Genomic DNA, 144,179 nt, shown 5'->3' on the forward strand with positions numbered 1-144,179 from the left:
TACTGACAAGGTGAGAGTGAAATAAAATGCAGTGCTTACAGGAGAGTGAATGCTTTGTATGTTTGGAGGAAGTGAGCTGAAGGAGATGCAAGAACTTGCACTCAGGAGAGAATACAAAGAGGGTGCTGAAGATGAAAGAGATGAGGTGTAAGATATGCAGAGCAACAAGATGTGGAGAGAAAGAGGGCAGACACTCAAAAGACCACTGCCCCTTCCCCCGGCCTAAGCAATGTTTAATTCAGTCTCTCAAATTCAGAACTGAAACATTTTCAGTAATAATTATTTACAACAAAACGTTTATTTCAACACTTAGCAACCTCTGACAAAGCCAATTGTCCTGATTGGTTTTAGGTGTATGTCAGTTGTGTTATATATCTGGATGCTGACAGAGGACTAAACGTTAGCTTAAAATAAATGTTTTAAATTGTGAAAGAAAATGCTTAAAGAATGAAATAAAAGAAAACGTGCCTTTTCTGAAACATGAAGATTAACTTGTAGCATGATGATTTTCTTTTGTTGAAGTAAGCTCTCATTTCTATCGTAATTACATTGGCAAGTCAGACTAGGCCTCATTTATTTCTCTAACTTTTTCTTTTCTTTCCTCTCCTTTGACTTTATTCTTAAATAAGTGCTTTAGCAGATGCTGAACTGTGCTGCATTAAATAAATAATTCATGTTTGACTTCATCAGACGTTTCATCTTTGTAGAATTTGCTGACATTAAAGAATGCATTCTTTTCCTTCCTAAGCTACATCTTCTCATTGTATTTAGTTTGATTTTAGCTGTCACATATATACAATAATGAATGTTAAACAGTAAATTAAAACATGGTGCATACACAAAATATGGATCTCATGCCCTAATTCAGTAAAGTTACAACTAAAAGGTTTCTGCTTTAGAATAGTTCATTGTGGAGTTCTGAATATCTAATAGTTTAGACTGCACAGGTCTCAGGGGATCTCAGAGTGAATCTAACGCACATGAATTTTAGCAACTAAGTAGATGCTCTGCAGATAATACCTTGCCAAATTCGTATGTTTACCATGGGAATTGAGAAAAAAGCAGCAGGCCATCAGATAATCCTTTTCCACTGGTTCGAGATGACCTAACACCGGCATGGATAAATACATGTTCAGTTCAGTTCAATGATCTTTATTTCGGCAATTTTTTGCCATTAAAGAATGCAAATAAAACATATATTTACACAGGACATGCAATGCAGTACAATTCATAATTTTTTTTTTAAGTAGTAAGTCAAACCTAGCATTCATTTGCAATTAAGAATCGTCGCTTAGACCACATAGCTGATAAATACTTCGAAAGTGCAAATACAATATGTCCAGACGTGTCTGTCTTTAGGATTCTGAAAGCACGTAAACATCCTACAAAACCCATATTTTTACATAGCGGAACTAGCCAATACTTCCTGGGTCTGCTGTAGGCCGGGCAAAAGAAAAGTATGTGAAGTTCATCCTCTGAGCTATAACAACAGCCAGGACAGCTTTTCTTTGTAGAGGCAGACCATTTGCATGTAAAAGCCCTTAAGGGTAGTGTACCGTATCTCCATTGTATATAGAGTTTCCTTGATCCAATGGGATAGATAACATCCATAAAATCCTCAAAACAGTAAGATAAATGTAAGAAACATATTAGTCAGGGTGCCAGAATGAGAGTCATACAGTATCGTGTTCAGTTTGTTATCCATAAAAATCCTCGTAAGGGACTTGCCTGAAACCTCACCACACGCCCTTTCAGAATCATACCACAGGGCATGTAGGCCTATTTTGGCAAACTACTGTTTGATAAAACAAACCAGGGAATTTTTGCTGCACCATTATAACTTAAAACTTCCTTAAGCTCTAGCCTATAGTTCAGCAGTTCTGGCATTGTCCAGAGCCTGCGCCAGAACCTAAGGGGTCTTAATGCTAGCTCGTCCTCTATGGAACTCAATCCCAGGTCTAGCCTCAGCGGAAGAAGCGGTATGCTTTGGGGGAGCGCCAGTAGCTGCCGGATGAATTTGTTTTCAGTTTTTACAGTTTCGGACCTACATGAGTGCCCCCAGAGCTCCCCACCGTAGAGTGCCGCTGCCCTCGCCTGGGTTTTGTTAATCTGCAGCGCGGGGCTCACCGGTTTAAATGACAATGTATTGGACAGTTTGAGAATTCCCCCCACCAATTGGGACAGCTTCAGTTGGGATTTGACTTGTTGGGGGGCCCAAGACAAATACATTTTCATTTATTGTGACCCCCAGACACTGGAACGTCTGAACCCTCTCCAACCTTACTGATCCCAAAAATGGCGTTGGGTGGGTAGATACCGGCGGATTAAAAATCATAAATGTTGTCTTGTCCGCGTTAATCTCCAATCCGCGGCATTGACAAAAATCCACGAACCCATCCAATACACGTTGGATGCCCATTGGAGACTTGGAAAGCAGGAGCGTGTCGTCAGCGAACATAATCGCCGGCACACTCCTGCCAGCCAGCCTAGGTGCATCGTTATTGGGAACCACATCCAGATGCGATATTACACCATTAATGTAGAGGCAAAACAGGGTCGGTGCCAGTACGCACCCCTGCCTCACCCCCCTCATAACTGGAAATCTGGAAGACAGCACACCATTTCTCCCGCATCTGACCTGAACATAATTCCCTTCATGCAGCCTCATCAAGACCCTCAATAGTTCATGCGGGACGCCCAACTCCTGGAGCACCGCACAAAGTTTCCCCCTAGGCACTAAATCAAAGGCGGACCGGAGGTCCACAAACACCATGTAGAGGCTGCCACCCTCTATTTTCGCCATTTTCCAATAAAGTAAAATGAGGCAAAAGATCTGATCCAGGAGCCTGGAGCGGACTGAGGGCATTGTGTTCCTCCATCCACTCCTGCAGACGATCCAAAATAAGCCGTGAGAAGATTTTTTGGGGAACATCGATGAGGCTGATGGGCCTGTAGTTGGCTGGGAGGAGAGGAGAACCCTTCTTATACATTGGGACTATCTCTGCTCCCAGCCAAGTACAGGGTACCTCCATGCCTCTTAGGACTGCATTAAAGAGAATATGTAAATAAGGACCCCAAATCCTAGGTTGATTCATAAAAAGGTCACCAGGGAGTTTGTCATGGCCAGGTGCTTTTGCCGGGGCAAGTTTCCCTATGGCATGACAAACCTCCTCTACGGTGAATTCCAGCTCATCTAGCTGGGCAGTTAAAATTACAGGTGCCGACATAGTTTCCGAGCCCCGGTCTGCTGAGTATAGAGCCTTAAAGTCATTCTCCCAAACCCCAGAGGCAATGTTAGGTTCTATAACAGATGTTGGTTCTCCAGACCCTATGCTGACTATTGCCCAAAATCTTCGTGCATCCCTGGATTCCAGGGCGGACGTTAAGTTAGTCCACCTGTCCATGTCCCACTCTTTCTTTGCGTTATTCATTATTTCCTTGTAAAATGATCTTAGAGTGCGCATTTTATGTTTGTCACTCACTTCCTTAAGAGCCGTAAGCAGCTCAATTTTAGCCTTCCTGCAGGAGGCGTTGTACCAAGAAGATACAGGCGTCTTTTTCCTCCTGCTGGGGACCTGACGGTTGAAAACGTCAGCTAGGTAGATTACCAATTCCTGATGCAGGGATTGTAATTTATCATTGACATCTAGAACCGGTGGTTGAACAGTTACATGTGTTTTGTGCTTAATATACGTGTTCCTAGCTACAATTACACTGACTCTACGCACCACTTCTTCCTTAGAGCAAGCTCTGAATGCTTTATGCAGCCCAGATTTGTGCAGGCTATTTGTTTTGCGACCATCCTTTTCCTTAGCCTATTACCCTATTTCCTGTGGGCCACTGCGGTCTATGATTTCTGTCACCTACTACTTTATAGGTACCTAATTTCTTTAATGATTATATCTACTGCTGTGACTACTTTTCTAGCTTAAGTATGAACCTTGAACAGTTGTTATTGCGACTGTTTGCTGATAACGTGGTTATAGCTATTGCTGTGACTACTTTCCTTGCTTAACCTTTGAACTTTGAAAAGTTGTTACTACGACTGTTTGCTGATAACGACTCCTTCAGCCACACTTCCCAGCTGCCGTGGACCAACCACCGCTGCATTTACATCTCCTTCACCAAACCCACCTTACACCACCATGCCCACTGTTACCCTATCAGAAGCTAGAACAAGGTCACCGAAGAACAGCTTACCACCTCCCTCAGTAACACCCCACCTCTGACTTCTACGGACCCTAACACCTCGGCTTGCAACCTCCACCAATGGATCTCCACACTCCAAAAAAGCCAGCTGGTTCTCCCAGGACCTGCATAAGTCCAGATGCGGCTGGCATTCGAAAAGAGACGGAAGAGCAGCAAGACTGTGGAGTCCGCTTAGCCTTTAAAACCGCTGTCACCGCATATCACTACCTCATCAGAACAACAAAGAAAGAGGGCCTACAAGAAAGGAGCAATGCCACAGTGCACAATAGCAAGGAACTTTTCACTGTGGTCAGAGATTTCACCTAACCCAGCAGAGGGACAGCAGATATCCAACCCTTCCAAGACTTCTGCAACAACCTCAGTGCCTTCTTCCACTGCAAGATTAAGGAGATCTATGACAGCTTCAACGACCTCGATACCCAAGGCCCTCTCACCCCACTTTCACCCACTGCACCAAACGGCACCAGACCCTGATCGGTTGGACTCCCCTTACCACTGACGACACCCTTAAGTCACGAAGAGCATCCACTCAGGATCACCATCAGACCACTGCCCGCAACACTTCTTCAACAGAGCCGGCACCTCCATCATCCCTGACCTCTGCTGCACCATCAACTGCTCCATCAACTCTGCCACATTCCCAGAAGACTGGAAACATGCTGAGATCAACCCCTTGCTGAAGAAACCCTTTACCGACCGGAAGGGCCTCAAGAACTTCAGACCCATCTTTCTGCTCCCCTTTCCTGCCAAGGTTATTGAGAAGGCAATCAATGCCCAACTTTCTGAGTTCATTGAAGCGAAGCACATCCTGGACCACTCTCAATCTTGCTTCTGAAGCAATCACTGTATAGAGAACACCTTCCTCACCGCCACAGACGACATCTGCAACCTCCTTGACCAAAACAAAACTGCAGCCCCTATCCTCCTGAACCTCTCATCCACCTTCACCACCGTCTCCCACCGCACCCTATGCACAAGACTCCACAACCCCGACATCCCCAAAAATGCCCTGGCATGGATCCAATCCTTCCGCACCAGCCGAACACAGAGAATCAGGATACCAACGTTCCACTTGGAACCCTTTCTCAACAAAAATAATGGTACTGCCTGAGACAATATTTTGTGAAACAGGGTAAATCTGAAACTGAAGACTAGAACTAACACATAAAAATAGATGTGTATACTTTTCTTTCTTAGGGAGCACGTAAAATCGGGGTCCCTTTTGATTCCATGTGCTATACTATGTCAAAACAACCACAAAATACTGACACAGAATTATTGCATGATTTGCTGCAATCACACAATATGCTGCATAACCTGATTATCCTGTGCCACATAATTTGGCTCATAATTTCAGTGGGCTTGATTACAGAACTGCAAGGTTTTTGCTTGTGATGAGTGAACTAGGTCACAATCTAATAAGAACCTTTCTGCAAAATTGGAATCTGGGGGAGACTGAATGAGTCAAAATGCTAATATCTTGTACAAAACATGAACCAGAAGATTGCATTATTAATGATAAATTAATTTTTTACTTTACTTGAAATGCATGCAACAAAGTGATTCAAATAAAGCCGGGAGAAAGGCAGCTGTCACCAAGAAAAAGGGGGCCAGCTTTAGGAAACCCAGGCACAAGAAGGGCAAAACTATTCCTGTCCCGACTGAAGCAATTAGTGTGGAAGTAGGGGAGAATGTGGGGCATGTGCCGCAATCGCAAGCACCCCCTAGCTGGGTGTCCCAATTAATAACTGATCTGCAAAACCATTTTGAGCAACTTGTTAACACGCAGATGAAACTAATTGTGAGTCGATTAGATAAAGTAGTAAATCTATTGAAAACGAGGGGGGGCAGGGTGGTATTATGCCTTCTACCACAGTAGTTAACCCTAATGTTCCCGAGACGATCTCTGGGAACTTGCCCGCAGTACAACCTAGCAGACTCCCAGTTGTGCAAACTACCTTCACTATGGGCCCAACACTACCTTTAATCCCCCAACATCCAAGTATCAGCAGTGTCCCCAATAGAAGCTCCCCGAGTTTAGGTGAGGTAATCACCGCCCCGTCAACAACTATCGCGCAAGTCCTAACGCACAAGCGGACTACCCCAGAACCCCCATTGCTGTGCCAACCAGGAGGGCCACCCCCAAAGGCTATCACCAATCAACTACCATGTATAAATGTACCCCCAGAGGCAGCCCCATATGTAGTTGTACTCACGGGGGTGCCAGAACTGAAGCCAGACCACACAGAATCTTACGTTGAATTAAAGAACAAGACCATGTTCTGGCTGAATAGGAATAGGCCGCTTTCAGGGAATGAACAGGGGGAAATTTTGTTTGCCCGGTGGGCGACCTGGTTGGGGAATAGGCACAAGGACATCACTGGTAATTGTGTGGTAGTAAATTTTAGGGACTGCAGAGTAGTCGACCACATATTAAGAGGGGGCCCTGTAAACCAATCAAGCAATATAAGACCTTTGCCCTTGGGTTACTTCTATCTGATGGGAACTTTGAGTCACAACCAAGGTCCCGTACATCTAGGAAGAATGTATAGTTTCAATGACAGGACGGGCCCTTGTCATCCAATGCCAGGTGTCTTTCTGGGAAACCAGGGTGTATTGAGTCTGAGGAATAGATTTGACCCCTTGATGTCACTAGAGGAGCTTGACTGACTAAAGAGCAATAGAGCTTTTTCCAAGAAGTTCTTACAGGAGGAGGGAGGTTTCGCTAATACTCCCCAGGTTGCATTCCTATCCCCCCACCCCGCACTGAATGTGTCCATTAGCTATGAAAATGGCCTAAGTTGGGGCTTTCAGTTGAAGCATAAGAATGACATCCTGAATTTACCAACATTAGAGGAGGTCATCCCAACAATGGAGTACCCCGCTAGGAGTCCTCCCAATCCAACTATTGCTCTCCCTGTCTTAGGATACTCTTCCAGGCTTTTGGCCAGGACAACAGGGAGTGAGGATGTATTGGGGTCAGATCAGACCTCTCTGCCACCTCAGCGGCAAGTGAGCCAACTTAAGCTCTCAAGGTTCAATGACGGTTTAAATGGTGAAAGCCCAATTGACAAAAACCCCGCCACACTTCAGCCTACAAAGAGACAAATTCAGGTGGGGCTCAAAGTAGTATCGTGAAATATAGCCGGTTTGTCAGCCAAATTTGATAACCAGGAATGGAGGCAGTACATCACCAGGTTCCAGGTAATTTGTTTGCAGGAAAAGAAAAGTATGTGAAGTTCATCCTCTGAGCTATAACAACAGCCAGGACAGCTTTTCTTTGTAGAGGCAGACCATTTGCATGTAAAAGCCCTTAAGGGTAGTGTACCGTATCTCCATTGTATATAGAGTTTCCTTGATCCAATGGGATAGATAACATCCATAAAATCCTCAAAACAGTAAGATAAATGTAAGAAACATATTAGTCAGGGTGCCAGAATGAGAGTCATACAGTATCGTGTTCAGTTTGTTATCCATAAAAATCCTCGTAAGGGACTTGCCTGAAACCTCACCACACGCCCTTTCAGAATCATACCACAGGGCATGTAGGCCTATTTTGGCAAACTACTGTTTGGTAAAACAAACCAGGGAATTTTTGCTGCACCATTATAACTTAAAACTTCCTTAAGCTCTAGCCTATAGTTCAGCAGTTCTGGCGTTGTCCAGAGCCTGCGCCAGAACCTAAGGGGTCTTAATGCTAGCTCGTCCTCTATGGAACTCAATCCCAGGTCTAGCCTCAGCGGAAGAAGCGGTATGCTTTGGGGGAGCGCCAGTAGCTGCCGGATGAATTTGTTTTCAGTTTTTACAGTTTCGGACCTACATGAGTGCCCCCAGAGCTCCCCACCGTAGAGTGCCGCTGCCCTCGCCTGGGTTTTGTTAATCTGCAGCGCGGGGCTCACCGGTTTAAATGACAATGTATTGGACAGTTTGAGAATTCCCCCCACCAATTGGGACAGCTTCAGTTGGGATTTGACTTGTTGGGGGGCCCAAGACAAATACATTTTCATTTATTGTGACCCCCAGACACTGGAACGTCTGAACCCTCTCCAACCTTACTGATCCCAAAAATGGCGTTGGGTGGGTAGATACCGGCGGATTAAAAATCATAAATGTTGTCTTGTCCGCGTTAATCTCCAATCCGCGGCATTGACAAAAATCCACGAACCCATCCAATACACGTTGGATGCCCATTGGAGACTTGGAAAGCAGGAGCGTGTCGTCAGCGAACATAATCGCCGGCACACTCCTGCCAGCCAGCCTAGGTGCATCGTTATTGGGAACCACATCCAGATGCGATATTACACCATTAATGTAGAGGCAAAACAGGGTCGGTGCCAGTACGCACCCCTGCCTCACCCCCCTCATAACTGGAAATCTGGAAGACAGCACACCATTTCTCCCGCATCTGACCTGAACATAATTCCCTTCATGCAGCCTCATCAAGACCCTCAATAGTTCATGCGGGACGCCCAACTCCTGGAGCACCGCACAAAGTTTCCCCCTAGGCACTAAATCAAAGGCGGACCGGAGGTCCACAAACACCATGTAGAGGCTGCCACCCTCTATTTTCGCCATTTTCCAATAAAGTAAAATGAGGCAAAAGATCTGATCCAGGAGCCTGGAGCGGACTGAGGGCATTGTGTTCCTCCATCCACTCCTGCAGACGATCCAAAATAAGCCGTGAGAAGATTTTTTGGGGAACATCGATGAGGCTGATGGGCCTGTAGTTGGCTGGGAGGAGAGGAGAACCCTTCTTATACATTGGGACTATCTCTGCTCCCAGCCAAGTACAGGGTACCTCCATGCCTCTTAGGACTGCATTAAAGAGAATATGTAAATAAGGACCCCAAATCCTAGGTTGATTCATAAAAAGGTCACCAGGGAGTTTGTCATGGCCAGGTGCTTTTGCCGGGGCAAGTTTCCCTATGGCATGACAAACCTCCTCTACGGTGAATTCCAGCTCATCTAGCTGGGCAGTTAAAATTACAGGTGCCGACATAGTTTCCGAGCCCCGGTCTGCTGAGTATAGAGCCTTAAAGTCATTCTCCCAAACCCCAGAGGCAATGTTAGGTTCTATAACAGATGTTGGTTCTCCAGACCCTATGCTGACTATTGCCCAAAATCTTCGTGCATCCCTGGATTCCAGGGCGGACGTTAAGTTAGTCCACCTGTCCATGTCCCACTCTTTCTTTGCGTTATTCATTATTTCCTTGTAAAATGATCTTAGAGTGCGCATTTTATGTTTGTCACTCACTTCCTTAAGAGCCGTAAGCAGCTCAATTTTAGCCTTCCTGCAGGAGGCGTTGTACCAAGAAGATACAGGCGTCTTTTTCCTCCTGCTGGGGACCTGACGGTTGAAAACGTCAGCTAGGTAGATTACCAATTCCTGATGCAGGGATTGTAATTTATCATTGACATCTAGAACCGGTGGTTGAACAGTTACATGTGTTTTGTGCTTAATATACGTGTTCCTAGCTACAATTACACTGACTCTACGCACCACTTCTTCCTTAGAGCAAGCTCTGAATGCTTTATGCAGCCCAGATTTGTGCAGGCTATTTGTTTTGCGACCATCCTTTTCCTTAGCCTATTACCCTATTTCCTGTGGGCCACTGCGGTCTATGATTTCTGTCACCTACTACTTTATAGGTACCTAATTTCTTTAATGATTATATCTACTGCTGTGACTACTTTTCTAGCTTAAGTATGAACCTTGAACAGTTGTTATTGCGACTGTTTGCTGATAACGTGGTTATAGCTATTGCTGTGACTACTTTCCTTGCTTAACCTTTGAACTTTGAAAAGTTGTTACTACGACTGTTTGCTGATAACGACTCCTTCAGCCACACTTCCCAGCTGCCGTGGACCAACCACCGCTGCATTTACATCTCCTTCACCAAACCCACCTTACACCACCATGCCCACTGTTACCCTATCAGAAGCTAGAACAAGGTCACCGAAGAACAGCTTACCACCTCCCTCAGTAACACCCCACCTCTGACTTCTACGGACCCTAACACCTCGGCTTGCAACCTCCACCAATGGATCTCCACACTCCAAAAAAGCCAGCTGGTTCTCCCAGGACCTGCATAAGTCCAGATGCGGCTGGCGTTCGAAAAGAGACGGAAGAGCAGCAAGACTGTGGAGTCCGCTTAGCCTTTAAAACCGCTGTCACCGCATATCACTACCTCATCAGAACAACAAAGAAAGAGGGCCTACAAGAAAGGAGCAATGCCACAGTGCACAATAGCAAGGAACTTTTCACTGTGGTCAGAGATTTCACCTAACCCAGCAGAGGGACAGCAGATATCCAACCCTTCCAAGACTTCTGCAACAACCTCAGTGCCTTCTTCCACTGCAAGATTAAGGAGATCTATGACAGCTTCAACGACCTCGATACCCAAGGCCCTCTCACCCCACTTGCACCCACTGCACCAAACGGCACCAGACCCTGATCGGTTGGACTCCCCTTACCACTGACGACACCCTTAAGTCACGAAGAGCATCCACTCAGGATCACCATCAGACCACTGCCCGCAACACTTCTTCAACAGAGCCGGCACCTCCATCATCCCTGACCTCTGCTGCACCATCAACTGCTCCATCAACTCTGCCACATTCCCAGAAGACTGGAAACATGCTGAGATCAACCCCTTGCTGAAGAAACCCTTTACCGACCGGAAGGGCCTCAAGAACTTCAGACCCATCTTTCTGCTCCCCTTTCCTGCCAAGGTTATTGAGAAGGCAATCAATGCCCAACTTTCTGAGTTCATTGAAGCGAAGCACATCCTGGACCACTCTCAATCTTGCTTCTGAAGCAATCACTGTATAGAGAACACCTTCCTCACCGCCACAGACGACATCTGCAACCTCCTTGACCAAAACAAAACTGCAGCCCCTATCATCCTGAACCTCTCATCCACCTTCACCACCGTCTCCCACCGCACCCTATGCACAAGACTCCACAACCCCGACATCCCCAAAAATGCCCTGGCATGGATCCAATCCTTCCGCACCAGCCGAACACAGAGAATCAGGATACCAACGTTCCACTTGGAACCCTTTCTCAACAAAAATAATGGTACTGCCTGAGACAATATTTTGTGAAACAGGGTAAATCTGAAACTGAAGACTAGAACTAACACATAAAAATAGATGTGTATACTTTTCTTTCTTAGGGAGCACGTAAAATCGGGGTCCCTTTTGATTCCATGTACTATACTATGTCAAAACAACCACAAAATACTGACACAGAATTATTGCATGATTTGCTGCAATCACACAATATGCTGCATAACCTGATTATCCTGTGCCACATAATTTGGCTCATAATTTCAGTGGGCTTGATTACAGAACTGCAAGGTTTTTGCTTGTGATGAGTGAACTAGGTCACAATCTAATAAGAACCTTTCTGCAAAATTGGAATCTGGGGGAGACTGAATGAGTCAAAATGCTAATATCTTGTACAAAACATGAACCAGAAGATTGCATTATTAATGATAAATTAATTTTTTACTTTACTTGAAATGCATGCAACAAAGTGATTCAAATAAAGCCGGGAGAAAGGCAGCTGTCACCAAGAAAAAGGGGGCCAGCTTTAGGAAACCCAGGCACAAGAAGGGCAAAACTATTCCTGTCCCGACTGAAGCAATTAGTGTGGAAGTAGGGGAGAATGTGGGGCATGTGCCGCAATCGCAAGCACCCCCTAGCTGGGTGTCCCAATTAATAACTGATCTGCAAAACCATTTTGAGCAACTTGTTAACACGCAGATGAAACTAATTGTGAGTCGATTAGATAAAGTAGTAAATCTATTGAAAACGAGGGGGGGCAGGGTGGTATTATGCCTTCTACCACAGTAGTTAACCCTAATGTTCCCGAGACGATCTCTGGGAACTTGCCCGCAGTACAACCTAGCAGACTCCCAGTTGTGCAAACTACCTTCACTATGGGCCCAACACTACCTTTAATCCCCCAACATCCAAGTATCAGCAGTGTCCCCAATAGAAGCTCCCCGAGTTTAGGTGAGGTAATCACCGCCCCGTCAACAACTATCGCGCAAGTCCTAACGCACAAGCGGACTACCCCAGAACCCCCATTGCTGTGCCAACCAGGAGGGCCACCCCCAAAGGCTATCACCAATCAACTACCATGTATAAATGTACCCCCAGAGGCAGCCCCATATGTAGTTGTACTCACGGGGGTGCCAGAACTGAAGCCAGACCACACAGAATCTTACGTTGAATTAAAGAACAAGACCATGTTCTGGCTGAATAGGAATAGGCCGCTTTCAGGGAATGAACAGGGGGAAATTTTGTTTGCCCGGTGGGCGACCTGGTTGGGGAATAGGCACAAGGACATCACTGGTAATTGTGTGGTAGTAAATTTTAGGGACTGCAGAGTAGTCGACCACATATTAAGAGGGGGCCCTGTAAACCAATCAAGCAATATAAGACCTTTGCCCTTGGGTTACTTCTATCTGATGGGAACTTTGAGTCACAACCAAGGTCCCGTACATCTAGGAAGAATGTATAGTTTCAATGACAGGACGGGCCCTTGTCATCCAATGCCAGGTGTCTTTCTGGGAAACCAGGGTGTATTGAGTCTGAGGAATAGATTTGACCCCTTGATGTCACTAGAGGAGCTTGACTGACTAAAGAGCAATAGAGCTTTTTCCAAGAAGTTCTTACAGGAGGAGGGAGGTTTCGCTAATACTCCCCAGGTTGCATTCCTATCCCCCCACCCCGCACTGAATGTGTCCATTAGCTATGAAAATGGCCTAAGTTGGGGCTTTCAGTTGAAGCATAAGAATGACATCCTGAATTTACCAACATTAGAGGAGGTCATCCCAACAATGGAGTACCCCGCTAGGAGTCCTCCCAATCCAACTATTGCTCTCCCTGTCTTAGGATACTCTTCCAGGCTTTTGGCCAGGACAACAGGGAGTGAGGATGTATTGGGGTCAGATCAGACCTCTCTGCCACCTCAGCGGCAAGTGAGCCAACTTAAGCTCTCAAGGTTCAATGACGGTTTAAATGGTGAAAGCCCAATTGACAAAAACCCCGCCACACTTCAGCCTACAAAGAGACAAATTCAGGTGGGGCTCAAAGTAGTATCGTGAAATATAGCCGGTTTGTCAGCCAAATTTGATAACCAGGAATGGAGGCAGTACATCACCAGGTTCCAGGTAATTTGTTTGCAGGAAACCTGGGGCCTCATTTATGAAAAGTGACGCATCGCTATGTGAAAACAGCGATGCGTCACTTTTCACTGCGCTCTCCCTGCGACATGATTGATGCGTCATATTTATAATATGACGCATCATGTCGCAAGGAGTTACAGATACGTCAGTATTTCTGACGTATCTGTAGGCGCAAAAGTGACGCATTGTTGGAGTGTGTCACAAAAGTGACGCAACTCCAGCAATGCATCCTTTCACATGGGGAAAGCCCCATGTGAAAGGGCTTGCGTCAGTCTTATGCCTGCTGTGAGGCAGGCGCAAGATTTTGACGCAACAGCATCCTAAAAGTGACGCAGTGAAATCTCATAGATTTCACTGCGTCACTATTACGAGGCTTTTTGCGGGTGAACGCCCCCTCTGCATACATTATACCTGACGCAGGTATAATGTAGATACCTGACGCAGGTATAATGTAGCGCAGGGGTTTACAAAGTGGCGCATCTGCTTAGATGCGTCACTTTGTAAATAGTGCGCATCAGGAGGCAAGTTTTATGCCGCCGATGCATCACAAAAAGTGACGCATCGGAAGCGCAAAAGTCACGCAAGGCCTCATAAATGAGGCCCCTGGGTGGTAGATTGCAGCACCATTCATTTAGCGGGGTACAAGTGTTTCTCTGTGCCTGCCCAGAAATCAGTGTCGGGGAGAGCCATGGGAGGACTATTTATATTTGTGGATTTGCAGACGGATGGAGTGTGGACCAACTTAAACTGGACCTCAAACAATATGCAGGCTCTTGGGGTCCTTATAAATTGGTTAAGTGTGATACTGATTGACTTGTATAATGCTGTTGCAACTAAGGGGAATGAATCTATAATACGTGAATTAGATAACAGACTAAGTGTAGAGACAGGTCGGAGGAAGGGGGCAGTGCCCCGTTTGTGGTAATAGCTGGTGACTTTAACTGCCATTTGTGCCCTAACCTCTTACCTTTCAATGAAGAGTGGTCTCGTTGCCCGGTGGAGGAAGGCCCGCATTTCGAGCACACAAGTGAGGGGATTGAATTAGGTAAGGTACTGAAAAGCCATGCTCTGGAACATACCATTGATTTGGTTTCTATTGGAAGGGAAGGAGCTGTTATTCCAACCTTTAAGGGTAGAGGGTGCAGCTCTTACATAGACTACATTGTGGTTTCTAGATTATTTAAGGACTGGATAAGAGGGGTCGAGATTGAATGGAGTGTATTTAGCGACCACAACCCTCTAGTTCTCGAGATAATAAACCTGCCCCCCAGAAGAGATAGGAGAGGGGTGGTGGCAGGCAGCATCGAGAAGGTAACGGACCAGGGTAGACGACTCAGATGATCAAAAGTTGATGGGGATGCCTTTTACAAATCCTTAATGGAAAGAGGGAAAGAATCGATTGGGGAGTGTTCAGATCTCTCCATGGAGGGGCCGTCTGTGGTTAGGGCATTTGAGGAGGTGGCGCATTTGATAGATGGCCTATTAAAATCCACTACGCATGTGAGGGCAAACACTACTCCCAGATGGTTTGATAAAGATTGCTCTCGAGCACAGAAAGATCTAAAAACTAGCCTGAAAACCCTTCCACGGGATAAGTTAAGAATCGCGCAGTGTAGGACTGCATATAAAAAGGCGATTAAAGGCAGGAAGACCTCCCTTCAATCACAAGCCTGGGAAGATTTAAGGGACGCAGCAGATAGAAGGGACATGACTGCATTCTGGAAAATAATAAATAACCCGTGTTTCCAGGACACCGATACTCCAGAAATTGGTACAACTATCTTGCCTGAACAATGGTATGACCATTGCAAAGGCCTGTATAACCATACGGAGGAGAACAACCAGGACGGTGGGAGGGGTTGCCAGTGGGTTTCCTCTGTAGCATTTACGTTGGAGGAAATTGTAGTGGGTATCCAGGGCCTAACACGGAACAAAGCGCTGGGACCAGATGGAATCCCACCAGACCTTGTTTTAAGTAACGTGGAGCTGTGGGCCCCTATCCTTACAAGGGTGATAAATTCGGCTGTCAAAACCGGCCTCCCGCGCTCATGGTCATCGGCAATAACAGTTCCCATTTTTAAAAAAGGGAACAGGGATAACCCTCAGTGTTATTGACCTATATCGCTGATTGATGTGACAGCTAAAGTCCTGGGTCGAGTGGTCCTAATGCGTCTCATGGACTGGGCCGACGAACACCAAATTATCACTGATGCCCAGTACGGATTCAGGGCAGGGAGGTCGACGACGGACCAGTGTCTGAACCTTTATTTACTGGTGGCTAAATATACCATAGCCAGTAAAGAAGCGGTATATTTAGGGTTCATGGATCTCACCGCAGCCTTTGATCATGTTAACAGAGAGAAGCTGTGGGCCCTGATGAACAGTTTGTGGGTTGACCAGGGTTTGGTAAATATTCTTAGAGCACTGCACTGGAACACCTCCGCCAAAGTGCGTTTCAACTTGGAGGGGGGCACTACCGAACCTTTTCCCTGTACTAGCGGGGTCAGACAGGGATGTATTCTGGCCCCTTTTTTGTTCTCCTTGTATATTAATAATCTAGATCAGGCGTTAGGTAAGCTAAAGGTGGATTCCCCAAGAGTAGGTACCCGACCCGTTCCAGTGCTGCTGTACGCAGACGACGCGGTACTCCTAGCCCGCACCCCTAAGGGACTTCAGTTCAGTCGCTGATAGATGGGTTTGTTAGTTTTATGGATACCCAAGATTAACGCATACCCTTAACGCATCTCATTATGAAGGACTTTTTGGGTCAGGATATGGCAATGCATTCCCCTTGGCTTAAATATCTGAAGTCTAACTTTGCAAGGCTTGGGCGACCAGAACTTTTTGAAAACCCAAGCCAAATTGTGAAAGGGGAACTGGAGTCCATTAAACGGATATTCCTGATGAACAGGAGGACCCTGAGAGAAGAGGTGGAGCTCCAGAGACACAGTGTGAGGAAATTTGTCATGCTTAAAACATGTAAAACCCTTGAACCGCATTTGGCTGGTTCACTGACCTCTCATGAAAAATTTCTGCTGACTAGATTTAGGTTTAACCTGTTCCACCATCTGCTGATCAGGCCCAAAACTGACATTTTTAACAAATTGGCAGCACCCTGCGGCTGTGACGGAAAGTCTCCGCAGGATATGCTGCATTTTATCTTTTTATGTAAATTTTATGAATTCCCACATAAACGCTATCTAGTAACTCTTTTAAAAAAACTTGGTTTTATACAAATTAGACCGGCACTATTGTATTTGCAGCTTTTGCACAGTGACAGTATTCTCCAAATTAAGGAATTTTTAAAACTAACTGTTAGACTGAGAAACTGTTTGGACCAGTAATGTAACTCTGTGAAATTTTGAGCTTGATGTTTTTAACAACATTGTTCTATTGGGTGGAAATAATATTTTTATACCACGGGCTCTTCTATATGAAATGTGTGTACTTTTTGTTCTTTTGCGACAATGTATTTGTTATTGTATATGCACTTTTATGGTTTGTAAAAGAACCGAAATAAAGTATTTAATGAATGAATAATGAATGAATGATACCCAAGATTTATCGGCTAACCTGACCAAGTCCTATGTTAGGTTGGCCGGAACTAAACCCTGCAAGAAGTTTTCCTATAAAATAGGCGCACATAAAATAGGGCAGGTAGAGACCTTTTCCTATCTTGGCCTGTTATTTGATTGGCTTTTAAATTTTAAAACATTAATTGAAGAGCGGTGTACTACGTTAGTGGCCTTGACGGGTGCTATAATGAATTATTGGCGCAGGCAGGGTCGGTGGTCACCGGAGCAAATAATGAATTTCTATAGCTCAATATGCTGCTCAAAAGTGATCTATGAGTCTGAAGTTTGGGGTTTTGTAAATGCCCGCCAATTACAGATGGAGGAGAACAAATATTTGAGAAAGGTGCTCAAAACCCCACAAAGCATACCCGCCCTTAATATTCATGAGGAATTGGGTAGGGTATACATTGAGGATTTGGTAAAGGTCAGACCCCTTATGGCTTGGCTAAAGATTTGGACCAACACGGAGACAGACCTGAGCACACAAATTATTAGAGATTGCCTGGACAGGTATGAAGCAATGAGTATCCCATGGTTAAAGTACATGAAGACTTCCCTTGAGGGAATTGGCTGTAAGTATCTTTTCACAAAGCCTACGGAAATTATCCCACAAGATAAACTCAGAGTTAAGAGAATTTTCTTGGATCATGTAGCCTCACATAGAGCAGCAGTGGAAGGAGGCAAAACCACAGTCGGTGCTCACAGTATGGTCAAGACAGGGGAGGGAATGGAACCTTATCTCGCTCTTATGTTTAATGCGCAGGACAGATTTTTAATTACCCGGTTTAGGCTCAACCTTTTACATCACCTACTGGCTGATCCGCCAGGTTTTACTTTAACTGTTGAGCAGAAGGGTGCCTGCGGCTGCGACAATCGGTCTCCACAGGACACCCTTCACTTTGTAATATTATGCCCATTTTATGTATTACCCAGGCGCAGTTTTTTAGTTGGTATTTTAAAACAGGCCAAGTTCAGACGTGCTAAGGTCGCCCTATTATTCTTGCAAAGGGCCAACGATCCTCGAACGTTGTTTTGTATTATGAATTTTATTAAGGTTGCTTTATGGCTAAGGAATACAAGAGGGTTATGATGAATGAATTCTCCATCAAGTATTCCTAATCAACATTGTTGCGGGCAGGTGATGTTCATGAATTGTATTTTAACTGTTTTTTTAATGGTATAAATATATACTTTTATGGTGTTTTTTAAATACCGAATAAAGGATTATTGATTGATTGATTCAAATAACTCCAATTTCATTCTGTGATTAGGGTTGTTATGGAAATGGTATGAAAGGGCTAGCACAGACTGACTGCTTCACCTCTGATGCATGGAGTAAAGGCTTGTTTTCTGTACCCCCAGCAGAGAGATTGCTCAGCCAGTCTTAACACGGTCTCACCAATGCATCCTAATAGGCATATGTAAGAATTATATTTTTAATTACAAATATTTTGCGTTTAAGAAACGAATCCAGGGCTGTGGCCACGGAGGGCCGTAAGTGGCTGGATTCCTCCCTTCCTAATATCTGGCCCACTAAACGCCCCAGGCACCAAAGACGGCCTGGTAGGTTAAGAAGCAGTACTTTCAAAAAGATGTGGTTGCCTCATTTGCAATTTGACCTGAATGTATGTAAGGTAGGTGAGATACATTGCAAAACCTTAACTGCACTAACAAAACTAGCACACATCCCTTTCGTCGTTGTACAGCAATTATTTTAAAATAGAAATAAAATGTGCAAAAAATCTATGCATGAAAAATCTTGGTTTGATGATGTTACTTTTGTTGCAATACACACTTTTTTGTGAAAACATCAGGAAAATTGCTGCTACTCGATGATCTATTAAAAGCAGTGCCAGAGGAGGATCTGAAACTGAAAGAACAATAATAATGCCAGTGAAGTGCAATTAATACATCAAGTGAACTGTATAGTTGTGACTTGGCAGCGACACCTTTTTTAAGCAAGTGTCATTATTCCTTAAACAGAAATGTAATTTCGCATCTTATCACTCTCTTTTCTACAGAATCTCGTAACATGGTGTAGTCCATTTTTCGTTATCACTTTCAGTTTACGTTTCCATTCAGATCCTTAGCTCTTTGTCCTTTTACATTATAGCGCTTTAAAGCAGCCTTTGTGGGTATATGAGTATGATACATGCAAGCACTATGGCAAAACCGCAGCATCAGACCTTCAACATAGGCATGGTGGTAAGTGACAATGCGACATTGGTACTGGAATTACTGACACTAGATAGGGACATTGACAGGGAGGCAGTGATTGGAACAATGGCACACCACACTGGCAAATGGGCACCTGAACTGACACTCCTAACCTGACAGCCTCAAGATGGATTGCAGACCGACTTTACATTTGACACAGGGACATGGGCATGCTATATTATTTTCAAATCTATGGAAGGCTCTTGGCTGACACATGTTTTAATAAACTGCTTAATTCAAAGAAATGGAGACAGAGGTACATTAGGGCACAGACAAGGGGTATTAAAATGGAACATTGGCGCTCGGCACAAGGACACTGAGATGGCCTGTGTCAATTACACAAGGCGACACTGAAAAAAACCAAAAAGCAAAAATTCTTCAAACAGCTCATGGAATACGGTCACGCCCACCCTGATCTTTAGGAGTCAGGGTGAACCCGATGATGAAGCATGCCACTGCTAGAGTGGGTGAGGGTTGTATGAAAAAGTTTTCCTTTTTCCTGCCAATGAGTGTGGTGGTGCTGAGGTGTAACTTATTTTCCTTCCTTACCATTCTGCCACCCATAAGAGGAGGATGCAACATAGGTTATTGGACACTGACCAAGCGACACTGGCAAAGAACCGATGGCATTATGGACACAGTGAAATGAACTCTGAGACACTAGAGCACAGGGAAAACGACACAGAGGCACATGGGGACAGTGAGCAGGACATTAAACATTAGACAACTATATTGGGACAATGATAGCAATGCATGGAGACACAGGAACAATCGTGAGAACTTACCCTGTCACACATTGACAATAGGATGCGGACACAGGGAAATGAAGATTCGGTCGCCGATCGATGCAGGGCCACCTAGTCTAGGAGACTGCACACATAGGGAGACCACTAGCACAAGGACATGCATGTCAGCAAGAGGCATTGCTAATGGTATAGTTCACTCTTTAAAAATAGCACCTAACTTTAATTCTTTAGGAACGGAACTGAAGTGACCAACTGCTGAAATGACTCTATGCGTGCTCATGCACAAATTTCTGGTCCTAATTGCCCAGAATACTCTCAGTCTCTCGCACTGTGCTCACGCTTATACTAAATTTCAGCATTCTTTTGACTAAGTTTAAAGGGACAGTGTAGAATGCATTTTATCAGTAAAAGTACATTAAGGCCGCATCTTAGGCTTATTGCACTCAACTCACACAAATGATTATGAGTAGGAGGAGCAGTCATCCAGGAGCACAGGGCTTTAAGTGGGATGAAAAAACTGTGGGGTCTCTCAAATGGGCGTGGCTGATGATATTAAGGACATGGCTTAAAACACATAAACTAAAAATCTGAGCTCAGCATAGTGAGGTTCCGTGAATTCGAACCAGACTCCATTTTGTTTGCGTTGTTCGTGACGCCATTTTTGTGTTGCCCTCACGTAGGCCGTGGAGGTAACCGAGCGAACAAAGTTGCATGGGCCTCATTGTTCATGTATGCTTTAACAGGCCCTTTTCTGACTTGTGAGTGAATTGCAAAGACGCTGACCCCGTCACCTGAAATTGACCCTTTCACGAAGCCAATTTCTCTGGCTGATCGTTGTCTAAAATTGCCAATCAATGTTCAGGATATCGTTAACTTTTAGTTTCTTGCACATATCTTATCCTACTCAACATCTGAATTGTTTCTTTCCTTACGACTTTTCATTACATGGGTAGTGCTTTCAATTATGGATTTGTCCGGCTTGTGAAAATTGAATTTGGGACAGTCCTAATAATTAACTTTTGGGTTGGGTTACTGTAATTTGGGTTTTTGTTAATGTGATACTCAGTTAGAAAAGGTGTTCTATTGGTCAGAATTTTGCGCAGTGGGTGTACATTTATAATGAGCATATGGTGTATAAAAAGTGATGTCTTGCTCTATGAAATTGAGCAGTTTCCTGAGTTGTACACCGTGTTGTATTGCTGGGTTTACTGTTACTAGCTGCAGCTAATAAATTTGATCTTTGACGCCATCCAGAAGTATTCCGTGTCTCTGTATTCCAAGACAGGAGAATCCGAAGACTTCGGGTGTGTCCCAGGCACCGCTGGGTTCTAAGAAAACCCGGTTCTTCAGTTGGCGCCCAACGGTGGGGTGACTTCAGCGGTACCGGTCCAAGCCCGAGGATCGTGAGGAGCCCCGTGAGGAAATTCTGGTGGAAGGCCAACCACTTCATCGACCCCTGTATGTCGACGTGGACCGAAAGTTTTTACTGCGAGGCTTCCCGCTTTCCGACGGCTACGAAGGACTGCTGCCCTGACTGTTGCCCTGTCTTGGACCCTTGATTGATCCTTTGTAAAGCGAGACGATAGACGGTCTTCTGGTGGCGTGACAGATATTTTGGTTAAGTATAAGTGAGTCGCTCCCACGATCTTTGTTTTGGTTCTTGGTTTTGATTCGGTTATTGCAATAGCCGAAGCCGAGGGGCTCGTATATTTACGAGTATATCGATAGTTGATAACCCCTTGAAGTTTGAAGCTAGATTAGTGAGCTATAAGATGCCTGGTCTTAGCAAAATTAGGAAGTGGTGTAGTTGTGGTTGCAACAGGGATTCCCGATTGGAGGATTCATGTCCGATACCTCCGGTTGGAACTCCAACTTATGAGCTCTATTCAAAACACGGAGTGGGTCCTATTACTTATAATGAAGTGTGGGTTCGCTATACAAAGAAAGATTGTGTTTTACGATGGCCCCAACATGGTAGTTTCGAATTAAATATTTTAGATAATCTGGAAGTTGCGCTATTTAGGAAGAAAGCCCGGTCGGCAATGTTTGACTCTTTCCGCCATTGGCATAAGGAAGCCAAACAGCGAGAAATTAAGCAAGCAAAAAGAGATAGGAAAGATAAGAATATGTCAGTACTACAAGCTGCTAGGCAGTTTAGGGAAGATGGAGAAGAGCGTGCGAGTGAAGTCTCACATAGACAACGTTGTACGGCCATAGATAAATGTTATCCAGCCTTGCCGCCTTCTCCTCCGAAAGTAATTGAAGATCTTGAAAAAGATCCTTTGATCTCTAATTTACTGAGATTGCCACCCCCTTATGTGCAGGGTGCTATTGCGCCTCCATTACCCCCGGTTGTTCCACCCTTTGCTGTTCAACCTCCTGCTGTTGTTCAGCCACCCGGTGCTCCACAGATGGTTTTGCCTCCTACTGCGCAACCCTCTCTAGGGTCGCCAGCTTTGCTACCAGCTTTGCCTCAACCTCCTTTGCCTTCTACTTCTGTATCTCAGACTCCTACTGCTCTTGTTCCATTCTGCCTCAAGATATTCATTTTCCTGTTTTTACGCCTACTTCTTCTCCTTCTGCTCGAAAACGAATGACTGAGACTGTTGCTAATCTGTTGTCTCCATTGTTTGGGTCACTGAGTATGACGCCTGTTTCGGAACGTAATCAGAGTCGTAGTCAGCTTCCCAGTTCCGAGGAACGGACAGTGTTGGATTTTTTGGCTCGTAGATGGATTTTAGTTGCTTCCAGGTATAATTTGCCAGCGGTTATGGATGTTTTCTTTCAATGGGAGCCGCCTAAGCAAAGGTATGTTTTTGATGTAATGTGTACTTTTCTCCATCAGGAATGGGAAGACAATGAGTTGGGTCCGATTCCGCAGGAAGTGCTTGATGTTCAGTCCGAATTTGCTAAAGGGACGATAGTGGAGTCTGATGTTGAGGAAGCCGTAGAGACGATACTTGCTTTCAGGTCTAGATTACCGCCTCAGACATTGCATGAACCTGATTCCTCTGTTAGGAGGAAAGTGAAGCAGTATCCAATGAGAGAGGTTCCTCCTGTATGGAGAGACGCAGTTCAGGCTGTTGCCGCTCATAACATTAACGCTGTCCCGGCTCATTTTCAGCGAGTATGGGTACATGTTCCTTGGAAGAGAGCAGAGGTCTTGACTCTTAAGCAGACCTTGCCAGACCCCCGTAAGAATCCTGCTGGTTATTACAAAGAGTTGTCCCAGACAGTTGATGCGTGTATTATGAATTTAGCTGACATAGATATGTTGATGGGTAATGTAGTTCCTCAACATTTGTGGGCAAAGATTCGTCATGAGAATCATGCGGCAGAATTGGGAGATACGTGGGCTAATATTGTTGCTGCAGATGGTCGGCAAGTAGGAGGTGCCAAACCTGAGCCCTTAGTTGCAGAATTACCTGGTAGGATTATTATTTTATTGAAAACTATGATGCCTGCTTTGCGAGTGAATTGGGACAAGTTGGCAGCATGCAAACAAATGAAAGACGAGAGTGTGTCTGATTTCTTCACGAGGTTTGAAGAAACGTTTATCGATCATAGTGGTCAGGACATGAGTACGGAAGGTGGTCAAAGGTTGTTCGTGGACAAATTTGTCTTTAATTTGCTTCCCGAACTTTCTAATAAGTTAAAGGACTCTGAGAGTTCATGGGCTGTTTCTTCGTCAGCCCAGATATTGGCTACTGCACAATATTATGAGAATAGGGATAAAGATGAGAAGGATAAAGCAGAGAAGAAAACTAAAGCTCTAAAGACAAAAGTTATTTTGCAGCAAGCTTATCCGCCTCGTCAGAATCAGCCTCAGTTTCAGCAACCTCCACAGTTTCAGAGATTGTTACAGAAGCCCGAGTATTTTGCTCCGCGATTTTTGCCAGGTCCTAATCAGTGTGCTTATTGCAGAGAGGAAGGTCATTTCAAGAATAGTTGCCCGGCTTTGTTACAGCGTGCGAATGGTGTATCTAGTCAGAGAGGTCGTGGTGGTTTCCAGCAAGCTCCTAGGGGTAGGGGGCGTGGTGTGTTACCCCAAAATGAGCGTTCCTCTTCCCTTCAGAATTCTGCAAATTATTTTGACAGACAGAATGTTCCGAGTGGTCAGTCTGCACAGTACTATGTCGATGATTATTATGTCGAGAGTGAGAGTGCTGGTTATAATGATAGTTAGGACAGCCATGGGCAAAGAGAGGGAGTAGTGTCAGTTCCAGTAGACCAGAGTGGACCTTATGTTGAAGTGATTACATCAGGTGTGGCAGAACCTTTTCTTTTGGATACTGGTGCGACGAAGAGTTCTATTATGCACTCTAAACTTCCTAGCGCACCTTTGTCTGGCTTGACCAATGTTTCAGTAGGATTTTCTGGCGCCCCAGTTTGTAACACGGTTTCTAGTCCTTTGCCCCTTTCTATTGGTCCTTGTGAATTGGAAGCTCCCCTTATTCTAACGACTGGTTGTGGTGAGAATCTGTTGGGTTTGGACTTGCTGAAAAGACTGCATGCGACATTACATTGTTCTCCTTCGGGAGTACATCTTACCTTGGGTAAGAAAGTGATTTCCCCGATGTATTTGTCTAAAGATTGTCTTCCACTGGAATTGCGTTCTCTTCCTGATACACTTTGTCCCAATGATGTTGGTCTCTTGCAGATTCCACCCTATGTTGTTACCCTTAAGTCGAATGCTAGGCTACCTCGTATTCCGCAATATAAAATATCTAGTGATGGCGAGAGAGCTCTTTTGGCGATCATTTATGATTTGGTTGAGAAGGGTGTAATTGAAGAAACGAGAGGTAATATGTGTAACAGTCCTGTTCTGCCTGTCCTTAAGCGTACTGATGCTTCTCAGCCACCTGTGTATCGGTTTGTGATCGATCTTCGAGAAGTGAATAAGATTGTGGTGCCACAGTTTCCTGTTGTCCCTGATATCACTTCTTTGTTGACTCTGATTCCTGCTTCGGCAGCTTGGTTTTCTGTTTTCGACTTGAAGAATGCTTTCTTCAGTATTCCGATTGCCGAGGAGAGTAGAGATATTTTCGGCTTCTCTTTAGGAGGCCGCAGCTTCCGGTTTAAGAGAGCTCCTCAAGGTTATTGTGAAAGTCCCTCCATCTATAGTCAGGCATTGAAAATTCAGCTTGATGGTTTTGTGTTGCCTACTGGTGCTACTCTTATCCAGTATGTTGATGATTTGCTGGTTGCTGCTGATGATGAAGAGATTTGTAAAGAAGCTACTCTTTCTTTGTTACGACATTTGTCTGACCTTCATCATAAAGTGTCACCTTCCAAGTTATAGTATTGCCGACAAGAAGTAACCTACTTAGGTCATCTCTTGTCGAAGGACGGAAGAAGGTTGACCCCAGAACGAATTCAAGCGATTGTGCAAATGAGTGTGCCATCCACACAGAGAGAAGTACGTGCTTTTTTAGGTATCACATCGTATTGTAGGCAATGGATCCCTAATTTCTCATTGCTAGCAAAACCTCTGTTAGCACTGACTCTTAAAGATACTCCGTATCCTCTCCCTTGGTCTGATGATTGTCAGAAAAGTTTTTCTGAATTAAGTGATGCATTATGTTCGGCTCCGGTATTGGGTACTCCGGACTACAGTAAACCTTTCGCGTTGTATGTTCACGAGAGAGAAGGTTGTGCATTGTCAGTATTGACGCAACAGTTTGGAGACAAGCAACGCCCATGTGCGTATTTTTCAGCGACATTAGATCCGGTAGCTAAAGCGTTGCCGAGTTGTCTGAGAGCTACAGCGGCTGTTTCTATCCGACAGTCTGCTGGTTTGGTATTGGATAATACGTTGATTGCAATGGTCCCACATGCAGTGGATACCTTATTGAATAGGACCAAGACACAGCACCTTACTAGTGCGCGTTTGTCAGGTTATGAGTTGACACTTTTGGCTAGCCATGTGCACATCAAAAGGTGCAATGTGTTGAATCCAGCTACGTTGTTACCAATTTGTGTAGAGACAGATGTTCAGGAACAGCATGATTGTGTTCTTCGGACAGAGGAAGAAACGAAGGCTAGCGTTGATTTAAAAGATACTCCTCTTACGAATGTTGATGATACCCTATGGGTAGGTGGTTCGTGTTTCAAGCTTCTGAATGGTGAGACGACTGCGGCATATGCCGTCACAACTTTACATACAGTTGTTGAGATAGCACGTATAGCACAGAATTCTGCGCAAGCAGCAGAGTTGATTGCATTGACTAGAGCGTGTGTGTTGTCAGAGGGAAAGCGAGTGAATGTTTATACTAATAGCCAGTATGCGTTTGGTGTTGCCCATAGTTTTGGGCGTTTGTGGAGAGAAAGAGGATTTCTTACTTCCCATGGCACGAAAATTCAGCATGGGCAGTTAGTGAATGAACTTTTGGAATCACTTACTCTCCCAAAGCAGATTGCAATTGTGAAGTGTAGTGCGCATAAGAAAGTTGTGGATGATGTAGGCCGAGGAAATGCGTTTGCGGATGAAGTTGCGAAGGAAACGGCGAAAGACATGATGAGCCGTATGTATGTTGCAGGCCCTGCTAATTGGGTTATGGCTGGTGGAATGTGTGAAGACACAATAGAAAGTGTGAAGTTGATTCAGGCTGAAGCTACTGAGAAAGAAGTGAGCATGTGGAGAGAATGTACGGGTATGTTGGATTCGACAGGTTGTTGGGTTGAGTTGTCGGAGCACCAGAGATGGTTGTTGCCTGATGCGTATGTGCTCCCAGTGGTTACTATGGCTCATGGAATGGCTCACATTAGTTCGATGCTGGAATTCCTAAATGTGCTGAGAATTTGGTGAAGCATTGTATGATGTGCTTGATGCATAATCCTGGCAAGGGAACCCCAACTCCAGCTGGTCATTTTGCTCCCCCAACTTATCCGTTTGAAGTGATACAGCTAGATTACATTCACATGGAGAGATGCAACAATCTAAAGTATATCCTTGTGGTTGTTTGTGCCTTTTCCAGATGGATAGAGGCCTACCCCCTAAAGGATAATACTGCCTTGTCCACAGCCAAGGTTTTGCTCAAAGAGTACTTCCCTAGGTACGGTTTGCCGAGAATTGTATGGAGCGACAATGGGAGTGAATTTGTGGGCCAGATCATGAAGAAAGTGTGTGTTGGTTTGGGTATCAATCAGAAATTCCATGCTGCGAATCACCCCCAGTCTGCTGGTCTTGTCGAGTGCTATAATGGCACCTTGAAGCTGAAGCTAGCTAAGATACAAGCGAGCACTGGTCTTACATGGCCAGTTGCCTTGCCGTTGGCTCTTTTGTCAACAAGGACGACAGTTCATTCTCGTGTGGGAATTAGCCCATACGAAATAGTTTTTGGTCGTCCAGCGAATGTTTGGGGTGTGCCTCTTCCTAAGAAATACAGCGAGATTGAGTACCCTATGTTGGTGGATTACTTACATGACTTGACTGCTAAATTACGTGTTCTCCACCAACAGGTCTATGACAGTTTGCCGACAGCTACTGCAGATCCAGGTCATACGATCCAACCTGGAGAGTACATCTTGATCAAGAATTTTCAACGAACCAAAAACTTGGAACCAAGATGGACTGGACCACATTTGGTCCTTTTGGTCACTAGAACTGCAGTTAGAGTAGCTGGTAAAAAAAACTGGGTGCATGCCACCCATTGTAAAAAAGTTCCTTTGCCCCTACCGTATGATAAGTGGGTGAGGGATGGAATAGCCGATTCTGAATGTGAAAGGATTCCTAGATTCGTACCTTTTAGTGATGCACATTTGACATGGACTCAGTCAGAACGCGAGGATGATGACATTCTGCAAGCTGCTGTGCCTTCGCATTTGAAACTTGACACCACGAATCCAGAAACACTTTTTAAGGATCAAACTGTGCCTGGCAAAGAGCGCTTCAATTTAAGACCGAGAAAGACTGCACCTATGGACAAATAAAGATTGAATTTTTTTTATGTAGTGAATTACACCTTGTCAGATCAAGAGACTTTTTTACTTTTTTCTTTTTCGAGTCACCATCCGGACTCAGCTGCAGGGTCGCGGTACAGTCTTAAGGGGTGAGCCGCGTATTGGCATAAGGTCTGTGGTTTATGGTTGTTAGTACGATCTTGACGCACACTTAAGTGAAGAAGGTAATAGCAGTGAGCAACATGTTAGAGGATGGAGTCTTTTGAGTCTGATGAGGGTATTAAGAGAATGGATTTTAAAGTGAAAATGTGTACATTGGTTCGTAGCAAATATTTTTTAATACTGTGTTTTCTAATGCTTTTGAATATTACGTTAGCTTGTGTGGGTTGGATTGTCTATGTTACGCAACAGACGCTTGCATCTACGTCCCAACCTACTCTTTCTTTCTCTACTGTTTCCCCACATGAGTTTCATACGTTGCCTGAACATGAACAGACACGAAGATCAGAATTTGTAAACAATTTGTTCATACAGATGTTGCATCAGCAACAGCTAGTCATAAATACCACAAATTGTTGGGTTTGTGGTCTTATGCCACATACGATAGATAAGGGAATGCCATATTTGGTTTTGCCTTTTTCGCTTAATGGGTCAGTATGGGCGCTCCAAGCAATGTTTATCTATGCGAATGAAGCATCTCCTGTACGTTCCGTCAAAGATAATGCGAGTAATAATGCCTTGATACAGGGAATAGTAGATATGATCAGAGATATTGATGCGTATAATGCTATCATCAAAGATGAGGTACGAGCATATGTTGGTTGGAACAAGACGAGATATAGTATTAGTCTGACAGAAAAGGAGAGACAGAAAAGGTCTCCTCCTATTTGGATTGGTCCCCACCGAGGTCATTTTTGTCTGCAAGATAATGGTCAGAATCCGAGAGCTCAGCTTGGTAAGAGTGTGTGTGTTCACACATATGTCTATACATCCCAGAAATCTCCACCGTTCGTGCCTGCTAAAGGCACGTATTTTGTTTGTCACGACAGAGCATATACATGGTTGCCATCTGATTTTTCAGGCACATGTTCTGTGGCATTTTTGCTTCCCCCTACATACACAGCTGCTTTCAATTACCATAAGACAAGATATGGTAGAGGTGTTATCGATGCGAAAGATACTGTCTCACAAGAAGTTGGGGACTTCTTTAAGGGTTTTCTGCCCGTTTTGGGTTCTATGGCTAATAGTAGAAATATTCGTCAGCTTATGAGAGTGGTCGAGGCCACTATAAATGAGACTGCAGGTGCCCTTAGCAATATTACAGCTGAGCTTCAAGCGGATCGCCTTATGACATTACAGAACCGCTTTGTTTTAGATATTATACTTGCAGATAGAGGTGGGGTATGTAAATTGATCGGGTCTAGTTGCTGTGTTTTCATACCAGATAACTCCCCGACAGTGTACCAAGCCATCTTGAGGTTACATAAGTTCGCTGAGTCTATACATGTAGACGAAGGGAACTGGTCATTGATAGAATGGTTTTGGGAACTGCTGTCTAGATGGGGATGGAAGATTCTGATGTTCCTTGGTATGTCTTTAGCTATCCTTTTCTCGTGTTGTTTATGCATCCAGTGTGGTCCCGCCATTTGTAGTCTTTGTGCTACGATCTGTGTGAGAAGACCAGTCCCGAGAGAAGTGAAGGATAATAAGATGATGTTACAGCAACACCTTGATGACCTGATGAGAATAGATATAGACCTTGATTCAGATTGACGTGAGTTTAGGTCATTGCCTACGTAATGGCAAAAGGAGGGGCTGAGGTTCCGTGATTTCGAACCAGACTCCGTTTGTTTGAGTTGTTTGTGACGCCATTTTTGTGTTGCCCTCACGTAGGCCGTGGAGGTAACCGAACGAACAAAGTTGCATGGGCCTCATTGTTCATGTATGCATTAACAGGCCCTTTTCTGACTTGTGAGTGAATTGCAAAGACGCTGACCCCGTCACCTGAAACTGACCCTTTCACAAAGCCAATTTCTCTGGCTGATCGTTGTCTAAAATTGCCAATCAATGTTCAGGATATCGTTAACTTTTAGTTTCTTGCACATATCTTATCCTACTCAACATCTGAATTGTTTCTTTCCTTACGACTTTTCATTACATGGGTAGTGCTTTCAATTATGGGTTTGTCCGGCTTGTGGAAATTGAATTTGGGACAGTCCTAATAATTAACTTTTGGTTAGGGTTACTGTAAATTGGGTTTTTGTTAATGTGATACTCAGTTAGAAAATGTGTCCTATTGGTCAGAATTTTGCGCAGTGGGTGTACATTTATAATGAGAATATGGTGTATAAAAAGTGATGTCTTGCTCTATGAAATTGAGCAGTTTCCTGAGTTGTACACCGTGTTGTATTGCTGGGTTTACTGTTACTAGCTGCAGCTAATAGATATGATCTTGACGCCATCCAGAAGTATTCCGTGTCTCTGTATTTCAAGACAGGAGAATCCGAAGACTTCGGGTGTGTCCCTGGCACCGCTGGGTTCTAAGAAAACCCGGTTCTTCAATAGTGTGCTGCCCCACTGGCATTCTCCTGCTTCTGTCATTTCATCCAGATATATAATACAACGAGTAACATTACACCTACAACAAGCCAGGACTATTGGCTTTGTCAATGGCTGTTAGTTGCATAAGACAAACAAGCAACAACTATGGCTTTGTCCTATATAATATTGAAAATGCTCCTGTTCTGAAATGATGAGACTGTAAAGGTAATATAAAGAGTCTCTTTAAAGTTACATCAAAGGCAGTGAAGGGTTATACTGATGCAGAGTTAAAAAAAAAAACCTGAATGTGAGGGCAATAATAGAGAGCTCGATAGAGACCCGTCTCAGCACCTGCTTTTTAGAGATGCCGGTACAGAGCACCGGCAACACCAACTGCTGAAATGACTCTGTGTGTGCTCATGTGCAAATTTCTGGTCCTAATTGCCCAGAATACACTCAATCTCTCGCACTGTGCTCACACTTATACTAAATTTCAGCATTCTTTTGACTAAATCTAAAGGGACAGTGTAGAATGCATTTTATCAGTAAAGGTACATTAAGGCCGCATTTTAGGCTTATTGCACTCAACTCACACAAATGATTATGAGTAGGAGGAGCAGTAATCCAGGAGCACAGGGTTTTAAGTGGGATGAAAAAAAGGTGGGGTCTCTCAAATGGTCGTGGTTGATGATATTAAGGACATGGCTTAAAACACATAAACTAACAATCTGAGCTCAGCATAGTGTGCTGCCCTACTGGCATTTTGCTGCTTCTGTCATTGCATCCAGATATATAATACAACGAGTAACATTACACCTACAAAACAAGCCAGTACTATTGGCTTTGTCAATAGCTGTTAGTTGCATAAGATAAACAAGCAACAACTATGGCTTTGTCCTACATAATATTGAAAATGCTCCTGTTCTGAAATGATGAGACTGTAAAAGTAATATAACGAGTCTCTTTAAAGTTACATTAAAGGCAGTAAAGGGTGGTACTGATGCAGAGTTTAAAAAAAAATCACCCTGAATGTGAGGGCAATAATGGATAGCCCAATAAAGACCTGTCTCAGCACTTGCTTTTTAGAACTGTCGGTACGGAGCACCGGCAAGACCCGGACCACTTAAAGCCCTGCAGGAGAGCACTCTTTTATGTCCTTGTGTAGGCCTGTCTGTACCTGCTGTGAAACGTCAAACTAGAAAAGTGCAGAGAGGGCATAGTCCTTTAAAATTATAGTAATTGTTCATGGAACCAGGCATGACCGAGTAAACAAAGAGCATAAGTGTACTACTGTACAGACTTGGAAAAGCCTTTGTGTGTAAGCCCCTAAGTATCCTTGCCTGGGAAGTGAATGTGTTAAAATCAAATTAAACTAAAGGGGGGTTCAGTTTACCCCTACTGTCAGTAGTGGCGTAGGAAGGCTGCCACGGGTCCAAGCAAAGAAATGATCCCCTTCGCAATGGTTTGCTAATACAGACACTGATAATTTGGATGTAGTGTGCCTCTAAACACATCCGGCACTGGTGCCACTGCACCTGCTGCACTGTTGATAGCTAGGCTCCAAACTGCCAGTCATAAAAGCATTTTAGTGTACAGAGCTGGTGGTGGATAATAGGAGATTTGCGCTCTAAGGTCTTGTCACATAGAAGTTAGGTTGTAGTATGAAATATGGTACGATGCAGTAAGGTAGGGAAAAACCACCAGATCCCCAAGTGGGTGGTCAAAGGCCACTCAACTATAAAAGCAAATCCTCTGCATGCATTGAAAATTCCAAACATAAGCAGCCGCGGCCGGTAGTGGGAGTACCGGCCGGGCGGTGACGTGGGGAGGGGGCGGGCAGGGTGGGGGTAGTAATGTATGGATTAGGGACTTTAACAGGTAAATAAACATATAAATAAATAAAACAAATTTAGTTGCGAGCACTTCTTCACCATATGCGATGCAGTGCACTCAACGAAATTCGTTTTATTTATTTATATATGTTTACTTACCTGTTAAAGTCCCTAATCCATACATTACTACCCCCCACCTTGCCCCTCCCCCTCCCCACATCACCGCCCGGCCGGTACTCCCACTACCGGCCGCGGCTGAACATAAGTGGAAATTTTATAAATCACAGTTCGATTTTCTTATGTTTCTCCAGGTAATTTATTTGAGTTCTTCTGTAAGCAAAGTCCGTTCTGCACTTCACTTATTCTGTTTCTTAGCCAACACGTGTTTCATCGCTGTTACATGTGATTACCCAGCGACTTCTTCAGGGCTATGAGCTATATCTTGAAGTTTCTTGATTTCGTCAAGCTTGTGGATCGTGTACACCTCACTTCTTATGCGTGAACATAGCGGTTGAACTCTGCGCACACGCGGAAGAAGTGAGGTGTACACAATCCACAAGCTCGCCGGATTGGGCAGCAGGGTGGGATACTAACAACCAAACACGCAAGAAATAGCGAGGAATAATCAAAACAATAGACGACAACTCTAAAAACGACTAAAATACAAAACGATTAACAGAAACCCTTTCTGGTTGTTATTATCACCGAAATCAAGAAACTTGAAGATACAGCTCATAGCCCTGAAGAAGTCGTGGGGTAATCCCATGTAACAGCGACAAAACACGTGTTAGCTAAGAAGCAGAACAGACTTCGCTTACAGAAGAACTCAAATACATTTTTGGGCGAAACATAAGAAAAACGAACTGTGATTTGTAAATTTACCACTTATGTTTGTAATTTTCAAGTGTGCAGAGGATTTGCCTTTATAAAAGGATTTTAGGACTATGTGCACCTGTTGGCAAAGCCAGTTTATTGGAGGTTTGCACAAAAAAATAGTGTTGAACACACGAGTGCTCGCCTTGTTCAGCTACTAGAACCTAGTTCAGCTACCTTAGAGTGAACCAGGTTTTCCTCTCATACAAAGGCAAGATGTATCCAGGCATATTAAGAATTGAGGCAAATATAGTTACTGCTGTCTTACGTATCTATCGACATTATCATTGGCCCAAAACGCGTGACGACACGACGAAGGTCCTATTTTAATGAAGCTGGTTTTGTGATGAAGCCATTGGAGTGATTGGCAGCGGAGACATGCTGGCAGTAGGCACGGGTCGATCTGCTTCGCCCGCCGCTCCCCCCACCCTTACCCCCCGCCAGAGCCCATTCGTCATCTTTCTTTCTGAATGATGCATAGCGTGTATCTGGCAGGGACTGCGAACACGAGGCGGCCGCTGCAGGATACCGGTGATTCAGCCCCTGGAAGCCGTTCCAACCACAATATTCCTTTCACATCCGCCTTGTGAGTGGGGGTTCTTCCACTTCCGGTCCTTTATGTACAGGTTTACGAGCAAGCTGCTCTTGTGGAGGAGACCTCCCCGTGATGTGGTTCTAGGGTTTAGGGGCGGCCATAGCGCCTAAACGGAGATGAGTGCTTAAGAGGAGAGGTGAAGAGAGAGAGATATGGGAAAAAGATCAGTAAGAGAGGGAATCAAAAGGAGAACTAGGCAAATACCTCATATAGAGAGGGAGGAAAACATTTTAGAAGAGAGGATGTGTAGAGTGAGACAGACAGGTAAGGTGAGAGAAGATACAGATGGACAAAGAGGGTGGGACTGGGCGAAACATTAGAAAGGAAAAGGAGCGAATGAGAGATTAGGAAGTGATTTGAGAGAGAGAGAGAGAAGATGATTTCCGAGGAGGAATACAATGAGAAGGAATAGAATGAGAACTGAGGTAAATAGAGAAATAAATAGTTCTTGAAAACTCTGAGCGGCAGAAAACGACCACTCCCCCACCCCTCCAAATGAAGCAAGGCAAAATGTAGAATATGATGAGGGACCCCCCGAGTCTCCCACATCACTCAGATATTCGTTGGTTTTGAGTAGAATAGGTCCCCTAAACCTCTGGGCCCTTTAAAGTGGCCTCCATTAACGCCTCTGCTCCCCCCGGTCCGCTGGTTGAATAGTAACACAAATAATTGTGCAGTAACGCCTCAGTCCACTAGTTTGCCCCACTAACACGAGTGTAGCGGAAGCCCTGCCTCTGTGGAACAATGAAAAGGAGGCCCACGCTGCACCTTCGTCTGCCAATACGCATGTCTATAATCAGTTTTTTTGGCAACGTTAGAACCTATTGATTGGTACTATTAAGGCCAATGGAGGGAGTGGCGTAGAGGTGTTCGGAGAGGTTAAGGAAGAAATGTACAATGAAAAACGATGTGGTGAGGAAAAGAGAAAGGGGGAAGAGACTTGTGTGAGAGGAACTAGTAGAGAAAGGTGTTAATCAAGTGGAAATAGTGGGTCGGAGGACGGGAGAGGTAGCCAGTCTGAGAGAGAATCCGGCACCACAAGATAGAGGGGAATGGGAAAGGCATATAAGGGCACAGGAAATGGAACTACTGGCAGGCACGCTTTGCGAATTGTGTCATTTTCTAGGCACTCATAACAAGCGAACGAGACGAGGGCGAAGTGAAGAAAAGGAGAGGGGAGAACACACACTCTGGGAAGGGATAAAGAGGGAGAGTGAGAGTGAGGGAGGAAGAGGAGAGACAGTAAGAAGAGAGGGAATGAAGGCGGCAAACAGAAAAAGAGTGGGAGTGCAAAGGAAGAAACCGAGTCGGGAGAGAAGGAGGGAGACAGAGCAATGAATAGCAAAGAGAGAATAGTTGTAGGTAGAACGATTATGAGCTGGAAGAGAGTCATAAAAGGAGGGGGTGACAAGAGAACGATAGGGTACAGTTACGTAGAGGGGTAGGGTTAATTTTTATTAAGGAGGGCGTGGGAAAATAAAGAGCGTAAAGATGGAGGCAGCAAGAGAGGTTCTAAGGAGGGCTGAGTGGTGGATATAAACGGGGCGAGTCAGTCGGAAATAGTCGAAAGCACGGCAAGTGGAAAATGACTTCTCAGCCGAGCGCCTTTTCTCATTGCGGTCTCGGGAGCCATAACTGTGACTACAGAAGCAGCTGGAGCCGCTCGGAGTTCAGATGGATTGAAACACGGCGGAGGGGCGGGGCGCTGACGAGGCTCGTGTTGCCCTCCGCGTTTGCAGGTCTGATTGGTAAATACATTAAGCAATTAAGCCTATTTATATCCCGGTGGATGGGGGCCGTAAGTGGTGTCTGCCGCTCAGTGAAGTTACCTTATAAAGAGATCGCTGCTGTCGTAAAATGTAGGCTAAGAGCATATTAGCTTCATAAAATCAGCGGAAGAGATAACGCCAAAGCAGTTTTTTTTATTTGTGTATTGAATAGCGTTAGTTTTTTTTTTTATTCACATTCTTTGTTTTGATTCCGCGGATCTATCTGGACAGCATTGGCTTTCCCTGCTCTGCGCCCCCTCGGGCTCAGTCAGCAGGCCGCACTGATTTAGCTCGGTGCTTCATTATCGCCCCCTCCGCCCCCGCGCATTGTGCCGCAGGTAACACACGGCCAGGCGGGATGCGCCGGTGCCTTCTGCCGCGCTGTCTGTGAAGCTGCGGCGTGTCGGCCAATCCCGCCTCTCAGCCCGCTGCTCCGGGAGGGCCTGGCGTTTCATCCGCCGCCCCCGGGCCTTCCCAATCTCCATTTAGTCACAGCAGTTAGCTGGCCGTGGAGCCGCTGATAACACAGCGCGGCGTCGGAGCCCCGAGCCCCGTGGAGCCCTGGGATTTCTCTTCACACCGCGTGGACCTGCAGGAAGCGCTAGGCCTGGTCGGCCGAGCCAAGCCAATTATTTTGTTGGACTCCTCGCTGTGTGATCTGGGGATCACTGCTACTTCCAGACAGGCCCCTGAACTTCTTCCACCAGCTTTGACCACTTTTTATATTGAAATGCGCGCATGAGAACAATATGTAGCTGGTTAATGAGCATGCCTGTCCCCTCTAAGGATAACCCTATCAGGACATTCCCTCTTCATGTACTGCAGCCCAGCCAGCTGCTAACTTCAACATGCTTGTCGCAGGCTGCTAAAAATTATCTCCTAGATCCATTGTAGTGCTTTGCAAGGCTTCTATTCATTTTATTCTGCTCTGGCAGGTGCTACATCCCCCAAAAACTCACCAGTTCTGTTAGCTCTCGCTCTCTGTCTTGTTCTTCTGTTGTTTGTGTGCCTCCTCCTAGTGCCAAGATGCCATTTGGTCACTGTGCGCTATAAAAATAATAATACATTACCTAAACATTTAAGACTTAAGGGGAGGCTGTTTTTTTTTTAAAAAAAGGCTTAAAATACAAATATGTTCATGAGAGAGTTGAAAATATCTCTTAGATGTCCGAACAGAGGTTATAGCGTTGAAGACTGTGATGATGATGATGACGACGAAGACGAAAATATCGTGCTCCGTTTGCGTTTCTTTACTTAGACCTCAACATAAAGACGACAGCATTCAGTGTCACTGGTTCAGGTTTACCTTATTGCTATTTGCATATTTTGCAATTGATTGGATGATTTAAACCTTCTTGTTTTCATACACATCTTTGTCTTGCATTATGAAAACAGGTGGTTCCCTGATTCGATCTATTCGCACAGAATCAAAACATTATCTCCAGGTAAATCATCTCTTAAGCAAACACCTGCTAATTTATGTTTTCGCACAGTTTACAACCCCTCCCCCCCCCCCCCAAAAAAAAATCCCAGAGCGCATAGATAAGTCTTTTATTGTAGAGGTTAAATTACAGAAGCATTGGTGCATGAAGAATTAGCTTTTGAATGAGGCCCAAATCGGAGTCACTCCTGTCAGAATCAACTACGCTACATTATTTTATTTTGCACCTGACCACAAAGATTTAAAAATGAGTAAGTGTAACTTACTTTTGTAGTGCTGTCTGGTGCGCATCCTCAGTATCGAGTCCAAAATGTTGAGGCAAGCACAAAGTATCGAGTCCAAAATGTCGAGGCATGCAAATATCAAGAACAAAATATTGAATCCAAAATATAGAAAGGGTCGTGTAGATTTTCTATACATAACTCTACAAATATGTGCCTTGTTGGAATGTATCTTCAAGGTATGAGGATCTGAAGTTAGCAACAGTGTATACATACGTCCCTCTGCACTTAACTTTCGATATTTTGCCCCTGGCTACTCTGTCCACAATATTCTTGAATGTCAATATTCATGGCCTGTAATACAACGGCGCACACTTTTGGATTACTTCAGAATTCAGAGGTAGTGCAAAACTAAGGCACAGCAACATCTTTTCTAATCAGGCTCTTGATGTTTCCTGGTCTGGTACTCAAACCTGTTTATAGGAAGAAGCACTTTTTGCTAGAACCAGTTCCTGATCTGGCCTTCATTATGTAAAAATTACCGCTCTGGCATCGAGTAATCCTGGATATGTTACAGTTAAGCACTCATGAATACGAGTGTTTAGCAAACAACACATAAACAACACTTCCTGTTACAGAGGCTGATTATACATGACTGTTTCCAGTGCCTTTGAGCCCAGATCATATTTTGGCCAGTACATACCATCGGTTTTAGCTGACTTTTTTTAATCCTATAATTAGGACCACTGGAGTTATGCGATTGTGTGACCGTGGTGATTTTTGGATAACTGTAGATTCGTCACATTTACCACATAACCCATCATCTGCTGCATAATCGGCAAATTTTAGCAAAAATAATGTTGTTTCTAGCTCAAACGTTTCAAAAGTTTGTAAAAACTCAGCAACACGTGTTGCTGCGCAGTGGATGATCCTTTGCAAAGGCTGACTGATCATCTTTCTGAAGCTTAGTGCTATATTTGTGGGTAAAGATGGTACTAATGAGGTGCAACCAATGCCCAGACAGTGTTAACAAGTGTACAAATGTCAAAATAATGAAATACTACTATCACAAATTGTGCTGCATAATGCCACATAATTTGCCTTTTCTTTCTACATAATTTACTTAACCCTGCGGCATAATTTGACCCTCCCCAACTACATAATTCCAGTGGCCCTGCCTATAATGGGGATTTCCGAAAGCAATGCACTTACCATCAGCAGTGGTGTAGTTTCAGCAGAAACTAGGCTAAATAGATTTTGCTTTTGGGAAATATTGTTTACTTCTGTAATGTGCTATAAGTAACTGTCTTCTTTGGTTACATTTCCACCACTAGTTGGTAATTTGGATTTGTGTTCAGATGTTGTGAGTTGCCCAGCACCCTTGGCAGTATTTAATTTTAGGCAAATACTTTTATGTTGCCTCATTTACCGCAGCTCATTAAATAATTTAAAGTACACATCCATTTTATTTATTTAGCTAGCAATCATCTCAACAGGAAACCCCGGACATAGGTTACATAAGTAGGCACATGGGCTTTTAGATTGATGGTGGCAAGATAATCAATGAAAGTGAGGAATTGTGAGCTCTGCCAAACCTTCTAACAGTGGAGATTTGGCAATGTGGTTTGGGAGAAATCATCACTGAACAAAGGCTTAGTACACTAAAAAAATCTAGCGTCCAACAGTAAACGTTACTTATTGGTTGCAGGGGCTGGCAGCCCTGTGGGGCACAGGGCTTAATCTGCCTCTTTCTATGTACCTATTTAGTATTGGGGTCATCAAAAACTAATAATGAAAAAACACATTTCATGAGGTAATGTACCCCTGCGAGAAGCAACTATAAAGCATAGCAACAGAATACCAATGTATGGGCTTATGTAAAGAAATAACATATATGTAAAGAAGCAATCAAAATGGGCCATATACCTCTAAACGCAATACAAAATACTAACAATTCATACATAAAGTCCCAACGAAAAGCAACAATTCATTTTAGTTTAATGTGAAAACCTGAAGGAGGGAGCAATATGTTTTGTGTGTGTGTGTGCTATGCCTATACCTAGTGCATAATATATACAGGTGCTGAAGTGACCAATATGAGGAAGAGTCCCATGTAGGCAATATGTAAATAACCCACTGCCTAGGCAGAAATGGCAGGGTGTGAATCATCACCCTACCGCAAGGTTCACAGGAAAGGAAGCCAAAATGGAGCGCTAGTTATATAACCAGCCATCCCATCCTGGGAGTCTATCAGTAGGTCATTCCATTGCGGCCTATCCGTGGCCTTGCACTGCTAAGAGTACCCTAGTTAAAAGTGAAAAGGATATTAAGAAAGGGCAACAACGGGCACAAGGGGGATTGCACTTCAAACATAGAAACAACCAAGAGAAAGGGGGAGAGGGAAGGGGGAGAAGCACTGTGCATGGACCAAGTGTTTACTGACAGGAGCAGACACGTACTTCAAGGACACATGTTAGACAATATGTGTCGCTAGTTCCTTCCCACTGTTGAGCCCACCTGGGGTCTTGGTATTGAGCTCAATTATGTATCTTGGTTCCATTACTCTCAACTGCTTCTCCCTGTCGCCACCGCTGGGTTGTGGTAAGACATGGTCAATTACATAGAATCTGATCAATGAGCTGTTGTTCTGATGTGCTTCATTGTTGTGTCTAGCCACAGGATAGCTGAAGTCCCTATTCGTTACTGCTCTCATATGTTGTAAGATATGAGTTTTCAACTGCAACTTGGTACTTACAATGTACTTGAGGCCACACCGGCACTCAAGTACATATACGACATAGTCGCTGGTGCAGGTGATCAGCTTGTTGATACGTTTGACATTGCGACCTCTGATGTTGAAATGGGCTCTACTCTCACTGTGTCTGCAGGCTTTATATCAGCAGCACTTCACAAATCCTTTAGATGAGGTGTGCCAGTTCTTGTTAGCAGGTTCCACTTGATAACTGTAGAGCAGCCTGTCCCTTAATGATTGACTTTTCTTATAGGTAATTTGGGGAGTTTTACAAATCTTTTAACCTATAATCGGATCTGTTTCCAAGAGCCTCCAGTGTCGCTTCATAATTTGTCTGATCTGCTGTTTTCTCCTGTTATATATGGTAATCATATGAGGAATTAAACTCTTGTTAGTTTTCACTGGCTTAAGTTGGAACAGGATGTCATGGCCTGGTATTCCTGCAACTTTGTTAGCAGCTAGGAATTTGGTACCATAACCCCACTGGATAAACCTCAGTTTCATGGTTTCTAGCTCCCTCCTGTACCCCTTATCCGAGCTGCAGTTCCTGCGAGCTCGGAGAAATTCCTCGTACGGAATGCTGTTAATCAGGGGTGTGGGATAATTGCTGTGAGCATGAAGGAGGGTTTTACCAGCTGTCTCCTTTCTAAATAAGCTGGTGATCATTTGATTGTCAACTACAGTCATGGCCACATCCAGAAATTTGCAATATTCCTTGCTGATCTTATGCGTGAAACGCCGATTGAGGTCATTATTAGACAGTTTGCTGATGAAGCCTAGGGCCATATTTTCTGGCCCATCCCAAATCAGGAACAGGTCATCGGTGTACCTGATCCAGATTGGGATGTGGTCAGTCTGCTGTTAATTCTCCTCAACCCAGACTAACTTTTTCTCCCACCAGCCCAGGAAGAGATTCGCCAGGCTGGGGGCGAAAAAACAAGTGCCCATCGCGGACCCTGATTAATGCCTGTATAGCTGTTTGCCATAAATGAAGATGTTTTGATTGAGGCAATAAAGCATCATTTGTTCTAACATTATGGTGTGCTCCCACAAAGATACATGTCGACCACGAACATAATACACACAAGCCTCTATGCCTTGGTTCTGATCAATACACGAATATAAGGAACGTACGTCAAGGGCAATCATATGGAAGCCTTCCTCCCATTTTACGTCATGAATGAGGCGTAGAATATCAGTACTGTGACAGCAATAAGACCTTAGATTGGTGACACATGGTGATAGATCCAAATCAAGGAATACAGAGGTATTCTCCAACAAACCCCCATTTGAAGATACTATAGATCGTCCTGGTGGTCTATTGGGGTGTTTACGGATCTTAGGGCAAAAGGTAGAAACAGGGTACCCTTGGATTATCCATTTTCAAGAAGTAATATTCTCCATCTTCTAGTAGTCCCATATTCCACCAACCTTTCCACAGTTCGTGATATGTGGAGACAGAAGATCAGTACTGTCCCCATCCAATGGGTTCATAGCATTAGGAATCCCCCAGTTGTTTCAATGCTTCATCGTTATGTTGCTTAAAATCCATAACAACTATGTTCCACCCTTATGCATAAACAACGGGTTTTGCCATTATGGCTTAATCACGCTCGTAGCCCAATGCAAACCACCATGTTTAAATACACCTCTTAATTCGTCAATAACAACATAACACCCTTCTAGTGAAGAAATGTGCAACCATCGTGGCCATTTTAGAATGTCATTATGTCTAAGTCGCATCACATAGCACACGTTGTAAAACAGTTTATAAATTATATTTAAACAGTGTAAATCATATACTGTTCAGCAATGTCACTGTTAGCATTAATGAGCCCAAAAAAATTAATATTCACCTCCACATGACAATGCGCCTAGAGAATCAATCTTAGGCACATATATTGGCCCATTACTATCCATAATTTTTGTTACATATGTTATAAGCCTTAACCGCTAAAATTGCGCTAAAGTAAACAGCCCATACATCTCTTAATCCGCTCTCTGTCTCCGGCGCGTGCATTGGCTGAGACACCTGCCGATGTTGTTTTGAGCAATCTAATAGGCTCAACACCATCACCCTTTGGTAAGTGTTTACAACAGCAAAAACAATAAAGTTATAATGGACAAACCAAAGTTAAACTCACAACAATTGAGCCCAAGTGGGCCTGAATAGCCTCTCACACTGTACATAATATATACAGCTTCACCCTTTGCTTTTGTTAACAATTCCGCCCCAGTGGGCTAACTCTGTATACACTCAGCTAGTATAATAGGTACATATATAGAGAGAGATAACTTGTCCATAAATACTTCTGTGTTGCTAGTGACTTCTCCAATTTTCCACCAGTTGCAAAAAGAAGTGCCCCCATCTGTCATAAAAACACATTTATAAAATACTTAAAAAACAGACTTAAATGCAGATCTGATATTACAAACCATCAGTCATACAAATAAATAGCTAATTCTTCACTGAGATTCAACCCTTTGGGTGCCAGACTTTCTAAATCGATGATATATCGGGACTCCAACTTTCTTAATGACAACTCTTGATAGCTCCCTCTCACACCCAAATTCACAGAATTGATCCCCACCATGCGTACAAGAGTGTCATCCTGCATGTGATTCTCATAGAAATGGCGAGCTATCGGGTACTGTCTGTTGTTATTGCGTATTGCACGTAAGTGCTCCAACACCCGTTTTTTTGCCTCATGTTTCATACTCCCGATGTACCATTTATTACAGGGACAGATCAGGACGTATACACTGTATGACGTGTTGCAAGTGAGCTTTTTCTTTATGACAAACTCCCTCTTAATTTGATTTGATTTGATTTATCAACTTATACAGCGCGCGAATGCCCTGAAGGAGTCTTGGCGCTTATGACAGACAGCAGGCCTCTCGGACGGGCCACCTTACAAGCCGCAGTAAAGAGCCAAGTTTTCACTGCTTTTCTAAAAGAGCCTAGAGATGGGCTATTTTTTTTAATGAGTGGCAGCAGGTTCCAAGCCTGTGCTGTATGTACCAAAAAGCTCCTTCCACCCCAATTGGCCCGTCTGATTTTCGGGACTCTAATTAGTTTCAATTGGCTCGATCTGAGCAATCAGGAGGGTTCATACAATTTCAGATTGGTTCTCAAGAACTTTGAGCCTGATCCCTGAACAGCCTTGTATGCCAAACACAGTGATTTAAATTGCACTCTTTTTGCAATTGGAAGCCAGAGTAAGATTTTTAATTTATGTGCAATTGGCTCATATTTGGGAATACCAAGTACCAACCTTGCAGCTGCATTTTGCAGATGTTGCAGCTTGGATAAAATCTGTACTCTCGCCCCGGCATATAAAGCATTCCCATTATCTAATCTAGATAATGCTAATGCCGTCACCACCATCTTTCGAGTATCATCTGGTATGTAAGGCAGTATTTTTTTAATCATCTTCAGGAGAAACCAGACTGAGGATGCCAGTTTACTAGCTTTGGCTTCAAATGAGAGTTTGGTATCAAGGGTCATGCCCACATTTTTCACTTTTCTGCTGGATCTTGACAACTGCACAAGCTGTCAGGCCACCAGGCTGGGGACCAGATGTTAGAATTGCCTCCCAGCAGCAGCACTTCGCTCTTATCCCCATTCAGCTTCAAGCAATTATCCAGCATCCACTGGCTGACCTGTGACATACAGTATTTGAATTTTTCTGCCGTCTCGTTCACCTCCTTACTGATGGACACCACTATCTGGGTGTCGTCGGCATACGACACTAGAGTGAAACCACATTCCCTTATAATTTCAGCCAAAGGAGCCACATATAAATTAAAAAGGGTAGGGCTCAAGAAGGACCCCTGGGGTACCCCACAAGGCGAACTAAATGAATTAGACTTTGCCTCTCCCAACTCAACCGAAAAAAGTTCTATTATCCAGATAGGAGGCAAGGAGGGCTGAAGCCGAGTCATGGACCCTTGCTTCTGTCAGACGGATCTGGAGTGTCTCATGGCTGACCGTATCGAAGGCCGCCGACAGGTCTAGTAGAACCAAGGCGGCCTTCCCTCCATCATCCAACACACTCTTGAGTTCTTCCACCGCGGTAAGCAAAGCTGTTTCCGTCCTGTGACCCTCCCGGAATCCAAATTGAGAATGATCTAGCCAGTTACCCTCCACCAGATATCTGGACAACTGTTTCTTTTAAAGTTTCTCTAGGATTTTTGCTGCAAATGGAATCCTGGCTATAGGTCTATAGCTGCCAGGCTCCTCGCTATCCAAATTCGTTTTTTTAGGAGCGGTCTTACCGATATAATTTTCCAGACGTCTGGAAAGATCCCGGATTTTAGGATTTGTGATAAAAGTTTCTCCAATAATGAGCTCAACAACTCAGGGAAGAGCTGCATTACTTTGGGTGGACAGGGGTCCATTGGACTACCTGAGCGGATGGTATTCTCTTCCTGCACAATTTGTTCTATTGTGGGAGGAGTGAATTGGAACAGTGGGATCTGCGTCGACCACTCAGCTGCTTTTATTGGGTCCGAGGGGGCCTGATCTAACTTACCTGAATGGTGACTCTTAAAAGAGTTAAAAACCGAGGATACTTTATTAACAAAGAACTCACCCAATGTGTTACAGAATTCTGATGTCATTGCCTCTGAACTGTTATTATCAATTTTTGCTAGTTTCTTAACGGTGGAAAACAGTGCCTTGCTAGATCCCTTTGAGTCATTGATTTTTTGCACGAAATAATTGCTTTTTTCCATAATAATTAATTTTTTGTAGGTGCCTAATGCCACTTTATACTCTTCTTTAAGCCTAGCATCATAGGTTGATCTCCATTTGTTCTCCGCTCTTCTGCAGCTCTGTTTTTGAGCCTTAAGTGCTTACGAAAACCATGGCTGTGAGGGGGTTTTCCTTTTGAAAGTGACTTTCCTTAATGGGGCCAGGCTACCGGAGCGCCAACCCTCCAGTTCCCCCAAGATGGCGGCTCGACAATTCCGGACCTCCGCGACAGCGCCTAATCGGCTGCACGGTGTCCAGGGTACAAGTGCGGCCCTACAGAGTGTCCCTACAAGTAGGTTCTTAATTAAAATACAATTTTAAACAGCAAAGACAATATGTTAAAAATCGACAATTTTTTCAAAATAAGCGCCGTAGACTTCCCGGCTTTCCGCCTCAGGAAGCTCTGCTGCCAAATCCAAACGCGCGATGTCAAGAGCACGAATTAAGTACCGGTGAGGGCAGGAGGGGCCAGGCTACTGGAGCGCCAACCCTCCAGTTCCCTCAAGATGGCGGCTCGACAATTCCGGACCTCCGCGACAGCGCCTAATCGGCTGCGTGGTGTCCAGCATAGAATTCGGTACTGCAAATTTTTTACAATCAGTACTATTTCTACACGCTTTGCAGTTGTGGCAACACCTGAAACCAGGTGTGCCCACAACTGCACCTATGTCCTGATCTGTTACATGATTGTGGCTGAGTTCATCTCCTTAAAGATCTCCCTTTCCTAAAAGTAATCTGCGGATTACTGCTCAGATTCTGCTTGAGATGGTCATTGGTCATAGGAACATGCCAATGTTTTTTGAATATTTTCAGTACCTCGCTCGCCTGTCCTGAGAATGTGGTAATAAACCTGATACATTTTGTGCCCTCTTCTTCCTTCATCAGATGTAGTAGTTTATTCCTAGATTTCATTTCAACTCTGGAGATAACTTCATTGATAGTCTTTTTGCTATACCCTCTGCTCATAAATCTTTGACACATAACAGCTTCCTCATTTTTGTAAGCAGCCATAGTGCTGCAGTTTCTTTTGACGCGCAGCAACTCTCCGTAGGGGATGCTGTACTCCAAGTTTCGAGGATGACTGCTGCTCGCACTAAGAGTACAGTTACCTGCTGTACTCTAACGAAACAATTTGGTCGTATATATATATATATATATATATATATATATATATATATATATATATATATATATATATATATATATATTTTATAAATGTCTAACCTGCAAGGCCTGTCAGTTTGGTTGTAACACCAAAACATATAGAACTGCCTTTCCCAATGACATCAGGGAAATTAAGTAACATCTCACCTGTAAAACCGAATATTGCGTTTATGTCTTGGAATGTGATTGCAAACTAAAATATATAGGCAGCACCAAACTGGCAGTACATAAACGAGTCCTTCAACATCTAAGTGCAATAACCAATAAGGATCAGACATATCCAGTTGCAAGGCACTTCCAGGCGGTGCATGGCAGCAATCCTCAGTACCTGCGGTACTATGAGATTGAAGCCGTCCCTGTTATGAGAAGAGGAGGTGATAGAGAGGCTAAACTTAGGCGCCTGGAGACATCTTACATTGTAGAGTTTGACTCTAAGTCTCCGAGAGGATTGAACGCCACTGAAGACCTTCACACCTTTCTATAAGAAATCTACACCCCAGGAGCTGGTAGCCCTATATCTATTGTTCCATATCCTGTGGGGACCCAGATAAAAATAATATTTTATAGAACTGAGATGTCAACTTTTAACATAAGGGTTGCTAGCGTAAAAAAGTTAAGGACAGTAGATTGGGCAGCAACATTAGGATATTAGTACTGGCAATCAGAAAACCAATATATTGATACTGAGCGCTCAGCCATTTTTTTATGATAGGTTTTTAGACGTGAGGGTAGTTTTATCTTTGTGTCTTTTAACTGGTCATTTTAGATTGGTTACTGTTGTGTATCTGAAATGGATATTGATTGTGTATGTATAACAATGAATTTATCCCCTGTGAATATTCCTTTCCTCAATGAAATGAAGATTAGTTGAACTGCTGAGGATTTTAGATCTGTCCAACCATGAAGTAACAGTTGATAAAATTTAACATAGCCTTTTTTTGCACAATGTCTTCAAGAACTGTAGCACAATTGGCACTTTAACCCTTCTTCACCTTGATATTTCAGCACATAGTCACTTTACGAGGAATTTCCGGCATATAGTATTTTTGCCCCAAAATTACTCGGCTGAAAGTATCAGCCAATTTGCACTGATACATGTATAGGATTTCCTACAGTGGATGTTGATTAGGGGAGCTATATGTATATAGCTCTTGGCCAAAGTGGGATTTATATGCTACAGTCTATGTAATATTGAGATTGTCATTTTTGCATATATCAAGGTATAAACCCTGCCCCTGAATAGGAGTTATTGGCCGTAGACTACAGTTTCAAACGAAGAGTTATGAGTTCATCACACCCATAGGCGAGCTTAGCAGAACTTTAAATGTATAATTTTCACTTTATATTTTTTGTCTTTAGCCTGTTTTGGAGAAGCATTACAAGTTGGGTCTATAATATGCATTTAAGCAAGAATTGTTATTATTTGTCATGTACTATTACAATGTTTTTGTTAAAAACAATATATGTTTGTAATGATATGTTTGTAAAATAATTTATTACAACATGCGAGCATTCAAGCAGCAATAGTAACTGCTTGGTATTGAATATCATGTTATGTACATAAGACCCCCGCAAGTGCGGTAGTATTTTGTCTATGTTTCCTAAATCAGGCTTGCACTAGCACTTTAAAAATGAGGGTTGAGAACTAGGCATTGTCATGTGATCAAGGCCGCTGGGACAGCCGAAACGCGTCGTGATGGCACACTGGTGAAATAAATCGAATTTGCACTAAGAAGGCCTGCCCTCGTCATTTCTCATGCAGTATTGGGAAGTTAATGTCACGAGTTGAAGTGATATATATATATACATATATTACCTACTGGCGGTCGCCAGTAGGTATATATAGTTAGGATTTTTTCTCTATGGGATTTTTGAAAATTCTATGTCTAATAACTTTGGCGTTTGTGGACGGAATTGGCTGAAATTTTCAGGAAAATGGCACATTTTGTTTCTGAGCAGCCCTTGAAAATTTGGGGGGGGTTCGTCAAGGGGGGGCCGAGAAAAAAGGGGGGTCCCAAAACGTGTTTTTAACATTGATTTTTCCATAGGGCGGTTGGCCTCACTTTTAGCCCGAACGGCTGAATGGATTTGCACGAAACTTGGCAAAATTGTAGGGACTGGTAGCCCGATGTGCCTTTGCTAGGTCTCAATATATGTGCTCCAGTGGATTTTGAGAAATTAACGTTCAAAAAAAGATATATATCTGTAACAGCGGACCGGGCAGCGCTCCGGTTCGCGGACTTTTCGCGGTACGGAGCATTGTGAAGCGAAGCTGATTGGTTCTCCGGCATCTGTGAACATTCCACACAGTCCGTAGCGGCCGCCATCTTATCTCTCGGTAGGATCGAGAGACAAGAGGAGGCCAAAGCGAAGGGGCAAATGACCATAAGGGGGCATAGTAGATCCTCGCTGACCCCCTAGGTTTGATGTGGAGGTTTTAAAAGGGCCCCGCGGGGCAAAAAAAATAAATAATAATAATAATCGAACGGCTGAATGGATTTGCACGAAACTTGGTAAAATATTAGGGACTGGTAGCCCGATGTGCCTTTGCTAGGTCTCAATATATGTGCTCCAGTGGATTTTGAGAAATTAACGTTCAAAAAAAGATATATATCTGTAACAGCGCTCCGCTTCGCGTAACGGAGGTTTGCGAAGCTGATTGGTTCTCCGGCGTCTGTAAACATTGCAAACAGTCCGTAGCGGCCGCCATCTTGTCTCTCGGTAGGATCGAGAGACAAGAGGAGGCCAAAGCGAAGGGGCAAATGACCATAAGGGGGCATAGTAGATCCTCGCTGACCCCCTAGGTTTGATGTGGAGGTTTTAAAAGGGCCTCGCGGGGCAAAAAAAAATAATAATAATAATAATCGAACGGCTGAATGGATTTGCACGAAACTTGGTAAAATTTTAGGGACTGGTAGCCCGATGTGCCTTTGCTAGGTCTCAATATATGTGCTCCAGTGGATTTTGAGAAATTAACGTTCAAAAAAAGATATATATCTGTAACAGCGCTCCGCTTCGCGTAACGGAGGTTTGCGAAGCTGATTGGTTCTCCGGCGTCTGTAAACATTGCAAACAGTCCGTAGCGGCCGCCATCTTGTCTCTCGGTAGGATCGAGAGACAAGAGGAGGCCAAAGCGAAGGGGCAAATGACCATAAGGGGGCATAGTAGATCCTCCTTGACCTCTTAGGTTTGATGTGGAGGTTTTAAAGGGGCCCCGCGGGGCAAAAAAAATAATAATAATAATAATCGAACGGCTGAATGGATTTGCACGAAACTTGGCAAAATTGTAGGGACTGGTAGCTCGATGTGCCTTTGCTAGGTCTCAATATATGTGCTTCAGTGGATTTTGAGAAATTAACGTTCAAAAACAAGATATATATCTGTAACAGCGCTCCGCTTCGCGGAGATAAAATTATATCTGTATTACCTAGCTGTTGCTAACACCAGTTAGCGACGGCTAGTAGGAGATAGCAACCATCTTGGGCCCCACTTTGCATGTGAGTGATATTTATCACTAATGACATGCAAAGTGGGCATGCCAAGATGTTAGCGACTGGAAACAGTCGCTAACATCGCTATCTCCTATTATCAACTTTTGGAAATATTCGCGATAAGCGCGAATATCTCCAAAAGCTAGCACCTGCCCTGAGCAGTTCTTAGCCATGTTATCCAATGGGAGGTGGATAACATGGCTAAGAGCATTAGCTCGGTAATGCATGAATATCGCTGAGTTTTCAGCGATATTAATGCATTGCGGTCGTTTTTTATCGTATTTGCGATAAACCTTGATAATAGCAAGGTTTATCTGCGATAATTTCTGACGATGCTTAGCGGTAAAAAAATCGTTGCTAAGCATCGTTCGGGATAAATATCGCTTAACTTTGGTAATATGCCCCAACGTCTGTTAACGTTCGATTCGAAGGAAATCAGGAAGTGTTGAAAAACATTGTCTGCGCCATCTTGCCTTTTTTCAAATGCCACACTTTTGTCGTGCACGGCAGTCATTTTAGATGCCTTGACCAGACCCACTCTGTGCACGCTGTCGATCCTTAGCATGGCTCCCCACCCTCGCAAGCATCTCCCCCAGGCAGTGGTCACCCCCGCTCTCTGTCTTATGCATGGGTAATAAACCACCCCCCATCTGCGCTGCTCTTCCCTGAGAATCACACCCTGTGCCCGCCCGACACCTCCCTTTCGCCCTATTCACTACCGCACCCTCTGACACTCCTTTTCCTCTGTGTCCGATTGTCCAGGCCGGTCCTAGGGTATCAGCTAGCCCTGCAGATGTAGTTTATGGCCCCAGCTGTAAAGAATCACCCCTCTTCAAAGGAGTTATAGTAGATCAAGGCCCACACTCGATGAGATCCGTCACAGCAGACGCGTTCCTATTATCTGAAAACCATCCTGTATTGTGATTGGGGAGGGGACCGAGCCTGAAGCGGAAGATTCCAGGGATGACTCTTTGTACATCAAAGTTTTTACAATTATGTGTCACATTAAAAATATATAGCACTCCAACAAAGTAGTAAGATTATAAAACTTTAATAACTTATAAATATATACAAGAAAACAAAAACAGTAATAACATATAAACATTTTTAGGGAAAAACAACGAAGTAGCGGTCGGCTGTGCGAATAGTCCCAACGCAGCACAACGTCCAGATTTCTGGCGTGGGGTGTCGCGGGGGGTGGGTCATCAGTAGCAAACTGTTGTGCGAATAGTTCCAAGGCAGCAGAACGATGGCACCAAGGTGATGTCCAGTAAGTTGCCGCACTGGTTTTGGTATCCTACAATGCTGCTCCGAATAACGGCGTGGGGCGCCCCGGGGGAGGCGGCGTGAACGGGCCTCTCCAGGTGGAGTCTCGTCTGTTGTAGTGGGGCGCCCCTTTACCGTTTCAGTTGCCATTCCGTCCGCTTTTGGTCCACTGTGTCAAAAGCCGCAATTCAGCTGAGTTGCGCCCACTCTTGCGGTGCAGCGATAGGCGGCTGTCACAGGACTCTCAAAATGGCGGCAGGCTGTTTCCTTTTTGGGCCTGGTCCACTGAAATGGCCCTGGGACACCTTGGAAATCGGACGCTTGTCTGCTAGGTCTTGGACCCCATTCTCGAAAGCGTCCCCTCCGCCTTGAGGATTCATCAAAAGTTTTGGGGGCCCCCGACTCCTGTAGGCTTCCGGTGGGGAGCGGCTGCCATGATTGCTCGCGGAATGACCACGACGGAGCCACGAGATGGTGGTGCTCTCATGCTGACGCCAGCTTCAGTCTGAAACATCCAGAAACAAGGTGGGGCTTTCATCGTTTGGGAAAAAAAAAAGTTTTCATCCAATGAAAAGTGTTGTTTTTAGGTCATATGATCAAGCCTTCCATCATTAGGAAACCAAAAGTAAAATGAACCAATGAAAAGTTTTATAAACAAGTCACATGACCTGTTATGCGGCATAGGGTATAAAATGCGGAGAAAATACGTTGGCACGTGAGGCGGCGTCAGTAGCGGACCGATGTGCGAATAGGCCGAAGGCAACACAATGCGCCAAGATCCGGATGGCACCGAGGTGGTGTCCAGCAAGTTGCAGCACTGGTGTGGCCATCCTACAATGCTGAAAGTCGGCGTGGGGCGCCCCGTTGGCCTGTGAGTTTGCGTCAGTAGCGGACCGATGTGCGAATAGGCCGAAGGCAGCACAACGCGCCAAGATCCGGATGGCACCGAGGTGGTGTCTAGTAAGTTGCCGCACTGGTGTGGCCATCCTACAATGTTGAAAGTCGGCGTGGGGCGCCCCGTTGGCCTGTGAGATGGCGTCAGTAGCGGACCGATGTGCGAATGGGGCCAAAGGCAGCGCAACAATATTTTCTGACTAGAAGACACCACAAGGCGCTGAGATGCCAAGATTCGGATGGCACCGAGGTGGTGTCTAGCAAGTTGTGGTACTGGTGTGGCCATCCTACAATGGTAAAAGTCGGCGTGGGGTGCCCCGTTGGCCTGTGAGATGGCGTCAGTAGCGGACCGATGTGCGAATGGGGCCAAAGGCAGCGCAACAATATTTTTGGAATAGAAGAGACCACAAGGCGCTGAGATTCGGTTAGCACCGAGGTGGTGTCTAGCAAGCTATGCAGCTGAGTTGCGTGCGCACTTGTGGCGAATAGGTCGAAGGCAGCACAACAATGTTTTCTGAATAGAAGACACCACAAGGCGCTGAGATTCGGTTACCACCGAGGTGATGTCTAGCAAGTTGCCGCACTGGTGTGGCCATCCTACAATACTGCTCCGAATAACGGCGTGGGGTGCCCGAAGGGGGGGGGGGGGAGGCGGCGTGAACGGGCCTTCCTAGGTGGAGGCTCGTCTGCTGTAGTGGGGCGCCCCTTTACCGTTTCAGTTGCCATTCAGCTGAGTTTCGGCTGCTCTTGATGCTACAGCGACAGGCGGCTGCAACAGGACTCTCAAAATGGCGGCCTGTTCTTTGGATTTGGGCCTGGTCCACTAAAATGGCCCTGGGACACCTTAGAACTCGGACGCTCGATTTTTTTTTCCTTTCCTGTACATGCAAAAAAAGGTAAATGCCCGTTACGTTCCTCTACAGTGTAAATGTCTATTCATCATATACGATTACAGTTTGCTCTGTGGCAGGCCCACGTGGTTATAGGCTCGTATTTGTATAATGAAATTTTCACAATAAAGGTTTTTAAAAGAAAACATGGTAGTAGTATATACATTGGTAAAGTTTTTAATAATAGTCACTGTTTTAGAATCATTAAAAGGCAAGTGAAATAAAGCAGACCAATTACATGAAGGGTAAAAGGTATAATACGAAGGAACGCAGTAAAGATAAATGGTCAAGGGCTGTTGTGTTTTCTACTCCTGCAACATAAAGTGATCGATAAGAATCTCATATTCAGGCGTATCGGCGACTAAGATAGCAGGTCGACCCTCTTTTGCTCAACGGCTCCGTCATGGGACGAAGAAACGCTCTTTTTCTCGAAAAAAGAATATATTTTACTTGCAGGACAGTTGTAAATTTTCCGGGAAAGTACATTAGCCTGGAACATTATAACATATATTTAAGAAAAAATAATGTTCGGAAGTAATAAAAAGCGTAATTTTTAGGTCATATGACCAAGCCTTTCATCATTAGAATAAGAAAAGTAAAATGAACCAATGAAAAGTTTTATTAACAAGTCACATGACTTGTTATGCTTACGTTACGCGCTGCGCGTCGCGCCCCGGATGACTTCCGGATGCGCTAACGCGGCGCGTCATATGACGCATTACGCGACAACGCAGGTCCAGAATATAGTCAAAATGTCTCCACCAACCAGCGGTCGGAACACAACCCCTTTCAGCAGGCTAAATAGTTCTGTTAAATGACAACAGAAGGGACAGGCAACAAGAACCATCAGTCAAAGAGGGGAGGGCTAGTTCTTCTCTACCGGGTTACATTGGGGCGCTACCGGAACTGATCGAATTGGTAGTCTACAGTGTTTCTGGATGTTTCAGACTGAAGCTGGGGTTAGCATGAGAGCAGCACCATTTCGTAGCTCCGTCGTGGCCATTCCGCAACCAATCATGGCAGCCGCTCTTTATCGTTATTTTGGGCGGGGTGGGTGGCGGAGCCGAGCTGTTTTGCAGCCATCATTGTGTGGAGTTCAGTTCATCTCACTAGTTTTGTATTTGTCATGAGGGGTTGTTCCTAATGTTTCTATTTTAGCGAGGTCAAAAAGAGATCCCATTAGTGGCCTACTGATTTTGCTCGATTCCTTTTCTTTCTTTTTTTTACACGATTTTTCGTTATCTGCAAAGACTAAACAGAGTATTGCGACTCTGTGTTTGTTTGTAAATAGAGAATGAACCAAAGAGAACCAATTCTAAAACAGTAAATACTTGGATAACAATCAATCAAATGGAGAGAGAAGCAGGCACGACGTATTACAACGGGGGCAAAGGCCTGCGTTAACTACCCTTCACTATGTGCAAAGAGAGAGTACTCCTAATAGAAATGAGGGGGGGGCACCATTCAAAGCAGATCAGTGTGCATAAACACGAAAATGTTTTCACTTACCACGTACTTGACATTCGACAGCTTATGATATTTGCTATTAAAAAACCATTGAAATTCACTGAAAAAACCATAGGTTATAGACCATATATAGTTAGGAATTAGCATTTACAAAACCTTGAAAATTCACTGAAAAAACCATAGGTTATAGACCATATATAGTTAGGAATTAGCATTTAAAAAACCTTATTTTACTCACACAAAACCATTGAAATTCCATATATAGTTAGTTGCACTAACTATATATCGCGCACCCGCAATCCACTGCTGATCATGTCACATATTACATCATTCATGACATGGTCAGTGACATCACTGATGACATCACTGATGACATCTCAAATGACATCACTGATGACATCACTGATGACATCTCAAATGACATCACTGATAACATCTCAAATGACATCACTGATGACATCTCAAATGACATCACTGATGACATCACTGATGACATCTCATTTGACATCAATGACCACATCACTGATGATATCATTCATGTGACAATACAATGCATCTCCTCACACTTTAATATAACCTCTGTTACACCCAGTGTTAAATACAGAGTATAATTTTTGAAACCATTGACACACCAATACTAGTTACTACATACGCACTCAGTGATTCCTATGTTTACACACACATTCACTCATTTACCCATACAATCATTCATACATACAATCACTCATCTTTACAACACTATCATATGCACTCATACACCTATACAGACTCTCACACTCTGTCACTCATCCATGGAGTTACTCACACACCTAGTCAGTCCTGTAAATAATCAATCACACTTCCATTTTCTAATCTATACAGTTAAACATAGAGCACCTTACATTTTGAAACATATACTAACACATACTTACTCTCTTATACAATCATTGATACAAGTACACATTGATCTGCACAGAGTCACACACCTCCCAGCCAGCCACACACACACTCAGTCTCCCATACAAATACTTGGGCAATCAATCAATAACCCATATAGTTACTCATTTAGCTACTGACCAACACATGCAGCAGTTTACAGAACAACAGACATAATGATGCACAAATTAAGACAGTTTAGTCACTAACCCATGCACTCAGTGAGACACATTTAATCACTCACTCATACAGTCAGTCACGCACCTACTAAATCCTTCATCCAGACACTTCTACATCTACTCATTCTTCAATATGTAAAACATATTTAAACTTTTCAGAAACACACAGTCACTGGATGATGTCATCAGTGATGTCATTTGAGATGTCATCAGTGATGTCATCAGTGATGTCACTGACCATGTCATGAATGATGTAATATGTGACATCATCAGCAGTGGATTGCGGGTGCGCGATATATAGTTAGTGCAACTAACTATATATGGAATTTCAATGGTTTTGTGTGAGTAAAATAAGGTTTTTTAAATGCTAATTCCTAACTATATATGGTCTATAACCTATGGTTTTTTCAGTGAATATATATATATATATATATAAAAAACACAGGTTGCCCCAAATGAGAACATCACACCAGCAGGGGTAACTGCACACAGCCACCGGTAGCAGAAACAGCCAGTCAGCCGTCCAAGATCCGTATGTGGCAGTCACATACGGATCTTGGACGGCTGACTGGCTGTTTCTGCTACCGGTGGCTGTGTGCAGTTACCCCTGCTGGTGTGATGTTACCCTGCTGGTGTGATGTTCTCATTTGGGGCAACCTGTGTATTTATATATATATATATATATATATATATATATATATATATATATATATATATATATATATATATATATATATATATATATATATATATACATATATTTCACTGGCTCATTGGTTTTAATTAGAAGTGCATAACGATTGGTCTAAAGATTAAATGCCCACGATAGAGAAGAAAATGCCAGAATGAATCGTATGCAATTGACCAACAAAATTCGTTTGGCCCGACTGTAACATAAAATGTTAATGTTTTTTATCAACCACATCACTATGCACTGTGTCTAACACACTTTTTAAAATTGTTTGTAAATAGCACCTATAGTATATTAGCACTTGTTTGAGAATTCACGTGGATTTATAAAAATGCGAAAAGACACAAAAAAAAGTTTTACACTATAAAGACCAGAATGCTTTGCTACCACACAAACAGGAAATGCCTGTGGTAGTAGAAATAAATAATGCCTGCTTTGTCTGGTTGTTGTAATCTACCCGTGATCAAGGTTCGAGTTGTGAACCGAAGCGAATTGTGCTTAGCTATGACTGCTAATTTAAAATAAAGCAACTTTAAGCTGCAGATTCTGAGGGAGTGTGTCTTCATACAATCCCTGTGTTCAGAGGTCACCTGCTGTTATATATATAATATATATATATATATATATATATATATATATATATATATATATATATATATATATATATTACCTACTGGCGGTCGCCAGTAGGTATATATAGTTAGGATTTTTTCTCTATGGGTTTTTTGAAAATTCTATGTCTAATAACTTTGGCGTTTGTGGACGGAATTGGCTGAAATTTTCAGGAAAATGGCACATTTTGTTTCTGAGCAGCCCTTGAAAATGTGGGGGGGTTCGTCCAGTGGGGGCCGAGAAAAAAGGGGGGTCCCAAAACGCGTTTTTCCCATATTAATTTCCATAGGGCGGTTGGCCTCACTTTTAGCCCGAACGGCTGAATGGATTTGCACGAAACTTGGCAAAATTGTAGGGACTGGTAGCCCGATGTGCCTTTTGTAGGTCTCAATATATGTGCTCCAGTGGATTTTGAGAAATTAACGTTTAAAAAAAGATATATATCTGTAACAGCGGACTGGGCAGCGGCCCAGGACGCGGACTTTTCGCGCAACGGAGCTTTGTGAAGCGAAGCTGATTGGTTCTCCGGCGTCTGTCAACATTCCAAACAGTCCGTAGCGGCCGCCATCTTGTCTCTCGGTAGGATCGAGAGACAAGAGGAGGTCAAAACAAAGGGGGAAATAACTATAAGGGGGCATAGTAGATCCTCGCTGACCCCCTAGGTTTGATGTGGAGGTTTTAAAAGGGCCCCGCGGGGCAAAAAAAATAAATAATAATAATAATCGAACGGCTGAATGGATTTGCACGAAACTTGGCAAAATTGTAGGGACTGGTAGCCCGATGTGCCTTTGCTAGGTCTCAATATATGTGCTTCAGTGGATTTTGAGAAATTAACGTTCAAAAAAAGATATATATCTGTAACAGCGCACCGCTTCGCGTACTTTTCGCGTTACGGAGCTTTGCGAAGCGAAGCTGATTGGCTCTCCGGTGTCTGTAAACATTCCAAACAGTACGTAGCGGCCGCCATCTTGTCTCTCGGTAGGATCGAGAGACAAGAGGAGGCCAAAGCGAAGGGGCAAATGACCATAAGGGGGCATAGTAGATCCTCGCTGACCCCCTAGGTTTGATGTGGAGGTTTTAAAAGGGCCCCGCGGGGCAAAAAAAAATAATAATAATAATAATCGAACGGCTGAATGGATTTGCACGAAACTTGGTAAAATATTAGGGACTGGTAGCCCGATGTGCCTTTGCTATGTCTCAATATATGTGCTTCAGTGCATTTTGAGAAATTAACGTTCAAAAACAAGATATATATCTGTAACAGCGCTCCGCTTCGCGGAGATAAAATTATATCTGTATTACCTAGCTGTTGCTAACACCAGTTAGCGACGGCTAGTAGGAGATAGCGACCATCTTGGGTCCCACTTTGCATGTGAGTGATATTTATCACTAATGACATGCAAAGTGGGCATGCCAAGATGTTAGCGACTGGAAACAGTCGCTAACATCGCTATCTCCTAGGGACTGGTAGCCCGATGTGCCTTTGCTATGTCTCAATATATGTGCTTCAGTGCATTTTGAGAAATTAACGTTCAAAAACAAGATATATATCTGTAACAGCGCTCCGCTTCGCGGAGATAAAATTATATCTGTATTACCTAGCTGTTGCTAACACCAGTTAGCGACGGCTAGTAGGAGATAGCGACCATCTTGGGTCCCACTTTGCATGTGAGTGATATTTATCACTAATGACATGCAAAGTGGGCATGCCAAGATGTTAGCGACTGGAAACAGTCGCTAACATCGCTATCTCCTATTATCAACTTTTGGAAATATTCGAGATAAGCGCGAATATCTCCAAAAAGTAACAGCTGCCCTGAGCAGTTCTTAGCCATGTTATCCAATGGGAGGTGGATAACATGGCTAAGAGCATTAGCTCGGTAATGCATGAATATCGCTGAGTTTTCAGCGATATTAATGCATTGCGGTCGTTTTTTATCGTATTTGCGATAAACCTTGATAATAGCAAGGTTTATCTGCGATAATTTCTGACGGTAAAAAAATCTTTGCAATGCATCGTTAGGGATAAATATCGCTTAACTTTGGTAATATGCCCCAACGTCTGTTAACGTTCGATTCGAAGGAAATCAGGAATTGTTGAAAAACATTGTGTGCGCCATCTTGTCTTTTTTCAAATGCCACACTTTTGTCGTGCACGGCAGCCATTTTAGATGCCTTGACCAGACCCACTCTGTGCACGCTGTCGATCCTTAGCATGGCTCCCCACCCTCGCAAGCATCTCACCCAGGCAGTGGTCACCCCCGCTCTCTGTCTTATTCATGGGTAATAAACCTCCCCCCATCTGCGCTGCTCTTCCCTGAGAATCACACCCTGTGCCCGCCCGACACCTCCCTTTCGCCCTATTCACTACCGCACCCTCTGACACTCCTTTTCCTCTGTGTCCGATTGTCCAGGCCGGTCCTAGGCTATCAGCTAGCCCTGCAGATGTAGTTTATGGCCACAGCTGTAAAGAATCACCCCTCTTCAAAGGAGTTATAGTAGATCAAGGCCCACACTCGATGAGATCCGTCACAGCAGAAGCGTTGCTATTATCTGAAAACCATCCTGTATTGTGATTGGGGAGGGGACCGAGCGTGAAGCGGAAGATTCCAGGGATGACTCTTTGTACATCAAAGTTTTTACAATTATGTGTCACATTAAAAATATATAGCACTCCGACAAAGTAGTAAAATTATAAAACTTTAATAATTTATAAATATATACAAGAAAACAAAAATAGTAATAACATATAAACATTTTTAGGGAAAAACAACGAAGTAGCGGTCGGCTGTGCGAATAGTCCCAACGCAGCACAACGTCCAGATTTCCGGCGTGGGGCGTCGCGGGGGGTGGGTCATCAGTAGCAAACTGTTGTGCGAATAGTTCCAAGGCAGCAGAACGCGCCGAAATCTAGATGACACGAAAGTGATGTCTAGTAAGTTGCCACCCAGCAAATAACGGCGTGGGGCGTCGCGGGGGGTGGGTCATCAGTAGCAAACTGTTGTGCGAATAGTTCCAAGGCAGCAGAACGATGGCACCAAGGTGATGTCCAGTAAGTTGCCGCACTGGTTTTGGTATCCTACAATGCTGCTCCGAATAACGGCGTGGGGCGCCCCGGGGGAGTCGGCGTGAACGGGCCTCTCCAGGTGGAGTCTCATCTGTTTTAGTGGGGCGCCCCTTTACCGTTTCAGTTGCCATTCCGTCCGCTTTTGGTCCACTGTGTCAAAATCCGCCATTCAGCTGAGTTGCGCCCACTCTTGCGGTGCAGCGATAGGCGGCTGCCACAGGACTCTCAAAATGGCGGCAGGCTCTTTCCTTTTTGGGCGTGGTCCACTGAAATGGCCCTGGGACACCTTGGAAATCGGACGCTTGTCTGCTAGGTCTTGGACCCCATTCTCGAAAGCGTCCCCTCCGCCTTGAGAATTCATCAAAAGTTTTGGGGGCCCCGACTCCTGCAGGCTTCTGGTGGGGAGCGGCTGCCATGATTGCTCGCGGAATGACCACGACGGAGCTACGAGATGGTGGTGCTCTCATGCTGACGCCAGTTTAGTCTGAAACATCCAGAAACAAGGTGGGGCTTTCATCGTTTGGGGGGAAAAAAAAGTTTTCATCCAATGAAAAGTGTTGATTTTAGGTCATATGATCAAGCCTTCCATCATTAGGAAACCAAAAGTAAAATGAACCAATGAAAAGTTTTATAAACAAGTCACATGACCTGTTATGCGGCATAGGGTATAAAATGCGGAGAAAATACGTTGGCACGTGAGGCGGCGTCAGTAGCGGACCGATGTGCGAATAGGCCGAAGGCAATACAACGCGCCAAGATCCGGATGGCACCGAGGTGGTGTCCAGCAAGTTGCAGCACTGGTGTGGCCATCCTACAATGCTGAAAGTCGGCGTGGGGCGCCCCGTTGGCCTGTGAGTTTGCGTCAGTAGCGGACCGATGTGCGAATAGGCCGAAGGCAGCACAACGCGCCAAGATCCGGATGGCACCGAGGTGGTGTCTAGTAAGTTGTCGCACTTCTGTGGCCATCCTACAATGTTGAAAGTCGGCGTGGGGCGCCCCGTTGGCCTGTGAGATGGCGTCAGTAGCGGACCGATGTGCGAATGGGGCCAAAGGCAGCGCAACAATATTTTCTGACTGACACCACAAGGCGCTGAGATGCCAAGATCCGGATGGCACCGAGGTGATGTCTAAGTTGCGGACTGATGTGCGAATGGGGCCAAAGGCAGCGTAACAATATTTTTTGTATGGAAGATACCACTAGGCGTTGAGATGCCAAGATTCGGATGGCACTGAGGTGATGTCTAGCAAGTTGGTGTGGTCATCCTACAATGCTGAAACTCGGCGTGGGTCGCCCCATTAGCCTGTGAGATGGCGTCAGTAGCGGACCGATGTGCGAATAGGCCGAAGGCAGCACAACGCGCCAAGATCCGGATGTCACCGTGGTGGTTTCATAGTTGAGAGGCACTTCATCTGCAGTGGGGCGCCGAGATCCGGATGGCACCGAGGTGATGTCTAGCAAGTTGCTGTACTGGTGTGGTCATCCTACAATGCTGAAACTCGGCGTGGGTCGCCCCATTAGCCTGTGAGATGGCGTCAGTAGCGGACCGATGTGCGAATAGGCCGAAGGCAGCACAACGCGCCAAGATCCGGATGTCACCGTGGTGGTTTCATAGTTGAGAGGCACTTCATCTGCAGTGGGGCGCCGAGATCCGGATGGCACCGAGGTGATGTCTAGCAAGTTGCTGTACTGGTGTGGTTATTCTACAATGCTGAAACTCGGCGTGGGGCGCCCCATTAGCCTGTGAGATGGCGTCAGTAGCGGACCGATGTGCGAATGGGGCCAAAGGCAGCGCAACAATATTTTCTGAAGAGAAGACACCAAAAGGTGCTGACATTCCAAGATCCGGATGGCACCGAGGTGGTGTCTAGCAAGCTATGCAGTTGAGTTGTGTGCGCACTTGCGGCGAATAGGTCGAAGGCAGCATAACAATGTTTTCTGAATAGGAGACACCACAAGGCGTTGAGATTCGGTTACCACCGAGGTGATGTCTAGCAAGTTGCCGCACTGGTGTGGCCATCCTACAATACTGCTCCGAATAACGGCGTGGGGTGCCCGAAGGGGGGGGGAGCCGGCGTGAATGGGCCTTCCTAGGTGGAGGCTCGTCTGCTGTAGTGGGGCGCCCCTTTACCGTTTCAGTTGCCATTCAGCTGAGTTTCGGCTGCTCTTGATGCTACAGCGACAGGCGGCTGCAAGAGGACTCTCAAAATGGCGGCCTGTTCTTTGGATTTGGGCCTGGTCCACTAAAATGGCCCTGGGACACCTTAGAACTCGGACGCTCGATTTTTTTTTCCTTTCCTGTACATGCAAAAAAAGGTAAATGCCCGGTACGTTACACGCTTCATCTGCCACGATGAACTCTCCAGAGGAACCGAAAAAAAATATAGTTGTGGTAACTATACCATGCATCGTCATATGGAGAGGTGGCACCAATTAATTATAGTGCTGCATAAAAGAGAGATTTGGAGGAGAACCCCTGACCTGCTAGTACATTCATCAAAGAAGTGGCACTGAGAGCTTCAGAGGCAAGGGAAACGGTCCCAAATATTTAGAAGAACTTTGGAAAGATTAAAATGACATGTTTAGATTGTGGCAAATTAATTTCATGTGGACAGATGAGTGTTACTCTAATAAATACAGCATATGAACATCATCATAGTCGATGGTTGGTAGAGACATTTTGACTATATCCTGGACCTGCCCGTCCTCGCCCAAAATGGCGCCGGAATAAATGGGACTCGTAACTCCTTGTTGTGTACTGGTTGCAGAACCTTGAAATCACGAGATACGTATGCAATTTTGAAGCACATGGCGGGCGGGGACGAGAATTGATTGAATATTTCGACATCCCTATTGATATTAAGTTCTGATGTGTTATTGATTACTGTACTGTTGAAAGTTCGAATTAACGTCACCCATGGTACTTGCCCGCAAATGTATATCTAGATAATTTTATTGTAACTGGCCCTGTCGTATTTTAATTATAAAATGTACGTCCACCGATTCCGTAACTGTTAGACACCTTAGTTCTTGCAACCTAATGGCCCGCCCGTTACGTTCCTCTACAGTGTAAATGTCTATTCATCATATACGATTACAGTTTGCTCTGTGGCAGGCCCACGTGGTTATAGGCTCGTATTTGTATAATGAAATTTTCACAATAAAGGTTTTTAAAAGAAAACATGGTAGTAGTATATACATTGGTAAAGTTTTTAATAATAGTGACTGTTTTAGAATCATTAAAAGGCAAGTGAAATAAAGCAGACCAATTACATGAAGGGTAAAAGGTATAATACGAAGGAACGCAGTAAAGATAAATGGTCAAGGGCTGTTGTGTTTTCTATTCCTGCAACATAAAGTGATCGATAAGAATCTCATATTCAGGCGTATCGGCGACTAAGACAGCAGGTCGACCCTCTTTTGCTCAACGGCTCCGTCATGGGACGAAGAAACGCTCTTTTTCTCGAAAAAAGAATATATTTTACTTGCAGGACAGTTGTAAAATTTCCGGGAAAGTACATTAGCCTGGAACATTATAACATATATTTAAGAAAAAATAATGTTCGGAAGTAATGAAAAGCGTAATTTTTAGGTCATATGACCAAGCCTTTCATCATTACAATAAGAAAAGTAAAATGAACCAATGAAAAGTTTTATTAACAAGTCACATGACTTGTTATGCTTACGTTACGCGCTGCGCGCCCCGGATGACTTCCGGATGCGCTAACGCGGCGCGTCATATGACGCATTACGCGACAACGCAGGTCCAGAATATAGTCAAAATGTCTCCACCAACCAGCGGTCGGAACACAACCCCTTTCAGCAGGCTAAATAGTTCTGTTAAATGACAACAGAAGGGACAGGCAACAAGAACCATCAGTCAAAGAGGGGAGGGCTAGTTCTTCTCTACCGGGTTACATTGGGGCGCTACCGGAACTGATCGAATTGGTAGTCTACAGTGTTTCTGGATGTTTCAGACTGAAGCTGGGGTTAGCATGAGAGCAGCACAATTTCGTAGCTCCGTCGTGGTCATTCCGCAACCAATCATGGCAGCCGTTCTTTATCGTTATTTTGGGCGGGGTGGGTGGCGGAGCTGAGCTGTTTTGCAGCCATCATTGTGTGGAGTTCAGTTCATCTCACTAGTTTTGTATTTGTCATGAGGGGTTGTTCCTAATGTTTCTATTTTAGCGAGGTCAAAAAGAGATCCCATTAGTGGCCTACTGATTTTGCTCGATTCCTTTTCTTTTTTTTTACACGATTTTTCGTTATCTGCAAAGACTAAACAGAGTATTGCGACTCTGTGTTTGTTTGTAAATAGAGAATGAACCAAAGAGAACTAATTCTAAAACAGTAAATACTTGGATAACAATCAATCAAATGGAGAGAGAAGCAGGCACGACGGATTACAATGGGGGCAAAGGCCTGCGTTAACTACCTTTCACTATCTGCAAAGAGAGAGTACTCCTAATAGAAATGAGGGGGGGGGGCACCATTCAAAGCAGATCAGTGTGCATAAACACGAAAATGTTTTCACTTACCACGTACTTGACATTCGACAGCTTATGATATTTGCTATTAAAAAACCATTGAAATTCACTGAAAAAAACCATAGGTTATAGACCATATATAGTTAGGAATTAGCATTTACAAAACCTTGAAAATTCACTGAAAAAACCATAGGTTATAGACCATATATAGTTAGGAATTAGCATTTAAAAAACCTTATTTTACTCACACAAAACCATTGAAATTCCATATATAGTTAGTTGCACTAACTATATATCGCGCACCCGCAATCCACTGCTGATCATGTCACATATTACATCATTCATGACATGGTCAGTGACATCACTGATGACATCACTGATGACATCTCAAATGACATCACTGATGACATCACTGATGACATCTCATTTGACATCATTCTTGTGCTAATACGATAAACCTCTTCAGACTCTAATATAACCTTAGATACACTCAGTGTATACAGACACTCACACACTGCCACTCATCCATGGAGTTACTCACACACCCAGTCAGTCATGCAAAGAAACAATCTCACCTCCATTTCTTCAACTATACAGTTAAACACACCTTACTTATTGAAACATATACTAACACATATTTACTCTCTTATACAATCCCTGATACAAGTTCACAATGATCGATACAACTACTCACTCATTCAGTGGCTCTCATGCACAGTTATTTATATATGCCAACTCTCACATGTACTGTGTTTTACATATGTACTTACTATGACATGTAGCATTGAGATATCCATTCACTCATCAATACACTCATGCACACAGTCAACTGCCCATGTAGCTGTTTCCACATGCACTCTTGAACTCATACACCTAGTGAATAAACTGCTCACACATCTATGCATAGAGTCACACACCTTCCAGCCACCCCTACACAAACTCAATCTCCCATAGAAATACTTGGGCAACCAATTAATAACACATATAGCCTCTCGTATAGCTAATGATCAACACATGCAGCAGTTTACAGAACAACAGACATAATGATGCACAAATTAAGACAGTTTAGTCACTAACCCATGCATTCAGTGAGACACATTTAATCACTCACTCATACAGTCAGTCACGCACCTACTAAATCCTTCATCCAGACACTTATACATCCACTCATTCTTCAATATGTAAAACATATTTAAACTTTACAAAAACACACAGACACTAGATGATGTCATCAGTGATGTCATGTGAGATGTCATCAGTGATGTCATTTGAGATGTCATCAGTGATGTCATCAGTGATGTCACTGACCATGTCATGAATGATGTAATATGTGACATGATCAGCAGTGGATTGCGGGTGCGCGATATATAGTTAGTGCAACTAACTATATATGGAATTTCAATGGTTTTGTGTGAGTAAAATAAGGTTTTTTAAATGCTAATTCCTAACTATATATGGTCTATAACCTATGGTTTTTTCAGTGAATATATATATATTCCAAAATACCCACGAATGTCGTGCGCCCTCAGAACATAACTTTGGGAGGGAGGGCGAGGGGTGAGGGAGAAAAGTAGACCAAAGTATTTGAGTGTGAAAAAGGCCGCTTTATTAGGAAACAGGTGCACATTACAATATGTAAAACCTGGCAAAGCCTGACAAAACTAGACCTCACTAAATAAATAAATAACTCCAAACCCCGCCCCCACCCACTCCCCTAAATTTCTTTGGCCCCTCCCCACCCGACAATACAGCATTAAACATTACAATAACATTATAAACATAACATCATCAATAAAGCATTACATCATCCATTAAATCATTACGTCATCACTTAACACATTGCGTCATCAACAATCCCCATCACATAATGAAAACCAGGCCCTCTATAACCAAAGCCTGCCTGACCCTTCACCCCTGTCAAGACCCCCAAAACCTGACGGTCAAGCAATGACCAACTTCCCCTTTACCTGTCAATCAATGAATCAGACCAATACTCACCAAAACTTTACAATAAACAGCACCGAAACAGCAAAAACCCCGCACTGCACCTGTTCCTAGCGACGAATACAAACCAAAAACCCCTTGCACACCTGTTAACAAGAAAACAGCCTCTGGATGCAAAGCAGAAACCATAAAGAGTAAGAAAAATTTCAAAAACTCTACAAAAATTAAGGAGGAAAGAAAAATGTCATCAGAAGTCAATAAAAACGTTTTTTGAGAGGGAGGGAGGGAGGGACAAAAAACGCTAACTGTCCTCCTAGCCACCAGGTCACCAAAACTAAAATGGTGGCTAGGGGGAGGGGACATCAGGGTTTATAATTGGACTGGTAAAAACCTACTAGACCAGCCCAATTCTAGAAGGTTCTACCCATTGCTTAACCCCTCGCAGCACTCCCAAAATGCCCGGGGGAGGAGACCTCCCTTCGGTCAGCTCCCTCCCCCAAGCCCCCCTTGGGAGGGAGGGCGAGGGGTGAGGGAGAAAAGTAGACCAAAGTATTTGAGTGTGAAAAAGGCCGCTTTATTAGGAAACAGGTGCACATTACAATATGTAAAACCTGGCAAAGCCTGACAAAACTAGACCTCACTAAATAAATAAATAACTCTAAACTCCGCCCCCACCCCCTCCCCTAAATTTCTTTGGCCCCTCCCCCACCCGACAATACAGCATTAAACATTACAATAACATTATAAACATAACATCATCAATAAAGCATTACATCATCCATTAAATCATTACGTCATCACTTAACACATTGCGTCATCAACAATCCCCATCACATAATGAAAACCAGGCCCTCTATAACCAAAGCCTGCCTGACCCTTCACCCCTGTCAAGACCCCCCAAAACCTGACGGTCAAGCAATGACCAACTTCCCCTTTACCTGTCAATCAATGAATCAGACCAATACTCACCAAAACTTTACAATAAACAGCACCGAAACAGCAAAAAACCCGCCACCCAGAAAGGTAGGGGTGTAGTGTAGTTCCTATTATCCCAATAGGCTCTGCGCATTGGAATAATATCTTCAATAGTATAGACGTAGGACAGAGGTTAACTAGGTCTTTTACTGACGATATTAGACTTAAAGTTTAGTGTTTGCCAGCTAGCTCAGAGTTCACTAGAAACTTTCTCGAATAGACAAGGAGGAGTTTAACCTCCCTGGATAGACAAGAAGGGATTTAGTTTCTGACAACCATAGAACATGACAACTTTGCTCTCCCCTAATCAAGAGTGTATCTCTAGAGTCGTGTGAAAACAAAAGACAACTTATTTTACTCAGTCAGTTCAGTGCATTCTTAGTTTCACCAGATTGTAGAGAAAAGGAAGAGATGGGCGTGTTCAATAAAAAGATGTTATTTATTGATCAGTCTCTTTTCTCATACAAGAGAAATGAATCGCTATTATTGCAATACTTATAGTTAAGTAAAGTGCATACAGTAATAACAGAATTATAAAATAATACTGTAAAAGCATTGATATGGTTTCTTAGCCATATGATACTTAAAATGGATAAAATAGATACATACATATATACATTGACTAATCGTACTCAACTGGTGCTTCTAACTACGACTACCCCAATGTACCTGACCTAAGCCTAATACGTGGGCGGGAGTAGATAAGTAGCAGTTTAAGTTAAGTTTGCTTTGCCAAGGGTCTGCTTCAAGAATTCTCTGCAAGGGGTTATTCAGTTCAGTACCTGGGATTTAGAAGGCTGGAGGGCTGGTATCTCTATCTCAGGGCTTGATATCCCAGCTGCCTGCGAGGGCGGCTTGGAAGCGCCGGAGCTGGATTTCTCGGCAGGAGAAAAGGCAGCGTCTCTCTCTCAGCGCGTCAGAAAGGAGGGGCAGCGTCTGTGGGCTTCGCTGTCAGCTGGGCTCCTCGGCAAGTCTCGCTGCTCCAATCTTGTCACCACCTCGTGTGTTTGCTTAAGGCAATGTCGGTATTATTTATACCTGAAAGGTGCCGAGATTGACGTAAGGATGGACATAAATACGTCAATAAGGATGTCATACGAACTGGTCGTTCGCACATTCTTTACTGAAGTTCTCGGCCAAATCAAAACAATGGCTGTGGGGATTTCCCAGGTCGTGGTAGGTTTGATTTGTTTTGAGAACACCGTATGCCTATTAGGGGGCTGGAGAAATAGTGCTTGCCTAATGAGATGGCATGCGCTATGACCTAATCAGATAACGGGCTTCTGTGCCGTTGTATGGCTAATCAGATAACGGGTTTCTGTGCAGTTGAATGGCTGCTAGTTAATTATTAACCAGACAAGGGTCAGAAATAGGGGGATCGATACAGTACCCATAGTAAATACATCACACCCACTCCACGTAATCTATGTCCATATTTACAAATCTAGGCATAGTAAACAAAACTAGTAGTGCATGTGTATACCGAACCACCCCAAAATACAATCAAATGCATTTTGAAAATTGGAAATGTGAAATACACAAAAAGATGAGTATAGTTACTATATGCACTTCAAGCAGTATAATAATGCTAAATCTAAACGCATATTTTGCAATCTGCATGAACGAAATGCGGAATTCACACATGAAATGGCTCTTAATACAGTAAAAAAGTCGAGACCATCTCATCACAAAATCATAAATACTTGTGAACATGCTAGAGGGTAGCTAATGTCTCTAGAGTAGCTAAAAATAGAAATTATGTTCTCTAAGAATAGTTTTACTTTAAGCAGAAGATAAGTGTCCCAAAAAATCGTAAATATTTTTGGAAATGGATGGGGAAAAAATGTCTTGCTCTCCGTAAAAACTGGTGAGAAAATTTCTTATTGCTTTATTTTCAAAGTTGAAGGCCAAATTCAGGGTGTAGGGAACGCCGTGTGCTAGTTCGCTCAAAGTCATTCTTTCTGCTCTGGTGAAAACATCATATTGTTGAGACTTTCGAAAAAACTGTCAACTGCTTCTTGTGAAAGTTCCACTAACTCGGAAAAATTTTGTAACATGCATTCATGAGCATGATTGCCTTCATTGATGTTTCGATCAGCATAGCTGACAGAAGGTCGTACCTGATCGATGCTGCTTTCATCTTGTACTTCACTACTCTTCAATCGCAGTGGTGAATTCTCCACGAATGCCGTCATCAGGATTGGTAGCCGCTGGGGACAGCACAATGCATGAGCCGTTACCGGACCCAACACAGTCTCTGCGTCCATTGGCACATCCGATTGTAGTGTCAGACAGGTGTCCAACACGCATTCTTCGCCGCATAGCAAGCACCTTAATACAGGCATAACGCAACTTTGCCACATCGGTCTAAATGAAAGAAACCAAGTCATGTTTAAATCTCGTAGCCGTGCTAGTACAAGGACTTTAGTTATGCGGTCCCGGTAGCCAATAGCTCGGATTGTTTCTTCCATTGTCGCTGGTGTCTTGTCTGTGACGTGGTTTGCCATAGCGAAGTAACAGGATCAAAAATAGGATGCCTGCCACTAGTCCCAAAAGGAGAGGAAGTCCGCCAAAGATGGAATGGACAAAATCAGGAAAAATACCCAGGATGGCTTTGAATGGGGTTAAAGCTCCCGAAAACACTGTCTTAAATACACTCGCGATTCCACTTGTATCAGAAATATTTAAGATTTCGCTCAGTATTTCTGCGAAATGTATGGGGGAATTGCTTGATAACAGTGAATAAATCTCAGCAGTTGTCCTTGCAACTTGGAGATCATACGTTTCTTTTGATGACGTTAACATGGTTGGCGTCTGTAGGAGCACTGTCTTCATTCTGCTTAAAGTATCAATTCGAATAGAAGAAATTTTCAAACTGGGCCATAACCTTGCCTCCCTGTCTTGGGCATCGTTTGGGAACAATACTCGTTCACAGCACATGACCTTCGTAGTCACGGTTATGAGATAAGGTTTTCCGGGCAGCAGACTGCAACATCTGCGATCTACAATTAGAATGTAACTCCCGTTCGAGAGTCTCCTAAAAAATGGTTCTATTTGTGTTGCAGGTGTGCCTAGCTGGTGACATGAAAGGTTATTTGTAGTCCCTTCACAGGCTCCATGCAAATTAATACCCTGACACAAGAAGTGTACCGCTTAGCGACCTTGCACAATTATTGCCACTAAGAAACACATTCTGGCCTTTATTACTAACACATGTGTGTGTATAGGGCAGGTTCCATGTAGACTTAATGTATCCTTTACCCAACCTTTCATACTGGCCTGGCTGTATATATTTTTGGCAGTATTGAAACTGGAAAGTTGTTATCGGAATATTTATTATCCCATGTATTATCCATTCAATGACAGGTCGTTCTGACATTGTCAATGGTAATCTCTCAAGTTTTTCAATGCTCAGAATTGTATAGTCAGCACCCTTCTGTGCCAAACTGATTTGTTTATCAGTAAGGTTAAAGATATTAAATAGTGACGTTGTGTTGATTAAACGCCAAGGCACATAGCCTGAACGCAGATTTTGTAACGTCCAGCCAAGTTGTACAATAGAACGCAATTGGGACTGACCGTGTTGTAACATCAGTAAGTCTTGCGATATTATATCGATTGCTGAAGACACAATACTGTCCAGTGAATATATTCTGGAGGACAGAGTCATTAACCCATTGTCCACAACAGAAAGTGATTTTTCCAAATTAATACGGTCAATTTCCCGTATTTTTTCTGCTGTCTCAATTTGAGTTACTTTCCAAGCTTCATTGTAAGCTGCATATATAGAGGCCGCTATGAAACGTTTTTGACGCTGTTTGCGTGGTCCCATAATGAAATCACGCAAGTCAGCACCTTCTTGAAGTAAAGTTAGGTGTTGCTTAATTTCTGCCAGTGTGGATGTTTGTAGCCATTGAAGGCAGAGCTTGCCCACACTGTAAGTAGTTACTATCCCTGGATGTTGTCTTTGGGAATATCTAGGGTCTGGCCTGGTCAATTTGAACCCCTGTATTTTGTTCAGGAATCTGTCTTGACAGTTATTTGTGTCTGTGGGCCAGATCAACCATTGTTTCCAATCAGGATGTGTTCTGTTTTGGTTTAAAATATGGTTCACATCTATCTCAACATCTATAGAGCTATTATTGTTCGTTGTTGGCTTTGGAATAGACGGTTTGTTTAAGTCTTTGATTTTGGCTAAGCCAAGACAGGTAGTTTGTTGAATAGTGTCATTCAAAAATATAATTTCTTCTGGGATCATACAGGCTCTGAACAATGATTCTATACCTTGTACTTGCCAATCTTTTGTACCCCAAACAGTTTTTGTTTCAATGTTATTGTTCCAGAAATCAAAACCAAATGTATTCATTTGCTCAAAAAATGAATCTGAATATATCAATTTCGTGTTTGTAAGCATGGTCTTCATACCTGTCTTATTCGACAATTTGAAATAAAATGTTTCTGCATTACTTGTGTTAAACCCTGAAAAATATGAATATTTATCATAAAATGTTTTAGAACTACCCTTTGGAGGAGTAGCACAATGTTCCCATTGGTTATAATTTAAAACATTTCTAGGTTGTACAGATTTATGGAGATAATGGTTACCATAGTGGTTATAGCAGAACATTTGATCATAATTAGACGAACCCTGCAAATAATCATGTTCTGTAAATTTAGCAGACATTACTAGGTCAGACATCATATCATTAATACTTTCAAAGTCCCAATCATCAGCAAATGTGCTTGGTTTTACAAAGTCACTTAACGAGATCTTAAATTGGTGTGGATACTTCAGGATTTCAACCGGGCCATAGATTTCATAATCAGTATTGTCCCATGCTACACCGCCTGGTATAGGATTGGCTGTGAAGTTCACTGAAGAAAGTTCTCTTTTCTTGACGTGTGAAGATGTGTGTGGTTTAAGGACCAAGTTGATTTTCTGGCTTGCTGTGTCCATTTTAGCATATTTTCCCTCAATGAAATGTCCCAAGCATAGTACCATGATGAGCCAAAGTATGAGGATAAAAGCACCTAATGTCACCCAAATTTCAATCCATGGTGAAGTCAGATAGGTTCCCTTTAGTTGATGAAAAAGTTCCTTTGCTTTGTCTTTAAAAGTTTTTGTTGATGGCTGTACTTCTGGTTCGCTTTGTTCTTCTGAAGAATCATCGAAGTTGATGAAGTAGCCGGATGCCGTTCTGTCAATTGTTCCAATTGCTTCTGGATTACTTCTTGCTTTTGGCTTTTGCTTTGTTTCATTAGAAAAGTCTGTAGTTACATCATCGTAGGTTGTTGTTTCTTGATGAAAAGCTTTTATTTGGGTTTTAAGAGGTTCAAGTTCCATTGCTTTGTTGCATAGTCCTTGTTGTTTCACTGTAGATTTTCCAAATGTGATCAGTCTTTCAGTTTGAACCTCTGTGGATGTAGCAAACTTTGGTGTTCTGCTACTTCTTGGGAGTCCACTTGGCCTACTATTTGTTATCGGCCACATGATTGTGGTTTAACCAGGTCGATGGATATGACTCGGTTCTCCTTTTTACCAGCAAGGGGCGGTAGCACTACTGATCTTGTCCCGTTGATAGACAAGACAGGAACTGCTTTTCTGTAAGAAGGCCCAAATTCCTTCTTTACCGCGATCTTCTCTCTGACCAGATCCCCGACTTTTGGAATCCTGACAGGCCTTGCTGGGACAGGTGGTTTTTCTTCAGTGGTTGCTGGCTGCTGTTTCAACTTTATGTTGCTCAGGTCTTTTCTTGTTTCATTTAAGTCCTGTAAAATAGCCACGCGATCTTTGATGTCAAAGCATTTTTCTTTTACCACTGAAATCTGACTATCTAAGTCCTGGATTAACATTCTAGTCCCAAACAATAGTTTGTACGGACTGAGTCCTTTCAGAGAATTTCTTGGCAGGTTATTTAGACTACGTTGGACACTTATTAAATGTTTGACCCACCCAGCTCCTGAACCTAATACCTTTGCTGTTATAGATTGCTTTATGTCACGGTTTTTTCTTTCTACGATTCCGTTTCCCTCAGGATGAAATGGACAAGAGTACCGCAATGCAATGCCCATGCTGGTCATGGCCTCCCTATAAGCTCGAGAGCTAAAAGCAGGACCCTGGTCAGAATGTAGCATGCCAGTTGCGTATGTGCCGATAAAGACTCGCAAATCTTTTATAACAGTTCTGGCGTCAGCCGATCGCTGGGGCCACATCCATATGAATCTCGTGCATGAATCCACTGCGACCAAGATATATTTATAGTTACCATCCCTTTGTAAGGGACCACAGTGGTCCAGGTAAACACAGGCTAATGGTTTACCTGAGATTAGAAGGGGCGTCTGTGCTGGTCGTTTCACTGTTGATACTTTCATTCTTTGACATATTTCACATTCTAGAACATAGTTCCTTGTCTGTCGTCTCATTTGTGGCCACCAGTATCTCTGTTTTAATAATGATACTGTGGCTGAAACGCCAGCATGTACAGAACCAAGCCCTTCGTGTGCCGCTATGATGAGTCCTAACCTATGTTCCATGTTTGGAATTGCCCTATCCCCCACTCCTGGGATTCGAGCAAACGGAACATTATTTGCATCAGTTATGTATGAGTACTTTACTGGAAAGCCTTTCGGGAGTGTTTCTATCGCATCTTTTACTGTAGCGCTGACAGCCTGTAATATTTCGCTGTCTATTTTTGTTTTTGACCGAGTGATGGCAGCTACGGAAGCCGTTTGCACAGCTGCCTTCGCGGCCTCATCAGCCAATGAATTCCCTGCAACGTGAACGCCATCACGTTGATGACTCAGTGTATGTATCACTTGAGTCTTTTGTAGTTCCTTTTGCAAAAGAACTACTTCATTGTAAGATTGGACGCAGTAATATGAATCGCACACTATGAGTGTGGGGAATTCTCGATCTGTATTTTCAAGCGCCATCTTGAATGCCAGTAGTACAGCTCGCTGAGCTGTACAATCTCCTAGAGATTGCGTTTTAGTGACCATTGGTTTAAATTTCCCTTCGTGCCAGCGACCTTTAACAATCGCGCACGCAGCACTGTAAGCTTGTTTACCCTCCACTGCGGGTTGTGCTGATCCGTCTGTATATATTATACAGCCGTAATGTTCTAGAGGCAGAATTTCGGTCGGCGGAGGACATTCGAATTCATATTGGAGAAACTCTTGTGTTTTTAAGTTGGGATCAAATTCGTATGCCACGTCTGTTGCAGCAAGAGAATTAGCCTATTGTATCCATCTCGGATGGAGTGCTTTAGCATTCGGAATGCTTGCCTTTGTTACCGCCTCCAGGGCTGGTATCGGTGTCACGATGATTATTTGTTTACCTTGTGCTAGGGCTCGTTCTTTTGCTACAGCAGTCTGTACCGCGGTTAGAATTTTTTCCGTTGGGCTAAATTTCATTTCAGCTTTTGTGTACAAGTGTGATTTATATGCAATTGGTACCTTCTCTCCTTCATTAGAGGTCAGGTATGTGACTCCGCATCTTCCTGGGATGACTCGAATCACAAGGTTGCGTGTGTTGTCACGTGTTTGTAATTTTGTTTTAACTAACATATCTGTTTGTAAAGATCTCAACATTTCTGTGTGTTTTTGAGTCCAATTGATTCTTTTAAAATCTGGTTTTATAAGATCATAGAGAGGTTTAACTCTCTCTGCATAATTTATAATGTAAGTTCTTCCGAAATTTAGGAAACCTAGAATTGATTGTAAGTTTTTTAGTGTTCTAGGTGCTTGGATCACAGCACATTTCTTTAGGAAATTGTCAGCCAGGCTTTTGCCTTCACTTGATAGTTCATATGCTAAAAACAGGACAGTTAGATGGGCAATTCTTGACTTTTTAAAGTTGAATTTGTAACCCTCTGCTGCGAACCCAAGTATTATGGTGTTCACTCTCTTCAAGTGAGTATCCAAGTCATCATCTGTTAGATAGATGTCATCGACATGAGATAATGCCTCATCATCATATATTTGTAGTAACTCTGTTACTCTTGCTGAGAATAATCCTGGGCTGTTCTTGAACCCCTGGGGCAAACGACAGAAATTTCTTTGCGTGCCATTTATTGAGAACGCGGTCAAATATCTGCTCTCTGGTGCTATATTTTGACATAAGAATCCATTAGAAATGTCTAATGTTGTTTTGTATTTTTTGCGCACTATGTTATTTATTAGTGCAACACTATGCGAGTTTTGTACTGCAAAGGTTTTGCAACATGAGTTAAGGTGTCTGTAGTCCAAAACAAGACGATATGAATTGTCTGGTTTGGAGACAGGAAACAAAGGATTATTCATTTGTGAGGTGCAAGTTTCAATCACCCCCTGGTATTCAAGTTGATCTAGGATCTCTTTTACCCGTTTTCTAGCTTCTTGCTTAATTGGGTACTGCCTCTGTGCAGTAGGTTGTGATTTTAACTGGATTTTGTGAGGAGGAGAGTCCTCATCCCATCCCACATGGTTTTTATATAATGCAGGAGCTTGGGCTACTGCCCACTTTCTTGCAAGTGTATATTTTTTATGAATTGGAATATGATTTGAGAAGGCAGGCATAATTATTTCTTCGCCATGAGGGCACTCCCTGACAAACTCTGGTGGCCAGTCTCTTTCAGCTAGAAGGATATCATAGCCCTTGGAGAGATTATCCCAAAAGAGACCCCTTATTTTCCTAGTCTTATCCCCCTCTATACGCAATGTTATTTCATATATTTTATGAGGTTTGCTAACTCTGGTATCTGCAGTTTCCACCTGAATGTATTCATTCGTGTCCACTGTCTCCAGATGATTCATAAGGATCTTGCGAGCTATGCTCACTTCTGCTGCGCTGTCTAGCATTGTCTGAGCCCATTCTCCGTTTTTCAGCTGTGTCCTCAGTATTCTCGGCATGGTTGATTACTTTAATACTGGCTACCTTCTTTTTTGGAAACTGTAATTTTTTATTTTGATGAGCAGGTTCCTTGTCTTTGGACTTGACGTGCTCTTCCCTGTGCTCTGATCGTCCTCTTCTTTCCGATTTCTGCGAGGAAGTCTGAAAAGATTGAGAGGGACGTGTATCAATATCTTGATATCTATCAGGTTTCTTCAGATTATCCCTATTTCTAAGGTTGTATTTTTTCTCAGAGGGCTCCCTTTGGGGAGACTTGTGTCCTTGGTCCGGAGATCTTTCTCTCCGCCGAGGAGACCTTCCTCTGGACTGGAATCTTTTTTCTTTAGGAGTGGATTGTTTATTTCCATCCCAGCTCTTTTTTTGAGTGTTTAGATTATTTTTAATAAATACTTTTTCAGGCTTTTCAATAAGTTGGGGTTTCACCGGTTTTCCACCCAAACTATCTCTTCCTAGTTCTTCATAGGATTTTTTTATGATTCTGGCAATTTCAAATGGTTGGTCTGCTATATCTGTCTCTTTCAACCTCTGGCGGATCGCCACATTTGCTGCTTCTCCCTTTATATTGGCTAATAATATTGCCGAGACCTGCTTGAAGTCTTTTAGTAATTTCATACCAAGAGTTAAAGCAGGTTCTGGACCGTATTCATCTTGAATTTGTTTTAGCACATCTGGTATTACTGACATGGATGGAACACCATGTGTTTTTGTGTAAATGGAAGCAAAGACTGTACCCCAAGTGTCACAGTCCTCCACATGTGGTGCGATTCCCATTGGAAGACAGATAGTCAGAATCCTGTGTTTCTCAACCGGGGTGGTATCTGGAAATACCGCCTCTATTTGAGTGATTTTTTGTGCTAACCAGAATGGAATTTGTTCCCGTTTTGCGGGTACTTTACCTAGACAGGACTGTATGTTCTGTGGTGTAATTTTATTTGTGTTCCCCTGGTGAGGGATCAGCTGTGGAATTTTAATAGCTGGTAGGACTGTTGAAGTCCGCATTACATATTGGACTAATTGTCTATGTATTTTAATTAATTGTTTTAGCTGTGCTAAAAGATCTGGTGCAGACATTTCTTCAATGTCTGGATGTGGTGTGTATCCGGCTAAGACCGGCCACGTTGCTCCTGGTCTACCTAGTGGACCGAGCCTGGTGATGTGATTGTTATGTTTTAGGGCGCCATTAAACCAGAGCAGGTGCTCTTGGTATTTGAGTGGTATTTCCACCTCCTCGAAAGGAGTGTACTCATTAGGAGGTTCCTCTATTTTGTAATAGTGGAAGTCCTTTGTTACAGCGTTTGCTGCTGGAAAGTTTATCCATGAATAGAATACCTCTGTCTGCCGATATTCGTGTGCCTCAATTACGAATATGACTGTACCACCTCTCGGTGTCAGCCCATTTTCTATAAGTTTTAAAGTTATAGATTTTCTTATGTTGACCGGGATGAGTATTGCCTCCGGGTCTTGCTGTAGGAGACTATTGTCAGCCGCTAGGAGTTGAGCTGCTATTCTAGCTGTCTCCCTTTCTTCTTCAGTTTCTGACATTCTAATGTCAAGGAAGTTATTTTATTTATTTGCAGATCAGGTTTCTATGGAAACAAAGATTAGATGCACAATATTTTGGAACAGTGTATCCTTCAACGTTGAATAAACCAAGAACCATACATAGGAGTCTCCTCCTACTAAGTTTGGCGGATTTAACCTTTCACCCACTCCAGACGTCTTTGGAGTATTATGGGGAAAAGGGGTCTGTGTGAAAAAGCACGACTGAGTTACTCTAATATCTTACGTTAGATTTATCGCCTATCCAAACCGTTGGGCGCCATGTAGTGTAGTTACTATTATCCCAATAGGCTCTGCGCATTGGAATAATATCTTCAATAGTATAGACGTAGGACAGAGGTTAACTAGGTCATTACTGACGATATTAGACTTAAAGTTTAGTGTTTGCCAGCTAGCTCAGAGTTCACTAGAAACTTTCTCGAATAGACAAGGAGGAGTTTAACCTCCCTGGATAGACAAGAAGGGATTTAGTTTCTGACAACCATAGAACATGACAACTTTGCTCTCCCCTAATCAAGAGTGTATCTCTAGAGTCGTGTGAAAACAAAAGACAACTTATTTTACTCAGTCAGTTCAGTGCATTCTTAGTTTCACCAGATTGTAGAGAAAAGGAAGAGATGGGCGTGTTCAATAAAAAGATGTTATTTATTGATCAGTCTCTTTTCTCATACAAGAGAAATGAATCGCTATTATTGCAATACTTATAGTTAAGTAAAGTGCATACAGTAATAACAGAATTATAAAATAATACTGTAAAAGCATTTATATGGTTTCTTAGCCATATGATACTTAAAATGGATAAAATAGATACATACATATATACATTGACTAATCGTACTCAACTGGTGCTTCTAACTACGACTACCCCAATGTACCTGACCTAAGCCTAATACGTGGGCGGGAGTAGATAAGTAGCAGTTTAAGTTAAGTTTGCTTTGCCAAGGGTCTGCTTCAAGAATTCTCTGCAAGGGGTTATTCAGTTCAGTACCTGGGATTTAGAAGGCTGGAGGGCTGGTATCTCTATCTCAGGGCTTGATATCCCAGCTGCCTGCGAGGGCGGCTTGGAAGCGCCGGAGCTGGATTTCTCGGCAGGAGAAAAGGCAGCGTCTCTCTCTCAGCGCGTCAGAAAGGAGGGGCAGCGTCTGTGGGCTTCGCTGTCAGCTGGGCTCCTCGGCAAGTCTCGCTGCTCCAATCTTGTCACCACCTCGTGTGTTTGCTTAAGGCAATGTCGGTATTATTTATACCTGAAAGGTGCCGAGATTGACGTAAGGATGGACATAAATACGTCAATAAGGATGTCATACGAACTGGTCGTTCGCACATTCTTTACTGAAGTTCTCGGCCAAATCAAAACAATGGCTGTGGGGATTTCCCAGGTCGTGGTAGGTTTGATTTGTTTTGAGATTACCGTATGCCTATTAGGGGGCTGGAGAAATAGTGCTTGCCTAATGAGATGGCATGCGCTATGACCTAATCAGATAACGGGCTTCTGTGCCGTTGTATGGCTAATCAGATAACGGGTTTCTGTGCAGTTGAATGGCTGCTAGTTAATTATTAACCAGACAAGGGTCAGAAATAGGGGGATCGATACAGTACCCATAGTAAATACATCACACCCACTCCACGTAATCTATGTCCATATTTACAAATCTAGGCATAGTAAACAAAACTAGTAGTGCATGTGTATACCGAACCACCCCAAAATACAATCAAATGCATTTTGAAAATTGGAAATGTGAAATACACAAAAAGATGAGTATAGTTACTATATGCACTTCAAGCAGTATAATAATGCTAAATCTAAACGCATATTTTGCAATCTGCATGAACGAAATGCGGAATTCACACATGAAATGGCTCTTAATACAGTAAAAAAGTCGAGACCATCTCATCACAAAATCATAAATACTTGTGAACATGCTAGAGGGTAGCTAATGTCTCTAGAGTAGCTAAAAATAGAAATTATGTTCTCTAAGAATAGTTTTACTTTAAGCAGAAGATAAGTGTCCCAAAAAATCGTAAATATTTTTGGAAATGGATGGGGAAAAAATGTCTTGCTCTCCGTAAAAACTGGTGAGAAAATTTCTTATTGCTTTATTTTCAAAGTTGAAGGCCAAATTCAGGGTGTAGGGAATGCCGTGTGCTAGTTCGCTCAAAGTCATTCTTTCTGCTCTGGTGAAAACATCATATTGTTGAGACTTTCGAAAAAACTGTCAACTGCTTCTTGTGAAAGTTCCACTAACTCGGAAAAATTTTGTAACATGCATTCATGAGCATGATTGCCTTCATTGATGTTTCGATCAGCATAGCTGACAGAAGGTCGTACCTGATCGATGCTGCTTTCATCTTGTACTTCACTACTCTTCAATCGCAGTGGTGAATTCTCCACGAATGCCGTCATCAGGATTGGTAGCCGCTGGGGACAGCACAATGCATGAGCCGTTACCGGACCCAACAAAGTCTCTGCGTCCATTGGCACATCCGATTGTAGTGTCAGACAGGTGTCCAACACGCATTCTTCGCCGCATAGCAAGCACCTTAATACAGGCATAACGCAACTTTGCCACATCGGTCTAAATGAAAGAAACCAAGTCATGTTTAAATCTCGTAGCCGTGCTAGTACAAGGACTTTAGTTATGCGGTCCCGGTAGCCAATAGCTCGGATTGTTTCTTCCATTGTCGCTGGTGTCTTGTCTGTGACGTGGTTTGCCATAGCGAAGTAACAGGATCAAAAATAGGATGCCTGCCACTAGTCCCAAAAGGAGAGGAAGTCCGCCAAAGATGGAATGGACAAAATCAGGAAAAATACCCAGGATGGCTTTGAATGGGGTTAAAGCTCCCGAAAACACTGTCTTAAATACACTCGCGATTCCACTTGTATCAGAAATATTTAAGATTTCGCTCAGTATTTCTGTGAAATGTATGGGGGAATTGGTTGATAACAGTGAATAAATCTCAGCAGTTGTCCTTGCAACTTGGAGATCATACGTTTCTTTTGATGACGTTAACATGGTTGGCGTCTGTAGGAGCACTGTCTTCATTCTGCTTAAAGTATCAATTCGAATAGAAGAAATTTTCAAACTGGGCCATAACCTTGCCTCCCTGTCTTGGGCATCGTTTGGGAACAATACTCGTTCACAGCACATGACCTTCGTAGTCACGGTTATGAGATAAGGTTTTCCGGGCAGCAGACTGCAACATCTGCGATCTACAATTAGAATGTAACTCCCGTTCGAGAGTCTCCTAAAAAATGGTTCTATTTGTGTTGCAGGTGTGCCTAGCTGGTGACATGAAAGGTTATTTGTAGTCCCTTCACAGGCTCCATGCAAATTAATACCCTGACACAAGAAGTGTACCGCTTAGCGACCTTGCACAATTATTGCCACTAAGAAACACATTCTGGCCTTTATTACTAACACATGTGTGTGTATAGGGCAGGTTCCATGTAGACTTAATGTATCCTTTACCCAACCTTTCATACTGGCCTGGCTGTATATATTTTTGGCAGTATTGAAACTGGAAAGTTGTTATCGGAATATTTATTATCCCATGTATTATCCATTCAATGACAGGTCGTTCTGACATTGTCAATGGTAATCTCTCAAGTTTTTCAATGCTCAGAATTGTATAGTCAGCACCCTTCTGTGCCAAACTGATTTGTTTATCAGTAAGGTTAAAGATATTAAATAGTGACGTTGTGTTGATTAAACGCCAAGGCACATAGCCTGAACGCAGATTTTGTAACGTCCAGCCAAGTTGTACAATAGAACGCAATTGGGACTGACCGTGTTGTAACATCAGTAAGTCTTGCGATATTATATCGATTGCTGAAGACACAATACTGTCCAGTGAATATATTCTGGAGGACAGAGTCATTAACCCATTGTCCACAACATAAAGTGATTTTTCCAAATTAATACGGTCAATTTCCCGTATTTTTTCTGCTGTCTCAATTTGAGTTACTTTCCAAGCTTCATTGTAAGCTGCATATATAGAGGCCGCTATGAAACGTTTTTGACGCTGTTTGCGTGGTCCCATAATGAAATCACGCAAGTCAGCACCTTCTTGAAGTAAAGTTAGGTGTTGCTTAATTTCTGCCAGTGTGGATGTTTGTAGCCATTGAAGGCAGAGCTTGCCCACACTGTAAGTAGTTACTATCCCTGGATGTTGTCTTTGGGAATATCTAGGGTCTGGCCTGGTCAATTTGAACCCCTGTATTTTGTTCAGGAATCTGTCTTGACAGTTATTTGTGTCTGTGGGCCAGATCAACCATTGTTTCCAATCAGGATGTGTTCTGTTTTGGTTTAAAATATGGTTCACATCTATCTCAACATCTATAGAGCTATTATTGTTCGTTGTTGGCTTTGGAATAGACGGTTTGTTTAAGTCTTTGATTTTGGCTAAGCCAAGACAGGTAGTTTGTTGAATAGTGTCATTCAAAAATATAATTTGTTCTGGGATCATACAGGCTCTGAACAATGATTCTATACCTTGTACTTGCCAATCTTTTGTACCCCAAACAGTTTTTGTTTCAATGTTATTGTTCCAGAAATCAAAACCAAATGTATTCATTTGCTCAAAAAATGAATCTGAATATATCAATTTCGTGTTTGTAAGCATGGTCTTCATACCTGTCTTATTCGACAATTTGAAATAAAATGTTTCTGCTTGTGTTAAACCCTGAAAAATATGAATATTTATCATAAAATGTTTTAGAACTACCCTTTGGAGGAGTAGCACAATGTTCCCATTGGTTATAATTTAAAACATTTCTAGGTTGTACAGATTTATGGAGATAATGGTTACCATAGTGGTTATAGCAGAACATTTGATCATAATTAGACGAACCCTGCAAATAATCATGTTCTGTAAATTTAGCAGACATTACTAGGTCAGACATCATATCATTAATACTTTCAAAGTCCCAATCATCAGCAAATGTGCTTGGTTTTACAAAGTCACTTAACGAGATCTTAAATTGGTGTGGATACTTCAGGATTTCAACCGGGCCATAGATTTCATAATCAGTATTGTCCCATGCTACACCGCCTGGTATAGGATTGGCTGTGAAGTTCACTGAAGAAAGTTCTCTTTTCTTGACGTGTGAAGATGTGTGTGGTTTAAGGACCAAGTTGATTTTCTGGCTTGCTGTGTCCATTTTAGCATATTTTCCCTCAATGAAATGTCCCAAGCATAGTACCATGATGAGCCAAAGTATGAGGATAAAAGCACCTAATGTCACCCAAATTTCAATCCATGGTGAAGTCAGATAGGTTCCCTTTAGTTGATGAAAAAGTTCCTTTGCTTTGTCTTTAAAAGTTTTTGTTGATGGCTGTACTTCTGGTTCGCTTTGTTCTTCTGAAGAATCATCGAAGTTGATGAAGTAGCCGGATGCCGTTCTGTCAATTGTTCCAATTGCTTCTGGATTACTTCTTGCTTTTGGCTTTTGCTTTGTTTCATTAGAAAAGTCTGTAGTTACATCCTCGTAGGTTGTTGTTTCTTGATGAAAAGCTTTTATTTGGGTTTTAAGAGGTTCAAGTTCCATTGCTTTGTTGCATAGTCCTTGTTGTTTCACTGTAGATTTTCCAAATGTGATCAGTCTTTCAGTTTGAACCTCTGTGGATGTAGCAAACTTTGGTGTTCTGCTACTTCTTGGGAGTCCACTTGGCCTACTATTTGTTATCGGCCACATGATTGTGGTTTAACCAGGTCGATGGATATGACTCGGTTCTCCTTTTTACCAGCAAGGGGCGGTAGCACTACTGATCTTGTCCCGTTGATAGACAAGACAGGAACTGCTTTTCTGTAAGAAGGCCCAAATTCCTTCTTTACCGCGATCTTCTCTCTGACCAGATCCCCGACTTTTGGAATCCTGACAGGCCTTGCTGGGACAGGTGGTTTTTCTTCAGTGGTTGCTGGCTGCTGTTTCAACTTTATGTTGCTCAGGTCTTTTCTTGTTTCATTTAAGTCCTGTAAAATAGCCAAGCGATCTTTGATGTCAAAGCATTTTTCTTTTACCACTGAAATCTGACTATCTAAGTCCTGGATTAACATTCTAGTCCCAAACAATAGTTTGTACGGACTGAGTCCTTTCAGAGAATTTCTTGGCAGGTTATTTAGACTACGTTGGACACTTATTAAATGTTTGACCCACCCAGCTCCTGAACCTAATACCTTTGCTGTTATAGATTGCTTTATGTCACGGTTTTTTCTTTCTACGATTCCGTTTCCCTCAGGATGAAATGGACAAGAGTACTGCAATGCAATGCCCATGCTGGTCATGGCCTCCCTATAAGCTCGAGAGCTAAAAGCAGGACCCTGGTCAGAATGTAGCATGCCAGTTGCGTATGTGCCGATAAAGACTCGCAAATCTTTTATAACAGTTCTGGCGTCAGCCGATCGCTGGGGCCACATCCATATGAATCTCGTGCATGAATCCACTGCGACCAAGATATATTTATAGTTACCATCCCTTTGTAAGGGACCACAGTGGTCCAGGTAAACACAGGCTAATGGTTTACCTGAGATTAGAAGGGGCGTCTGTGCTGGTCGTTTCACTGTTGATACTTTCATTCTTTGACATATTTCACATTCTAGAACATAGTTCCTTGTCTGTCGTCTCATTTGTGGCCACCAGTATCTCTGTTTTAATAATGATACTGTGGCTGAAACGCCAGCATGTACAGAACCAAGCCCTTCGTGTGCCGCTATGATGAGTCCTAACCTATGTTCCATGTTTGGAATTGCCCTATCCCCCACTCCTGGGATTCGAGCAAACGGAACATTATTTGCATCAGTTATGTATGAGTACTTCACTGGAAAGCCTTTCGGGAGTGTTTCTATCGCATCTTTTACTGTAGCGCTGACAGCCTGTAATATTTCGCTGTCTATTTTTGTTTTTGACCGAGTGATGGCAGCTACGGAAGCCGTTTGCACAGCTGCCTTCGCGGCCTCATCAGCCAATGAATTCCCTGCAACGTGAACGCCATCACGTTGATGACTCAGTGTATGTATCACTTGAGTCTTTTGTAGTTCCTTTTGCAAAAGAACTACTTCATTGTAAGATTGGACGCAGTAATATGAATCGCACACTATGAGTGTGGGGAATTCTCGATCGGTATTTTCAAGCGCCATCTTGAATGCCAGTAGTACAGCTCGCTGAGCTGTACAATCTCCTAGAGATTGCGTTTTAGTGACCATTGGTTTAAATTTCCCTTCGTGCCAGCGACCTTTAACAATCGCGCACGCAGCACTGTAAGCTTGTTTACCCTCCACTGCGGGTTGTGCTGATCCGTCTGTATATATTATACAGCCGTAATGTTCTAGAGGCAGAATTTCGGTCGGCGGAGGACATTCGAATTCATATTGGAGAAACTCTTGTGTTTTTAAGTTGGGATCAAATTCGTATGCCACGTCTGTTGCAGCAAGAGAATTAGCCTATTGTATCCATCTCGGATGGAGTGCTTTAGCATTCGGAATGCTTGCCTTTGTTACCGCCTCCAGGGCTGGTATCGGTGTCACGATGATTATTTGTTTATCTTGTGCTAGGGCTCGTTCTTTTGCTACAGCAGTCTGTACCGCGGTTAGAATTTTTTCCGTTGGGCTACATTTCATTTCAGCTTTTGTGTACAAGTGTGATTTATATGCAATTGGTACCTTCTCTCCTTCATTAGAGGTCAGGTATGTGACTCCGCATCTTCCTGGGATGACTCGAATCACAAGGTTGCGTGTGTTGTCACGTGTTTGTAATTTTGTTTTAACTAACATATCTGTTTGTAAAGATCTCAACATTTCTGTGTGTTTTTGAGTCCAATTGATTCTTTTAAAATCTGGTTTTATAAGATCATAGAGAGGTTTAACTCTCTCTGCATAATTTATAATGTAAGTTCTTCCGAAATTTAGGAAACCTAGAATTGATTGTAAGTTTTTTAGTGTTCTAGGTGCTTGGATCACAGCACATTTCTTTAGGAAATTGTCAGCCAGGCTTTTGCCTTCACTTGATATTTCATTTGCTAAAAACATGACAGTTAGATGGGCAATTCTTGACTTTTTAAAGTTGAATTTGTAACCCTCTGCTGCGAACCCAAGTATTATGGTGTTCACTCTCTTCAAGTGAGTATCCAAGTCATCATCTGTTAGATAGATGTCATCGACATGAGATAATGCCTCATCATCATATATTTGTAGTAACTCTGTTACTCTTGCTGAGAATAATCCTGGGCTGTTCTTGAACCCCTGGGGCAAACGACAGAAATTTTTTTGCGTGCCATTTATTGAGAACGCGGTCAAATATCTGCTCTCTGGTGCTATATTTTGACATAAGAATCCATTAGAAATGTCTAATGTTGTTTTGTATTTTTTGCGCACTATGTTATTTATTAGTGCAACACTATGCGAGTTTTGTACTGCAAAGGTTTTGCAACATGAGTTAAGGTGTCTGTAGTCCAAAACAAGACGATATGAATTGTCTGGTTTGGAGACAGGAAACAAAGGATTATTCATTTGTGAGGTGCAAGTTTCAATCACCCCCTGGTATTCAAGTTGATCTAGGATCTCTTTTACCCGTTTTCTAGCTTCTTGCTTAATTGGGTACTGCCTCTGTGCAGTAGGTTGTGATTTTAACTGGATTTTGTGAGGAGGAGAGTCCTCATCCCATCCCACATGGTTTTTATATAATGCAGGAGCTTGGGCTACTGCCCACTTTCTTGCAAGTGTATATTTTTTATGAATTGGAATATGATTTGAGAAGGCAGGCATAATTATTTCTTCGCCATGAGGGCACTCCCTGACAAACTCTGGTGGCCAGTCTCTTTCAGCTAGAAGGATATCATAGCCCTTGGAGAGATTATCCCAAAAGAGACCCCTTATTTTCCTAGTCTTATCCCCCTCTATACGCAATGTTATTTCATATATTTTATGAGGTTTGCTAACTCTGGTATCTGCAGTTTCCACCTGAATGTATTCATTCGTGTCCACTGTCTCCAGATGATTCATAAGGATCTTGCGAGCTATGCTCACTTCTGCTGCGCTGTCTAGCATTGTCTGAGCCCATTCTCCGTTTTTCAGCTGTGTCCTCAGTATTCTCGGCATGGTTGATTACTTTAATACTGGCTACCTTCTTTTTTGGAAACTGTAATTTTTTATTTTGATGAGCAGGTTCCTTGTCTTTGGACTTGACGTGCTCTTCCCTGTGCTCTGATCGTCCTCTTCTTTCCGATTTCTGCGAGGAAGTCTGAAAAGATTGAGAGGGACGTGTATCAATATCTTGATATCTATCAGGTTTCTTCAGATTATCCCTATTTCTAAGGTTGTATTTTTTCTCAGAGGGCTCCCTTTGGGGAGACTTGTGTCCTTGGTCCGGAGATCTTTCTCTCCGCCGAGGAGACCTTCCTCTGGACTGGAATCTTTTTTCTTTAGGAGTGGATTGTTTATTTCCATCCCAGCTCTTTTTTTGAGTGTTTAGATTATTTTTAATAAATACTTTTTCAGGCTTTTCAATAAGTTGGGGTTTCACCGGTTTTCCACCCAAACTATCTCTTCCTAGTTCTTCATAGGATTTTTTTATGATTCTGGCAATTTCAAATGGTTGGTCTGCTATATCTGTCTCTTTCAACCTCTGGCGGATCGCCACATTTGCTGCTTCTCCCTTTATATTGGCTAATAATATTGCCGAGACCTGCTTGAAGTCTTTTAGTAATTTCATACCAAGAGTTAAAGCAGGTTCTGGACCGTATTCATCTTGAATTTGTTTTAGCACATCTGGTATTACTGACATGGATGGAACACCATGTGTTTTTGTGTAAATGGAAGCAAAGACTGTACCCCAAGTGTCACAGTCCTCCACATGTGGTGCGATTCCCATTGGAAGACAGATAGTCAGAATCCTGTGTTTCTCAACCGGGGTGGTATCTGGAAATACCGCCTCTATTTGAGTGATTTTTTGTGCTAACCAGAATGGAATTTGTTCCCGTTTTGCGGGTACTTTACCTAGACAGGACTGTATGTTCTGTGGTGTAATTTTATTTGTGTTCCCCTGGTGAGGGATCAGCTGTGGAATTTTAATAGCTGGTAGGACTGTTGAAGTCCGCATTACATATTGGACTAATTGTCTATGTATTTTAATTAATTGTTTTAGCTGTGCTAAAAGATCTGGTGCAGACATTTCTTCAATGTCTGGATGTGGTGTGTATCCGGCTAAGACCGGCCACGTTGCTCCTGGTCTACCTAGTGGACCGAGCCTGGTGATGTGATTGTTATGTTTTAGGGCGCCATTAAACCAGAGCAGGTGCTCTTGGTATTTGAGTGGTATTTCCACCTCCTCGAAAGGAGTGTACTCATTAGGAGGTTCCTCTATTTTGTAATAGTGGAAGTCCTTTGTTACAGCGTTTGCTGCTGGAAAGTTTATCCATGAATAGAATACCTCTGTCTGCCGATATTCGTGTGCCTCAATTACGAATATGACTGTACCACCTCTCGGTGTCAGCCCATTTTCTATAAGTTTTAAAGTTATAGATTTTCTTATGTTGACCGGGATGAGTATTGCCTCCGGGTCTTGCTGTAGGAGACTATTGTCAGCCGCTAGGAGTTGAGCTGCTATTCTAGCTGTCTCCCTTTCTTCTTCAGTTTCTGACATTCTAATGTCAAGGAAGTTATTTTATTTATTTGCAGATCAGGTTTCTATGGAAACAAAGATTAGATGCACAATATTTTGGAACAGTGTATCCTTCAACGTTGAATAAACCAAGAACCATACATAGGAGTCTCCTCCTACTAAGTTTGGCGGATTTAACCTTTCACCCACTCCAGACGTCTTTGGAGTATTATGGGGAAAAGGGGTCTGTGTGAAAAAGCACGACTGAGTTACTCTAATGTCTTACGTTAGATTTATCGCCTATCCAAACCGTTGGGCGCCATGTAGTGTAGTTACTATTATCCCAATAGGCTCTGCGCATTGGAATAATATCTTCAATAGTATAGACGTAGGACAGAGGTTAACTAGGTCATTACTGACGATATTAGACTTAAAGTTTAGTGTTTGCCAGCTAGCTCAGAGTTCACTAGAAACTTTCTCGAATAGACAAGGAGGAGTTTAACCTCCCTGGATAGACAAGAAGGGATTTAGTTTCTGACAACCATAGAACATGACAACTTTGCTCTCCCCTAATCAAGAGTGTATCTCTAGAGTCGTGTGAAAACAAAAGACAACTTATTTTACTCAGTCAGTTCAGTGCATTCTTAGTTTCACCAGATTGTAGAGAAAAGGAAGAGACGGGCGTGTTCAATAAAAAGATGTTATTTATTGATCAGTCTCTTTTCTCATACAAGAGAAATGAATCACTATTATTGCAATACTTATAGTTAAGTAAAGTGCATACAGTAATAACAGAATTATAAAATAATACTGTAAAAGCATTTATATGGTTTCTTAGCCATATGATACTTAAAATGGATAAAATAGATACATACATATATACATTGACTAATCGTACTCAACTGGTGCTTCTAACTACGCCTACCCCAATGTACCTGACCTAAGCCTAATACGTGGGCGGGAGTAGATAAGTAGCAGTTTAAGTTAAGTTTGCTTTGCCAAGGGTCTCCTTCAAGAATTCTCTGCAAGGGGTTATTCAGTTCAGTACCTGGGATTTAGAAGGCTGGAGGGCTGGTATCTCTATCTCAGGGCTTGATATCCCAGCTGCCTGCGAGGGCGGCTTGGAAGCGCCGGAGCTGGATTTCTCGGCAGGAGAAAAGGCAGCGTCTCTCTCTCAGCGCGTCCGAAAGGAGGGGCAGCGTCTGTGGGCTTCGCTGTCAGCTGGGCTCCTCGGCAAGTTTCGCTGCTCCAATCTTGTCACCACCTCGTGTGTTTGCTTAAGGCAATGTCGGTATTATTTATACCTGAAAGGTGCCGAGATTGACGTAAGGATGGACATAAATACGTCAATAAGGATGTCATACGAACTGGTCGTTCGCACATTCTTTACTGAAGTTCTCGGCCAAATCAAAACAATGGCTGTGGGGATTTCCCAGGTCGTGGTAGGTTTGATTTGTTTTGAGATTACCGTATGCCTATTAGGGGGCTGGAGAAATAGTGCTTGCCTAATGAGATGGCATGCGCTATGACCTAATCAGATAACGGGCTTCTGTGCCGTTGTATGGCTAATCAGATAACGGGTTTCTGTGCAGTTGAATGGCTGCTAGTTAATTATTAACCAGACAAGGGTCAGAAATAGGGGGATCGATACAGTACCCATAGTAAATACATCACAGGGGGGGAGGAAAACTACACCACCCCCCTTTCTGCCCCCCCAACTAGAAAAACATAAGCAGAAACTAACAAAAGTCAACGCTGCATCGACAGTGATCGTGCCAAAACCTCACGCAGCTCCAACAAGTATAAGTCCATCCCTATTCTGGAAAGATGAACCCCATCGTCCCTGAAAAATTCCACTGTCTCGAAGCGTATCTCTCTATGGGAAATCCTGCTGAAACCAAGCAACCGGCAACATCTAGAAACTTCGGAATTCACCTTTTTCCTGGCTCTGTCTACAGCTCTGGGGTTTACCGCTCCTTTCCAAATCCTACGCGGAACTAGTTCAGTCCAGAAAACATGGCAACCAGCCCAAAACTCTTTAATGAGACTCAAATCTTTTTTGATAGCTCGCAACAAAACAACACCCTTCGTGGTACAGAGATCGTTCTCCCCCAAATGAATCACCAGAATGTCAGGACAGAGCCCACCCACCATACTGTTGTTGAGACATGGAATTAACTCTTTCCATAGCATACCACCTTTTTCCTTCCACACAATGTTAAACATGTGAGCATTAAAACCCAAAAGCTCTCCGAAGTAACTCGGGCCCATTTCACGAAGGAATGCCCAACTATCCAGACCGTCACCACTGGAGAACGGGGCCCAGCGACAGATCCTATAAAAGAAAACATAGTTAAAGCTTATGGAAAGGAAGATGACGCATGCGCCTCCTCCGCCTGGCTTCGCACGTAACGCTGAAAGCAATTAGAAGACCAACAACCCAACCTCATGATATCCCTTTGCGTCCATCCTCTATTAAAGGCTTCAGTTGCAGCACCAATCCGGAAAGAATGTGTACCATATAAATTCCCATCCAGCCCCAAGTGTTGTAACGCCTTGCGCAAAACCATGCGAAATTGGTATGCTGTAACCGGAGTGTTATTAGTATGCTGGAAGACTAGAGCATCATCTTCACCCCCCGATAAAGAACGCCAGCGCCGGGCCAACAATAAAGGGCAAGTAATTTTAGGGGATAGCGCTTCCAACCACACTCCCTTTCCCAACTGTTTCTGATCTGTTTTGGAACTAGCTAACCAAACATGTACCCCTTCATCAGAACAAAACACATCACGCCAAAAAATTCCACACTTACATTTGGAACCCAACAACTCCGATACCCTGAAAGCTCCAAAGAACATAAATGCCATTAACATTGAGAACAAGCAAGACTCAAAGTCATCTGTACAAACCGAAGGCAAAATAGCTATCAGCCGAGCTAGCATCTGCCAGGATAACGGGGCCCGTAATCTACTAGAATGGCCTTGTTCTCTAGCCCAGCCCTCAAGCATTCTCCTGCCAATCTCACCTGCTGAAGGAGAATAACCCCAAACCAACTTACCCATGAAAGCTATCCCTGCCAGTTTTCCAGCAATGGTTACTCTAGTCAGACCTTTATCCATGAGATCTAAAATGAATTTCACCACGTCTTCAGAACGACGCCAAACCTCCTCACGCCTGCAAGCGCCAGACTCCAGAAACTCCCTCCAAGCTAGAGAATATGCTGAACGCGTGGACACAGATAAAGAACCTACCACCAATTGTAAGACCCGACGTTGCCTACGTGCCACAGATGAATCGGCATCGGGGTTGGTGATCTGTCCACCTCCCTGGCCAGTCCACGGAATCTCCCCCACTGTGAACGAGACAAAGCATCCGCAATGTCGTTGTCCACACCAGGAATGTGCAAAGCACGAAAGTGAATGTCGTGTTTCAAACAGCCCAGCACAAAGACTCTCATGAGCTTCAAAACCTGTTCATCCCTGGCAGACTGTCGATTAACAATCTCCACCACAGCCATGTTGTCCACACGAAAAAGCACCTTCTTGTGTGCCAAGACCTCCCCCCACAGAGTCAAAGCCACCAGCAAAGGGAAAAGCTCCAAAAAGGTTATGCTGCGACCACCATTCAACCACTCATCCGGCCATCGTTCTGCACACCATCTCCCATTACAATACAAGCCAAATCCCTCACTGCCTGCTGCATCAGAAAACATTTGCACATCCCACTGGAAGTCAACATTCCGAACCAAAGGTACACCATTAAAAGAAGAGAGAAAACATTTCCACATTCTCAAATCCTCCTTGACACCAGCAGACAAGCGAACACGGTGGTGAGGCAAATGCTGGCCTGCAAGAGCCCTGCCCAATCTGCGACAAAATGTTCTCCCTGCTCTCACCACCCTGCACACAAAATTGAGGTGACCTAGCAACACCTGAATATCTTTCACCATCACTTTTCGTTTGGACAACATGTTTTCAAGCAACTCCAGCATCTTTAATTTCTTGTCCCCTGGCAAGCGAGCCCGCATTGCCATTGAATCAATTTCAATTCCCAAAAAGGACAAGACAGTAGCAGGACCAACAGTTTTCTCGGGAGCTAAAGGAACTCCCAGATCCTCCATAAGCCCTTGGAAGGTGTCCAGAGCAGACTGGCACTCCGTGGAGCCAGGGGACCCGACAAAGAAAAAGTCATCTAGGTAGTGCGTTACCAATGAGTGACCAGACTGATGAGTAAAGTACCATTGTAGAAAAGTGCTGAAACACTCAAAAAGAGCACAGGAGATGGAGCAACCCATCGGCAATGCCTTATCCACATACCATTGTCCTGAAAATTGTATGCCCAGCAGACACCAGTCATCTGGATGGACAGGCAGCAGCCGGAAAGCAGATTTAATGTCACACTTAGACATCTCAGCAGCTGCGCCCGCGGTCACAACAAGTGACATGGCCACGTCAACTGAGGAATAAGAGACCGAAGTAGAATCAGGGTCAATAAAATCGTTCACAGACGACCCTGCCGGCCATGACAGGTGCTGAATCAGCCTGAATTGTCCCGGATCTTTTTTAGGGACTACTCCAACCGGTGATATCATCAAATTATGGATCGGCCAATCATGAAAAGGGCCAGCCATCCTTCCTTCACGTACTTCTTTGTTTAATTTGTCTTGTACTACTGCGCCATGCTCAGATGCTGATTTCAAATTAGCAGACCATCTCCTTTGTCTGGAACCCATGTAACCCAAACGAAATCCAAATTCAAAGTCTTCCAACAATTTCCATTTCACAGCTTCATCATCATAATTCTGAAGCGCAAGGCGCAATTTTTCCAACTTAACCGGTGTATGAGCCCTTGGGCCCAACACCCTGATTACCTCTGGATCCCCTACCCCCTGAAAACTGTTGGGACGTCCCTGAGCCACCTGCACCTGACTGTTTCCCCTGTTGACCTCTGGCTGTCTTATTATCCCAGCATCTAGCCAAGGGGTGCCGCTTACCACAACCGGAGCATTCGTGTCTGAACTTACAATACTCTCTACTACAGGACCCTTTGTTAAACTCCCAGCACGTGCCAACTCCAGACTGTGTGTTTGAGCTACTTCCCACCCCTCACCTGGTGGGCTTGCCCTGAAAGGGCCGGTAAATTAAGGGAAGACCACTAGCTGTGAAAATCGTCTTACCCCCCGATGCAGATCCCATAGTGTGCTGCCATAAATCAGTGTCCAGCTCCCCCCACTTGGCCTCCGGATCCCAAGCCATCCTGGCCCTGAACTCCTCATCATATTGGGACCAAGCAAACCCCCCCCCCAGTAAGCTGCGCCTTACGTATCACATCCATATATTTAAAAAGAGACACGCTGCGCTCTGGGAATTTTTCACAATACAAACTCGCATATATAAGAAATGCAGCCGTCCAATTCTCAATGGTTAACGGCACTCTAGGTCGCTTTGCAAGCTCAAATTCTTCTTCTTTGGACCCTTCTTTGGACCGGACTTCTCGGTGTAGCAACTTAAGAAGTTCAACATATTCACCCTTCCAAATTCTCTCTTTTGTACTCAACATTAAATGGGCACCCAAAGGCTTTGTGACTCCCATATAAGGCAGTTTTTTAATCTTCAATTCCTTGCTAGCCAATGGCTCTTTTACACCACTCGAAGCCTCAGTGCTCGTACTACTCTCCATTTTACCTGTAATGTCCAGAACATCATCAGTGCCCACAGCAGTGTCTTTAACGTAACGACCCTTCAGCAACCGCCCTTCACCAACCCCAACAGCCCCATCCCCACCCGTGCCCACAGACACCATAGTTGGTTTGGCCTGTGTAGCTAACTGCTCACCTGGTAACAAAGAGACCACTCTCGCAGGCTCAGCCCGTGGTGCCGATACCAATGTATCCCGTCTTGGAGGCGCCCTGACTGACGGGCCGTGTACTCGTCTCTCCTTTACTTGACTTTGCACCACTTGAGCCTGAAAAACACTACCAGAGACATGAGAGGGTACCCCCCCCTCCACGTCCCGTAACTCTCCTTCTTCGGGACTATCTTCATCATAATCCAGTACCACTGAATCGAGTTCAGCAGGAAACCCCACACTACGGGTCTTACCCAACCCGGGATCAGCAATATTCATTGTTAAGTTTTGTGAAGAAATTCCATGAGGGGGAGCAGACTGTACACGCCCGTACCTCCCCTTGCGCTGACTCTGTGGCTCCATAGCCGATGGTAAGGTGGACCACCTATACCTGCTATTCGTCGGGGCCAGCGGGGCCACGCCGGGCCCTCGTGTGCTGACCGCGTCGGGTTCCCTCGGTGGAACAGAGAGGGCCGCGCTAGGCATTCTCCTCACTTCACCTTGGCGCAGTTGGACTGGACCGCGCCCTGCCAAGTCTGGACCGCCGCACCTATCCCTGTCCTGAAAAGAAAAAGTTTGGACTGGTAGGCTAGGGTCCCTAAATACAACACCTGACCCAGACCCTGTCCTCTGTAAATTAGAACCAACAACCAACCCTGTAGCCCTATCCAAAGAACGCCCTATAATACTACTCCTCACCGGCACCTCCCTGACTGGAGAGTCGCCTATCACTTCTTCATCTTCACTGCAATCCAAATTATCAACCGCCACTGCTGAAGAGACTCGAAGAGGAGCCCCTGCACCCCTAACCGGACCCTCACCCTCCTTCCGTAATCCACGCTGCGCCAAACCTGCAGCACCAAAATGTTCCCACCCAGGAGAACCAAACATCAAATAAGGGCCTCCTGCATCCCCCGACCAATATGAAACAGCATCCTTAGACCCCTGTACAGGCCAACCACTCACCTGCCCAAAACTCCTATCATGCTGGGACGTCATACCAGAAAAACCAACACCCCCTACACTCCTCACAACAGGATGGGACACCCCTGCTGAATTTCCCAATACTGTCCTTTCAAACCCCAAACTCCCCTCACCAACCACCTGACCTGCAACATTGAGAGCACAAGAAAAGGAACCACGACCCCCTTGAGGCACACACCTACTCCCCCTCTGGAAACGGTCATCCACATCTGACAAACCGAAAGACCCAGCAGCCCCCGGCCGAGAAACGTCCAAATCCAAAACAACGCCAGAAACTGAACCCCCCTCCCCCATTTGAGCCCACTCACCCTCTCCCCTAGAACCCCCTCCCACCGACAATGCAGCACCCACAGATGAACCAGGCGTAGAAAACAGCAAAGGACTCCCCACATTATCCCCCATCTCATTCATAACCATACCTGTATGAGCCTCAGATAAAACCTGACCCACCTGATGTTCCAAACCCCCAAAGCCCTCCAACCCACCAGAAGAAAACCTGCATGTAGCATTCCTTTCCACCTCATGCATCTGTGGCACAACATGCCTTGAAGGGGTTAATAATGTCCCTTCCCCACAGGCAACTAAACCTTGTGTTTCAACAACAACATATCCTGGAGGGGTTAATACTTGCCCCACCGCCTCTCTCATAGGCTGCCATGACCCTTGAACTTCAACAAACTGAAGCGAGCCTCTTCTCGCTCCACGCCCTGCCTGCCCCTTCGCAGGCTCCCTATGCTTTTCCCCAACCGGGTCAGAGGCGGAGCGCTTCCCACTCGCTCTCCGCCCCCCCCTCCTGCCGGCCGCCTTCCCAGCAGCTGGTGCTGCTGAACCGAAGTCCCGCAAGAGAGGAGCCACGTCCGCCGGCAAAACCGACGCGCTAGTGAAAGCGCCTCCCGCCTCCCTCCCAAGCCCGGCGGAAGCACCAGACACCGCCGGAGCTTCCCCTGCCTCAAGCGCCACTCGCGCTGAAGCAGAAGGGGCCGGGCGCGCCTCATGCGCACATGGAAAAGGAACGCCAGACACCGCTGGAGCTCCCCCCGCCCCCACAACCACACGCGCCTGAACATGAGGGGCCGGCTTCTTTGTACGAGACCGGCCCATCTCACTCACCTGCCCAGAGCGCCTCTTCTTCGGCAACGAACACGCCAACACCGCAGCAGACACACCAGCGGAGGCCTGGCGCTGAGGGCGTGCCTGCCCCTCTCCCACCAACAGGTCCATGCGACCTGCTTCCGACAGCAGCCTCATCGCCTCCAAAACACGATAGTCCTCCATTGAGAATTATAAAGGGGAAAAAGTACACTAAATAGCTACCTAACAACCCTGAATTAACACCACAAAAGCTGACTGACAAAAAACGCTAACTGTCCTCCTAGCCACCAGGTCACCAAACCTAAAATGGTGGCTAGGGGGAGGGGACATCAGGGTTTATAATTGGGCTGGTAAAAACCTACTAGACCAGCCCAATTCTAGAAGGTTCTACCCATTGCTTAACCCCTCGCAGCCCTCCCAAAATGCCCGGGGGAGGAAACCTCCCTTCGGTCAGCTCCCTCCCCCAAGCCCCCCATGCACCAGTGAAGTAGTCCGCAAAAGTGTTTATTTACATGACGCATAATGGCTGTTGCTGCGCTGACTCTGGAACCTTAATAAAAGTTCAGCTGACAAAGCCACGGAGGTCTGTGCTCTTTTCTTGCCGAGGGAAACCGGGCGATCAGGGAAGGGTACTGCTACATATGACGAGAGCGGTTTTTTTCTCCTCCGACCTCAAACACAGACCCCTCTGCAATTTGGGCTTTCCATGTAAAAGTAGAAACCAGTCTAGCAACGGACTTTGTAATAATATCCAGGAGGATTATTTGGTGGTTAAGCCCCACAGCACATCACGGATTGGATTACCGGAGCTGAAATCGGCAGCTCCCTTGTTGCGGTGAAGAGCGGGTGCGAGTCAGTGGACGTGCAGCACAACGTAACCGGCAGCAGGGAGTGAGCAGGTGAGCCCCGGGCAGTGAGTGCAAATCTGAAAAGCTGGGAGCGGAGTTGTGGCGAAACACGCAACGGGGGAACACAAAGGGACATTAATTAAATTTGTGATTCCTCTGTCAGTCAGTAAATATTGAAAAGGAAAATTCCGGCAGCAGCACAATGGCAGCAGACGCGCTAAGGGAAAGAGAGCAGGCAGCAGCTGCGATGTTTAGCGATGAGAACTCGGCAATCACGGACTCAATTACCCAGAAAACACCTGGTCCAACAACAAATAGTGGAGTTAAAGATAAATGCAAACTCCTTGAGAAGGCGAAACGTGCAGAACAAAAGAAATGGTGGGAGGCTAAGTCCCTGCAAAGGTACAGAGACGTTGGTCGTGTACCACGGGGATTGAGAATATTACTGGCCCCCAGTTATGAAGCACCAGATGGGGAAATGATGCGAGAATGGGCAGAGACTAATCTGGAGTCATCTCGCAAGTTGTTATTAACCCTAGTAAAATATGCCGAGAAGGACTGTATCAAATTGGCTGAAGAAATAGATAAATTAAACCATGAACTTGATGAAATGGGCGAAATTGAACTTGTGGAAAAAATTAAAAATTATATGATAAAAAGATTGAAGAAAGAAGAAGATATCATCCGTGAGCGTAAGGCGTTCAAATATCACAGAGACAGATGTGATTATGAATGTGGTAAGATCTTCACATTTTCCCGCAAATATGAGGAGATAAAAGCAGGAAAAGCTGGTACTAAACAACATTTAAAGGGCAATATAGAAAGTACAATCTCAAGCATGCAACCAGATCTAACTTTGGCATCTGAGGGAAGTGCTGCAGCTGAGAGTGAACATGAGCAAGAACAACAAAAAACAAATAAAAGAGAAAGAGCAAGAAAATTTTCACTCACTGAAGAGGTTGATTTTTTTATGTCAGGAGCGCCTGCAAACATTACGGCTACGGAAGCCGCAGGGTATCCCTGCAGTAACAGGAGCAGAAAGCACAGGGAGAGGAGGAAAGCAAGCGGGCGCAGGAAACAACTACAATTCAAGACAACCGAAACGGCAACAGAAACAATGTTGGCGCAAATAAATACTGAATGTTTAGAATCAACCCCAAAAACAGTGATTAATTTAACGGATATGAACTTAAACAAGGCTGAGGAGCAACTCTTGTCCTTGGGACTTTTGTATTGCCCGAGAGCTCTTTTAACTATGTGGCTATAAGAGTTGACATATATAAGAGTGTGCGTAAATTGAAATTACAAAAATATTTCAAACAGAATAATCTATCTGAAGATATTGACCAACCAGTTATCAATGAACCAGCCTCTCTATCAGGAGATGACACCGGTGCAGACAACACCAAACAGGGGGGACATCTGGAAATTGTTCTAGAAGCACTCTTGGAGGAGGGTGATGTCTCCTCCTCCACACAGCAAACCCTTTGTCTCCTGTAACTGCACAACCTATAGCCCATACACCATTTAAGCCTCCGTCAACTTTCTACCTATTGATGTTGAAGGACACTATACATAACTTTCAAGACCAAGTGGTGCAAGACCTATAGAACTTGAATAAGAAAGTTTTAAATACCAGCCCAGCGGATATGAAGTGAAGCAAAAACACAAAAGAGCTTCAATACCACCAATTATTGACTAAACTCAGCAAGGAACATGATACTGTCATTAGAAATGCAGACAAAGGTGGAAATGTTGTTTTATGGAAACGGGAAGATTATGTCTGCGAGGCCATGAAACAACTGAATGACATTGACTGCTACAAAAGGTGCAGCAAACAAATACTTACGACAATACACGGAGCATACAATCTGAAGCTTTCAGCATGGAGAAGTACTGGATTATTGACTATGGACGAATATAAATATTTGAAGAATAACAATCCTGTAACACCTATCCTTTACTTCATTCCAAAGATCCATAAGGACATAAACAATCCACCAGGTAGGCGATAATTTCAGCCAGGAACAGCATTTTTTAAACAACTTCCATATATATTGATTTCTTTCTTCAGTCACATGTTCAATCTTTAAAATCATACATTCGTGATACTGGTGACTTTTTACAAAAGATGATTGATTTTGAATGGAATGACAGTTTTTTTGCTAATTACACTTGATGTGACATCTTTATATACATCAATTAGACACAAAGATGGTCTTAGAGCCATCAAATACTATCTGTCAAGCAGAGGCCCTGAACATAGTGAACATACGGATATGCTATTGAATATGACAGAAAGTTGCCTGTTGAATAATATCTTCCTATTTCTGAACACTTATGACCAACAAGCAAGAGGTGTGGCCATGGGAGCCAGCTTCTCCCCCAGCTATGCTTGTTTGCATATGGGCTGGTGGGAGGAGCTGGTTCTCATGGTCGAACACCGGGAAACAATGGCCAAACACATCAGAACTTGGTGGAGGTTCATTGATGATCTTTTTTTGATATGGCAGGGCACTGAAGAGGAGGCGCGAAAATGTATTGATGAAATTAACATAAATCAACTAATTCTTAACTTCAGTGCATGCGTTAGCAATGAAACTGTGAACTTTTTGGACATAGAGATATATATCAATTCAGGTAAACTAGAGACTCACCTGCACCGTAAACCAACAGCAGGCAACTCTATTTTACACGCGAGCAGTGCCCATCCTGGGCACTTAATTCAAAGGATCCCCTATGGGGAATTAATACGAATAAAACGTATTTGTAGTAATGACCAGGATTTGAAACAAGCTCGGGGCCAATGTATAAAACTATTTCAAGACAGAGGGTACGGTAAAAAACGCTTAGATAAAGCTCTCATCAAGAGCAATCAAGAGACCAGAAATTATCTTCTGAAAACCAAACATGAGAAGTCAAATAAGAACAACTCCAAAGACAAGTTTAGGTTTCTTCTCAAGTTTAACCAACAGGAGGGTGCAGTTAGAAAAATGATAAAGAAAAATTGGCACCTGATTAAACAAGATCCAATCATTGGCAAATCAGTTCCCAAACAGCCGGTGATTACATACCGCCGGGGCAAATCCATGCGAGATACGCTAGTAAAAAATGATCCTTGTGGTCCACCAGTCAAAAAAACATGTCATAAGTGATGTCATTTGAGATGTCATCAGTGATGTCATCAGTGATGTCACTGACCATGTCATGAATGATGTAATATGTGACATGATCAGCAGTGGATTGCGGGTGCGCGATATATAGTTAGTACAACTAACTATATATGGAATTTCAATGGTTTTGTGTGAGTAAAATAAGGTTTTTTAAATGCTAATTCCTAACTATATATGGTCTATAACCTATGGTTTTTTCAGTGAATTTTCAAGGTTTTGTAAATGCTAATTCCTAACTATATATGGTCTATAACCTATGGTTTTTTCAATGAATTTCATTGGTTTTTTAAAAGCTAATATCTATAGCTGTAAAATGTATTCTTCTTTAAATCCAAAAATATATTTTATATGTTTATTAATAATTTTTTTAAATATTTTTTTTGTTTCGCTCCCGGTCCGCGAACCGGGAAGCTTCCCGTTAGCTCAATTTGATTCCGCGATCCGGTCCGCGAACCGGTAAGAAATCAACATAGTGACGGTATCGCGTTGCCGCGTAATGCGTCTTATGACGTACTGCGTTAGCGCACCCGGAAGTGCCCCGGTTCGCGTACCGGGCGCTACCCACGCAAAAAACCAAAACCTCCACATTAAACCTAGGGGGTCAGCGAGGATCTACTATGCCCCCTTATGGTTATTTCCCCCTTTGTTTTGGCCTCCTCTTGTCTCTCGATCCTACCGAGAGACAAGATGGCGGCCGCTCCGGACTGTTTAGAATGTTGACAGACACCGGAGAGCCAATCAGCTTCGCTACGCGAAGTTTTGGTACGCTTAAGGTCCGCGAACCGGGGCGCTGCCCGGTCCGCGCTTACAGATATATATCTTTTTTTGAACGTTAATTTCTCAAAATCCACTGCAGCACATATATTGAGACCTACAAAAGGCACATCGGGCTACCAGTCCCTACAATTTAGCCAAGTTTCGTGCAAATCCATTCAGCCGTTCGGGCTAAAAGTGAGGCTAACCGCCCTATGGAAAACTCAATGTTAAAAACACGTTTTGGGACCCCCCTTTTTTCTCGGCCCCCCCTGGACGAACCCCCCCCAAATTTTCAGGGGCTGCTCAGAAACAAAATGTTCCATTTTCCAGAAAATTTCAGCCAATTCCGTCCACAAACGCCAAAGTTATTAGACATAGAATTTTCAAAAATCCCATAGGGAAAAAATCCTAACTATATATACCTACTGGCGACCGCCAGTAGGTAATATATATTGCAAGGCCTGCAAAAACAGTGTCTTCACCAAAGAGATCAGTTACAACGGGACCGGTAGGGAGATCCAACAATTTCTGACATGTAGCACCACACACGTTATTTACGTCATTGTTTGCCCATGCAAACGATGGTATATAGGCAGCACAACATGTGCAGCAAAGAAGCGTGTTCTAGAACACCTCCGGGCTATAAAGAAAAATGATGAAAAGTACCCAGTTGCGCGTCACTATAGGGACAATCATTTCTCTGATACCTCAAAAGTGAAATTCTTCATTTTAGAACAAATCCTAAAAAATCCCAGAGGTGGCAATAGAATGTTGAAACTGAGACATAGAGAATCCAAGTACATAGTTGATTTCCAGACAAAAGAGCCTGGAGGGCTTAACCAAGATGAAGAGCTAGCAATACACCTTAGGGTCACCGCATTGCAGCGGGTGCTGCATTTCCAGCAGACATTGACCCAATGGGCAACCTTGGATGTTTGATTAATGGCGGCTTGGCTCGAGTCGCGAGGATGCCCTGCTGCGTTTAAGCGGACGTGCGATGTTGGGATGGCCCGGCATGCATAGAGGACGGTGATGCTCGCCAGTGAGTGTTCTAAGCATTGCAGCGGACGCTGCGTTTTCAGCAGACATTGACCCACTGGGGATTTTAATTACAGTTATTTTTCGACAAATGGCAGCACCCACAAGGGTTTGACTCAAGTTCGGACTGCTGATACCATAATGCATTGGGGCACACACCAGTGAAGGTGGGAGATCGAGGCCCAGATGGGCGTGACTCTTGAAATAAATAGCAGGTGTTCTGAACTACGCTGTGTTTGTTGCTTTTTTGAAAGGCTCTGGAAGAAGGAGTTTCCTCCGAAATGCGTCAGCCTAGGAAGTTAGTCACAGTGTCAGCTTGGAGAGCAGAGACCGGTTGCTGACCTCACTGCATGGGACAACGTTACCGTGAGGGCGTTCTCACAATGGGCAACCTTGGATGTTTATATATATATATATATATATATATATATATATATATATATATATATATATATATATATATATATATATAAAAACACATCTCCTCCAAAGAAAAGAATAGAAGCCGAATAGGGGAAAACCAGGGAGCCGTTTATTTCTCGTGAGTGCATCAGGCAAATGCATTTCGGCCGCAAGGCCTTCTTCAGTGCCCAGTGATGCAGAAATGAGCAAACCCCTTCCTTGAGCTGCTATATTAGTCCTGCTCAGTCCTCATTGGTAGTCACTCATGCCCCCTCCCACTCCGGCCGGAGCGGGATGTCCAACGTGCAGTCCCCGAAAGTTCAACGGACTACACGTCCCAGAATGCACGATTCCAGCAGAAGGGATCCCAGGGTAGGGAAACACCACACAGGATGAAATAACTGGCAGGTAAGTCGAGGAAAGGAGCGTGTCATCACATCTGTAAGTTCTGGAGCAATGGGCAACCTTGGATGTTTATATATATATTTATATATAAAGCAAACGCTCTGGAGCTTGGGAGGGAAACACGACCATGGTCCGCCCTCCGGCCATTGCATGCATCCTGCCGTTGCCATCCCCCAGAATGCACCAGAGGACAGTGCGATGAAAACACGCCCATGGGAGGCGGGGATGGTATCATAAAGTTGGAGAACAACTGATGCAGGTTTCAGGCGTGCTTTTTTGTTTGCCCAGGAAGAAGGGGTGTGAGCCCTGAAACGCGTCAGCAGTGATAAAAAATGACACGAAGGTAACGGCAGGATGCATGCAATGGCCGGAGGGCGGACCATGGTCGTGTTTCCCTCCCAAGCTCCAGAGCATTTGCTTTATACATATATATATATGACCAAGGCCTCTGTGCAGGCCGAAACGTTATGCTGCCGTGGTGTACTGAGAAATAAAAGAACTCACCTGCACTCTGGGTCTTCCGTTTTCCTCTTGTTTGATGGCTCTGGATGGTGGGCGCGTCGCTGAGAGGGTACGAGTATGAAAATATATATATATATATACATATATATTGAAGCTCCAAATACACCGGTATCGTGGGTCACTCTTGGTGTCGGGTGCCGTGAAATGCGGCGGTGTACCGCGTTTTAAAATTACGGCTCCAGTCCTCTTTACCCATACCCAGCCGGGCCGGGAACAAAGACAGAAGGAGAATAGTGTGGCTAACTATGTCATTAGAGCAGCTATGCCGACTAAAACACAACCTACATTGCGTCACCTTATGGGGTTGCCCCCAATTACAGGACACCACAAATGCGGCACTTGTCTATGTTGTCACTCGACATTGGAAGGGTCGCTATTCCAACATAATGGAGTCTCATGGAAGCATAATGCTTTCAGTAATTGCAAATCCAAATTTGTAGTATACGGCATAAAGTGCCCTTGTAACTCCCTGTATATAGGAAAAACTAACCAAGAAGTACGCCAGCGAATCAGTCACCATAAGTCTAGATTGAAACGAAAAGTTGAAAATGCGCCTTTGGTTAACCATTGGACAAGGATGCAGCATCAAATTGGAGATCTACAGTGGACAGTTATATCCAAAGTTGAAAGGAGGAGGCGATTGGAATCTAAAATTGTCCAAAAGGGATGCGCTGCTTATTGTCAAATTTGATACAGCAGTGTCCGGCTTAAATGAATTGAGTGAAATCTTTAAATTATGAGGACACTTTAGGTCCTTATAATTTTCACTGCTCCTGCATCCTGCATGGTTTGGTCTAATAGAATGTTTTTCCATCCCCACTTCGCTTCTTTGCTCCAAAAAAAACCCTTGTAGGGCATTCCACCCCCTAAGTGACTCCGTCTTCCTCCAATTCAATTGCAAGAATTTGAACCCCCTGTTTCTTACATGGACACATGCGTTTCGGTAGATGATACACTGTATTCCCTGTGCGCTACTGTTTCAAAAGGTTTACCACGCCCTCATGTAGGCGTACCCCATTAGCACGTTTCCTTTAAATAGTCCCTCCAACCACTCGCTTGTTTACACATGCGCGAGCGATTAGTGCTGACTGAGACGCCACCGGTACGAGCGGATATTCCAATTCCTACAGTAAGTTACCAGCCCCCCCCTTTTTTGCTAGGCATTAGCTTCGTCTTTGAAACGCTTTTAGTAAACGCTAACCGGGTGGTCTTCCTTTTCGATTATACAGCGACTGCTGCTTTGACCTGAGAGGACACCCGCAGGGCTCTTTCACTGAATAGGGAGCCTTCGAAGCGCACATTCAAGTAAGAGCTTTTCCCGCTGTTAGTAGGCTGAATTTCTTTTGAATTGTTGAGCGTCTTCTGTAACACCCAATGTTTTTTCTTTGTACTAGGTATGGGAACCATCCGCTAGGAGCCCCAACGTTGTTCACATTAAATACATTTTATTCGAGTGGCTCATAGTCTTTAGGTAAGGTCCTATGACTCGCGCTGCCCTGTTTAGTATTTGAATCCGTTTTTACAATGTTCATATTCACAACGGGCAAAACCGTTCTTTAATCGCATCTAACTTTATCATCTAGGCTACCCAACTAGACGGTTTGGCCTGTTTTCCCGTTTCTCATTTGGAGTTTTCATCGGTCCGTCAATAAGCTCCCTAATCCATTAATCAAAAAACGGGTAAGAGTATTTCTGTTACATCGGTTATGCAACTAAACCAAACCTGGTGTGTCTTTTGTCATATATATAATGAGCTCCTTCCTATTATCCCTCAACAGTTTTTCTTCACACTTCAGCTTCCTCTAATCTACAGTCGGTTGTTACAGAAGGTCATAAGCAAAAACAAAAAGAAATTAGGGGTAAGTGCATACTGCCCCGTCTTTACCCGTTTAAAAGATGGCGTTAATTAGACCTATGAGCCTAAATTCAAACTTCGCTTTATTACAGACTGCCTCACACGCTCTAGCGCACTGGTACGACACGTGGACAAACACCATAAGCACAACTGTCCTTTTATTAAATAAAGGTGAGTAAATTAACAACTTTATGAGAACCGTTGTTCTGTTGCGGGTGCTTCCAACGCCAGTCTAGTACCTGTGTTTAGCAGACCTTCTTTCAAGTATAGGAGTTTCCTTATGATACAGGGTTCCATTTATTATTTTTGTAAGCGTCCTTGAAGCGTTAGTTTAGATGCAAATACAATTCCAAGCCAATCCCCAACACCGTTTAAAATGCTGGTCGGTTCTGTTGCTTGGCAGTTCACTTGATGTGGCCCTTGTTTGTATGTAAAAACGATTAAACAAAAGGTCCCAAGTTTGCGCCACTCATGCTTGTTCTTTTTTCCTTTTTTCCTATTTTTATCCTTAACAGGAACTGTCAAGGCCCTGAAGAGAATCCCCTACGACTTCTGTGGAATTCGAAACGCGTAGGCCTCACCACACCAGTCTACAAAAGTCCCCGGGCATCTAATTCTTTTTGAACCCGGACCACTTTATTGTACATTACTTTATAACATTAATCTTAAGTTCGAAATGATCTTGTAGATGCAAGAATGTACCCACATAATAGTTAGTTCAATGGTTCATGAAAAGATTTGTAGACTTTTGGTATTCGTTCTCATTGTTTTCTCATTTACCCCCCTTTTCCTTTTCTCTTCTAATCTGTATACATGTTGTTGTTGCTTGTGATATGACTGAATTAGAATGAATGGTTGAATGTTTAGCTAATATCCTTATGTCGCACGTGTTTTTTGTAAAATCTCTTGTGTATCAAAAATTAAAAAAAAATTGAGATATATGTTGTAAATATTTTGAATAAAATACTATTAAATAGTAAGCCCCATCTCTGATCTCTTGTTCAGGTTTCAGGTGGTTATCGGTTCTTAAATTATGTATATCAGTATTGGCATCTCTATTTTGTTGGTGAGGGAACAAAGACACAGCACTCCCGGGTTCAAGTAATGCAGCAAAAGAATTTTAATCAAGCAAACGCGTTTCGGGACAGCGTCCCTTCGTCAGTGTTTCAACAGTGAAAAACGCAGCTCCATTTTTAAAATACCAAAATCGGTCACAAATATGAAAGACGGACTAATCATGGCCATATTATATTGGCGCCATCTTGGAGTGTCTAAAAACGGCTTCAGTGCCTATATTCAAGTGTACAGTTTAAACACAATTTCTTTCAGTTCTAAAATTTACAAGACATCTCGCCGTGTATGGGCAGGCGCGACTAAAATTATGGTCGCGAGACAACTCCCTCATGTATTGTGTATTTTGAGGTATGTTCTCGCGATTGGGCTCAGAAGTGTGACTTAGATATATCATTGTCGTATTGACATTCACGATCTACAGACCATGACATATGTTATATTTAAACCTAATTAAGGTTCTATCTTGCCGTGGATCGGCAATCGCAGCCTAACGGCTGCATGTATTCACACATACTTCATCCCTCTCAGAGAACACCCTCTATTTGAATCAAGCCGCTGCATGATTGAAAGCATCACAGACATAGATACCCACCACCCACCACAACTTTTCAACATTTTTAAACGTTCTTTACATTTTCCTATGTTCTCAATAGTTTCATTTTATATCGTACCAAAAGTTATCTCATTCCAAAATTTATCATCAGTTTCATAGATTTCCCAATTTCAGCAGAAAGAGAATTTATCATCCCAAATGAGTTGCCATCTCCTCCCCCATATTGAGACCACCCGGTGCCATCGTTTCAAGATTAATAATGTAACGAGATTCAAGTCTCCTAAGAGTTAAGAGTCTGTTCCCTCCCCTTGGATTTTCCGGGACACAATCTAAACAGAAAAACCTCAAAAGGTCTCGGTTGCTATTGTGCTTAATCGCAAAATGTCGTGCGACAGGGTAGGTGAAATCTTTATTCATGATTGCTCTCATGTGCTCTAATACCCTTAATTTTACAGAATTGATTGTGCTGCCGATGTATTTTAGTTGGCAGGGACATATCAGGCAATATACCGCATGGTCTGTCTGGCAGGACATGAACTTACTGATCCTTCTTTCACCTTGACACCCTCTCACTTTGTATGTTAGTGTACGTTTACTGAAATCACAGGCTTTGCATCTTCCACACGGGAAGAAGCCCCTTGCTTCCTTTAGCGTGCCTTTCGTGTTACGTATAGGTTCCAGATAGCTATGAACCATGTGATCTCTCAGGGATCTTGCCTTCCTAAAGGTGAGTTGTGGGGTTATAGGTATATCTGGCCCCACAATGTGGTCTGTTTTCAAAATGTGCCAATGTTTGGTCATGATTGCTCTTAGTTTCGAGGAATTTGCCGAATAATTGGTTATCATACGGAACTTTCCTTCTACAGTGGGTCTTTCTTTCTTTTCGAACAATACATGATGTGGCACTTTTTTCACTCGGCTCAAAGTGTCTAATAAGAGCTTTGGTTTGTACCCCCTCTCTATAAATCTGTCCATACTTTCACTGACTGCTAGATCAAAGTCTTCCTCATGGGTACAGTTTCGTTTCAATCTAAGAAACTCCCCATAAGGGATGCTATTAATCAGTTTACGTGGGTGACTACTTGTAGCAAACAGGACACTATTCCCAGCTGTTGGCTTACAATAAAGGGAAGTTGAAATTTTCCCTTCCTTTATTGTTAATCTTTTGCTGCATTACTTGAGCCCGGGAGTGCTGTGTCTTTGTTCCCGGCCCGGCTGGGTATGGGTAAAGAGGACTGGAGCCGTAATATATATATATATATATATACATATATATATATATATATATATATATATATATATATATATATATATATATCTCTTAAAAAAAACTGGCAAGGTTCCCACCATAGTTTCCACAGCACAGAGGGAGTTCACAACGTTTTTCCCTTTCTTCAGGTACTTTTATTTCATTATATTACCCCGTGTGCAAATATATATATATATAGTAGAGAGATCAGAGACCTTAAAACCCAAACTTAATACTGAAAGCGAGAAGACCACAACCAGAATTATAACTACTTTTCACCAGAGATCCGACAAAGTCCGCAAAATCCTAGTGGACAATTAGAATATCTTACAGGCAGATAATGTAATAGGCCCTGAGCTTAAAGAAAGACCCCAAATTACTTACAGAAGAGGGAGAAATCTCAGAGACATCTTAGTCAAAGGGGATATATCTGACAATAAGAAACAACATGTACAGGGCCTCAAAGGATTTTACCCCTGCGGTCACTGCCGTGCTTGTAAATCAAGTTACATGGTGAAAGAAGTAAATATCCCTGGACATACAGAGAAGCTTAAAATCAAACAATTTCTTACTTGCAATACGAATTTCGTTATCTATGTACTTGAATGTCCATGCAAAATGAGGTATGTGGGCAGCACAACCTGTATGGCTAAGAAGCGGATACAGGAACATCTGAGAGCAATTACAAACATAGATGCCCATTATCCAGTAGCTAGACATTTTCAGGAGTTCCACCAATCAGACACCTCCCTGCTCAGGTATTTTGCAGTTGAACAAGTAAATGTAGGCAAAAGAGGGGGCAATCGGGTTCTAGCACTGAGAAAAAGAGAATCCAAGTGGATCATGGAATTAGAAAGCAGATTCCCCGGGGGTCACAATTTAGACGAGGAATTAGCAACTCATTTATACGAGGAGTAGTATAAACTATATGATAGAGTATGCAATGCCTCGGGAGGGATACCCTTTAGAGAGAAAAAGCTTTAAACATATACTTTTTTTACGCTGTTATCTGTTATCAGTTGATCTGTTTAGAATTGTAGAGATATAGAATTTTCAAGCTAGTCTTGATTTATTTTTAATGCAAATTTTAATTGTGTCTATATGTTTCTTTTAGGAGGAAAGGAAGGGAGACATCACTTTTGTAAATGCACTGCACATCTTCTCTACCCTTTCCTTCGGCGAATGAAGAAGTCACTTCACCTTTTTGAGATAAGAAACTCACTTTTTGCACTGTTTTGATGGACATTAATTATGGACCTAATCAGTTAATACTTGTGGGTCCATTTGCTTGTATAGTGGTTACACGTATGGTTGGACTTATAAGCAATATATCTGTACCCTAAGGGTAATTTTGAAAGGGAAGAGTACTTAGAAACCTGACAATCATTCCGAAAACCAAGAATTTGTTTCTGTAGGCACTAGACCGCATGCATATTGTGATTTTACTTGGAATTATATACGGCCCACACTGTGGCAGCAGATTTTACATTATAGGCACTAGACCTTGAATGTGTTCTGCTTTTATTTTATTTACATTTTGAGACCTACAAGCTCAGAATCCACATTTTGAATTGTATTAATTATCATGTACTGGCTACTTAATTTTGATTATGATCCCTACTTAGCTAGGTGGTCTATAGGCACTTTGTCTAGCCAGTGTTGAATGCAATGGGGCCGATATCTGAACAGTCCGTTTGATATTTCAGGCACTAGACCGTTAAGTTGTTTTGTAGTGGTTTACGTCCAAAGACCACCAAAACTGTGGGTTTTTCTTCCCTTTTCAGCCTATCATTATCGTATAATATGATATGAAATGTTTGTTACAGTTTACTTTGGATAGTAATGAACTAATAGCATTTATGACTGAAAGTTGATGCTTATATTATTTGTGGCATACCACTCCAAAATGGCTGATCCAAATACCGACATTGCTAGTAAGCCAGAATACGTGTACCTTTTCACTTTCTGTTACACTTTTCCCCTTTTTTATGTTTATTTAAACAAGTCAAAATGTCATGTTGGTTAACGTGTGAACAAGACACACTGGGTGTCAAAACGCGTAACGTTTTCTGAGAAATAAAATCTAAGCATCGATACTACTGAGTGCACGTTATGCCTCCGAGCAAATTGTGGATTACCATTAATCGTTCGGCATTTGGGTTCGCCGAAGACGCGCCACCTGACAAAGGGAGCAGGATCCCGGAAGGACCCTTGTTTGAAGCAAACTGATATATATATATATATATATATATATATATATATATTCACTGAAAAAAACATGGGTTTGAGGCCTTATATAGTTAGGAATTAGCATTTAAAAAAACCATAGAAATTGTTCCTATATAGTTAGTTGTACTAACTATATTTCGCGCACCCGCAATCCACTGCTGATGATGTCACATATTACATCATTCATGACATGGTCAGTGACATCACTGATGACATCTCAAATGACATCAATGATGACATCACTGATGACATCATCCAGTGAATGTGGTTTGCTTCGATATTTAAATATGCATTATATATATTTCAATTTGCATTGAAGTATGAGTGGATATATAAAAATAAATATTTGGATGGAGGACTTTAACAATTTATAGTGTCTAACTAAATATAGTGGATAGTGACTAAACTGTGTGAATATCTGTATCACTTTGTCAGTTGTTGTGTAAAGTGGTTCTCCAGTTGGTTACTAGCTATGTGAAAGTCTATGTTAGTGATTGATTAGTTAACTGAGTATTTGTATGGGAGAGTGAATGTGTGTGTGGTTCGGTAGAGGGTGTGTGACTGCCCAAAGATGTGTGAATAGTTGATTCAGTAGATATATGAAGTTAAAACTACATATTCTAACAGTTGTTTGGGGGAATGAATATCTTTATGGGTGTGGTGATGAGCAAATATATTTCTCAATGGTACATGTCCAACAAACTTGAAAAATAAAAGGCAGTGTATGTGTCAGTTGTTGTATATAAATAAGTATACATAAGACTCAATGATTGTGTGAGTGACTGTATGGATAACTGTATACTTGTAATAATGATTTACTAAACATGACTTACTATCTAAATGAATAGATGAAGTGGTGTTTGTATAAGTGTGTAGCTAAGTAAGTGTGTAAGTATGATCCATTGTTGCATAAGTGAGTAGGATAACTTCATATGTGAATAGGTTGTGTGCTGGTGTGTAATGTCGGTATAGGTGTATAAGTATTTTTGATAGTGTTCTATTGTTCATTGACAGCATGTATGAGTGTATCTACAGGTACGTGATTAGATGTGTGTATACATCTAGGAATCAATGAGTGGGTTTTTAAATACTTCTATTGCTGTGTCAATGGATTCAAATATGATACTCTGTATTTTACAAAGAGTGATGAAAGATTTTACTAGTGTATGAAAAGGTGTATGTGATTGTCACGTGGATGATGTCATCAGTGACGTCATCATTGATGTCATTTGAGATGTCATCAGTGATGTCACTGACCATGTCATGAATGATGTAATATGTGACATCAACAGCAGTGGATTGCGGGTGCGCGAAATATAGTTAGTACAACTAACTATATAGGAGCAATTTAAATGGTTTAAAAAAAATGCTAATTCCTAACTATATAAGGCCTGAAACCTATGGTTTTTTCAGTGAATTTGCAAGGTTTTTTATATGCTAATTCCTAACTATATAAGGCCTGAAACCTATGGTTTTTTCAGTGAATTTGCAAGGTTTTTTAAATGCTAATTCCTAACTATATAAGGCCTGAAACCTATGGTTTTTTCAGTGAATTTGCAAGGTTTTTTAAATGCTAATTCCTAACTATATAAGGCCTGAAACCTATGGGTTTTTCAGTGAATTTGCAAGGTTTTTTAAATGCTAATTCCTAACTATAGCAGGCGTGAAACCTATGGTTTTTTTCAATAAATTCCAAAGGTTCTCTAAATGCTAATTCTATTAGCGGATAACGTTTAAATATATTAATATCCTTGTGGGACCACCTGAGCAGCCGTAGGGGGTAAGGGTGTTTCCACCCTGTCCCCTTTTTGCATTCTACACGTTTGTTTTTCTGCTTCTTTTGTGCCTCGTTCTACCGAGCACAAGAGGGCTGCCCAAACTTCCTGGTTTGGACTGTTCACAGCCAATCAATGCAGCTGATGCTCGGAAAGGTCTGCGCGCACTCCTGATTGGCTGGCAGTCGTCTGTCAACATTCCAAACTGTCCAAACCAAGAAGTGTTGGCCACCATCTTGTTTCTCAGGAGAACTGAGCCACAAGAGAGCCCAAAACAAGAGTGGAAAACGCGAAAATGAGGCAGGGTAGAGATCCCCTGACCCCCTAGCCCTTCTCAGGGGGTCCCAGAATCACCCCCAGGGCAAAAACAAAATACTTTTTTCCCCGAAAAATCGCCCTTGGGGTTCTTCTGGGACCCCCTGAGAAGGGCTAGATGTCCTATGGAAAATTGCATGTTGAAAAACACGTTTTGGGACCCTTCCCCCTTTCAACGTTTCCCCCTTTTATTTTTCACCTCTTGTGTCTCGGTTCTACCGAGATACAAAATGGCGGACTCTCCGGACTGTTTCAAATGTTGACAGACACCCGAGAGCCAATCACCTTTCCGCTCGCGCACTTCCGTGGCGCGCCGGGTGCGCTCCCCGGTACGCGTACCTGTAAGCGCTCGAAGCGCGCATATAGATATATATGTGTTTTTGAAGTTAATTTTCGAAAAAACCACTGGAGCAATTTTCACCAAATATAAAAAAGGCACTTCTGCGTACCAGTCCCTACAATTCTGCAAAGTTTGGTGTAATTCCATTCAGCGGTTCGGGCTGTAGCCGTGTCTCGCCGTGTTCTCGGCCCCTGCATGACGAATCCCCCCGAAACTTCCAGGGAAGGAGTGGAGCGGAGCTGGCCTAAATGTTGGAAAATTACACGCAAATTCCTCAACCGGCGCCAAAGTTATTCCCAATAGAATGTTGCGGATTTCCTATGGAAACTAGGTCCTAACTATATATACCTACTGGCTATCGCCAGTAGGTAATATATATATATATGGACAGGATTCGCCACAAACAGTTGCTTCACGCAGGAAAAGACGAAGAGCGGACCCAAGGTTCCTTGTGCATATCAAGTGACTTTATTTACGTGCCGAGCAAGTCCGCCATTACTCGTTTCAACCCCAATTCGGGTCTTGATCACATGACACGTTGCCTTTGGTTGCCTTTGGTTTGGTCGACATTTAAAGTGACAGATGCAGGAAATGACACAATGAGATCAAAGTGCAAGTGCATTACAACTGAAGAGTTACTATAAGCAGCAAGAGGTTCAATACATGTGCAAAACATTATGCATTAAAACATAAATATGATAATAGATATGTAAATATTTAAATATGGTCATAAATATTGTAATAAATACATGAATGTATATAAAATAAATTACATTGATAAATAATGTGTAAAGACAATGGAAAACAACAATTGATAAAAAACAATGTTGTTGAACTCAGGTTGACAGTGGCATTTAAAATCTATTAAGACATACCCAATGGAATTGTGCATAGTTAAAAATGCCTACTCTCATTTGATAAGTTTGCCAACCCGGTATATAATCCATTGCATTTGAAAATTCATATTTTGCACATAATGTTATGCTATTACACTCCTTGCCGCAAAATATGGGTAAAATTAAGACCAAGTGGGCAATCGTCAAGTGTACTTCACACAATAAATACCCTGCATAAAACCACTCAGTCGGCCGTTAATCAGTGCAAAAAATAGTGCTAAAAAGGTGATGATTAAAAAATATATAGAACAGTTATTTCCTTAATTTCATATATACACGAGGCGATGTGCTCATGAATGAATAAAGAACACATTTTAATTTAAATAGCAGCTGATCTTCCTACAGAGCACACTTGTTGAGAAATTATCCAAAACTCATTACATCAGAGACAAGTATAAAAATCTTCGCTGGCGTTCAACCCTGATGGAAACTTGGTGTCCAGCTCCAATATGTAACGTGTTTCCAGGAGGCGCAACTTCGCCTCCCGGTTTCCTCCTCTTTTGAGTGGTAAGATCATATCTATTACAAAACACTGGAGATGCACAGGGTTGCTCTCATGCTTTTCCTCAAAATGCCTAGCAACTGGATAGGCTTGATCTTTACCACTGATTGCTCTTATGTGCTGGAGTATCCGTTTGTGGGCCGGCAGCTTAGTACTGACGATATATCTCAGCCCACATGGACACTCCAGAACATACACCGCAAATTCAGTTCTGCAGGTCAGTTTTCTGTTGATTGGTATGGGGTTGGATTTAAATGGGCTGTAGTAATGTGTCTTATTACACCCAAACTTGCAAGCTTTGCAACTAGGACACTTTCTAAACCCTTTGCAAAGTGCCATCCAGTTTGTCGAAGATAGCACTTCCGGACTGTTCCTGACTAGGGTATTCCTCATTGACCTAGATTTCCTGAAAGTCAAGGCCGCTTAGATGGTAGAAGACTTCCAATGACTGGGTCACCTTGTACCAGGTTCCAATTATGAAAGAAGATTTTTCTGAGTGCCTGGTGTTGACTATTATAGGTGAGTATAATCCTTGGTTGGAGTTCTGTGGTGGGTGTGCTGTCTAAATTCTGCTTAGGTTTGGGTATAAGTGCCTCCCTTCCAGACAGGTTCCTAGTCTTTCTAATCGCACTATCTATGGTACTAGGGTCATATGCTCTTGCTATAAATCTCAGCCTGCTCAACTCCTGCGCAGCCTCACAGTCAGTGTCTGTACTACAGATACGTCTGATGTGCAGCATCTCGCCGTAGGGGATACTGCGTATCAGGTGATGCGGATGATGACTACTCGCATGCAGAACTGTGTTGCCTGCGGTAGGCTTTCTAAATAATTTATTAGCAAGTGTACCATGGTTCACATAAACCTCCACATCCAAAAAATAGACCAATGTTGAACTTATGGTCGATGTAAAATGGAGGTTAAGATAATTGTTGTTGATTAGACCCACACATTCCTTTGCACTGGTTTCTGATCCTCTACAAATTAAAAACAGATCATCTATGTACCGTAACCAAATTACTGCATGTTGATCCATTATCTCTCTATGCTGCCCCATGAGGACCTGCTCCTCCCACAGCCCCATATGCAATCATGCATAGCTGGGGGAGAAGCAGACCACTATCGCAACACCCCTGATCTGCTGATAGATCTGATTGTCAAATGAGAAAAAGTTTTGCTCCAAACATGCCCATATCATAGAGATCAACATTTTGTTATGCATAGAGAGGTTCATTGGTCTTAGATTCAAGTAATACTCAACTGCTTTAAGGCCATCACTGTGCCGAATAGAAGTATAGAGCGATGTTACATCTAGAGTAATTAAAAGCATGTTAGAACTCCATACAATATGATTAATTTTGCTCAAGAAGTCCGATGTGTCCTGTATATAGGATGCCAACCCTTTCACCCAATCTTGCAAGAAATAATCCACATATTTGCACATGTTTTCCATTATGCTGTCGATATTGACCCAGTTGAAGGATATGGCCGAAACGCGTAGGTCTGCCAAACTGGCGCACATGCCCTTTGCTTAAGGAAGAAAAAGAAAAATGATAAAATTGCTGTTGGATATCTTTAAACCCTTACGTGTGCCATCTTTCTGTGTTGCCTGGATATGCTTAGATGGTAAATACAGAGGGACGGTAGTGGGAAACAAGTATCTCTATAAATATATATATGTGTAGACAAATATTACAGATGGATAAATAAAGTAAGCAGATTAACAACTGTAATAACATTCCATAATATATGATTAACTACATCATTTACAATTAACAGTACAACAGTATAAACCAAATCTGGGCTCCACGGAGCAGCTTGCTACCCGTCCGCAATACGCATCAATACCTCAACACGGGAGTAAGAGCTATATAAATCTACAATACAATAAAGAACAAATCAGTGGTTAAATGGATGAATTGTTGAGTGAATGATAAATTGATGGGTGTGGGGTGGGGATTAGATGGATTGGTTTTGGTGGGTCGACAATGGATAGATGCAAGAGAAATGTTTTTCATAAGATGTATCTGATTGGGTCGGCAGATTGAATGGTATGTAGACAAATGGAAATAAATAAACAGTTTTTAATAAAAATGGCAGATCTGTCTATAACCCGATATTTTCTTTATAGAAGTTAAGTAGTAAACAGATCACAACACACAAAGCTAATGGAATCCACATGCAAATCACCGAGGGCGAGAAATTCAAGGGTAGCACACAATTTCACAGAGACGCCTGCGCCTGTCCTCACTGCAGCACTTAGATAAAAAAACACCAACTGCAAAACAGAGCTAAATGAATCCAACTTCTTTTGATTATTGATGCCCCACTGTGTTGTGCCTGAAACAACATACAGGAGGCATCAGTCATGTATAAATTATTCATTCACAGTTATTTTGGCAGCACTGTCTTTCCATTTATCAACAGATAAATGCAGGGCAGATAAGAAGAACAATTTCATAGCCTCCTGACATTTATCTTTGACATGATTTTCATATTAAACAAGGTGAAGTACTAATGACACATTTTCAGACATCAGATTCAGTAGAAAGGAAAAGAGTAGGGCTCTGTCAGCCATGACAAGATGGATTCCTTTTGAGATTACACAATAAATTAGCAGAAATGACGGATTGCTGGCTCTGTCTTTTAAAATAAGGTGTTTTTACTTTTAATGAATATTATAATATTTATTAAGAAAATGAAGAGTCTTCTTAAGAAGTAACTTGGTTCTCTGATGGCTGTATTGAATAATTGTGGTGGTGTATCTGGAGAATAGAATCGAAAACAGGTGGAAGAAGGAAGGATCAGGGAAGGGGGGACAATTTAGGAATGTAAGAATATTGTGGCATATTTACTTAATGTTTGTGCAGCTACGGGATACATTACACATAGTGACTTCAGGTGCAACAGACGTCTACACATGCTTTTTGTGCCCCCAGGTCACTCCAGTAATATAGAAGAGGTCTCAGATGTTTGTGTGACTCTATGCACTATGGATAGAGTCATATGGATTGCACTGTTAGGATCCATATTACAGGAGGTACCGCATAACAAGACGGTTCTTCGTTTATAAGGGCACCTGGCCCCAAGCAAATATGGGTTCCATGTTATAGATATGGACATAAGAGGGAATAAGCCGTCAGCAGACACACTGATTGTGGTCTTCATATGAGGCAAAGCCAGTGCGCCCTAGAAGTGCCATTTGAGAAAGGGGCCTGGGGTGCCAATCACCCTCCAAGAATCCCTGTCGCTGGTGGGTGCAGCTACTCACTCCCCCCTTCTCTGGGCAGATCCTTGCCTCCTCTTTTAAATGTGTCGGGATTCTCTAGCAGTGGAAGACTGTGCCCTGGTTTCAAAGCATGGTTCTGTCTTTCACTGATATGCTCTACCCAGTGGTGGCGTGAACTGCCAGAATTTGTGTCAGCGCTTGATGGAGTGTATTAGTACCATACAGAGATGCACTGCCCCTGTGTACGTTGGCTGCACCCATTAAAGAATGTTCTGCAGCACAGGCAAGGACAGTGCACCCATATCTAAATATTCCACTAAGGCCTTCATCATGAACCCATTCATTTCAATGGGTCCGCTAACAGGAGTTACTGAACCCATTGGAAATATAATTTGTGGGGAACAAGAGTCTCTAAAAGAGCCTTAAGAAAGGGCCCGGAGGGACCAGGGGGCCGGTAAATAAGGGAACCACCCAGTGTGAAATGAGGGGATAGACATAGGGAAAAATTCATAATCTCACCTTCTGCTAAATCATCTGAGTCCTCCACCTTAAGAACCCAGCAATCTCTAAAAATGATCGCTAACCCACCGCCCCTACCAACAATCCTGTCCTTTCGTCGAATTTTGAACCCTCTAGGGATTGCCAGTTCAATATCAGGAGCACAAGAGTCATTCAACCACGTTTCTGTGATGAATAATAAATCTAGTGAACCATCTTCTAGCAGAGAATAAATGTCAGAAGCATGTTTGCTCATAGAGCGGGCGTTTATTAGAGCTGCTGAGATAGAGCCCAGCTCAAAGACAGATTCAAAACAGATCGTATCATTGGTACAGCAAGCAAAACCGCAGGCAGAGCACGGGTTGAGACTTACTGGGTCAATAGTAGTGCAGTTTGATCCTTTTTCCAATATAGGGCAGAGTGCCATCAAAGTCGCACGAGTATATTTAATGGTAGGTCTGGGCAAGGTCGGTGATTGCCAGCCAGCCCGTCCTGCGTCCGCCACGTCCGAGGCGCGGACGGGCGCAGACGGGCTGACCTTTGGCTTACCTTCGGCGCGCCTAAGGCGCGCCCGCCATGCGCGACCGCTGCGCGCTGGTGCAGGCATGCTAATTTTATGCCGCGTCCTCTCTCCACCAGCTAGAACGCTGCCACCAGTTCTGCTGGGGAGAAGGACTACCCTCAAGATGGCCGCCCACCCTCGCCACAACCGTGATAGCAGCTGCGGTAAAAGGGGCCAGGAGAGGCTTTCACAAGATAGACGGGTGGGTCAGAGCTCGCCCGCGATGTACCTGTACAATTAAAGAGTTAGGCAGAGTAATATACAATTTAAAAGAAATTCGATCTTTTTGCAATAAAAAAGTGAACACACAGTTTTAAAATCACCGCTGTTCGAAATATGGCCACAAGCTGAGCGGGAGTAACAGGGAGCTGCCACCACCCTTAAACACACCGCAAAGACTATTGGCCTCGGCTGAATTTATGCCGTGTCCTCTCTCCACCAGCTAGAACGCTGCCACCAGTTCTGCTGGGGAGAAGGACTACCCTCAAGATGGCCGCCCACCCTCGCCACAACCGTGATAGCAGCTGCGGTAAAAGGGGCCAGGAGAGGCTTTCACAAGATAGACGGGTGAGTCAGAGCTCGCCCGCGATGTACCTGCACAATTAAAGAGTTAGGCAGAGTAATATACAATTTAAAAGAAATTCGATCTTTTTGCAATAAAAAAGTGAACACACAGTTTTAAAATCACCGCTGTTCGAAATATGGCCACAAGCTGAGCGGGAGTAACAGGGAGCTGCCACCACCCTTAAACACACCGCAAAGACTATCGGCCTCGGCTGAATTTATGCCGCGTCCTCTCTCCACCAGCTAGAACGCTGCCACCAGTTCTGCTGGGGAGAAGGACTACCCTCAAGATGGCCGCCCACCCTCGCCACAACCGTGATAGCAGCTGCGGTAAAAGGGGCCAGGAGAGGCTTTCACAAGATAGACGGGTGAGTCAGAGCTCGCCCGCGATGTACCTGCACAATTAAAGAGTTAGGCAGAGTAATATACAATTTAAAAGAAATTCGATTTTTTTGCAATAAAAAAGTGAACACACAGTTTTAAAATCACCGCTGTTCGAAATATGGCCACAAGCTGAGCGGGAGTAACAGGGAGCTGCCACCACCCTTAAACACACCGCAAAGACTATCGGCCTCGGCTGAATTTATGCCGCGTCCTCTCTCCACCAGCTAGAACGCTGCCACCAGTTCTGCTGGGGAGAAGGACTACCCTCAAGATGGCCGCCCACCCTCGCCACAACCGTGATAGCAGCTGCGGTAAAAGGGGCCAGGAGAGGCTTTCACAAGATAGACGGGTGAGTCAGAGCTCGCCCGCGATGTACCTGCACAATTAAAGAGTTAGGCAGAGTAATATACAATTTAAAAGAAATTCGATCTTTTTGCAATAAAAAAGTGAACACACAGTTTTAAAATCACCGCTGTTCGAAATATGGCCACAAGCTGAGCGGGAGTAACAGGGAGCTGCCACCACCCTTAAACACACCGCCTTAAAGACAGATCTCTTTTGGACAGGGAACCAATGTAACTGCCTGAGCAGGGGGAGGGAAGGGGATCCAGGCGGCACATCCAGAACCATTCTGGCAGCGGTATTCTGTATAACCTGCAGTTTAGCTAAAGTGGTAGTACCTATTCCTGCCAGCAAAGCATTGCCGTAGTCTAACCTACTCCCTACCATGGCCTGAACCACGGTACGGCAATGATCTAGAGGAAGATAGGGAATGATTCTACTTAACAGGCGTAGGTTATAGTAGCACGTCCCTGCTATATGCTTAACATTATTTTTCATGTTTAGTGAATTATCCAGCTGAATTCCCAGACTTTTCACTGAGGTGGCGGGTGTATTTGCTTCTCCTAACTCTGGGGGCCACCATTCCGACGTCCAGGATCGAGCATCCTTCCCTAAAAGCATGAACTCTGTCTTCCCAGGATTCAGTTGTAGGCACCGATCATTCATCCAATTAGCAACCGCTAGCATACCAGCCGAGAAACGCAGTTTCTCGTCCATGATGTTTTTTCCTATGGGAAATAGTAGCTGCGTGTCATCGGCATAGGAGATTATCTCAAAGCCGAAAGATTGGACAATTTTTGCTAATGGGGCTACATATATATTGAAGAGGGTAGGGCTCAAGCAAGAGCCCTGTGGTACCCCCTTGTCCAATAAGAATTTGCCTTTAGACACAAATGCTCCAAGTGAGGTGGTCTGCCATCTATCTACTAAGAAGTTGGTCAGCCACTGAAAAGCTTTACCCCCAATGCCACATTCAGCCAGTCTCTCCGCTAAGCGTTGATGAGATATCGTATCAAACGCAGCGGAAAGATCTAAAAGAATCAGGACCACGGAACCCCCAGCATCGAGGGTACACCTCAATGAGTCAGTAACCGCCAGGATAGCTGTTTCTGTACTGAAACCGGTACGAAATCCTGATTGGGAGGGATCCAATATGTTATTGGTCTCCAAATATTGACTAAGCTGGGTGTTGATTGAGGATTCCAATAGTTTTTCTAGAAGAGGCAGTAGAGATATTGGTCTGTAATTATTCAACTCATTAGGATCTGCTGATTGTTTTTTCAGAATGGGGCAGACAGTGGCTTCCTTCCAGGCAGTTGAATAAGGCCTGTAGAAATGGAGGAATAAAAAATCTTTTGGATGATGGGGGCACAGATTGGAGCTAAGAGAGCCATAACTCTTGGAGGACAAACGTCCCTTGGTGAACCCGATTTTGCAGTTAGCAGTAGGTTGTCTATTTCTGCAAGGGAAATGGGCTTGATCTGGTTTAAAGTAGCCTTGGTGGGAATTGGGGGGTTTACCCCGTTCAGGTTTAAGCAGGAGAAGTTAGAGTGACTAGTGGGGAAATTATCATATATTTTGGCAATTTTATCGTGAAAAAAAGAAGCTATGGAATCACATAATGATTGGGATTCAAGTGGTGCTTGTTTACATGCTAGAGGGGAGGAGAAATCTTTAACAATGTCGAACAGAGCCTTGGTGGAGTTCCTGGATTGTTCGATTTGTAAGTGAAGATATGCACAACAAGCTGTTTTTATTGCTTTATGATAATGGGCTAAGGAAGCCTTATAGGTTTCCCTATCTTCGGATCGCTTGTCCTTCCTCCACCTTCTTTCCTGTACTTTACACTTTGATTTCAGGGTTTTTAGTTCACCCGAATACCAAGGTGTTGTAAGTCGTCTGTGTGGAAGATGTCCATCGATTCCCTCAATTTACATAGGCAGATATGTTTACCGGTTTGGAGCTGTGTTTTTACGGTTCAAAGTAATCAGTTCTTGCACTCTACTAAGATGCACATTTTTAAGAATGGGGTACGTTTTGAGCTTGTGTATCTTCCAGCAGCACGTTCCACTAGGAACTAACACATAAAATACTACAGTGCAACTTAGAACACTGAACACACAGCCAACACTGCTCAGAAAAAAGAAAAAAAAAAAAACTTACTTAGAAAGCCCATAAACTTGGATATTAGTATAAGTACCAATAATAATAATAATATAAAACCGAACAATAATAATAACAACAATAGAAGCAATACGAACAACTCAACGTTAACAACAAAACAACAACAAAAAACAACAATAATAACAACAACAATAATAATCATCGTTCACCATCCCCAACAGAATACATTAGTCAGATTACCACACACATAAATCCAACCCAGCTCAGAGGCACCATATAGTTGGGTCTCACCAGCATACTGTGAATACACATACTATTTCAGTACTCATCCAATAACCAACCCAAGTCTAAGTAAAGGGATACTTAGACACTCAATTATCTGAGATATATTTCAAGCGGTGCAATGGACATGCCATCCTTTAAAATGGCATGGGACTTACTCGGCAAAGACCTGTGGCTACAGACACCAAACAACACTAAACATTACAACACACATGCAACTAAATATGTATACATGAAAGTACCATAAAAACACATCCACACTAGTGATGGTACAACTAAAACAATCAGAAATCAGGCTCTGGTCTGTGATTAAATACTCAAGACCAGGAAGTGAAGGTGCCTGAACTCCATTAGCAGTGCAGGGGACATAGTAAAAGCATTACAGCACTATCTACATTTGTATAAAATAACATATATTTGTACTAAAACCAAATCTCCTAAGGTAACACCATTGGCTTTGTGAATCTCCCCTTTAAGCTGAGGTTCTGTTGATCATTTGTTTCTCAAACTCCTCAGCAGACAGTTGCACACATAGGCGATATCAGAATATATAAGCAATCGACATCAGACATCTAACCTTAATTTTAATTGTCGCCTGACATTGGCAGTTGCTTTCATTATGACACATTGGCCACTGTGAACAATAAGGAAGTGGATTTTCCTGATTTAATTTCAATGCAGAACATGGAAAGGCTGAGGATGGTATACTGAGATGGCTCTGACATCCGGAATGCACAAAGCATGGAATCGATTCAATTTGGAATGTTTTAACATCATTTTATCACAGAAACCTGAATTGCTTTTCAGTGCTATAAATACACACAGCATCTCTCAGTGTTTGTAATCCCATGACTTATCTTCTCTGCCACAATTGCCTCAATATTTGCATTAGAAAATTATTATTTTGCATGTATATTAAGTGAGCAGGGTCAAGACTGATTTGCATATGGTTGGGTCCAAACTGAGGTGGCATTTTTGGAAAAAAATGATGGATTGGGATGCAGCCTAGTGTGATTGAAAGTGGCTGAGATTAATTCAAGCATTCCATACATCACCCTGTTTTGATGTTCGAAGTGTGACAAGTACGCCCAAACATGGGTCCTGTGCTCACTGTGCCACTGAAACCAAGTCATACCTGGCTGATGAGCCCTAACAAGTACAAAACCTTTCCTGGTTTGCTTGTGTTCTATTTCAGGGAGGACCCGGCCTGGCAGCTCGGGCTGGACTGCTCCCTTTGGAATAGGGTTGAGACTGATTTACATACGGCTGGGTTTAAACTGAGGTTTCATGGGGGCAAAAACGATGAATTGGGATGCGGTGCGGAGTGATTGCCAATGGCTGAGAATAATTTTAACTTTTCATATATCATCTTGTTTTTGAAACATGAGGAATGGAGCATGCTTTAAATGTTATGAATGTCTTAATCCTGTGAGTGCCTATGTAACAAGAGGCTTGATTGGCCAAAGACTCCAGGGACATTGCATCAACACTGTGGAAGGAAAAACGTGGGGTGGGCATTGGTATGACTCCAAAATTCCTTCTCTTGCTGAAGCATCACATTAAGAGTTGGGTACAAGATTCTGCAAAGAGAAACCCCCTAGGACGCTATGGGTGTTCTAACAGTACTTTTCTTCTGGCAGCAAACCCGTTTTGTTTCATCTCCACCGGGTCTACTACTTGTCAACAAATCCCAGTTGGCATGTTGATATCATGAGCAATGCAATTAAGTTAATCTTGAATTTGTTTGAAGGAAATCGTCTTCCAGGTTTAATTCTTAGTGGATGAATGCAAGCATCATGGACGTCTCTCTGTTGCATGGTCAGATTTCCATGTTGTGTTTTATTCCACTCAAGAATGTGTCCTCATTATTGCCATCAAGAATGCTCTGCCCAGGGAGAGTTTATGGGGCAGGTTGTTTCATTACAAAAATCATATAAGCTGACCTGTAAAGCATCTTGCATAGTTTTAATTCCAAAATGAAGGTGTCCAGTCACTTCATCAGGCCTTTTAGCTCGTTAATGAAAGCGGCTGTGAAGATTTCCCATCATTCCTTCTCGACTGCTATTACCAGAAGGAATGTAAAAGGAATGTTACTTTAGGCTGGTTCTGAGCTACTGACCACTCTCTTAACTGACTTTGAAAACTTGTGATTTACAACTAGGAAAATGTATGAGTAACCTATGGATTGTGCTTCAGCAGCTGTAGTACAGAGACTAGGTAACAATACGTCGGACTGGGCCCACACATATCGTGGATATGTGACTCCAAGGTCTTTTCTTTGAATGGTAATAGCATGCAAAAATGCTGGGTACCACATTGATATAGTAATAATTCATGTACATAGGTTATTTTTTTCCTATCTAGTTTTCGGTGAAATTAAGAGATGCCCCCGCTTCAACTTACATTTTTCTTGGTGATTACCTACTATCCCAACAGACACTTCTTTCTGTTCTTCTTTCATGTGGAGACTATCTACAGACATTCTTCTCTGGCTCGCAGGACTCCCTGTACAACTATAGCAATAATGATAATAATACGATCACACTACAAAGTGTTCATTATGTACACCGTTTGTTGAATTTGCTCATTGAAATAAAAAATCTAGTTGGCAGAATCAAAATGTCTTGATTTTTCTGACCACAAATTCCACTTCTTAAAATCCACCACCATTGTAGATTGTCTGCAGTCATAAGTGTAGGGCAGGTGGAAGGCAGTGGCTAGTTGAAAAGCGGTGTACAACCTAAAAGTGGGTATTCAAAAAACTTTCCATTTTTTAACTCATTAGCATATGTAAATTTACTCCTGAAAAGGTCAGTATAAGTACGCAAATGGGTTGGAACAGTTTCCTTATATAACTATGTTATAGAAACTTTTCCATATAAAGAGAGAAAAAAAGTTAAGTATTGCCATTCTTACTTCTGTAGATTATGTTCCAATAGACAATGCTCTGAAGAAATTGCATGGCGATGCACGTAGGAATGTAGACTATAATTTCATCAAATTTGCATTTATCCCCTAAAAGTTGGCTTTTTTGTCAATCATAGGGGTAAAACTAGAATGCTCAGATTTCGGATCTTTTCCTCATTCATTGCAAATTAGTCCATAACATTTCTAACCACATTGCATGATCTCTTGTAGTATACAAGTAAAAACATTTCCCTCTCCATTTTCAAATTTAAAGAAGAGGTTCTGATGTAGGAAGAACTTTCCAAATTTACTAAAATAGAAGGTTTCAGTGAAACCCATTGCATTTGCAACACAATTTGACCATTAGTGAATCAATGCATTTCACTACACTATCATTTTTGCACATCGTTACATTGTGATTCACATATATCTGCTATTTTAGCGAATCACAAACATTTTGTATGTCATTGGCTAACCTGTGTTAGTGCTGTAAGATGATTCCTTTGGTAGTCAATGGTTTAAGACACTGTGGGAAACTGACATCCCTAGAACCTCACACTAGCTGAAATCTCTAGGACCTGTAATTTTTAAAACCATGTGGTGATCATTCAAGATGTTATTGAGATATTGGTATGGGAAAATAAGGACATTAAATGCAATGATACCATTTAATTGAAACCGTAGCATCCTTACTTCCACAGACCACTGTGTCCTACCAGTTGTCAGTAGGAGCTGTAACTGATACTGAACAACTAGGTGAATCAGACTGAACTTAAAACGCTTTCCCACATGCACATTGCTTTATTTCATTCCAACTTGCACATGTTCTTGTGAAAGATACATTTTTGTCATATATAAACTGATTTAGTAAGTTCTTATGATTTGAAGTTTGCGAATAATCTTTTTTTCACAAAAAATACAGAATTTTGATCCTGTTTATTGACCGTCTTTTTGTAATTATGAAAGAACTCTTTTTTTCAGCTAGCACTATCTGCATTATCAGAAGAACTGTGTTGTTTACCTGAAAAAGACATTGATAAAACCGACCTGTAAGCCAATGACGGTTGAGAGTTATTTTTAATAAAAGATTTAACAAATATATTTGAAAAAGCAAAAAAAGCAGTCTCACACCTTTCTGTCTGAGCTGTAGGTGGTTATGCCACTAAATGCATTTGCACACAGTGCCCATTCTGTTTCAATGGGACATAAATTGCATGTTTTCCATTAGAGAAGTTCCCATAACCAGGATACGGATAGAACAGATTTGATAAATGTTTTATCTTTTAAGTTGGATAAGGGACCAAGAAGTTAAGGAAAACATTAATTATCGCTGTATGTTCCTTAATTAAGCATAGTTTATTTGACATTAATATACTTGTCATATATTTACTTGGGTCAGATATAACCTCCCCATTGACGGATCAACACATTTAAAGTTGCAAAAGTTTTCTATAGATATATGATTTACTTCACAGTGCATAGGGACTGTTCTCAAGAATCATAAATCACCCACAACAGTAATATTAATTGGGCCGAAATCCTGCAAATCTCAATACTGGGATGGGGGTCTGATGTCCCATAAAGGCATCTGCAACTTTTTATGATGAGTCCAAATTCCTAACCACGTAATTATAATGAGGTAGGCAGTATGTAACTTTTTGTTAATAGTTCCTTTAGTCTGTTAGGATTTTGGACATCCCTCACACAGCAAAGTGGGAGCCTGATCGCAATTAAATGCAAAATATTGTGCTGATGTGCTTCTACTGTTAGCACTGTTCACTAACTTGGCATGTTTTATGAACATTTAAATTCCGATTTGCAAAGTGGGTTTGTGGTCACTATTGACTTTGCTCTCTTAACAAATGGAGGTGTAGTGCATACATTCGCTAACTTTGCACTGTGGCTTTTCGGACTTTGCACTCCGAGGTACATTGTGACATGAGAATCGCATTCCCAAAGTCATTTACACAGATTTTACAAACAAAAATACCTTTGGCCTTCAGGCCCAAAGTCTTATATTCACGTTTTCTGTCGCTGCCGCACCTATATCTGCAATGCAGACCCTCTCTTCCAATTTTAATTTTACACACTTTCATTTGTATTCCAGACCTAATGAGGACACTTAAACCAGTCATATTTATTTAGCAATCATTTGTATCTATTCAGTTTCTCCATGTTATTATCCTGTTTGACTCAGTGTATAGCCCAAAACTGCACTTTGCTAACATTATATGCTGTAAGAAGAAAAACTGTATCATCATGGCTACTTTCCATGTACTTGGTGACAGTTGCACCCCCATCCCTAGTACTGGCATACAATTAGGTTGCCTAGTGCCACTCACACACCTTTGCAAAGGTGAGAGTGTGTGAGTGTGTTTGTGTGTGTGTGTGAAGCCTAGAACAGGTTTTGCACTTGGAGGATATCCTTCTAATAGAAAACACTATGGCTAAACAAAGTTACATCTATTTTTGCATATCCGATGTGTGCTGTACAGTGCAGTAGAATCGTAATGTTTGAAAGGTTAGGTGAAATTAAATGATTTCTTCAACCTAACACCTGCCTAGAGAGACATAGTTTATTTAGTACAAAATCTTGTCTCCCATTGCTAGGTGCTAGGGCTTTGTGGCAAAAGCCATGGACAGAAAGTGCTGCAAAGCTCTATTGTATTACATTACAGGTACCTTCCAGCATAAATAAAGTTGTGTGCTTCTAAGTAAGTAGTTTATCAACAGTTTGTGCCAGTTTGCATCACTTTTTTTGACTGTGCACCAGCATAAAGTGTAGGTAAATCTGCCCCGAGTTTCTTTTCTACAGTGTCTCAGCTTTGCTGCAAGTGTTGTGCACCACACTACTACTCCAAACAGTGGAATGAAAATAGTTTTATAATACAGATGAGTTTTAATGTTTCTTCTGCAGTGCACCAGAGCCCAAATACTACTCTCAGGTCTCAAAGGTATGCTCATTCTACCATTATTTTTTCAGCCGACTACGATGAAAACCAACAAATGAAACTATTACCCATAAGCAAATAAGCCATTTAGCAATTTTCCATAGAACTTACATGTGAAACTAGAACGTCTTTTCCTCTCAAAGGACTACATATGTATTTATGTTACAATTTATTTCTATTTTGTTTGGTTATTATCCTTGGACTTTTTGTGGGTTGGTTGTTCGGCATGACAACACATTTTTGTGTAAACAAGCTACACCAAGTCACATGCATAGTCAAGGAAAAGTGAGAGCCAGTGAATGAATGAATGAATGAACTATTTATATAGCGCGTACAAATACCCTAAGGCGTCTAGGTGCTGATGCAGTTGGAGCTAACTGGAGGAGCAGAGTATGGAAGATCAAATTTCCAAGGCAAAGAGCCAGGTGTTCAAATCCTTATGAAAAGGAAGGTGTAACTCCTAGCTGGATATGGATAAAGGAAGAGTATTCCGGAGCTTGGCTGCTGCGACAGAGAAAGCTCTTCCTCCCCATTGTGCTCTTCTGTATCTTGGAACAACCAGCAGATTTTTATTGGTTGATCGCAATTGTCTGATAGGGACATACCGGTGGAATATGTTCCTGATTCCCTCTGGTCCTATATTGTGTAGTGCCTTTTGCACAATACACAAGCTTTTAAATACAATTCTTTTTCGTGGTGAAAGCCAATGCAGATTCTTGATTGCAGCCGAGATTGAATGGTATTTAGGAATGTCCAGTACTAGTCTTGCAGTAGCATTCTGTACCAGCTGGAGTTTATTGATGGAAGACCTGTTGGATTGCAAAAGGAGTGCATTACAACAATCCAACTTAGATAGAATTAGTGATACAGCAACTAGTTTCCGTGCACCCAGGGAAAGAAATGGAAATATTGTTCTAAGGGTCCTTTTGATCCAAAAGCAGGAGTAGACTGGTGTCAAATATGACACCAATGTTGCTTGCAGATTCAACCATCGAGGGGCATGATCCCAATGTTTCTGGCCACCATGAGTGGATCCATTTCTGGTGATTTTTACCAAACATCAGAACCTCTGTTTTGTTACTGTTTAATTGAAGATAGTTGGCTCTCATCCAGAGAGCCACCGACTTCATATAGTTATTAAAATTGCTGGCTGAGACTTCTACATCTTGAGTGATTGACACTGTTAGCTGTGTGTCATCTGTGGAAGATATTACCTCCAGCCCGAAAGATCTAACTAATTGTGCAAGTGGGGAAACATAGATATTAAACAGTGTGGGACACAAGGAGGACCCCTGAGGAACTCTACAACAGTTTAGAAAAGGGTCAGAAATGAATTGATCCATCTTAACCTTTTGTGATCTGTCAGTCAAGAAGGAGGCCTGCAGCTTCAGTGCACATCCAGAGGCACCTATTTGTTGAGGCCGATTGATCAACTTATTGGGGGAAATGGTCTCAAAAGCTGAGGACAAATCCAATATGATCAGCACCGTGGATTGCCCAGCATCGACCAGAATGCGTATGTTATTAACTGGAGTTATTAAAGCAGTTTCCGCTCCACAGCAAGATCTTAATCCATACTGGGAAGGATCAAGTAGATGATGTTGTTCCAAGAATACACCCAGTTGGGAGTTAAGATGCTTCTCCAAAATCTTAGCTGGTACCGGGAATAAGGAGACTGGTCGATAATTTTTAAAGTACGTGCGATCAAGATTGTATTTTTTTAATAAATACTTAACGACCGCTGTTTTCCAGTCCAGTGGATAGCATCCCGAATTAATGGCTAGTCCCCCTGACTTTTTTTTTTACCTGTGTCTATTTCAACTGCTTTGTTTGCTGGCCTCTCATATCGAATTGTGCCCTCTTCAATATATTCTGATTAATTGATGCAGCCTTGTTGTGGTTATATCAATGCAGCCAAATGCAAATATCAATTCGTAGGGCCTCACAGAATTCCTAGATGCAAATATGGTAATTTCCCAACACACATACAAGCCTGGAGACAGGGCAATACTTATATTAGACAAATGAATATTTTGGAGGGCATCCAAAGGGAAATATTTTCTATGTTTTACCATTTCCACTTGGTAAAGTGGGCTGCTGAAGAGTCAATAATCCTGTTAAATCCATCTTGATTTTGAAAAGTCCAAGCTTGATTAATCAGCTCGCACTTTTCAATCTACATTTATTTTATTTCAGAAATCAATGATTTAATGATGGCATTTAGGTAACATGTCCACCATTGCATTCATCCTCTTCTATCAATTGTTGATTTAGTTAGAAAATGTAGGTAACCTCTCCACCAGTGAAAATTCTATTCTTCTCAAAACAGCTTGAAGCTCTGGATGACTGATTGTAAAGAATTTCGTTTCCCCCTCTCATCTACAACTTCTTTTTCAGTTATAAAAGTTCTTGATTTTTTTTATAGCTTTATGGCTCCATATTAATTTTTGGAGTCTGCCCTTTGTACAAACTTTCTTTAAATTTAACAATTTATGTTAAATCTTTTTAAACTCCTCATTGAACCAAGGAGCAGAGCCGCAGACAAACTTGTTCTTGTTACATCGTTAAATCATTACTCATTTCCCCTTGTATTTTCTGTGCGAAGATCGGACAGACTTTCTTTTTTATTTCTTTTACATTTTTTATTGAACATGTTTCTATACACAGACCTCACACAAGGACAGGTTAGAGTTTTACAGACAAGAAGAAGAAATCATATAATGACTTTAAAACATTTCCGCCAATCTCTGCAAAACGATAAAAAATCTCCGCGAACAAGCCGAAATGGAATTGCGTGTTCACGATGCTTTTTTACTGTTCGCAATCGCAGTTTGCGTGCACAGGGGAAATATCTCGTGAACACGCATTTTGAAAATGCAACAAGGACAAATTTCACGAAGTCGCGGTACGCAGAATTTTGGGCAACTTTGCGTTCTCAGCGGAACGCAAAATTACCCAAATTTTGCAAATTCCGTGAACGGAACGGAATTCACCACCCAGGCCTAACACATATGAGGAGTTTAGCAGGGCAGAGATGAAGAGAAAACAAAACGTGTGGGGTGTAGGTATTTCGGACTTAAAAAAGAGGTGTTTTAGGACATTGTTGAATACAAAAAATGTAAAGCTTTTTTTTAATCTTTCCTGAAAGTGAGGCCAAGAATCTGCGCCTGTTGCAGGAGAATGCCTGGTCCTTTTAGCCCGTGGGTTCCCCATCTCAAGTCATGTACTTTAAAACATGTGTATTTACCTTTGAATTGGATTACTATGATCCTGTTTATTTTCTACCAGTTAAAAATGCAACGTGGCATGTAAAACAGACTGAATCACAATGAGCAATGACCTGGGACGCTGGCTTTTGTGTCGCTTCGTGGCTAGTGGGAAAAGCACATCCTGGCATTGTATAACATGGATTCTTGTATGGTATTATTTTAGGAAAGTTTTGCGTATGGTATGAGAGGGTATCAAATTGTTAGGCCAGGTACTGGATGTGCTCCCTTTGATGAAGAGAAGAAATTCTAGTAACACTTTAAGTATTTAGTGCACTTTATATCTCACTAAGGAGTTAAACTTTCGCATTGGTCTTATAATGTTATTTTTTTATTTGAAAGTGTTTTTAACGGTTAATGATGTTGGTGATTAAGCTATTGTGAATAGGGTGATATGTGATTGATGTGTTCAATGTCTGTGTTGCTTATTTACCATAAGATCAAACAAAAATAAAATAAACAAACTCAGAATGTTGTGTAGATGTGAATGTATAATTATTTAGACCTTGAGCTGGCCCATGAACTAATGTACATATTGCATGAGTAGATCCCCTGAACTGACCTTTTAGGCCCCTTAATTTCATGGTATTAGTTATAGCTAGGCTTAACTATACCTTCAACCACGTCTACTGTAAAGGAGAAAGTTAGTCATATGAATAGACCACATCTGACCGTGTGTGTACTGTTGCTCGGATATTGGTGCTTTTGTGAAAGGAAATGGTTGAAATGTGTTATGATAGGAACATTACAATTCAAATGTTTTGATAGAAAATATACCCTTTATGTTACCTAGTACTTTTGATTGACTTTGTTTTATTTGAAACCGTTTCTTCAAATATGAATCGAATCTTTCGCCAGTGATATTCTTGTACTCAATGAATTACTATTCTTGTGCTAGAATACATGGCAATGTGTTTTTCTCATACCGGGTCGGACTTGGAAAAAAAATAGACCCTGGCACTCAAATAAAAGTGACCCACTTTTGCAAACTAAATTGCTAAAAAAGTGGCCACATTTGCAAATCAGGCGAGTTTCGAACTTGTAAAGACACACTCTATGAGTATTTTGCAAGGTAATGGAGGCTGCATGCCTATTTGCTTGCTGCAGGCAATGTTTGCTTTATTATCAGAGAAATAAAACAGTACAAATGGGACCACTTGGCCAAAAAACAGACCCACAAGCTGCTAAAAAGCGGCTCCAACCCATCGGGCACTGCCTGATTGCCCTATCGGCCAGTCCGACCCTGTTCCTGAATAGTATACATAGTAGTCTCCATTGTTCTGTAGAAAATAATACATTGTTTGTGAGTTATTAATAATGTGTTGGTTTTAATACAGATTCAATTAAACGTAGAATGAAATAACCTTTGACTGAATTGTTTTTTGATAACATCCTTTCAATCTGCAGTCACACAGTAGGAGAACAATATTATGCATAAGTATTCTTCCATGGTTTAAAAGCCACCTCAAATTATACATGCGCATCATAGCTTGCTTCTGTGTTCTTCATTAGCTGTTTAACCCCTGGGCTGCGGCGGTAATTCCGCCGCAGCGCTAGGGGGTGGGGGGGCCGCGCGGCATGCTCGTGACGGAACTACTCCGTCACGAGCCTCGGGCGCTCTGTGCTTGTGACGGAGTGGTTCCGTCACGGTCCCGCCCGCTCAATGGAATGCTCAGCGCAGGCACGAAATCGCTGTTGCGCAGGCGTGGCGGCCGGGCCGTGACGGAACCACTCCGTCATTAGCACAGCCCATCCGAGGCTGGTGATGGAGTGGTTCCGTCACCAGCCCCCAACGGGTGAGTTTTATGAATCTCTGTCGTCTTTGCCCGGCGTTCAAGTATGTTATGTATGGCCTCATTTAGAGCTCGGGCAAAGCAGGATCCAAGCCATAAATCATCAGCATTCATGCCCACCAAATACGTGGTTTACCTACCTCACTTCAACGAGGACTGACCACCAAGTGTCCGATGGTAGTACCTCAGCTGGCTCCTCTTTCGGAAAGCCATGGCCAGCTCTCTGTCCCTCACAGGACTATTGGTATAAGTAAGCCATGCGACCAGCTCTGTTGCAGCCTACTCAGAGAGCGCCAGAGGAGTGTGACCATACACAACCGTTCCTGATATGTGGGTGACGACCCCAGCCAGACCAGAGATCCAAACAGAGAACTGAACCTGTTGAGCATTTTCTGCCCCCCTACACAGCCTCACAATAGACTGACCGTGCGACCTATGTCTGATAGGTGAGTGACTCTTCCCTAGCCCCATGGAACAACTACACTAATTTGAACATAACCCCACCTCAACAGATATGTGCTTATTAAATGACAGAAAATCTGGGTACAATCAGTCTGGGATCATCTAATTAGGTTGGCAGGAATGGTAGCACAAGTCTAATGCCAGACACATTGGGGTCACAGCGCTGGTTGTGGGGAACTGCATGCCCCATAATACACTTACCCTCAAGGCAACGATTGGCGTACTGTTTTGACCTGTGACCTTCTTTAAATTCTTTAGCTATTGACATCTTATCACCCATCAGTGACAACTTGATTGGTTTGTTGCTTGTTGGTTGTTTTATATCACACATGGGAAAGATTAAAGTGTCTCAATGCCGCTAAACCACCCAAGAACCCAAGACATGCAGCAATGAACAAACTCAATGGAAATATTGATTTGAACCAAGAGGTTGAATAACTATTTTAACAGGATGGAAATTTAATGAAAGAACACAACTCACTGAATAAGATAACTTGATTCTTTCAGACTCAAATGGTCACCTGCTTAAACCTAATAAAGCCGCTTGTGGTTTGAAGGAGACACTTTCACTCAATGCCTTGGTGAAGGGCTTTGGTTCAACTGTTTTGGTTTTGGAAGTAGCTTGTCACCCAAATCCAGTTTCTTCTTTGGAACCAGTGATTCCTTGTTTAAATAGATATTCTCTTTGGTCGACACTTGCACTTGACTATCAATACCAGGCTTGTACAGAGGATGGAGAAAAAAACATTATGGGAGGGCATTCTTTATCCCTCAAATTCCCTGAATCTTAAACTAGACTTTTTATCTCATGCTGTAAAGCAACTTAAGGAATTGGTCCAGATGCTATTATCAAGAACACAAGATGTATTGGCAACTCCAAACTCAGAGACATATAGGGGTCGATTAGGATGGCGGACGGACCTGCGTCCGTCCGCCACCCCAGAGTAGGAGGGACCGTCCGCAGGGGCAGCGGCGGTCCCTCCTGTGCAATTAGGATGTGACCGCCAGGGTGGCGGTCACATCCTGTATTTTTAACATTGCGGCGGGTGCTGCTTCAAGCAGCACCCGCCGCAAGGTTAAAAATGAAAGCAGTGCATTTGCATGCACAAAGCGGCAGGCACCTCGAGGTGCCTGCCGCTTCGTGCACGCAAATGCAGGGGGGTACCATAGGTACCCCCAATGTGCACCCCCCACCCCCCCTTCACCCCTGGGGGCCCGCAACGGGCCCCCAAACAAAAGTCCGTATGCCTTTTCACGGCGGAAATGCCGCCGTGGAAAGGCATAGAAATGCTGACATCCTAATATGCCTGGCGGTGTCTGGAAGACACCGCCAGACATGTTAGAGCTTTTCCGCCGCGGTCGGAAAGCGACCACGGCGGAAAAGCTGCGGACGGTCTTCCTAACCCCCCAGCCATCCCAATCTGGCGGGGGGTCTGTGAAGGCTCCGCAGCGTTTTTTCCGCATCCTCCGGGCCGGCGGACTCTTCCGCCGGCCCGGAGGATGCGGAAAAAACGCTATCCTAATGAGGGCCAAAGTTTGGAGATTAACTGGCATGGGGTCTGAGAGCTCAAGAGTGCAGTCAAAGGAGGAATGTCCACAGGCTCCAGCAACTCCAATCCATTAGTGTACAGAAGAAATAAAAATGGGGCCAGGATACAACCCTGAAGAACCACTTAAGTTGACAATATGGACCTCGATTTCTCCCCATTGGGGCCATAACGGTTTTGAACTGAGGTATCATGGTGTAACCTGCATAATAGGGAAACTAATAGTTCCTCTATCCCCATTTTGCCCACAGTCTATCACGGTTGACCATACATCAAGTTTATCCCTTATTTTATTGCCAAAATGTGACCTTACTTGGGTGTTTGTGAACTGTAGAACTCACTCCAAACTACATATTTTATCTCACTAATGCAGCGTCCTGTACTAGGAGGATTATTAGGTTTTCTATATCTAGCATTCTGAGCTTAAATATTTTTGTAACTAGGAGTATTAACACCTGTGCATTAATGGGAAAGCCCAGGAGGTGGGTGTTTAAACCAAACAACAATACCTTCTTATCCAGTGGAAAATTCCTATTAAGATTAACCTTAATCCAATTCATGCTACGTAGTTGTAGAACATCGTACAAACATATGTAAATGGTCAGCCATTATTAAGCTGCATTGAGCACAAATTATTGTTTTGTTTAAATACTTTGTTAATTTTAAATGGCGTGATATAATAAAGGTGAATTATTCAGAAGAATTATCACCTATATTTTACATTTTAATGATTCAAAGCAACTTCATGTGCCCTTGGAAATTGTATGGCATACAAGTTTTCCCTTACCCAAACTTTTTAGATCTTTCATCATCATACGACCACCATAAACTTTACTTTCACTGTTAAATGATATATCAACTCAATAATCACATCAATGACAAACCATCACATTACAATGTTAGATGGAGTGCTTATGACAGCCAAAGGTTAAATACCATACACACTCCAAAATGGCCTTTACTTCGTACGCTAATGGGGGAACACATATTTGTGAGTAAAAACAAAGAGTATAATAACAGTAGCTCTGAAAGCTGCAAGATTCTAAATCATCTCTTGTGCAGATGTTGGCATCACTTGGCCTGTCTGTTTCTGTTTATGCGGTCGCCAGGTTTCTCTTGTTGGCGCACAAAACAGTTTTTTATAGCCTTACCAACAGCATGCCAACGGAGTTGACAGGGGGTGATGTAGTCCCTATACAGACCTTTGCGCTCCCATAGTAGACTTATCTCTATTTCTTGTGATCTTAAATCAATATTAGGAACTGTGGCATTCTCAGTATGAATGACAGACACTTGTCAACATTTTAAGGAGTTCATATAAAGAATTATTAAAGAAAATACATGAAATATATCATTAGTATCGTTTGCAGTAAAGAATACAGATCATAAGTACAAAGACTCAGTAAAGTTCAATGGAAAATCCAACATATATTCACCTTATAAAAGGTGGAAATGCGGTTCCTGTTCCACAGAAAAAGCATAACACTTTTAAAAGAATTTAGACAAAGAATTTCATACATTTCGACACAGGTACATGGTTCTCAGGATATGTACCAATGAGGAACAGGCAAGAAGAAACATTTTACTACAGAATACATTCGAAGATTTTCTCATAATACTATTACATTGAATTCAGTTGCTCTCGCAACTTATTCGAGCACTATAACTGACACATTATATAAACCATAGACTGAGATATTTGGGATGCCCTTGATTAGGTACATGGTGGGGAGAAGCCTCTAGGAACACTCACCATCTCAGTGAAAAGCTTACAATTCTCTATTTAGTGGCGGGAAACAACAAAACAAATGATCACGTGGTATACTATGACATCATTCCAGGAAGGAAGAAAACATAAGCTGGGTTGACGTTCTAACACATTTAAAGTTAAAAGGAAAACAGCTACCACACTCTAAGGAATGCAATCATGCTACGTGTTCATGCTTTTGCATTATGTTTCATACTCTGCAACAACTGTAGCATGACTTGCTTCCGCATACAGAGACGGTGGATGCCTAGAAAACGCTTGATCATAATCAAAAAACCAAAGTTGCCAACGAAGCCATAATCGGAAGAGGCAATATTTGCTTTCTGGCAGCCAAGTCTTTTCTTCTGGGGCTACTATGTGTCACCGGAATCAGAGTCGCATGCGGCGATACATGAAGCATTGCTGAATGTGGGTTCCTCATTTGGCAGCCCTGGAAAAAAATGACTGAGAAATAACACATCGGCACAACTGCTCAGATTGCCCGGGGACTCCGTGGGTTTACAGAAGCATCAATCAGGTGGAACTTGCACCGGCTGCCTGTGTTCTCAAATGTTACACTCAATGTTTAAATAACTCACAGGTCAGTTGCTTTCTATTTCCAGTGCGCAGCAAAGCAAGATGACGGCTGTCTATGAAGTGAGTGACTAATTTCCATTTTTTTCCTCTCATATAGTTACCATTTGCGGTGCCAGTCAGCCTGAAGGTGGCTGTAGTGAAAAAATGCTTAATTCCTGCCAGGGTGGCTGTAGTGAAAAAATGCTTAATTCCTGCCAGGGAGAGGAGAACGGGGACTCCCAATATAGCAGAGTTTCGCATTCACTGCAGACAAAAGAGAGCGAAAGAAGTGTGAGGCCTAACGCACCTTTGAGTCTGGCAAGCCTTTGGAACCAGCTCAGCAAGGACGCCCAGGGTCATTCCGACGCAGTTACTACTCAGCAGTACGGTGGCCTACAGGGACATTCGGGCGGAGACTGCAGGTGGAAAGCATTTAGTAAACTCAGTTTAGTTGCCAAGCTTGAGCAGCAAGCGTACCTTGGCTGCCCCAGCTGACTGAAAAGTTGTAGCTACTGATCTGCAGAGTGTGTCAGTGTTAGTTATAAGGGCTCCCGTGGTTTTGGCAGAGCCTTTGATGGCATTGCAGCAAAGACGAAAGGAACGCTGGAAAAAATACATGGTTAATTCCCAAAAATGCACATACCGTCTCACGTTTCTCCCTACTTACCTCTTAACCTCTGTCCTGTAGTTATTGCTGCCTGCTTGCATTACTTACCTCTCACTCCCAGGACACATTCCTTTCAAGCTGCCTTCAGAGTTCAAAGTGCAGAAACAAACTGACCGAGGTTCAAAACAATTAGCAAACCGGTTATTTTAAATTAACAGCCACTTTTTCCCAGCTGTTCGTAATGGCTCTGTAATTTTTAAGTGATAAGCTTAGGAAAGCCACAGAGAGCTAAAGGAGAGCCTGTTTCAAACAATTGCCAGTCTTTATATGGACATTTCAACTCGACTCAGTTTTGTCTTTTTATATATATCTTTTGTTTTGCAGTCGTATTTTTTTTTTAATAAAAAAGTATTCTTTTTCATAAATGCCTACCACCTCCCACGTAAGATCAAAAATGGGCGAGCAGCAGCTGTGGAGAACGAAAACATGCATTTCAGTGACCAAAAAGAGGCAACATCATGAGAACGGATCATTGACGAATCTTTCATTTCATGCATGTGTTCAGATCACAGTAAAAGCCCTGAAATGCCTGGACATATGATTTGGGCAACTTGATTTGAATACACATGAAGCCAAATGTTGCTGCTCGTAAGTTCTTGGGTTAAGAAGAAGAGGCGAGGAACTGGTAGTAGTGTAATCAGGGCCAGACTGGCCATAGCCGGCACGGGCAATCCCCCGGGGCCTGGAATGGGTGGGGGCCGGTTTTGGGCCCCTGGGGGCCGTTTTTGTTACAGGGACGTTTTTGTAGCAAAATCGTGCCTGTACCAAAATCAGCCGAAAACCGGCCCAGCAAAGAGCTTGGCGGGGGCGGCCGAGCACTTTGCCAGGGCCGGTTGTGGTTCTCAGTCCGGCCCTGAGTTTAATGCCCTCATTAAGGCATGAGGAAGCGGACACTGAACCCAGATTTAACAAATGTACTGTAGGAGCAGTGCCAGCTCCTCTGAGCGTCACCCCACTGCTTCACAGCAGTGAAGTAAAGGAAACATAAAATGATAATAACTCGCAATATTATCATTTTGTGTTTTCTTCTGCTGCAGCTTTGCGTTTGGAGTGGGGCTGCTCCGATGACAGAGGTGCTTGAGCGGAGTGATTTGCCCAATCCTAAGTACACATGACTGGGGCCGGCCAAACTTTCATGCGCACTTCGCATCTTTTCCATGCAGGCTGCATTACAACCTGAGTGGAGAACATGCCTAGGCCCCCATTCCCTGACTGAGCGCCGATCCAGGGTGCACAGACCAATAACAACACTGCATTGCCGCATTGTGATTGGTTATCTGGAGGCTGGGAGCTGGGTGCTTCCTGCTGCTACCTGCATCCTGCTGTGGGACCAGAGCCAGGAAGAAGAGGACGGAGGAGGAGCGGCAGCCAGCCTGCGGCCATAACATGTAGGTGTTTTATCTCTGCCAGAGAAGTAGGAAGTGAACTGGTGCGCTGATCAATAGGGAGCGATAGAACATTGATATAGCTCTTCCCCTCATCAGCTTCCCTTCAAGAGTATTGTATTTGGTGATCTCGCCATCTACTTGGAGGTGGACCAACAAAGTGTGTTATAGCTGCAGATACCAAAAGAGCTGTGAGTGGGAGCGACTGCACTGATCTCGCAATTCCCGAAAGGACATTAATGTCCCCACTCAGGTAATATCTCCATAGTATGTAATTCCTATTCGGTCCCAATCGAGCAAACCCCAAAACACCAGACACCTGCCTCAGCCAGGTACACTGCCACATCGGTGTAATGTCTGTAAGGCAGCAATTCCAGCAGATAAAGCGCAAATCCACTCTCTAACAAAGCAGTGTCACCCAGGTATATGAGGGAGTTGATGGAGGTATTGAGCTGCCATAAAGCTGGCCAAGAATACCATCGAGACCCAGGAGGTGCAGCTCAAGCCAGTATGCCGGATCAATCCATCCCTCCATAAAACACTCTTTGAGCGGGACCAGATCTGCAACGAGGTAGTAGCCATAAACTTTGGACATGTGAAGGCCACCATCGAACTGGGACTTGCATGCAGAGTCAAGGACCACACAATGTCGTACTCAGCCCAAAAATAGGCAGTAATCTTTAAAGTCAGGGAACAAAACCACGTTCAAGGGATCGAATGGGGAAAGTTTGTCCGAATATAGGGGTATCATAGGAAATGTATCATGTTGAAGACAGCAATGCGTCCCATTGGATTTAACGGCAGGCGTCCCCACCTACCTAAGGCCAATGCAAGGGGACAAAATTGAGGGACCAGGCCAGATCCAGGAGGCAGGAAATATGAATACAAAGATATTTAAAGGAGTTACATAATATCTGTATCTCAGTTCACCAGTACTGCCCAGCAGCATCCCCAGCCACCACCACCAAAAGTGATTTGCGTATGTTAATTCACAAACCAGAGGCCTTGCCATAAAAATGGAGACTTTCAAGACATATAGGTTCTGAGGACTGTCGATCATCTAATCTAGGAAGAGCAGGACATCACCCGCATAATGAGCATTGAGGTTCTCAATGCCATCCTCCCACTTCCATCCCTAAACCCCAGCATCGCACCGTTTCAGGTGTGCCAATGGCTCAAATGCGAGGGAAAACAATAGGGGGATAAAGGACAAATCTGACAAATGCCTCTGCAGATTGAAGAGAGTTGCAAAAGGGCACAGTTGACTCAGACTTGAGGGATAGGCATGTTGTAGAGGAGAACCAGGAGGTTGCAGGATGAGAGTCCGAAGCCAACCTGTTGTAGCCCGGATGTCAAAAACAGCCATGAAACCATGTTGAATGCTTTCCGGAAAACAACAAGAAGGAGGGCCAGAGGGCAACTCAGGCGGTCGGATTGTGAGAGGGCCAGTGGGACCCTCCGGATGCAGTGCCTGGTGCTTTTGCATGGCATTACCCTGCACTGTTCTGGATAAATCAGGTAAGACAGCATCCAGCTCAATCTAGTTGCTAAGACTTTCACAAAGATCTTAATGTCTGTGTGAAGGAGTGAAATTAGCCGGTAGGCGGAACAATGTTCCTTGGGCTGGTGCCCCTTTAGAATGACCACTATAGTGGCATTTTCAAGGTCTGGGGGAAGGAGTCACATTTCGATGCTTCCTTGTGAAGGGTACCGAATGGGTACATTCCCGTTTAAAGAATTCTTCCAGAGCAGCCACGTGGGCTTCAGTTTGGAAACTTAAATCTTGAGGGCCATCACGTCATCTTCTGTTGTTGAAATCTGAGTCTCAGTTTTGGTCTCCCTCTTGGCCACCTTGTGCAGGTCTTGACACAGGAGGAAAAGGTCAGAAGACTCCCTTCACGACAGGTATGGGTCCCCCATGGCCCATCCGTTATCTGGAACGGAGGTGGTGTATTGGTCCATTTTTGTCTGGGCTGGCTTCAATACAGGGGTTCATCACACCCAATTTCTGGTCGTAAGGTAGTGGATGATGTTGGGAGCAAAAACACAGTGCAGCCAGCCCACCCTGGCAGCACCAGCAGCCGGGACTACCAAGTGTAGATCAGCCAGGAGGAGGTACCCCTACTGTATACAATCCAACGCCAGAACAAAGGAGGCTTGTGAGTAAGGCTACCGACCCACTTGCCCCAGGGCAGGACGAACAATCGGTAGAGACCGTACAAGGTCTCCTCAGGTGGGGAACTCCTCGGCCAGCATAGAGGGATAGGTTCAGAGGAAGGCACGTCCAGGCACAGAACAGATCACCCAGCAACCTGCCAGCCTGACCATCATCCTTGCGAAGCAGCAGCTGTCCAGTCCGAGGTGTCTCAGAGAGCACACAGTTCGATCTGCACCAGGACCCCTTCACTGCAAGGCTGAAGTTACAATCAGAGTCACCACTATCCCCCAATTCGGAGGTAGCAACCCCGAGGTTCAGCTCGACAAAGCAGCAGGGTAGCACAAAATTATTGAAGCACTGTCAACACCCCTAAAAGTTGCATCCCAAACTTTACCATTATACCTAACTGATCTCTGCTCTGTAACTGAAGAAGTCAGTCCAGCCTATAACGTTTCCAGCTCACACCCACTGGGTTTGTTTGACAGAGGCGGAATCTTTAAGAAATTATGGTGCTACCAAGTCTGTCTTCAAGTCCTGTAGCTCTGAATTATACAACCCTCCTATAATTACTGTGCCTGGTTCACCCTGACCGGTTGGAGGGTCAGTTAAATGGAGAGCCAGATCCTTGGCGAAGTAATCACTTACAGATGCAGTATAAGTTGCAGGCAGGTTTATTGCAAGTAAAAGACAGCTTAACAACCACTCCTGTCGGATGTCGCACAAGATGTGACAACCGCCTATAGTGAAACCTCAGTGGCCAGAATGCAGGGAGCATTCCGAGACCACGTAACAACAAGAACACTACACACCTTCCCCCTTTTAAAAAGACGAACAAAACACAAAAAAACATATACAGTAAATAGTGAAATATAAATAAAAATTAAGAAGGAAAAAAAATATCTTTCATTTTAACATGTGAATTTCTGATACAAGAACCTTTCCTATACTTAAATAACAATTAAAATCGAACAAAATCTTTCCTTTTAACAGGTGAGTTTCATATGCGAGAACTTTTCCTTAATTCAACCACCTGTTTGTTATGTACAGGTATACATTCTACAGGAACATCACCATGGTTCATAATGGGAACAGGACTAAGTCCAACACTGGCATCAGTAGAACGTGAGTCAGGAACATTAGAATTAGCTTCAAAACAACCTAGTGTGTCTAACTAAATTTGAAAATCTTCCTCCTCAACATTAGACTTTTTGCCTGAAATTTGTGGAACCATTTGTGATTTTTCCTCCATATCCTTGGATCTACATATAGATATGCGTCTGAAATTCCAAATCTTACCACCTTCTACTCTAACTGCCTTACTAAATACTTTGATCACTTTAATGGATCTGACCATCTGGACCATCTTTTATTAGTGGATCCTCCAAACTTAACACACACAAAATCTCCCACTCAGACGTTAGAGTTTAAAGATTGACACTTGGGACCACTTTTCCTCATTCTCTCTTGGTACCTTAGAACACGCTCCCTTACTTGAGAAAAATCCAAAACAGAATTATACGAATTACTTGCTTTTAACCATCAAGGCTTGAGCTTTGAGCCAGGTTTTCTGCCTCTTAACATTTCAAAAGGGGAACAACCAGTGGCTGAATTAGGAGATGTGACATAAGTGCGTAAAGAGACCCGTAAAGTCTTTCTCCACTCAATACCATTCTTGACAGAGAGTTGGATGGACTCTTGTATAACCCTAATAAAGCGCTCAACTTGACCATTTGCCTGGGAATGATAATTAGACACCCTTTTATGCACAATGCCACGTTTGCTTAGAAACAATTCCAATTCTTTACTTATGAATTGTGGGCCATTGTCCGAAATAAGCTCTGCAGGCAACCCTTCACGACAGAAAATGTTGTCCAAAAATTCTATTACTTGGGCTGAAGTAATTTTGTCTACAATCCTAAGTTAAGGCCACTTAGAAAAGTAGTCTTCTAGGACTAAAGCAAATACCTCTTTCGCAGAGTGAAGACACAAAGGGCCTATAATGTCAATGCCAAGTTTCTTCCATGGTCCTCGAGTATACTCAATTGGTTACATCCACAGATGAAGGCTTAACTGACTTGTCACTTCTATTTATTTATTTTTTTTATTTATTTTTTGACATTTATAAAGCGCAACATATACCCGAAGGTGTCTTGGCGCTGATTAATTTGCCAGCTCGGTGTTATTAAGCTAAGTTGCTCTGAACTCTGCCCCATACCATGAAACTTATTTATTGAACAACCAGGTTTTCAATTTTTTGCGAAATTGGAGCAATGTGGGACATGATCTGATGTCCTGAGGTAGAGCATTCCAGAGTTTGGAAGCTGCTACCACAAAACGTCGATCTCCCCACATGACTGTCTTGGTGCGAGGCACCAATAGTTGGTTGCTGTTGGCGGAACGCAGCTGACGTGTAGGTTGGTAAGGACGTAGATGGTCTATTAAGAACTGCGGACCCTGTTTATTTAGTGCTTTGTAAACTATGCACTGTGATTTAAATCTGGCTCTGTTCTGAATCGTCAGCCAGTGTAGTTTTATTATTGCGTCTGAGAGAGGTGCGAACTTAGGGATTCCAAGGAGCAGGCGGGCTGCCGCGTTTTGTATGGTCTGCAATTTTTTTATCACTCTGACTTGTGAGTTAATGAAGAGCCCATTACAATAGTCCAATGATGTCAGGACTAGTGAGCTCACCAGTGTTTTAATGGCAGTTGTTGGGAGGTAAGGGCTTATTTTCCGAATCATGCGTAGTTTGTAATGGGCTGTGGAAGCTACTTTGATGGCATGGTCCATGAAGTTTAAACGATCATCAAAGATTACTCCTAGGTTTCTTACTTTGGTCACCGGTTTAGGAGGGGCACTGAATGTTTGGGGCCACCAAGAGGAGGGCCAGTCCAGTGAGAGTTGTCCAAAGATCATTACCTCAGTTTTTTCTGAGTTGAGTTTTAGGCAATTTACGGCCATCCACTCACCTATCTCAGTCAATCCTCTCTGAAATCGTTCGGCGACCTCTTCTCCGTCACCTCTTATTGCCATAACCAATTGAGTGTCGTCCGCGTAGGAAGTTAGGCTCATCCCATGTGCCTTGATGACATTGGCCAGGTCCGACACATAGATATTAAAAAGTGTCGGACTTAGGGATGAGCCTTGAGGTACACCACACGGCTGTGACAACTTG

The sequence above is a fragment of the Lissotriton helveticus genome, chromosome 4_1 (genome assembly GCF_964261635.1).
Source record: "Lissotriton helveticus chromosome 4_1, aLisHel1.1, whole genome shotgun sequence".
Taxonomy (NCBI): domain Eukaryota; kingdom Metazoa; phylum Chordata; class Amphibia; order Caudata; family Salamandridae; genus Lissotriton; species Lissotriton helveticus.